At 37.7% G+C, this 144179-nt stretch overlaps 5 protein-coding genes across 10 annotated transcripts; 3 read left to right on the forward strand and 2 right to left on the reverse strand.

The window, feature by feature from the left end:
* Nucleotides 1–11636: 11636 nt before the first annotated feature.
* Nucleotides 11637–22170, forward strand: LOC125235198. Of its 5 annotated transcripts, XM_048141668.1 has the most exons (8): nt 11637–11794; nt 14337–14454; nt 14807–15037; nt 18205–18447; nt 19710–19874; nt 20456–20686; nt 20843–20924; nt 21819–22170. In XM_048141668.1, the coding sequence occupies exons 2-7, from the start codon at nt 14364–14366 to the stop codon at nt 20911–20913; spliced, it is 1032 nt and encodes a 343-aa protein (XP_047997625.1). In that variant the 5' UTR covers nt 11637–11794; nt 14337–14363; the 3' UTR covers nt 20914–20924; nt 21819–22170. The 5 variants fall into 5 exon arrangements, with proteins under 5 accessions (XP_047997625.1, XP_047997626.1, XP_047997627.1 ...); XM_048141669.1 differs by lacking the exon at nt 20843–20924; XM_048141670.1 differs by lacking the exon at nt 19710–19874.
* A 5445-nt stretch (nt 22171–27615) lies between these two features.
* LOC125235245 lies at nt 27616–30115 on the forward strand. Its single transcript, XM_048141741.1, has 3 exons — nt 27616–27825; nt 27920–28129; nt 29710–30115. The coding sequence occupies exons 1-3, from the start codon at nt 27725–27727 to the stop codon at nt 30038–30040; spliced, it is 642 nt and encodes a 213-aa protein (XP_047997698.1). The 5' UTR covers nt 27616–27724; the 3' UTR covers nt 30041–30115.
* Nucleotides 30116–30474: 359 nt separating this feature from the next.
* On the reverse strand, nt 30475–40451 carry LOC125235244 (serine/threonine-protein phosphatase PP1-beta catalytic subunit). 2 transcript variants are annotated; one of them, XM_048141739.1, is made up of 7 exons: nt 40301–40451; nt 38795–38926; nt 35270–35485; nt 33692–33883; nt 32250–32401; nt 32010–32144; nt 30475–31587 (listed from the first exon to the last, which is right to left on the reverse strand). In XM_048141739.1, the coding sequence occupies exons 1-7, from the start codon at nt 40347–40349 to the stop codon at nt 31489–31491; spliced, it is 975 nt and encodes a 324-aa protein (XP_047997696.1). In that variant the 5' UTR covers nt 40350–40451; the 3' UTR covers nt 30475–31488. The 2 variants fall into 2 exon arrangements, with proteins under 2 accessions (XP_047997696.1, XP_047997697.1); XM_048141740.1 differs by having other exon boundaries at nt 31502–31790.
* Nucleotides 40452–40751: 300 nt separating this feature from the next.
* Nucleotides 40752–66012, forward strand: LOC125235585 (nuclear factor related to kappa-B-binding protein). The gene is given in 26 exon segments (XM_048142181.1): nt 40752–41466; nt 41629–41922; nt 42283–42399; nt 42823–43196; nt 43446–43576; nt 43894–44124; nt 45911–46023; nt 46867–46982; nt 47860–47976; nt 48453–48626; nt 49272–49418; nt 49893–49980; nt 52018–52239; nt 52733–52915; nt 53880–53970; nt 55715–55782; nt 56113–56397; nt 57058–57193; nt 57507–57691; nt 57932–58003; nt 58665–58793; nt 58795–58857; nt 59407–59485; nt 59945–60000; nt 60681–60731; nt 65738–66012. Coding segments are annotated over 26 exon segments (4107 nt in total). The 5' UTR covers nt 40752–41022; the 3' UTR covers nt 65879–66012.
* A 9171-nt stretch (nt 66013–75183) lies between these two features.
* LOC125235490 (cell wall integrity and stress response component 4) lies at nt 75184–88970 on the reverse strand. Its single transcript, XM_048142061.1, has 3 exons — nt 87691–88970; nt 83733–83861; nt 75184–75627 (listed from the first exon to the last, which is right to left on the reverse strand). The coding sequence occupies exons 1-3, from the start codon at nt 88726–88728 to the stop codon at nt 75553–75555; spliced, it is 1242 nt and encodes a 413-aa protein (XP_047998018.1). The 5' UTR covers nt 88729–88970; the 3' UTR covers nt 75184–75552.
* Nucleotides 88971–144179: the final 55209 nt, after the last annotated feature.

A 144179-nucleotide genomic window follows, 5' to 3' on the forward strand; every position in this document is an offset into this window, starting at 1 on the left:
TGGTATTAAAGGACAAAACACGTGTTTCCGAGCTAGTGAGGGGAAAAAACATTATTGGATCTTTTAAATTTAGAAACTTATTTAAATAAAGAGGAACAATTGAAGGGATATTTACAAAAACAACATAACTGCTTAGAGCGGTTGACACTTTTAGAACAACATTTTTGATCGTGACAGGTGTCAACCAGTGTAGTCAGTTATGTTGTTTTTGTAAACATCCCTTCAATTAAGCATAGAACAAATTTGCGCAAAATACGCAGATGTTTTTCATCTGCCCGGCGACAAGCTAACTACAACTAACTTGCTACAGCACAAAATTAAGTTAAAAGATAATTCAAGTCCGGTATACGTAAAGCCATACAGAATACCACATGCCTTACGTAATGAACTTCAAACTCAGATTAAAAATATGTTAGATAACGATATAATAGAGGAAACCACTTCAGAGTGGTCCAGCCCAGTTTTGCTAGTTCCCAAAAAATGTGATAAGTTAGGAGAAAAGAAGTGGAGGTTAGTTGTTGATTATAGGCAGCTAAACAATAAGATACAGGATGATAAGTTCCCACTACCCAATATAACAGAAATTTTAGATTCCCTTGCAGGTAGTATATATTTTTCAAAACTTGATCTTTCTCAAGGTTATTACCAACTAGCTTTAGACAAAGAATCTAGAAAGTATACAGCGTTTACGACCGATAAGATGTATCAAATGAAGCGATGTCCCATGGGACTGCGAACAAGCCCTAGTGTTTTCTCTAGACTTATGACTATAGCCATGTCCGGATTAAATTACAAGCAATGTTTCATATATTTAGACGATTGCATTGTCATAGGAAATTCCATGACGTCACACAACCATAACCTTATTCCAGTGTTAGAACGATTGAGAAGCACAAATCTTAAGTTAAATCCAAGTGTGAATTTTTGCGAAAAGACATAATGTATTTAGGCCATAAAATTACTTCAAATGGAGTAGAACCCGATCCAGCAAAAGTAGAAGCATTAAATAAATATCCAAGACCAACGAATACAAATGAGGTAAAAAGATTCGTAGCATTTGCCAATTATTACAGACGGTTTATTCAAAATTTTGCGAATATCGCTTATCCATTAAATCAACTTTCTAAGAAAAATGCAGTTTTCAACTAGACCCCAGAGTGTGAAACAGCCTTTATAAAATTGAAAGAAATACTTACAGGTCCACAAGTTCTAGATTACCCTGATTTTTCTGAAAAGAATGTGTTTACCTTACATACAGATGCTTCAAAGATACGCTTAGGAGCAGTTTTGTCTAATTCCAATGGCAAAGTAGTCGCATATGCAAGCCGAAACCTTAAGCCAGCTGAAACGCGATACCCAATAATAGATTTGGAATTGCTAGCTATAGTTTGGGCGACAAGACATTTTAGGCCATATCTCTATGGGAAAAAGTTTAAAATTGTCACAGACCATAAACCTTTAATTTATCTTTTCGGAATGACTGATCCTTAGAGCAGATTAACCAAATATAGGTTATATTTAGAGGAATTTAATTTTGACATTGAATACATTCCGGGACGAAACAATGCAGCTGCAGACGCATTGAGTCGTTTACCGATGAATAGTGATGATTTAAAAAATATTAGGTCAAACGTTGTATCAGTCATAACGAGAGCTCAATCACGGAAGTTACGCGCGCAGCAAGAACAACAAACGTGTGATCAAGGTAGCTTAGTGACAGATGATCCCGCACACGATAGGCTTGATCAACCTAGAGTGGTGGAAATCATCAAAGCACCAAAAAATTATATTGAATTAATACTAAACTCTAACTATAAGACATGTCGAAATGGAATAATGAGTAGTAAAGGAAATTTTTGGTACGTACCAAGCAAATCGTGCATGTATCTAACATCCCGATCGTTATCTACCACAGGCGTGTTAGCGAGGGAATTAGAACAATTTTGCAAGGAGCAAAACATAAGTGAAGTTATAATTATAAAGAATAATCGAAATGCACATAAAGTAAATGAATTTTTAGCTAGCTATAAATGTGATATTCCTAGGATCTTAGTAACAAGAGGTGTTACAAAAGTATACGATAAAGACGAAATAAGAGTTATTTTAAACGATTTTCATCTATTACCCACCAGTGGACACGCGGGGGTTAATAGAATGCTTAATAATATAAAGCAACACTACTTCTGGCCAAGAATGAGCCACGATGTATACGAGTATGTTAAGAAATGTGCACATTGTCAATACAACAAGCACACTAATAAGTACATTAAGGAACCAATGGTGATCACTTCGACACCAAGCTCATCTTTTGAAAGAATTTCTTTAGATATACTTGGACCTTTAGAAATAGATAATTATAACTATAAGTACGTATTAACAATTCAGTGTGAACTGACTAAGTTCGTAGAAGCATACCCGTTAGAAAGAAAAGACACTGAATCTGTAAGTAAAGCTTTTGTAAATAATTTCGTTTTAAGATATGGCATTCCAAGCTACATTATAACGGATCAAGGAACCGAATTTATGTCTAGTGTATTTAGCGATATTTGTAAATTATTAGGTGTTAATAAGCTACACTCGACTGCTTATCACCACTAAACCATAGGAGCGCTTGAAAACACACACAAAAATCTAGGTGCGTATCTTAGGATTCAATGTAGTAACAACCGCACCGATTGGAGCACTTAATTGGTTAAGTTATTGGTGTTTCTCATATAACACCACCGTGCATACCGAGACACAATATACGCCATTCGAATTAGTTTTCGGCAAACACTGTCGTTTGCCCAATAATTTAATTTCTTCTGTCGACCCTCTCTATAATTACGATAGTTATCCTAAAGAATTTAAGTAGGTATAGGTTACAAAGAGCTCAATCAGAAGCTAGAAATAATTTAATGTCTAGTAAATTTAGTAGAAAATTAATGTATGATAAGAAAATGAATTCTGTTCAATATAAACCAGGAGACTTAGTACTTTTGAAAAATCAAGTAGGCAATAAATTAGATTCTATTTATAAAGGACCTTATGAGGTTATAGAAGATATGTCACCTAATGTTAAGATTTCAAAAAATGATCAGATATATATAACTCATAAGAATAACACTAAGATGTATTTGATATAAAAATAAGTTTATGTTATTTGAAAATAAATAAGTTAAAAAAAAAATGTAAATTCATACACGTATGTCACATTTTTTTTTTCTTCCTTTGTGGGGGTGAAGAGTAACTTTACGGGGAGATGTAGTATATCCCTAATTAACACTTTAACAGTAACTTAACGTTACTGTCTGCAACATACATATGTGACGCACGTATGTGAATAAAATAGCATGTAAGCAATAATTTACTATATAAAGTATGTTTAGTTTTACTTGCTCTCTCTTCTGTATTGATTATTGACAATACAACACACATCATGCATAATGACCAGTTTTACTTAACCTCCATTCAACCCTCCAACTTCATCATATCTCAGGCAATACAATAATTTGCCGCGGACATTATTGTATTAATAACAGGTGAATAATAATCGCAATGGACCGTTTCATCCCTGGTATAAGGCATTGCCAATAGCCGGGTCCACAAAAAGCAAGGCATGTCGCGAGGCAATGTGCTCACGCGGCAAACGACCAAATGTAGACGTGCCTCTGAGACAGGTTGTTCGGCCAAGTAAAACTGACGCACTGCCTCGGCTGAGGCACGTTTACATAGCACGTTTGCCGCACGAAGAAATTGCCTAGCGACGTGCCTCCCTCTGTGTGGATCCGGCTAATCACATTTTACCTTATTGAAGGCAATATGACGGTAATTAAAAATATTGGTTAGTAATATTTTAGTATACTATTTTATTGATTGTTTTGATGTTGTTCTACTGTTTCCCCAGCGCTTCTTACGAACCCCCGTCTTTGTCTACCCTCCATTTTTATTTGGTAGGATAAAAAAATCAGAAATCGACGATTCGATCGAATTAACGCCCATTGCCTACTGCTGTCAGGTTTTTCTACATATAACGTGACCTACGTCGGATTTCTGCAGGATTTTAAAAAATAATGAAGAAATTATATTATTATTAATAGCCTACATGGTGTTCCACTGCTGGGCAAAGGCCACCCCCATGGATCTCCATCCGTCACGGAATGAAGAAATTATTTATATAAATATAAAATTTCTATGTCATATCTGAATGAAGAGTCTGTCTATACAACTGTAACAGCAAGAAATATCTACAATAGAACTAGAAAAAAATTTCTATTTATAATAATAATGCAGATTCCATTTGTAAATTATCTTACCTTTTGCCACAATTTGAAATTCTTCACTAATTATGTGATTACGCTTCACAAAACATGATACTCTATTATTAATGGACGGATAAGATTTACAATGTGCTAAAGATGATTCCAATCCAAAAATATCTCACGTGTTTTGGCGAGCACATCCCCGCGTCATAGAAGGCATAATGTATGGCGTACAATTAAAGCGAATGGCAACAACATAACACAAAGTTTGTTCGCTAATTCTTAATGCATTTTGTCTTGAATCGAGCTCGACTACTGTAAAAAGAGACCTCAGAATCTCTTATAACTGTATATCAATAGAGATCTTACTTTTACTGTGTATTTTATAGATGGAGCTCATAACAAGCGTTTTGAACGACAGTCCTGGCTGAAGCCAATATGATGTCATAGTTTTCACTTCCAGTGTCTGGTCATGTTTACATTTAGATTCCGATTCGAGACGTCACAGGAAACACTAGAGAGCCTTTTTAGGAAGTTGTGGATGGACCTAATTCATCAGTAAGTATATATCTGATGATAGCGTTGATTAGTATTTGAGTCGAGAGTAAGTGCCAAAGAAAAGGCCCTATAATAAAATGTACGTCTTGTCTCACTTTTGTTGTCTGAATTGTTGTATTTTGTCAAAATTCATGAATTAATAATTCAGACTTACACGTACACACACTTACTTAATTACATGGTTGGTATAAAAAATCTGCTAAATTCTTCTCAATTTATATAGGTTAGTTAATGATGACCAAATAAAAGGTGACATAAAATTAGGATTCTTCGAAATCAGTGACCCAAATCTACTTAAGTGGAAAATAATTTCTTTGGCGTCAAAAACAAATTTATCAACCGTGTTTTTAAACAAATTTGAATTTGTTTAATGCGACAGAGGAAGTGACATTTGTTTCATGGGAATTCGCTAAATATCAAAGTCTGCTCTTGAGTTTTTCAAATACTATTTTTATGTATTTTGGTCCTGAGCCAAAATTCGATAAAACGTAGTTTTTCGGGATATTATTATCGTTTTAAATACTTTCCTACTGGCCAGCCGGCACATATACCTAAATACGACATACATGTGCTAGATAAACGTAACTATGTATGTGGGTTATGCGTGTTGCGTGCCTATGAAGCCAGGCAGCAAGAAACGATAAAACGTCAGGCCGTGCTTTTCGCACTATTTGTTACTTTGTAAGTGCGATAGGGACGCACCGATGCGATAAAGTTTGAAAATCTATGAACACGTTAACCAAAGTAATACAGACGATTATTCGTTATATAAAATATTGTTTACCGAATTTAAAATTCCGAAAGGAAATTTTTCTCAACTTAATTTTTAATCTAGTCCTCAGAATCCTATCCAAATCCAAAGTCCTATAATTAAGGTAATGTGGGCGAAGATTGAAGGTTTTTTCCTAAGGGGTAAGATAAAATATGTTCAGAATAGTGATGCACTACGGGCAGCTTTCTATCTTAACCCGTAAAAAAAACCTTCAATCTTACCCCACCTTATATATTTGAATCCACAAGAGACTAATTTATAATGATTCATAAAATATTATTATAACATAAAAAATTTCTAATAACAATAATTTTGATAGGGTTGTATGTATTTTTTACATTCTGGTATTAAATGGGTTATAAAACATGTTGACATTTAAGGTCGATTGATGATTCCGACCTTGTTGGCGCCTTTACAAAAATAAAACGTATCCGAAAAAATATTTATTCGCGTGTCATAAATTAAAATTAAAATAACATCCGGTGCTATATCAAAAACTTTATCGGTCTTAGTAATTTATTTTACATGATTTTAGACTTAAACTGTTCTTTAACAGTGCAGATATTATGTGAAACTTTAAAGAAGAAAAGATTTAAATAAAAAGTAACCACTTACACGTTGTGTACCTACCCGGTAAAATAGGACTATTCTTCGGCGAGTTGGAAGGTCGTCATAAAAAATAGCTACCTATTTACATTAAGTAGTATTTATACACAGCTGTAGTGTGAGTGAAACACCTCACTCACACTGCTTCACCTCAGCCTATATATAAGTAGCTGCTATGTAATACCTATTAGAGAATGAATAAACCTATATTCGATACAAGCGAGTTTTCCTTAGTCCCCACATCACATGGCGATCCTGCCAGGTTTATTCTGTCTCTAATATTACATAGCAGCTACTCATATAATTATAGGTTGAGGTGAAGCAATGTGAGTGAGTTGTTGCACTCACATTAGGGACCATCCACACTCATGAGACGCATGTCTTGCGGTGCGCAACGGACGCCACGCCGCCACGCCGCCTGGGGCGCGTCTTATGTCCTTCCACAGATGTCATATATACCATAGATCAAGCAAACGTATCTACTTAGCGTGTCAAATGAACTCAGTGAAATCCACTGAGTTGTCCGTCTTTACTCGCAGCTTGCCACTTTCGGGCGTCAATTTTTGTAAGTTGAAGTCAACCAAAACATAAAAAATGCCTCGTTACGTGATATTCAATTGCAACAACACAAAAATTATGAACAATCAAGAGCCTGAGACATATTTAAAATTACAGGCAAGAATCAACTTCAGTACAAAATTTGACACGCTCGGCCCCTATACAAATATATGAATTTGTTTCTTCTATCTAAATTAAGTTCTGTGTGTCCTTCCTATACAAAATGTACTGAGGAGACGTTTTTTGAATTGCATTCAGGCGGCGTGGCGGAGACGTCCGTTGCGCGCCGCGAGACACGCGACGCCTAAGTGGGGACGCTGCCTTACACAGCAAACTTTAACTCAAGGGTGAACAGGCAGCTTCTGGGCTCCATTGTAGGTCTGTGGCCAAGAGTAGGTCTACTCTTTACACATAGCAGTGACGGCTCACTTATCAGTGTAGCATCTTCTACAATATTTTTTTGCAAGCAGGTATAAAACCGGTTTGCCGTGTTAACACTTTCTTAGTGTCGTAATTGACCTCTTGTTATATTCCAGAATCCAGATGAAACCAAGACAGTCATGTCACGAACTCGGAATGTGTATGAGTCACGCGTGAACTTGGGTCCGTTTTGAGATGAAACATGGACTATTCTGGGCCGTCATCGCGAGTGGGCTGTGGTCGTAGCGGTTGCAGTTCAAAGTTGCGCGCACACCTCCCATTGCAATGTTATTTTGTCAATACAAACCAAACTACCACCACATTTTCCCAATGTAAAGAAAAAAGTAAGACCGATCAAAAAACGTTCATTGTAGGGAGGCTGGGGTCAATTGGAACGTTTTCGACAAAATCGAATATTCTACCTTAGTTTTTTACTGAATTAGTAACTTGAGTGGTCACAGTTATAGGCAAGTTATCTAGCTATATGATTAAATGTATTATTGGGCTTCATAAGCGACAAATAAATAGTAAGAACATATTTAGTAAACCTCGCAAAATGTTTCAAACGTCCCTATGCCTGGGTCAAATGAAACAAAGGTGGGGGGTAGTTGAAACATCAAGAACAATCAATGGATATATTATTATAATCTTTACTTTCAATTATTTTACATTAGAATCATATCACCCAAACACAGTCTTCGAATTTAGCATTATCCAATGGCAACCTATTCACTTCATCCTCCGAAGAAAGTGCCATTTCGGTCTGATTCGTTTTTTTACCTTTGTCCTTATTTGTTTTATTGATTTTTTTTATTTGTTTTCACCGTCGTTTGTTCATTTTTCTGTTCATTTTCCTTACTAATTTCTTCTTTTTTCGGCGTATCCGTTAGATGGTCAACTTTATTTTTTCCTACCCCTTTTTGGCTGTACCCTCGGTGGAGCAGGGAATGGCCTGGTCGCTTCGGGGGAAAAATATTTAAGCGGCTTGTGGATAGCTGATTTGGATCATAAAAAGTTCCAAAAGCTAGGTTTACAGGAATTGAAGGTGTGGTAGGCATTGGCACGCAATGGCATTGATATTGTCTCCTTCAGTTGACTCTGTATCCAAACCTGCAACTTGGATGTCTGTCACATTAGTTGGTGTCTCAATAGATGTCTGAGTTTTATCTGGAGTTATGTAACTTGGTTAGTGTTGTTAGTTGGTGCCTCAGTAGATGGTGAAACAAAAAATCACGTACTAAAACTCAAAATCACGTACTAGGGTCAATTGAAACATGTTTCTAATGCCACCAAGAATTTTGTTTCTATTGCCCCATTAAGCTATTTGTAATCTTTAAATTAGATACAAAAATAACGGAACACTGTAGGCATACACAAACCACGCTAATTTCAAGTAAAATACTTACAAATTATTGTAGTTTAGTACAATCAGCATATTGCCAGTGGTTATTGATCAAGAAACAAAACAAAAACATAAAAAATACTTACTTTTACTGCCAAAAAAGTAATACGGTCAATTAAAAATGTTCGACGGGCTCGCAGCCGCGGGATGCACTACTCGACAGTTTCGGACGGGTTTGACGGTCCTTTCCCCCCTTGGACCGCCTCCGCTGTGACTATCCCTCTCGGAGTTATTTGACTTGTTTCTAATGACCCACGTTCCTACTGACCCCAGGTTCCCCTATATACAATGAACTACAATTTATCCAAAAATTAGTAGAACTCAGTGGGTATGAGACTATGTCTTATAAAATATGATTAATTTTTCTCATGAAAACCAAAACTTAATATAATATGCGTTTAATAAATTATGCGTAATGTGCCTAAAAGTCTTAAGAATCAGTCGAGGCAATTTCATATTTGTAAACACATGAAATCTATACCGTTAGGTGGTTGTATGTACAATAGTTTGGGAATTATAATGCATATTATAATAAATTAAAAAAGTATTGATCTTTATAATTTACATTATAAATTATGTTGAATTATCCCTAGCATCTACTATATAAATCACCTAATTATGTCAATATTAATTCTGAAAGAACGAATGCTTTAAAATTAGCCAAGACCTTTAAAAAACATTGAAAAGTAAATATAAATATGACTTTCACTTAAAATAGCTCAAAGTCAACAACACTAATAAATCCCTACAATGACGCCATGTTTACACTTACATCGTGTCTCGTTTGTTATTAAATAAGGAGTGACGCTTAAAACGCGTGCAAAATAGACAGTTATTTTTTAGCATTACACAAATCCTTTTATCTGAAGAACATTATACTTTAACTGTATGAATATAGGTCTGATATAGGTAGGCTGGTGCCAGGGGCGGCTCACTCCGCGATCCTTTCGCCGCGCTACAAGTACATGCCGGCGGCCGCGAGTTCGCGGCCCATTCAGTGGCGACGACCTTCGCGCGGCGCAATAGAATTCAATGTCGTCTGCACGCGTGCGGTCCGTTTGTTAACGTAGGTAAGAATTTAGAATGGCGGCGTTTTGTGAACATCAAAGGAGTGAGCCTTCTGTACTTGTACTATTATATATTCTGTGCTGGTGCTCGAAACAGATATGTGATTTAGATGACGTGGGAAGTCTCGATATATCGCGTCCGGGAGCGCGTTGTGCGTGAGCGCTGAAGAACGTGACTTGACGTCACACTTTTACTTAATCACCGATTTTGTGCCTGGCGATGAAAATTGTTTTTGAATACGTGGTAGGTACATTTTTATTTTTATTTATTGAATTATTATATTTATTATACAGTCGACAAATATTACAATTTATCACAGGCCCTGCAAAACTGTTTAACAGTTTGACTGCAGGATAAGAGTATCTGATTAAAAATAATTTCAGGAAGTAATATTTAATTAAATTTAAAATTAGGACTTAACAAGTTAATATGGCAGGCTATTTAATAAATACATTTTTAATTTTCTCTTAAATTTATGCTTGTTTGGTTCGAGACGGAAGTCCACAGGTAGACTATTGAGAGTGTATGGTAAACGCTTTTTTAGAGTTCTGTCACCGTAATAGTTGTTAACTCTAGGCAATTCATATTTACATACCTACCTACTTTATCGTTTTGGTGCGAGAAGCGGTACTTCATGTGCCTATGTTGAAACTTTAAAGGCCAATATGTACTGAAAAACGTCGTGCAAATACACGTCATAGACGTGAGAAGAGGAAATTCGTAATCTGTGTCGATTTGAAACACTCCCTTCGGTCGTGTTTTAAACTTGAAAAGGAGACGCCTCTTTTCTAATTAATTCTTTAACGTTATATTCTACATTAATTTTTGAATCAAAATTTGGTTTCTTAAAACCCTTTGAACCCTTCCCTTCAAAACCTAAATCCATACTTAATATTATAAATGGGAAAGTGTGCGTGTCTGTTTGTTTGTCCGTCTTTCACGGCAAAACGGAGCGACGAATTGACGCGATTTTTTAGGTGGCAATAGTTGAAGGGATGGAGAGTGACATATGCTACTTTTTGTCTCTTTCTAACGCGACTGAAGCCGCGGGCAAATTTTAAAAATTATTTTGTGTTTTTGTCGGGAGTTTCAATAGTCTCTACTAAACTAACTTAGATAAATAACACAACGACGTTAATCGAATGAGTAAAAGTAGTGCACATCTGTTACATCTGTACACAAGAATAGGAGTCAAGGTTGACATCCGTCTGTCTAATTTTATTCCTATTTCTAGGACAAGCCTAGTTTCCGCAAGCCAACCGCAACGCAAGGCCAACGAAGGTCACGCTTTTTCTGTTTTTTTTTACTTCCACCATGAAACATTAACAAAAAAGCTTTAATGGGGGTTTATAAGATGTTCGAGTTTTCTATTAATGCGTAGATGCCAAATGCATAGTGGTCAGTTTAACTCTTGTTTTCAACGTAAGGCTGCGGCTTTGAATGCAGCGGGTCTTGTAAGCTGAAAATAAAATTAAAATTCAGTATAGGTACATTACAATCCCACAACTAACGAGCTCCGGTGACTCGTATGATAAATGCCAAAGGATCAATTTATTACTTTAGTTACTAAATTTAACAGATAGATAGTAAACGACCAAGTGTGTACTTGCTATACGTGTGGTTGGGATACTAATCTTAAACATAGTACCTGTTACAATCGAAATATTGTTTATGTTTGCTAATGTATTAAAAATACCAATCAGTTGCAAACTAGAAGTATACATATTATATCCGTAAAAAGCCTGACTAGAAATATAATTATGACTACGCGCCATGTTGCGGAATTTCATGAGAACTATTTTCTTCATACATCAAAATAACAGCGCCCTCCTGACGATAGTCATATATTGCTGGTCAGGCTTTACATGCCTGTGTTTCTGCACTTGTTAAACACCAGCTATAACTATATCCTCAATGCAGCGTTCTACGCACATAAAAGTTCGCGTATGAAATAATTCCGGAACTCGGAAGCAAAACAAGATGTTATCAAATGCGACGGTCAAGCCAATCGCTGACGGCGGGGCTCAGCCTTGGGCTTGGGCGGCGGCGTGGGGACGGGCGGGGCGCCCGCGGCCAGCGCGCCCGCCGGCCAGTGCGCGCCTGCCCCGGTCCGACACTCGACGTCGGCTCGTCCACGAATACACACTATTAACGACCAGTTATCTATCGGTAAGAGTGTTACCTAAGCTAAAGTGTCGCAAGTAAGTCTAGTTGTAAAGTGAATGTGGACGTGACCCCATTTAAGCGGCATTAGAATGTGCTACGGAACTGGATTGATCGAGCCAAACGTTTTGTTTTCGTCCGATTTTGTGTATGGAAAAACGCGGTTTAGTGTCATTTAACTTAAGTAACAAACGTTTGTTTATTGAGTAATCAATATAAAAAAACCTGTAAGATTTCATCTTCTTAAACAAATACAACTACGTCAAGAAAAATATACATTAAAAAAGCGCTCGTCTCAAACGGATGTACTACATTACCAACTCGCCACGGCGATTACTTTCAAGTTTTCAACTTAAGATTTTTTTTTATTTCATTCCAGTTTTAATATTCTTATTAAGACAGTGTAATTTTATTATAATTAAATTTAAATGAAACGTTTAAAACGCTCATAAAAGGCCCGATCTGACGTGTTTCAGTCACCTGGCTGGTGATTCCCGATTCGCAAGTGTCTGGTGCCGGTCGGCTGTCTCGATATCGATGCACCTGCGGCGCGAGAACACGATACGATCTATTTCGAGGCGCGGCGCGCGCGCACCAAATTTGCGATCCCGCCAAGTAGACGCGCTGTGTATTTTTGTAACCGTTTCACAATCGCACTTTAAAGTATGGTAAATTGAAGTTGAACGATTGGAACAAATGCCTACTCTAATCCGATACAAAGTACTGTAAGATTATTCTAATGTTTTATTGTTTATCTAAGAGAGAGAAGAAAAAATCATAATTTTCTGCAACCAAATGAAATTATTTACCTATCCATCACTTTTTTTAGAAATGTGTCGCTTTCTTTTTGATGCCAGATAATTGACATTGGCCTTCATACTTGACCGAAAATAAGATAAAATATCAGTTAGTGAGTCACTATACTCGTTTAAAAAAGGAAGTGATGATCGATGACTTAGCTTCGTGTGTCTACGACGTGTTTGTGTCAACAACTTTCGTTTGCAAAAAGTAAAGTTTATTTAAAAAAATATTTACTATCTTTTTCATTATCAAACAAATAATATATCAGTTAACATTAGTAACCGGGAAACATAAAAATGTTAGTTTTTTTTTAAACTTTAATGTTACTATTTTATCAATGATATTTACCTATATAAAGTATAATATAGTATTTAAAAATCAGAGACATTTCAAAATTACATAGTCACTATACATATCTGTAGAGCCTTCTCGCAACGCAGGACGCGTAGAACCAATAATTCGTAGAAGCGTAGCACTTCCGTAGTCTGCTACGACGAACTCTCTGTTTTTTTTTTGCTATCGGACGCTTATAAGATAATCCTATATAAATTGGATGTTCCAGAGACATTATCGAATAAATAATACTGTATTCTTAAAAAAAATGCAAATTTTTCAACCCACATTCACTTTCAATTGGTCTACATTACTAATTAAGTACATCAGACACAGACAGTAGGTATTGACATATCTTTGAATCTGTTTTGGAACTACATTCAAGTCATAATTATTAAATTGAATTTATTGTAATAATTTCCAGCCACACATATACCACTCTGCATACATTCCAAACCCGTTAGTATCTATTGAACAGTTCGACTCGAGACTGATGAATGGCACTCGCGTACTAAATTTAAACCAATGACGTCGGTTCCGCGTAATAATTCTGCGAAACCATGGTTATGGTTAGCATTACCGATGGGAATATTGGAATTACTGGCCATTTAGCCAAAGTTTACGGATATTTCCGTAAGTCTAAACACTTTTATGGCTCAATGAATTCGATCAGTGCATACGAACTTGACGGGAGGCATAAACAAATAAGAATTGATTATATTTATCAACGTAAAGTCTAATTGAACGTCAAGTGCTCGTTTACATTTTATACCTACGTTTTATTTAGCAAATTTTTCAATAATATCTCTCATAACAGTCATAACCGCGTTTATACCGGTTGCATTCTCAATTCTAGCTCTGAAACTCAAATATCTAAGACTAAAAAGTTAAGGCTAGTCCTCATGTTGAGAATGCGATGTGTTTTACTGACATTGCAAGTCAACGACAAGTATCTTAGCTTATGAATTAAACAGTTTGAATTATTCCAACTCGCTCATTCTTGAAACAAAATCTAAACGTTTAGCGAGCCCTATAAGTTTGTCATTGCGCTAAAACCGGAGTTTACGTAATCGAAATTGCGGCAGGCCGCTGACTTGCCGCGGAGAAACTCGCTGCAAGGTCGCCACGATCTCGAAAATAGCCAGGCGATGAGCAGACATTCGTAAAAACGAATTTTCAAGTTTCTCCTCGCCACGGCGAGTTGGCGCCGGCCCAAGTACACGGGCTCAGCGGCTATTTGCGGCCCCGCGACCACTCGTCATTGCTCTATTTACGAGAAACGAGCACGGTATTGTACTCAATTATGTCACCTGAACACAGACGCATACCTCACCACACAAGGTTAACGACTGAAAGTAACCCAATAAGAAACAAATCAAAACAAACTTTACATGAAATGCTTTTTTTGTTGCAGACCACGAGCACGACATAAACCATCAAAATGTTTAAAAGTCATTTAGAAATGATTGGCAGAAATGAGACGGCATCGAAGAAAGCCAGATTTTGGCAATCCTTCGTCCGATCTCTTAAAGGTATGTTATTGTATTCATAATTCATACTATCGTATCTAAAAATAACAAAGATGAAAGATAAAGAAGGAAGGAATTTACCTTCTTTTGATTTAGTACAGAAGTCATCTCTTAGAACTTAGTTCTTAACCCTTAATTCTTTATTTAACAATTCAAATTATGAAGAAACATCATCTTAGGGCCAGTTGCATCAGCCACAGTTAATAGATACATCAACGTCACGCAGCAGAAGTCTATGGACATTCCCACACAAAGCGAACGCTAAATTCGGTGAAGACAGTTTGGTGCAACCGACCCTTAAACGACTTATTAACTTGAGAGGACAATTTTTAATGCAATAAACTACTTATCTCAGGATCGGAAGACATCAGAGCCGAGGAGAGATACAGGCCCACGCGCCGCAGCGTGTTCCCCGAGCTGACCTACCCCTACACCAAGTCCATCTACGACGACCCCGTGGCGGCCGCCGAGCGCATCACCGTGCCCGGCTACCGCTACCTGCCGGTCCATCGCGACGTGTACGGGTACTCGCCGCGCCCCATCTATGCGCACAACTACCCTCGCTCGCTCGACCGGTACAGGCCAGGTTAGTAACATGCGATGCAGCAGGGCTATAATGGACAGCTGTCTATCATTTGTCAACATGCCTGTCACGTTCTAACAAGTAAAAGCCTGACCAGAAATATATGACTACGCGCCATGCTGCGGAATTTCATTAGAACTATTTTCTTCATACTAAACTGAACTGGCATCCTACATCAGAATAACAGCGCCCTCCTGACAATAATCATAATTATATTTCTGTCGGCGTATCATGCTTCCAATTTTATCACTTATCCACGTGGATAAGACATCTGTCACTCTCACACTGACATATTTGCCAAAGCGTGACGAACACTCTATCCACGTGGATAAGACGTCTGTCACGCTCTCACGCTTTAGCAAGTATGTCAGTGTGAGAGTGACAGATGTCTTATCCACGTGGATAAGTGATAAAATTGGAAGCATGGTAGGCCGGCAGCCGGCGTATCATGCTGCCAATTTTATCACTTATCCACGTGGATAAGACATCTGTCACTCTCACACTGACATACTTGCTAAAGCGTGACGGATGCTTTATCCACGTGGATAAGTGATAAAATTGGAATCATGATACGCCGGCTGGTCAGGCTTATTTAAGTGCAAAATTGACACATGATATGACAAGTGACAAAAACACGACCATGATACGGCCAACGACATCAGCTTTATTAGGCAGGGACTGGTTTCGGAAGTTAAGGTGCTTGTTGGTGTCCTACAAATGTACGCTGATATCAAAATATCTGTTATAAGAGTTTTGAATGATTCACTTATTTTCATTAGACTTATATTGACCGGGATATAACCATGATTAACCTTTTGATCACGGAAAACTGTTCGTCAGGATGTATGTTACTGCGTCGAAATATCGGGAGCTCGACAAAAATCAAAAAGGTAATCACGGTTTATAAACCGTATATATATATCCCGGGATATAAATCTATCTGATAGAGATGCCATTCAGTCAACGTGCGTCTCGCCCGCGCAAAAAAAAAACTGCCGGCGAAATGTTCGAATGACATCCTTTAAAAGATGTCCCACCGAAATTAATGTAAATTAAAATTTACCTGTCAGTTTATTTATCATGGAGCTTCTTCAGCCTTTTAGGCTGTATGTGTATAATATGCACTGATAAACTAACCAGTGTTATATTAAACGTCTACGAAATTATGATGTTTATTCAACCCTTGCACAGATGGGGCTATCAAAACCACTACAACTTTAACTTTTTTATGTCACGATAAGCTGGCCCGGTAAACGTTATAAGTGATGCCAACAGGAATCTTTTACTGAAATCAGTCTGTCTAAAATGTAGACAAACATGGTGATACATAACAAGAAGCTTGCCAATCATTTTTCGCGCTTTCATTGTATAGTGTTTACCTACGTTTCTAAGATGTTTACATAACTAATTATATTTTCCTAGTAACATATCCAGTCAAAAACAATTTAGAATAATACATTGTTTAACACTGCCTGAATGATGAGTCATTCAGACATAGACCCAAGAAAATTAATATAATTACCCATAGAATATCTTGTATGCCACCAATACTTAAATAAAACATTTGAAACAGGACCAACTAATTCATCATTATAGATCTTGTCAATGGTGCGTTACTATCGTTTCAAAACAAAAGGTCAGACTGTATGTAAACACGTCCAACACGAAAATAGAGCTGGTATTGAAGTGATGAAAGATAACCCATTTTCAATACAGGAAGCTGGTAATTGATTGGCAAGTGCATCTTAACCAATAATACACAATCGGTATTTGGCAATCGACACAGCTAGTCTCAACACTATTTGTCTTCGGAAAATTCCCGATCTCATTGATGGGAGGTTATTCTAATCGTAGATAAACAAACATTCTAACAAACAATTCTTAACTGTACAAAGCTTTGATTGTAAGCTTGCTTGAGCAACTGTATTAACAGGCCAGGTACACCACTATTAACCAAGTCTTTAGAATACATTGGCATTTAACTTTAATTGTTTCAGCATAAAACATCTACGGCCAGTAATATTGTAATTCGGAACATCATTTACGGTCGCCGCATCACTTTGTTGTCATTTCCGTGACTTCATCTTGAATTGGAATCAACTTGTTATTTGATATAATTAACATTCATTTAATACATCTCGTCAAATAGGCGGCTGATATGTTACAACGCAAGATCTTTATAATATTGAGGTAGTCCTCTTTAACATTGCGGGTTAATCTGCTGTTAATATTTTACTTTGTAATAATACTTTATAAATAAATTGTTGAAAATTATATATTGAAGCGAAACCTGCCGAAGGCTCGAAGAGACAATAATACAAAGGATCGATTAACACTACATGGAGACAACATAATCACAGACATATAAAACTAAATTCGTCTTATAAATATTGGATCAACTGCAATGTTTTATGAATCTACATACGTTCAATACGATATTTTTGTAAAGTTTGGTGAATGTCACATTATGGAACAAGTTGTCCTTTTTATTCGCTGATGCCATCGCTTCGCAGGTTCTACGTGATAATACATATATTATGTTGGCATTAGATGTTGGCTTGCCGTTGCAACTTACATATATTTATGCTATCATGGCTAATAATCGCATGTGTCATATATTAGAAATCACCTCTTATACATAACAAAACTTCACACATAATAATAGTCCATGTATGTTATATCGACCTCATTGTTTATATCTATCGAATCTTCTAGCATTTGTCAGGCGGCGCATTTTGTCTATCAATGAATCCCCCTATTTATGTAAATATATTATTAATGCCCCTCATCATTATTATTGTAACATGTATTTCCGTGGATGTTGAAGAGGTGAGTTCTACGTTGCTGTATATATTTACGTACAGAATTTCATTATCATTTTAATCTAACAACGCTTATGCCGTGAAAGCCTTACTAACTTTTTATATTTTATTTATGCACATCTCCATATAAAAATGGCACAAACAATCTTTGCGACTATTTTATGTTTCAAATCCTAGACGATCAAAAGTGACTTCTATTTTACCAACTTTCAGCACCAAAAAACTTCTAGCGTAACTTCAAAGTCCTACTTAAAGGACGCCCTACTAAGAGTGTGTTTTGATAGAACTTTCTTCTTTGTTTATGTTTTGTAAAACTTCCGTTCGACTAACACGTTAATTTGTGTCCAGTGTACCATGTGCCGAGGCGCATCCGACGAGGCGTCGACCCCTTCGACGCTCACAAGGCGTGGCAGGACCATCTTGACCGCCTGGCCGCGATCGACCGCCTGTACCCCTCCCGCTACGGTCTCTACCTCAAGGACCGGGCATACCCCATCACCGACCTGAGCGCCCCCGTCGTCGACCACCTGCAGCCCAAGAGTCTGAAAGGAATCGAATATGAACCCGACAACAAGCCCCACTGGGGATCAGGTAAATATTACTAAACAACTATACCTATGCACGACACGCCCTAGGATAAGGCCAAGCTGCACGCGTTAGCCTCGACAACGATCGGCATGGCACGGCCGCTGGACTCGACACTTCTTATTTGGACGAATATTAGACATTCCAGCTTATGTCGCGCGGCTGTCCTGCGGAGTTTTTGTGGGTAACGTGTAGAGCTGATATTAGAATAAGTCCCGCCGCAGTTTGACTGTTCGTTATTGACAAGATAAATCCATGCCAAGTCTTTCTTGGTGTCTCGGAAAGACTGATTACATTGTTAAATCACAAACAGGCTAATTGTGGTTAAGGTTCTGTTCCACATTATGAGCTGTGATACGATGACGGTTCTTTTATCTAATCAGACAATTTACTAAGAATGTACTTATTAAATTCAAAATTTACAACGTAAAGTTGCATCGCAGTGAATCATGTGGAAACAGCATATCGTTAATACTAAAATAGCGACTCGTTCACCTGTTCGATTCGATCATCATTGAATCTAAATTTGAGTTGAATGATAAAGTCCGCATTAATTTAAGAAAATTATATTTTCAACAATGTTATGATCGTATTTGAATATTTTTTATATTTAACCCATCCATGAAACATTTTGTAAACTAGAAAGTTCAAAATTATTTTTGTACTTATTGATCATTGTAAACTAGTTCATCATTCTGTCAGTATATTTTTAAACAATTTGAAAAAGCTATTTATTAGTCATTGTTAATGTACATATCTCAACACATCATATTACAATACATTTATTCTATAGTACAAAACTTTATTACGTTAACTAACCAGAAACGAATTTGTATTAAAACATAAAAGACCAACCCGTGTTTTGATTTTGTAGTTTAGTACCTTCCAAATTACATATAACAGTAGCATATCTACAGTCCGTGGAAAAATATATGTCTACCATGGAAAAGAGTCAAAAGATTTACCTGAACGTAATTAGGTAGTTGCCTACATGCCTACTGTTAATATCGAGCACATTGCATGGAAGCTGCATTGTAAAAAGCTGTGTGCATCAAAATTTTATTCCAAATTTATAAAGAACAACTACACTCAGAAATTATTGCATATTGACAGTTACAGACTTACATTAGAACTTGGCACAATTCCCAACTCCTCAAGATCCTTTGTAATGGGAAACATAAAATTCTAGATATTTTTGCCTACTCTCATACCTTGTCTCTGAGCCAGTAATATTCTGATCGGTACTGATTGTAAGACTTGCCATGAAGGAGCGAGCCCGGAGCGGATATCGGACGCGTTCAAAAAGGATCCCTTTTTCGCTGATGCCGAAAAATGGGGGGATTTTGATCGCTCGCTCCGAGGGATGTCGCCCACGCCCGTGAAGCCGAGGATCAGCCCCCCGCGGGACTGCGAGGTCGCGTACGACGCCGACGGTAAGGGCCGAGGGCACCCGATCACTCTGTACCTCGTCAGCTCCCCCGTCTGTCTGACTGAATACTCCTAGTTCTGAAACTTTACAAAACAACTGATGATTAAGCCCTATTGAATAGTTTATAGTTGATTTCGCAAACTTTACCCGTATATCTGCTTCCATTTCAGTAGTTAGATTTATAAATCCTTTCCTCGAGTAATCTTAGTGAATGAGACATCAAGACATCTTTATTCACGTTATTTATTCTTCTGTACCGTTGCATACGTAATTTTATCCTTCGAGTGTATGTGTTCTTTCAAAGAAAAATATCTTCGATCAGTATAACTTCAAGCATGATGCACGCATACTCATCATAGGTGTAAGATCATCATTAGCATGCGGGTCCGCAAACGGGACATCATTAAAAATATTTATAAATATTTTCTTCAATATCTCATAATCACATCAGCCATATTGATTTCAGCTTAACGATGGCATGTGTACGTCAATGTATATGTAAGGCTTATTGGCTTGTAACACTTGTGGGCGATGTCGAAGTACAGTGTGTCTGTGCCGTTACTGACGTGTTGTGACGGCGTGTAGGTGCGCCGCTGTACACCGCCGGTGGAATGCGCCGCCGGCCGTGGGCGGACATTTTCAACCCGAGCCCTTCCCTGCCGATCCAAGCGATCACGAGGGACCCCTTCTGGTACGACTGGCCGGAGCTGAAGCCGCTCGCGCGGTGGGACCGCAGCCCGTCTTACATCCGGGACTCGTATCTGTCGCCGGTGAAGCGCACCTTCCTCTGGGACAAGCACCCCATCAGGCCGCTAGGTTAGTGGCTGCTGTAATATATGCAAAATCACGCAGCTTGCCAACAAACTGTAAAAAGGCCGCTAATGCCGAATCGTTCATAATTAATCAATTATTATGCGTTACCGTGTTCTCCGAAGCTGGGTTAAAAAGTTAATACTTTTTATATGATGGCAGATTTAATGGTCGCTGACGCACTCACCGTGGGTGACCTCAGCAGCACTATGCCCTTCATGCATAGTCTATAAAGTACAATCAGGTATCTGGCGATGAGATTATGGACTCTTGCAAGTCTTTTTTAGAAGTAGTACCTTTTTTAAGTGTAATATCTATCTATACCTGTCATGTAGCTACAATTATTTTCTGTTCCTATTGCCCTGCACCTGAAAAACCTTAAAGGCCAATGGTTTCCTTTTTGAATGAGTACCTACTACTTATAGTATCATTGAGTAGTTAATTACAGTATCATTTATAAATATACATAAAACACATTAGTCGCCAGTACCTACCCATATATATTCCCAAGTTCTATTTTTAGAGACTAATGGAACCTGTATTTCAGTGATAATATTAGTATCATACCTACATATAATTAAAACCATGATTGATATTTACATCACCATTTTTCGTACATTATTCACATGTCCATTTACATAAAATAATTCATTACACTGTAAATATATCCTTACTGCATCGACAAAAACATATTTGGGATGATTTTATTTTAAACTAAGCAGTTAGTATGAAATAATCGGAAAAATACAGAATTTTAGGACGGTGTCCACCACCATTTCCATCTAAGGACTCAGTTCAGGGGTAAAGGTTAATCACTAAACTTTATATCCTTAGGTACTTAATTTAAAAAATACTTTCTTATTTTATTCAGCGGCGATATGCCTCTACACATACTTTAGCTACTCCAAATGTAGAGATCGGTACCTTCTTAGAATTAGGCAACAAAAGAAGAACAACAGAAGACTAACTCGCTCTCTCGAAAACGCTGCCTGAATCCACTAAGTAAATATTTTTACAGATGTTTATTTTTTAATTTGGACTCGTATTTTCAACTGTACTAGTAAAAATGGTGGCCCATGAGGGGTACAAGGACACACGAATCAAGGACGACTTGATGATTGTATGTTTTTATTTTCAGCTGCTGCGTACTAAGGAGCGAACCCTCGAACCTTCTACTTTAAGAATATACCTATGAGTACATTATACATTTTTATAATAACTATCTACATAATAATCAATGTTTCATGCGTTGACTATGCTAACGATATATGACAACATAATTAAGTAATATTCAAAGTCGCATTGCAATACTAAGCATTTAGTATTGATAACTAAATATTTACTTAATTAAAGATCTCAAAGACTGCAATAACATAGTCACTGCCGCGGAAAATAAATATTTGTTACTCAAATTTTGTTTTTATTATAAATTATATTTTTATGTATTTCAAAACAAAAAAAAAGCTAAATAAACACTAAAAAGCAATCAATTAGGTATTTATTTCCTCCCATGCTTTTTCCCCATAAAGTAACCAGAGTTTTAAATTAAAATTATTTTTCTACTCCCGTGTTGTTATTCGTCATTTACAGTGTCGTGCATAGATCGTTAAAATTAAACCCCTACATAAAAGATGCCCGTCCCCGCCCGGCGCCCCGCGCATCCACGCATACGATATAGCTCTTAAAGCATTGTTAGGAAGCCTTTAGTGGATATAGCGTGGGTTCCCGGGGCGCCGGGGGCTGGCGACGTCGCGGGGGAGTGCGAGCGACAGGGTGAGTGCAGGAACAGAGGGGAGGCCGACGCGTCAAAATACAGGAAATAATGCGAATTTCACCAAAGTTATTATAGAAAACTATTAAAAAGTAAGTGCATGGTCGTAGAAAAAGTATTGTATGCACTTAAACGCCAGTTGCATAGAATACAATTATACATAGTGTCGTTTAATTAGACCTTTGCTCACTTGGCAGCAGGTGATGAGCATATAGTATATTGAATAGTATGGTGATGAGAACATCGCCAATACATAAGTAAGTGCGAAACGCCACCGAAACGCCGCAGAAATGCAGTCTGGCTCTGTTGCGCTAATACGCAAGAGTGATAGAGATAGATAGCTACGAAAGAGATATTATCGTGAGTGTTTGTGCATTCGAAAAAAGTTTTTTATACTTTTTATACATAGCATGATGACAAATACGAACGTTTCGAGATGAGAGTTGTAAAGAGTGAGAGAAGTTAAATCATAAATCATAAATCATAAATCATATTTTATTTGTAAACATAGGTACATATAGATCTTACATGGAGTTGTGTCAGTGTCGCTATGCTTTGCCTGTAGGCATACAAATATTTTTTGTGGCGATTGAGCATGCAGCAAATATTAAACAAATAAGACCTGAGACTAAACCTAATCTTAATGATATTCTACAATTCAGAATCGGAGAGAAATTCTTTAATAGAATAGTAGGCTTTCCTTGCCAAAAATTTAAATAGACTTTTTTTAAAATCTACCATGTCACCTAATTCTAGTATGTTGTTTGGTAATTTATTGTAAATCTTAGGTGCCATACCGAAAATACTTTTCGCAAGAAGAGCCGTTTTTATTGAACGTGTGTAAACTTGATTACATCGCCGAGCGCTATTGGAAACAGAGAATTGGCTAATATTATTTTTGACATAGACGGCTGATTCAAAGATATACAGACAAGGCAATGTTAGAATATTATATTTAATGAAATGTGGTTTGCATGTATCATCTATTTGTAAATTACACATCGAACGTAAACATTTTTTCTGGGCTTTAAAAGCTCTTAGTCGATCTGTAGAGTTACCCCAAAATATGACGCCATATCTCAAAGCTGAGGTAACATAAGCTTGATAAGCTGTTAATACTGCCGATTCATTTACTTTTTTACTTAGATTATATAAAGCATAAGAATGTGAATTAAGTTTTTTACATACAATGTCAATCTGATCTTTCCATGTCAACTTATTATCTAAACTTAATCCTAAGAATTTTGTCAAATCTGTCTCGTCTATAAGGTGGTCTTTATATGAAACAGTGAGGTTCGGTATTTTGTCAATTCTTTGCTTAAATTTCATGTAATTAGTTTTAGTTAAGTTAATTCGTAAATTATTCATATTAAGCCAATCAATTACCGTCTCCAGGGCTTTGTTTATAGTTGCTTCTAGTGATTGTGGGTCATTTCCGGTAAATATAATAGTGCTGTCATCGGCAAAAAGAATCATGGGATGATCTATACATTGCGGCAAGTCGTTTATATAAATAAGAAAAAGCAATGGACCTAGCACACTGCCTTGAGGTACTCCATATTTAATATCTTTATAGTCTGATGACACGTACATTTCAGTCCTTGATTTGAAGCATAATTTGCTGATTTTAACTAGTTGCTTTCGACCAATTAGATAAGATTTTATAAGATTGTGAACATTACCGCGGATGCCATAGTTAAATAATTTTTCTAGCAAAATATTATGATCAACAAAGTCGAAGGCTTTGGACATGTCCATATACAAAGCAACAACAGGTCTCTTTTCATCAATTTCTTTCATTATTTTTTGCAAAAGCTCAAAAATGGCCATATTGATACATTTGTTTTTTCTGAAACCTTTCTGTTCGTTTGCAAATAAATTACGAGACTCGAAATATTGATACAATCGATTGTAAATAACCTTCTCAAATATTTTTGAAAATATTGAAAGAAGTGCTATTGGCCGGTAATTATTCATGTTATCTCTATCGCCTTTTTTAAAAAGGGGTTGTACTACAGCAAGTTTTAGCATTTCCGGAAATATACCTTGTTCAATACAGAGGTTCGCAATGTAGCTTAAAGGTGTTGATATTATGGTTGCTACTGTTTTTACAATTTTACATGATATGCCATCGTGACCGGTGCTGTTGGTGTTTTTCAATGAATTAATAATATTTAAAATGTCAAAAGGATTTGTTGGTGTCATAAAAATTGAATTTGGCGATTTAAATGTCATGGTAGAATTGATTTTAGAATTAGAAATAATGGAATTATCAGATAAAATATTCTTGTTAGTATTAGATGTTACGTGATCAGCAAAATATTCGTTAAATTTTTGTGCAATTTTTTCCATGTCATTTATTCGCCTACCTTCATGTGTTAAATGTGTAATCCTTTCTTTTAGGTGTGTACCTTTAAATTTCTTTATGACATTCCAAGTTGCCTTACATTTGTTTACTGAGTTCTTAATGTAATAATCATTTTGCGCTTTCTGAGTAAGAGTAATGATTCTTTTAAGTCGATTGGAGTAAGCTTTAAAATAGTTCTTGTCTCGCGTGTTCTTGGATAATCTACAGTTCCCAAGTAAGATCCTTTTTTTTCTACAGCATTTTCTAATACCATTCGTTATCCATTTTGGTTTAACAAAAGATGATATTTTGATTCTAACAAACGGGAAGCATAAATTATAGAATAATTGAAAATGATCTATGAAGCATTCGTAAGCTTCGTTGGGATCGTTAGACATGTACACGTTATTAAAATTTATACATTGCAAGCATTCGACAAATTTCTTTATATTGTCTTCACTATAGTCTCGCCTCTTTATATACCAGAATGGCAGGAGGCAAGTTTTCTTAACAGGACATTTTAAAATCTGAGCTGTGTGGTCAGAAATAGCGAGGTCAATAACTTCAGCTTTACTACCTCTTATATTATGCAAAATGTTGTCAATACAAGTATTACTTTGCAGACGGGTTGGCTGAGTGAGTATAACGTCTTTAAATTGTAAGCAATTAAAGTATCTATGTTATGGTTAGCGATTTCTTTCTATCAACCACTGTCATCTTGGATAGACCCCCAGAAATAGACGCCACAAATACTAGCACTATAAGCAAAAAAATTAGAAAAGGAAATGAAATGACATGAAAGGAAATGAGTTTAGACAGGTATCACATCACAAGCCCTGTGGAGAAGACAGGCTCAGCTGACCTAGTAAGCTAGTGACAATCTTTGACGCTACGTGGCGTTTGAAACGCAGTCTGGCTCTGTCGCTCCACTACAGAAGAGCGATAGGGAGAGATATAGCTACGAAACGCTTACGAAGCGTAATCGTAAGCGATTGTGACGATGGCCAGCAGGTACTGTATCTATACCCTCTAAGTAGAGCTACGAGTATGTACTACTAAGGGCCGGTTGCATCAAACCGTCTGTCACCGTTAAAGCGTTCGCTAAATTTTATCGTATGGGAAGTTCCATAGACGTCTGCTGCGTGACGATGATGTGTCTGTCAAATGTGGTTGATGCAACTGGTCCTTAGTAAGTATTTTTCACCACAAACACTGGCGAAGTCAAAACGCTCTTGATTCTTCAAACGGATGAGAAAGTCACATTTTATCCACAAGAGTAATTTCATACAATATCTAACTTACGTTCAAAGCTGACTGATCGAATGAACCTTTAAATCAAAAATGTGCATTGAAACCTTCGCAACCCCCAAGTTTCCGCTTTCTACGCTCGCAGTTCAATATTAGAATATCTCCCGCTTGCTCGGGTTGATCAAATATACTATCAATATTGGCACGTACGGTTAAACAACAACATTGCCCCCCTGTAAAACAAATGAGTCAAATGTCTATTTCTCTCGTTTAAAGCATGCAGCGTGGTTGAAGGTGACATTTTCTTCACGGAGAACAGAACATAGTTTTCTGACTGAAACTGTTATATGTAGGTACCTATAGGCAAATTTGGAGGGGAATATATCAGTTTCCAGCAAGAACGATTTAATAGGTACTGGACTGAAAAAGCCCATACAAAAAAGCGTACCCTGGCAATGTGTGGGCCTTTTAGATTTAAAACTAGATGGCGCTATTCACAGCCTGGAAGTCACCAAAATCGTATTTTCCCAACAAATGACATATTTCTTTATTTTAAAATCATGATATCACGTCAATACACATTAAAAAAAATTGTAGGCATCATCAGTGCATGTTATGATAGTATTTAATAGGTGGCACTAAGAAATCGAGGTACGATGAACTGTGTAAATCCATACTAATATTATAAATGGGAAAGTGTGTGTATCTGTTTGTTTGTCCGTCTTTCACGGCGAAACGGAGCGACGAATTGACGTGATTTTTAAGTGGAGATAGTTGAAGGGATGGAGAGTGACATAGGCTACTTTTTGTCTCTTTCTAACGCGAGCGAAGCCGCGGGAAAAAGCTAGTCCTATATAAATAATCCTCAAATTTGTTTCCAGTAGGTAAGTTAGGTAGGTATCCGGCTCGAAGGACCAAATTTGCTATTTAAAGGACTAATTAGCTGAATTTGATTTGAAACCATGAAACTAAATAAACAAACCTAGCACTAGGTAAGTATTGCATAAAACTTAGTAAATTTAGGCGACAAGGTTCCCAAATTTGATTAATTGAGGGTTAAACAAAGCCATGTTCTGCATTCGAGGAAAAATCCATGCGAACGAAATCGTGGGTAAACTTTTTCATCACACCAACTGGTAAAGGCTCTCTTGATAAGTACTTCAAAAACTGTTGACAAAGTTGCATTTTATCCACAACAGTGCAAAGTAATTTAATACAGTATCGAATTGGCACTTTTGGAAAACAGGTAAAGCAAAGCATGTTCAACTAGCGCCATCTTGTTTCAGTTTAAGAGGACTCAATATCGACATCTAGCGGATTCACTAGGGACTATTGAAATGTATGGGATACGACGTTCCTAAGACGCATCAGACTTTTTAGCATTATTAAGTTACTTTGATTTTGATCATAAAATTATCGAACGTAATTTTGTTACTACTTTAATTAATTAGGTATTATTTATATTTATTAATTAAAATAAAATTAAGACAAACCTTATTCTGAAGTTGCACGTTCGTGTATTATTTATAATAGAAGTACGGCAACATCGAAAATCTTATGTCAGGATGACGCGATCATTTGTCAAAATGTTCGTTGAATTGATGTTTTAAATCGAATCAAACAACCTAAATAACTCAATTAAAAACAAACTGATATTTGTGTGTGAAAATCTAAAAAAATGGAAGAGGAGCAAGTTAATGAATCAATGAACAGATCTGAAGTAAAGTTTGATAATCTTGTAATTCTAAAGGAATTCAGTAAAATTGTAAATCGTGTAAGGTATGTTGGACAAAGCCTTCTTTCATCTAATAAACTGAATTTGGTAAACAAGCCGTTGGTTAGGACTCGTTATAAACATGCTACATATTTTCAGCGATGAGGAGTTTCTTGAAACGGTGCCTAAAGCAAAAATGAAGAGAGTTAAATGGGTGCCAATGTTCAAATACTTGAAACAAGGAATTCAAGACGAAATGATACAGGAAATGAATGCAATGTGGGACTCAGAAAATTTACCAGAAAAGATGGAAATCTTACAGAAACAGCAAGCGAAATATGCTCACTTAGACTCAAACACAACATTATGGTAAGATTTGTTATCCTGTTCTTCACGTCTAAACATTATTATGTAGGCACTATTTGTTATGATTGTTTTTGTAATACATGTACTATGTATGGTTGTAACAATCTTGGTACAGTAAACGGCCATAAAGAATGCACATTGGTCTTTGGAAAGAGACAATTAACGTCACATAAGGAAGAAAGAGACAACACTCTAAGAAGACGAAAAACCGATGTGCATTCTTTGTGGCCATTTACTGTACACATGCTTTTCTGACATAATATGGCAAGACAACAAATAGCATGTTCTGACCTCTAGTTCTATTTCCATTACATGCTACTGCTATCTTTTTGAAATTCTGAAGTGATTTATCTTGCAAATATGTTATTTAAAGCTAGTGTCTTGTTCAATTAGTCACTAGCTCCTGTCCATTGTCAGGATTTGGGAACTAATACATGTTGAATTTCATCTAAACCAGTTCAGCAGTTTAAGCTTGAATAGGTCAAATTCAGATACCTTTACAATTGTATATTACAAAATTGGTTTATACTTTTACAACACTTACATGCTCAAAGATTTTATGAACTTATTTTGAGTAGTATGGCTATTACTAAGTACAGCGCCTGAACATGTTCACAATCAGTATAAATTATCCTTTCATCCCATATAGAAGTACCTATAGGGGCAAATAGGAATATGTCCATCATTGTGAGCGTCAGGACCCCTGGACCACTACAGATATTTGATGTTTAGTACATACTAAAATTTAGTACCTATTTGATACTATTTGGTACCTGAGTACATATATTTGGTACCTCCACTGATATCGAAAAATCGAGCGAATAAAGTGGCCAGACATTCTGACGTCAGGATGTCTGGACCATTTTTGGTTTAGATAGTTCTAGACAACACTACTAATTGATATCTTAGTCAATATTTACTACCTATTTGGTACCTGTCAATATATTTTATTCAAATTTTTTTGGCATACCAGAAAAAAGTTCTGATGGAATTTAAAGTTGTGAGCCCGGCCGTGCCGTTGAAGTATGTAGCGCCTGTTTTGTTACTTTTATATTTCGACTATATTAATGCCACTAGTCAGTAGAGATGATGTGCGAGTGCCTAAAAATAAATTCCTATTTAAGTTGACGCGCAGGAGGGCAGGCGGATTTGCCTCTATTCTTTGGACATTCTCTATGCGCTACATACTTCAACGCCACGGCTGGGCTCACAACTTTAAATTCCATCATAACTTTTTTCTGGTACGCCAAAAAAATTTGAAAAAAATATATTGACAGGTACCAAATAGGTAGTAAATATTGACTAAGATATCAATTAGTAGTGTTGTCTAGAACTATGTAAACCAAAAATGGTCCAGACATCCTGACGTCAGAATGTCTGGCCACTTTATTCGCTCGATTTTTCGACATCAGTGGAGGTACCAAATATATGTACTCAGGTACCAAATAGTATCTAATAGGTACTAAATTTTAGTATGTACTAAACATCAAATATATGTAGTGGTCCAGGGGTCCTGACGCTCACCCATCATTCATATCTTAGTTCCTTCAGTAATCTATATATATCTCACTTTATTACTACAGGAGGCCTCAGCTGGGTGATGTCAAAAGCCAATTGAAAGCTCATGATGTTGCAAACTTACAGAAACAAAAAGAAGTGCTGGAAGGCCTGGCAAAAGAGTATGAAGCCAGAGTCAGCAGGTTAAAAAAGGTTCTATCCGCCAAGCGAGGATATATCAAAGCATTGAAAATGGATGTTGCCAAATATCAGAAGAAAAATGAAAGCACTGTTTCTAAAATCACTGAAAGACTTGAAAACCATGAGCAGCGAATTAAGATAATTATACCCACTAAGCCAGATCTTGAGATAAACTGGGCAGATGTGGGACATGATGAGGAAATTGAAAATGCATGACAATTTTATTGGAATAAAATTTATATATTCAGAAAATTGTACACACCTGAGAAAAAGTACAGTGAATTTTAATAATAAGTGTATTTATTCAACTCAAATTACTTCAGAATCTATGTAATACTTTTTACTAAGATGTAGATGAAAATAGATAATAAAATTTTAAATTTATAATATCACACTGATTAGTTAACACAGGTGTAATCTTGGAGTGAATGTTTATCCGCTAACTACTTAGAGAATACACAAAATGAGGACTAAGCTAACTTGAATTTTATATAGTAATACTAAATTAATAAAGAAAAAATTGGGAAAAATGTATTTTGAATTGAAAGAAGAGTACATAAATAGTTCATACACCATTCAATAAACTACAGTGTTACAAAATGAAAAAGTTATCTTAAATGCAAACCTAACTGAAAATAAAACAAAATAAACTTATTATTTTTAATAGCAATATTTATTCATGAAAATTATTTGATATTGTTAACATAGCTAAAAAATATAATTGTACAATGCAAATTTTGCATATAATTTTATGTTATAATATAGCAATTGCACTAATGTTGCGAGGAGTACACTGCTTTATCACCTCAACTGATACTGGCTTGTCTAGACATACTGTAAGCTGTGCAGGGAAAAGCCTCAATTAGGAGATCAATGCCAATTTGTACAACAAAACAAATTTTCTACTTATTTTGTAAGAGTAATACTGAGTGCAAAATATCGTTAATTTCACTGGGACTACTCTCCCCGCCGTAGTGATAGCAATGCGCCAGCATTCCTTTCTCGACTGGTTTCTTCTAAACAATCAAATGTGTACTTCATGTCAAACCAGAAATATACTCTAAGGGACGACCTTTTTAAATATAAACAAATTTAAATAATATCTTTTCGAAACAACTATTATCGTCACTTATACGAGACCTATAACAATATACTTTACATTTATAGGCACATTAGTTACAAAATAAACAAAGCGAATGTGCTTTCGATCCACTACAACTCAATAAACATGTGAAAATGTAACTACGATTTTCTTGTCCAATGCCCGCATCTTTAGAATTACTTGCCACTTCAAACTTTTTAAAATTAACAAAACAATTTAACTAGGACACCAACATGTCAACAACACAATAAGGGACAATCCGATCTTAAAATCGTGTCAAACTTGGGATCGAAAAAGCAGAAGTCACGAGGCATCGCCGAATAGATCATGCTTGCTCAACCACGAAATCTCTGTAGAACTAAATTCATAAATTAATATCACTCACATTAATAATAAAAATTAAAAATAAGAAGGCACAAGCAAATTGATAAATAATTTTAACAATCCATGACATACTCGGCTCTGTCCAGTGACCGCACTAAACAATAATTATAATACATGATATAATCAATATTTTGTAGCATCCGTTTCACTGTGCAGCACACTGGATCCCAAACGTCAGTTATTTCTTTTTCGGAGGCGACCGCTGTGGCGTGGCGGGCCTGCCACTGTTGATACCATTGTATTGATATTTCGCCTTTTTCTCTGATGGTTTCAATATCTATGAAGGGATTTTCATCATTAATCGCTTGGTTGGAAAAAAAGTCAGCAATTGAATATAAGCAATCCACTTTAATCCGACTTCTCATACATTTTCGAATTTACGAAGAGATGTTCAATGTTAGTTTCTTGTTAGTAAAAAAAAACATCAATTGAAAGTTAGTGTTCCTTTTTTATAGTCTTCTTCTCAGACGGTTTCAATATCTATGAAGGGATTGTAGGGTTAGTTACTTAAAAAAGCAAAAATAAACAAATGCCAACATTAAGTCTGGCTGGAAGTGTCTCCTTGACAAGTGTATATGTACCTTTATAAATAAAGACCGATAAAGACAATAGATATCGGTAACATGCCTTCTCTACTAGTAATAGGGTAGATGCACCTGTCAGAGAGCACTTGCCGCACCAGACAACAAGAATACCAACCTGGAACGAGCACATGAGTGTCTCGTCAACGGACATCATGCCACCGGCATTGTCAAACTCTCCGCAGTAATTAGGGGCGGAAAATAGCGTGACAAGTTGCCTTTTTGCAAAGAATTCGTAGCCATCTTCTACTACCTGAAAATCGTGACTAAGTATTAGGATGTGTTTGAGTGTTGAACCATAAACACGTAACGTAGTTTGCTAACTGCTCATAAGTCCCACCCAGTGACCCCGCCTTACCTGGTGGGCTCGACAAATGAGATCCAAGTCATGTCTGTTGAGAAATTTGCTGACAACATCGGGGCCGAATGTGAATGACACACCGCGATCGTTTTCACCCCATCCTTGGACATCTTTGTCTGGGTCTGACCACAGCAAATCGCAAAGCAGACCTGAAAAAAAGTCGTTGATTTTCGTATTAATGGTAAAAACAGCAGAAAGATACTTCATTGTTTCAAAGTTGGTGGGCAGCACGGGAGACTCCCGTTTTAAGGGTAAAGTATATTTATTTAAATGGTAGGTATGAAATTGTCTTCGGTTACCGCGATAGTTACTCATGAAATAAAACTATGGAAACGGATTAAATCGCGTATAATGAATTTAAAATACATCCCGACGTTTCGAACTCTTTACAGCGTTCGTGGTCAACGGGTGACCCGTCATTATACGCGATTTAATCCGTTTCCATAGTTTTATTTCATGGTAGGTATGAGTTGTGTAACTTTGGGGTTACCCTCATCTGGCAGATTAATTTTGGTCAGAAACACACTTCGCATAACATGTTTCGCAGAAAAACATTCGGTCGAATGGTAATTTTGCAGAAAACTTAGTTGGCATTATTACTACCACGCATACGACACATTTGGCAGAATATTGTTTCACAGAACATTACTGCGGTCGACTTTGATTTAGCATAATTGTATGTACCATAATATTCGTATAGCATACTATTACAAGATTTACAAGAGCAGAATTATGGCACGCTATAGAAAAATAAATACTGTCTCAGATCCTCCGTTACTTCCGTTAGGTACGACGACGAGCGAAGCGAGGAGGAGTGTTAGGTAGCTTGCATCCCCAACACATCTGACTCTCTTTCAAAAAGCAAATTGCAACTTTATGCCGCCTAAATATTATGCACAAATATTATCTGCGAAAGTACTATTCGACTAGAAGACTATTATGCTCATCAACAATATGCCAACGTACGATTCGGTATTATAACAATCTGAGAAATTATTTATGCCAAAGCATATTCTGCGTAAGGTATGCCAAGAACTATTATGCAAATCAAATATATGCGAAAAAAGTTTCTGCAAGATATTAGTGAACTGTAACTTTGATTTAAACTACTAGACAGTAAACCCTGCGACACAGAAAGGTGCATGAACTACAGGTTAATCCCTTTGACCGCATACTGTTTGCCGCGCGTATCGTAAACCTTATCGAAATGCACAAAGGTCGATATTGAACTACAACTGTTTGCATCGGTGAACGTCTGCGGCGGGGTTAAAGAATATAATTTAGGCCATGAAGATTAGCAGACGTACTTATACAATGAGCCTGGTCTCTTAATAAAAGACTTCAAGAAAAAAAATTGTCATGTTGCGTCAGGAAATCAGGCTCCTTCAGTTCATTAAGAACTTTCAATAAAACCATACGACGACTAGTCAACTGCTTACCTGTATCAGGCACATCAGTAGGTCTCATTATCCTCCTAATCTGCTCCATGCCCTGCAGATCCGGCGAGAGCCCTCCGTGGCAACAGAATATCTTCTCGTCAATTATGGCGGCGATGGGCAGGCAGTTGAAACAGTCGGTGAACGTCTTCCATAGCTTTATGTTGTACCGGCGTTTGCATTCGTCATAGAAACCTGTGGGGAGGAATAAGTATAAAAACTGGGTGAATTCAAAGGTATATTAGTAGCCTAGTGAAAGTAGGCAATGACCGATCAAAACCGGATGTATATAATAAATGGATACAACTTTGCGTTATTATTATGAAATGTGATAATATGCCGAAACTGAAACTTTGTTCAAACATTCCCGTAGGTCAGGCCCAGGGCCGTAACTTCGACTCTTAAAAACATGTTGTTTGTGTCTAAAACTATACCTTAATTTGGTCGCACATAGTTACAGTCAACCAATTGGAACCCTAGGCCACTCTAGAACTATGTCACAGCGACGTTATAAATCAGATTGTAAGAAATCTCTTACTGCTTGTCATTTTGACATGGTTGTAGGTTGTAGAGCGGCCTAGGGTTAAAATTGGTTGACTGTACGTGTACCTATATGAGTCGATTCATCCACGCGCTCGACTCATAACAGCAGTAGCATACTGTACACGTACCTACACGGCAATAATATCGCACAAAAAGAAGCCTGCATAAACAATTTTCGTGGCCTTCTTTTGTGCGATATTATTGCCGGTGACTGCATTTGAATTCAGACGGACGGCGACGCACAGACTGCATAGCCGCTTCACTAGGTAAGAAATATGTAAAATCTTGTATAGGTAGGTAACGTGACTGGTGACAGACTGTATGTGAAAGTCTGATATTATTTAAATAAGATGAATTTTCGTAAGTAATCGAATATCCCCTATGCGTGATTAGCGCTGTCACATCAAAACTGCAAGTACTTGTATGCAATCAACGATACAACGCAAGTCATGTCAAGCATTCAGGCTAGCTTAGCGGTGACCTTGTGGCGTAAACCTCTGTTTGAAGATAAAATAAAATATATATAACTGCTTCGGTTGAAGCCATAAAAGGTAGTTTGAACTTCAATTGACATTGGCTGCTGAGGTAATATTTATCTTTTCTAATAAAATGTTTATAGTGTGTATACTCCGTAACACCGATAGGTATACCTAAACGAAGCCTACTGCGAATACCGGAAGCCTAAATATCGGTCTCTTCGCATCCGCGAAGTATTTTAAAGGAGAGATTTCGATGACGGGAGGTGTTCCCTCAGTGACATTTGTCTTGTACCTACTAGCGCACTCATGCCAGGAACAAGCTCTCTGGGTATTTGTTGTACGCATATATAGTTTCCAGTGACTGCTAGACTACCTTTCTTAATTGATACATGTCACACTTTGTAGATCATCTTTCTGACATGGCCAGTGTTCGGACTCTTGGCGTCTTCTCTAACAACATAAGGTTAATTATTCTGAAAACGTCGAACAAAATTGTCCAATAATTGGACATGACAATTGGATTTTCCCACGACACAGACATAAACAGAGTACCACTTACCGTAAATGCGGTTTATACTGGCGCACTCATGGTTGCCTCGCAGAAGGAAGAAGTTCTCTGGGTATTTGATCTTGTACGCGAGCAGGAGGCATATGGTTTCCAGCGACTGTTTGCCGCGGTCCACGTAGTCGCCAAGGAAGAGATAGTTGGCCTCGGGCGGGAACCCGCCGTATTCGAACAGACGTAGTAAATCTGTGTACTGGCCATGAATGTCACCTAAAACATTAAAACAGAAAGTATTGTTTTTTGTAAACATACACACAGACGCCGTAAGCCGTAAGGGCATGTATCACCCAAGGCAGAATTTTACCACTTTTAAAGGAGAATGGGCACTTTTGTATGGGGGTGTCCCAAGATTGTATACGGATTAAACATATCTTGTTTGAAAGGTCTTAACTGTAGTATTAATTCGTTGTATAGGATCAATCTCAGATAACTTGCAGGAACCAAGATATAAAAAAAAATAAAGTAGATCACTTCAGTAGATAATTATCCTAATACATGCGATATAACGAAGAGCACCATATTTTATTTAAAACATTAAGTAAATTGCTCTTTGTTTTTGCTATTAATGCTAAAGATGAATTAATGAGAGGAGTATAATTTACAGTTTATAAAAATCGCCATACTAAAAATTATCTGCTGTTCAGCGGCATCAGCGTGTACACTCATGCCATATGTATCACAAGAAAGGTATTTTTATAAGCTATTTTTTGAGTAATGTAGCTGAGGTCCAACGCTTGCAGGAATCGTAATAAAACCATTAAATGAGTTAATCAACGGTAACTAATTACTTCTTAATTCCCCTACTTATCGCTAGATGTCACTGGAAACTAGTTTTTAGATCCAGGTGAATTTAATAAGTACAATTTTTGCACTTAATACCGTTGATCGACTCTCAAAGGTTTTTTTTCCCGCTTCTATCACAGGCGGCTTTAGGTACGACGGTAGGACTTCGAATAGCATTATCGTATGCACAAATATCGAGTAGCATAAGTTGGTACTTTTATTCCGAAAAATCTATATTTTATGATCGTGATGCAGATTAGAGTAGATATTAGTAGCTGCCGTCTATTCTAGTCTCGTCTAGTTTATTAATAAGCCCTTTCAAACGAGCCATGTCCCATCAGTATACAGTCATGGGACAAAATGCCCATTCTCCTTTATTCTAAACCTAGTGCCGTAAACGTTTCTGCTAATCAAAGGCTATGAATTTGTATAAACTGTTTGTTATACCTACAGTAAGCATTTACGACACTAGTGGGCCAACCGCTGAAGGAATAGAATGTTTTGTACCCTTAAAAGTACATGTTTGTTGAATGCGGATTGAGGAGGCACTTTGAAATGTTAGGATAGAATGTCGCCACTGTGACCGCTGTAGGTACGGAGTATGTATATTAATTATATTGTTGCCAAGCCAGAAAAGACGTAACGGCAGTGGCACCACCCGGATTGGTAAAATTACAGTCATAAGTCATAATTAAATTAAGGAGATGAATTAATGGTGAAGCCAGATTTTATTTTTGAGGGTTATTTTCAAGATTAGCTGACTTAGTGGCCAGTATACTAACTACCATCAAAACATAATATCTAGCTTGCCTTCTTATGCCTCTAATATCTCCATTACCTTACCTACTAGGGTGGACCCTGCCTGTACTTAGAACTACTAGGTACAGTAGGTACACATTATTAGATTTATTAGTAGGTACAATCATAGAGTAGTATGAACAGGTAAGAGCGGGCGACTTTCAATCCGGAGGTCGCGGGTTCGATCCCCGACTCGTACCAATGAGTTTTTCGGAACTTATGTGCGAAATGTCATTTGATATTTGCCAATCACTTTTCGGTGAAGGAAAATATCGTGAGGAAACCGGACTAATCCCAATAAGGCCTCGTTACCCTTCGGGTTGAAAGGTCAGATGGCAGTCGCTTTCGTAAAACTAGTGCCTTCGCCAAATCTTGGGGTTAGTTGTCAAAGCGGACCCCAGGCTCCCATGAGCCGTAGCAAATGCCGGGATAACGCAAGGAGGATGATGACAAGGTACAATTACGTATTTGGCAATGTGACTGTAAGAGGGAAGTTGATGATGACAGCAGGCGTACTGACAAAAATTTAAAGTTTCGCAGGCATTCACATAACTTGGCTAATAGCCAATAGCCATCGTTCGAAAATGTGAACGTCCAAATAGACAATAAAGTACTAACAAAAACATGTATCGTCCATAAAATAATGCTCGCAAGTACTACCAGAACATGTAATAACTACCCTCGTAAGGGCCCATTTAGACGGTACGAGAACTCGCATACGAGTTTTATTACATTGCAGTATTTGATGGCTGTGCAAAATTGTATGTACCCTCAACAGCCCGCAATGTAACTAAAATCGCATGCGAGTTCGCACGCCGTCTAAATCAGGTCTTAGTTTAGAATGTTGTATAGGAACGAGTATTGTCGTTAAATTCCGCACTAAATAACTTTTTAAGTGCCACAGTCATCAGTTGAGTCATTAATGACTGAATCAGTGATAATGAAGTGTCAAGCTTACCACCTTTGTCATTTATAATATTACCTACTCAATCAAAGACCTTAAAAATGGACAGACAGTACCTACTTAAGAGATGACCCATGTGTCCTGCAGTATTTGAAATAGGACTGTATTTGAAAAATATTCGTGTTATCTTTTGACATACGAAATAATATTTGTTAAATATAGCCATGTGAAGTGCCAGCCAGCAGTGAGCACATGAAGCAACGTTTGCATAGCCTGTTATAGACATATGTATGTCTAGCGAAGTATTGTGTAAAATTATTGAACACTGTGCTAAAAATAACAAGTAATAATCTAGTCAAATAGCTTTGTTTACTCTTCCAGCCTTCAAGAGAGACTAGCAAGCATCTATTTATAATCAAAGTCTTAATTTATGTTCTCTAAAGTTGTTTTTAACAAAGGTGCAGGCCAGATGCAAACAGAACAGGTGTTAAATCTATTTTGGCCGGTTCCAATAGAATAAAATTAATAAGATGATTTAAGAGGTGTCAGTATTAGACTATTAGCTTGCACAGTTAGTTTTTACATCCTGCTTTAGGTATTTGTGCCAAATAATATCCATGACGTGCCCTAACATCATACCTACATTACCTACAGTCATGAAGCGTGCAAGTTGCGTGTATACTCAATACACGCAATTGATTCTACAATTTATGCAGGTACCAAGCAAGGAGCCGTAATGAACCCCTGCATCTCCTAATCCATGTACCTTATAAATCATATAATGGACACAGTAATGCGTTTTTGTTTAGTGTTTTTGGCTCAAAATAGATACAAAATCATTCACCTATATGTCTATTATTTTGGCCCAAAGTCAAATCTTTATACATACATAGTTAGCAATTTAAGATATAAGTATAACTTAAAACAATGTGTACAAATGTATAAGAATAATACACAATGAAAACTAAATGTAAAAAACTTTTAGTGAACTTTTATCAAACCTCAAAATTTTAGTTTTCATTGCTAATCCTTACCACAAATCTTTAATGGTGCCTCCAATTCCAGTAGTATTGGCTGTTGCAGAAATATTTCCCGAGACTTGGTGCACAGTCCACGCACCTCCGACTCGGACATCTGAACTGTCTTCCCAGGCCTGCATCCTCGAACTGTGCCAACATTACACAACAGGGGTTAACAGGATTACTAAGAAGCCTGCCTCAGAGGCTGGCATTTTATTGGCTACATACAACTTGTATTGTTTATAAGTCTGGCAATCAATGCTTCAATGCACTTGAAATGATTCATCCATGAAATTGAGAAATTAGATTATGATCGACCTATTTTGATACATGATTGACTAATGGTCAATAAGATGAAGCAATGAATGATATGAAAGATAAGAGTTTCAAGATATCAATGATAGACTCAACAATATTGAAGATTACTTTACAGTACAGGCAGAATTACCATATATACATATTATAGTGTAGCCAGAAGACAATTTTACAACAATAGGCATATACAGGCAAGACCTTCAACTATTCATACACAAATACTTAATATTCATAGTTACAAATGTTACAATGCATGCTATTATCAGCATTCTAGGTATAGAATGCTTAACATATTTGAAAGATACTTAACAGACATACACTCGGGTTTCATCAAAGCATTACACATTACCACTGTTGTAAAAAAAAAAAAAAGGAAAATTAAAAATTTGGTACACACACAGCACAGTAAACCAAATAAACCAAATGCGCCATGGACATAATTGGCATAACCCTTGTTGCCAAGAATAAGAAATTATTCAGTAGAGTTTGTGGCAGTATATAGTTACAACCCACGTGAAACCTACTGTTATTATTTGGTTCATAGAATGGGTTATTTTTAGCTTGATTGGAATCTAGATCAAATTGCAAAGGAAAAACTGAAACATAAAATGTCTTTGTATGGGAACAAGCCACTTATAAGGTCATACAAACGCAAGAATAAAATCAATCAAACGTATCTAGCGCAATACTGTGGCCAAGAACTATGCAGATAACCATACATTCTGATGAAAAGATGTCTTTGAATTTCCCTTTCCGCCTTGCTGTTTCCTGTTGCACTCTGAATACTGTTGTAACCCATCAAAAAGCAGCATAATAAAGTGAAATAAACATGTTTAAATCAAGTAAAGTAACATACAATGCGAACAAAGCATAACAATAAGCCCTAGGAAGTGTTCCATATTATTTGACATCAGCAGTAATCAACAGTACCAGTGATGCTGGGTTATGGAATTTTATTCTATAAGAACATCCCTTCGCGACAATGGGACAAGCCGACAGCATCTCTATCAAACAATCATCAAAAGTAGAATCAGATAAGAATTGAGGATAATCGATTTATTTATGAGTTTGACGTTTCTGTACCTACATACTTGTGATAATTACGCAACAAACAGCACGAGAACATTGATATGTTATTTTGAATTTTAATGTTTTAGTCTTATTACTAAAATGTACACTATAATAAACTATAAAACTAATCATTACCTTCTAAAAGCCTGTGAATTAGACTGTCAACATTGAGTTCGTCAGCCATATTTACTACACGAATAATTTACGTCAAAATCTTTCGACAACCACCGCCGCGAGCAAACTTGTGATTTTTACGCACATCCAATTAGAATGGACCAAGGAACAGCATGTTTAGCTTTGCTCAATTGATTGTACCAAATATTTATATTAAAAACCAATAAAGAAGCTTATGTTATTATTGCTTGGAAATAATTAATACGAAATATTTATATTTTTTTATTTTATTCTTACAAAACTATTCGAAATATACCTTAGTCTCGAAGATAAAATAAAACATACATTATTTGTCTATGATATATTGGTGTTGCCATGTAGAAAACCCATAAACAAATGTCCTATCTTTTAAAAATCTCTACGAACACGAGCAAAATGTCGCTGTACTTGGCTGTCAAGCTATTTTCTCATCGTAATGTGCCGTTCTGGCGCATAGTATGTATGAAACATTACGATTTGGCGTGTGCGTTCTATTTTATTTTAGATGAGATTTGACGACCGCTCAAAATATCTTCATGGCTTTTTATTCGACTTTTCTGTGTACCGTTGTTTTCGGTATTTCGTAAACATTGGCAAAACAACGCGATAATTCAATGAAGTGTGCGGAAAACAGTCGTTATCGCGAGTGAGAAAGGTATTTCGTGCACAACGGAAGCAGACGGTGGTCATTTAGTGAGTTTCCGATGGAGGAGAAGATGGAAAGTGACCAAAGTTATAGTGGGGAAAGTAGCAGCTCCTCGGAAAGTTGCAGCGGAAGCGGGAGCGGCAGCTCGGAGCCCGACGAGGAGCTCACGGAGCCCGTGCGTCTGCTAGGCCAAAGCCTCGAGCTGCCACAGGAGCTGTGTGAGAACTATGGCCTCTTCAAAGAGTTCTTCTCCTATAAGACTTGGGAGGCCTTAGAAGACACACATAAGGAACAACTCATGAAATACTTGCCTAAATTTGTGCATAACGAAGAAGAAGAAAGAGAGAAAACCTTGAAAATGTTGTTTGATTATGAACCATTTCATTTCACATCACCACTAGAAGTGTTTTACAGCAATTTGAAACAGGGAAACTACCGGCCAGATATTGCTAAGATGAGAAAATTCCTGAAAAAAGCTAGAGCTAAGCAACAGAAGCACAAGGTACCCATCATTGAAATAAAACTATTTTTATAACTAATTTTTGTAACAACTTGAGATTGGTAAAATGTTGAACTTTAATAGTGATTAATTTAATTGCTAACATTTTTCAATGTTTAAATATGCCTTCGTATTGTGGAGACTGACTACCACTTTATTTTTCAGATAAAATCCTACTATGCTAAATTAATGCCAGAAGTGTTAATATCTCGGGAACGGTTGCTCGCAGCAACAAAAGCTGCCCCTCCCGGTCCCACTCCTCGTCTCCCCCTTCTCCCACCAAAACATTCCTCTAAAAACAGCTACAAACCTCTGTACTTACGAGCTAGGCAAAGGTATTTTGAGGAATTGGCAGCTATCCGGAGCGAAGTTGGTGGTGATGAGTCTGAGGATGATAACTATCCTGAGGGACCTCCAGAGCCGGCAAATAAAAAACGAAAGCACATGCATGCGAGCCAGGTATAATATTTTACTTTAACATCATAATATCACATTCATAATATTATGATGGAGTCATCTGTGTTTGATCAATTTGTTTCCCTGAAGGATTATTTAAGTAAACAAAGTGACATAACAGTGTAGCTATGTAAATATGTATTTGCATGTTATAAAATGTGGCTTTCTGCTACAGAAGGGTTCCTATGCTTAAATTTTAATAAGGTCCTTTCCATCTGAAGTTCTAATGTAATGTGAAGCCCCAGACAGCCTTATGTACAATTTTTTGTACATAAGTAATAAATTAAAAAAGCACCAAGCACAGCTTGTTTAACCTAGTTCTTAACTAACATATTGTTTTTAATGTTTTTTATGAATGATCAGAATCAGGACAGCAATGTATCTGGGACTCTTGGAGGCATAGAATCTTCACATCCCACATCCCTGGATTGTCTAAAAAATGTTCTAGCTGCTCATAGAGCTCGAAGACAATATAGAGAGGTAACCGATTATTTTTGTTATAAGTTACTATTCTAATTTTATTATCTTTCTCTGTGTGGAAGACAATTGCTTTTTAACCCCCGACACAAAAACGATGGGGTGTTATAAGTTTGACATGTCTGTTTGTCTGTCTGTCTGTCTGTTTGTCTGCCTGTCTGTGTGTGTGTCTGTCTGTGGCATTGTAGCTCCCGAATGGATGAACCAATTTAGATTTAGTATTTTCTTGTCTGAAAGCTGAGTTAGTCGGGAGTGTTCTTAACCATATTTCATGAAAATCGGACTATGTCACGGTCGGGGGTCTTTTCAAAATTTTAAATTTATGCTTAGTTTATTAAATAAATAAGGGCACCTGTTTTACTCTACTCAATTTGATGTGTTCACTGTATTATTTGCTTACTCTATATATAAAATTCACTGTTTCAGAACCACCCAGAACTAAATACAACTGGCTTAAATTTAGAAGACATAAAGCAGAGAGTAGCACTTGTGAATGGTACAAAGAAACTTATGTTTGGTGGTCAAAAATCAGAAACACCCGGTCAGAAAGTTAAAAGGGGACCTAAGAAAGAACCAGGTCCAAGACAAGCTAAATCAGATGCCAAAGCTAGTAAGAGAAAGGATGAGGATCTCGAACAGAAACCTTTGTTACCAAATATTAAGATTAAATGTGAGCAGGAAGAGTCTGAGTCCGAGACCTCGTTTGCAGAGCCGAAGGCTGCCAAACATTCTAAAAAATTAATTGATACTGTTGAAATTAAGCAAGAAATTGTTGATCCTAAATATGCTGATACAACAAAGTAAGTTTTGCTTCTAAATAATATCATTTCTTTTAGATGTGTGATATCTTTATATGTCTAATAATGTGTGAACTTGTGGAGGTAAAAGATTACGGGTTCAACTTGATTGTCATGTAATATAATTTGAAAATCATTTACTAAAAATTTGGTCTAGATTCTTATAGCAGAAAAAACATAAATACTTACCATTTACAATAATAAGGAGACAATTTACAGTGTTTTAATATTTTATTCTTTGTTTGTTTTCAGTATAAATTACAATGACCCAAAACTGGAGAGTGTCATCAAGCAAGAGCCCTTAGATCCTACACTTGCGCTACAGAATGCTGGTAGGATAATTCAACCTGTTCCTATCAAATTGGAAGATCTTGATGGAATTGGTAAGTTCTCAGTTTTAGGCTGATTAGTATAGTTTTATCATGTAGATTGAAACTTAGCTTGTATATATCAACTATTCACTCTTTGCTTAACTATCTAGAACAAATAGTAAAAACAGCTCAAATATAATAATGCAAATAAGACATAATTAGCTAACATAATGCATGCAAATCATGAGTAAATAATTGCATCATCCATAGTTTCTACCTGCACTCGCTTTTCTAGTTCTTTGCATCGTCACTAACTTTCTCGTAGAAGTAGAACTAAAACCATGCATAATTTCTATCTGCCGCAGCACTAAACGATATATCTATAACAGACATGATGGCGCTGCCCGTCGAGTTAGCCGACGACGATCTCCCGTCGAATAGCGAAGAGGTTGTGGATACGGATTCAGCGTTGACGGAGACGACGCATGCAAACTTCCTGTCGTTAGTGCGAGCGCTGTTCCCAGCGCGAGCGGCGCACAGAGCCAGCAAGCAGCAACTGCATGCGCGCTGTGCGGCCGTCTGCAGCTCGCCTATAGCGCCGCTCAACACATGGTACAGCTGTAAGTTTATGCACAAATCATGAGCCTGAGCCCTACGGTATTAGTACTGTCGCGTGCTATTTCGCATCCTTAGTAAGTGCGAAAAGGATGCACCGACGTCGACGAGGTGTAGAGGTCCGCGCCGGATCCCAAAACACCGGCGGCGCGCCGGTATTTCTATCCGGCAAAATTCGAGTTAGAATCAACCTAACCTTAACTTCAGGACTCTCCCAAGACTTCGATACAGTAGACCACAGATGTCATATATACACAGAACACCCCACTAGAAGCCAAATGCAAGCGATATTGTTCGAGACGCAAATCACCAATCCTTGCGGGGTGAGGCGGGCGCGCACGGTGCTGCCATTGGTCGTTTCAAATAATGGCGCGCCTTTATGATTAGCAGTAGGGATGGGAATGGGACATGTCTATTATAGACAATGGTACCGGTACCAGTACTGTGGTGAATTTGTTTTGCAACAAATTATAATATTATAATTAAATTATAATAAGGCCTAGTTACCCTTCGGGTTGGAAGGTCAGATGGCAGTCGCTTTCATAAAACTAGTGCCTACGCCAAATCTTGGTAGTAGTTTCCAAAGCGGACCCCAGGCTCCCATGAGCCGTGGCGAATGCCGATGCCGGGATAACGCAAGGAGGATGATAATTGTGATAGCATCTCAATAAAAATCATTCTAGTAACTAATAACTAAACTGTGCATTTTTACTTACGTTTACTAAGTTAAATAACCAACTAAATATTCTAAACTAATCAATGAACTAAATACCACTACAGACTCTACAGATTCTAGATAATTATTCACTATTACAAATCTGCTTTCTTTTATATTTCATAAAATGGTAGCACATGGTACGAACGGCAGTACGAAGTTCCCGCAACAGACATAAACTAACATGGCCCCATGCCTAGTCGTTTACGTGAAAGGGATAGCATATCACATTGTTAACTCGGTAAAGAGGGATGGACGCGCCTCGGCGCCGCTCAGCACAACCATATTGACCAGTATAAATGAACTCCGCGGACAATAAACAATATTCAACAAAATAATTAATTTGACTTAACTGTGGAATGTTGTTCCATCTTTTTTACATGTAGAAGTGTTAGAAGACTTGCCACACCACTTTATGCTGTAAGAGACCATTGTTTGCAACCAAAATTGATTATTTAAGATTTTTTCCCGAGCGGACACGGACACTGTTAGCGGGTCGTATACTTGGGCGCTACTGATCGGTGTCGCACGCGTTCAAACTTTTATAAACCTGATTTGTCGTATGCTTGGTGACCGCGAGTCGCCCGGTAAGGGCCATCTTGTTGTATTGATCTGTGCATATATACCATAGATCAAGCAAACATATCTACTTAGCGTGTCAAATGAACTCGGTAAAATCCACTGAATTGTCCGTCTTTAATCGCAGCTTGGCGCTTTCGGGCGTCAATTTTTGTAAATTGAAGTCAACAAAAACATTAATAAAAATGCCTCGTTACGTGATATTTAATTACAACACAAAATTTATGAACACTCAAGGGCTTGAGACATATTTAAAATCACAGGCAAGTAACAACTTCAGTACAAAAAATCTGACACGCTCGGTCATCGTACAAACAGATGAACTTGTTTCTTCTATCTAAGTCTAACTCTGTGCACTAGACGCAAATTCTGATTTCATCTGATGACAGGTATAAGGTAAATTAGGAATCGTAGGAATGATGTTATAATTTCACGCATATTTGAAAGAGGACGAAGGGAAATAAGTAACCCTCTTAATGTTAGGTTTCGATCCGCAGTATCAGACGACTGGTGCGCTGAACTGGACTCCGCGCTTGACTTCCTGGCCGGCGAGAGAGGCCCGCACCCTGACGACTTCGTGCCGTACTTGCAGTATATACCGGAGACGCAGGTAAACTATAACGTAACAAAATGTAGATATTGCGTACTGCGATCTTAATGTTTTCCCTATCGCGTCACTTTCTCATTCTGACTTACAATTACATAATTTGTGGTTGTTATAACACAGATATGTCTGAGAGTTAAGAAGTAAACCCATTAACTAGTTAACTTCTACCATCATCAATCGTGTCCTCTACTTTACAATGTTGCGATTATTCCACATGATGCTCCATAGAAAATTTGTTATGAAAATTAAATAGGCCATGGCGCTACGCCTACGAAACCTGCGCTCAAAGCGTCCGGTCGACACCGACACATGACATGTGACAGTCGGCTTTCGATGTATGCCCTCGGGTAAAAGATTGTTCACCACACCAACTGGTTAAAGCTCTCTTGATTCTTGGAAAACGGATAGCAAAATTACGTTTTATCCACCATATAAAAGTGCAAAGTAATTTCATAAAAAAAATAACTTTATACCCAAAGCTGGCTGGTAGAATTGACGTTTAAATGATGATTTAAATCATAAAAGCTAAACAAATTGACGAATTTGATTTAGTTTGATGTTTTAGAGTTAATATTTTCCTTGGTGTGATGAAATTTTTTGTGTTTCACTCTGAGGCAAAATTTGTTTAACCTACGTGCCTTGAAACTCTCGCAAAGCTCAAGATTCCACATTCTGAACCACTCTTTACGCTCGCGGTTCAATATTGGAATCTTTCGCTTGCTCGGGTGTCAATATTGGCACATGCGGTTAAACAACAACATTGTCCACTTATATAACAAATAGGTAACTATAGGTAGTTCAATATGTTATGGTGAGTTTAAAACGGGAAATAATTTTCGTGTGTAGATGTACCAATGGATAGGCGCTGGCCGGGACTGCGACGCCATTTTGGGCCGGCTGTGTGAGCGCTGGTTCCGCGCCGCGTCGCCAGCGCCACCCGCCAACGAACCTCCACCACCTAGGTAAGTATTCGAAAGAGTTTGACAAGTTCGCCCGATTTTCACCTTCAACAAAGAGGATATAGTATATAGAGAGTTACAGTCTAACTAGAATGTGTAGTCACAGAGCATAGACTGCTATCTCTCGACACAGGCTTAAAACTTTTGAACCTATGTTTTGACAATTTGGCCCATATTCTTAACATGATATGTGTTAAAATGTCAAATGATAATATTAGCGCCATCTAGCCGAGAGTCAACCAAAGGTTTAACGTCATCTAATGCGTTGAATTGTAATTAAAATTTGTACATAGAGGTTCCATGGTTTGAGTAATGTCGGATTGAAATCAGTTTATATTGCTCGAGCTTATACGTAGGTAAACGAAATAGATCAAAGCTTGTTATGTATTATATTTTATATTGTATTAAAATCTTATATTTGCTGTATTAAAAAACCAAACAAAATCTAGTTGAATGTTGTGTTTAACTGGACTCTGTTTCTAACACAGACCAACCCCTATAGACATCCATTACAAGACGAAATGGTGTGGAAAGGTAACAAGAAGCTCAAATTTAAAAACAGACGGCATTACATTCCACAAATAAGTCATATTTATAATTTATTCAGAGCCGGCATAGGTCAACTTACATTGGCCACTTACGCGTCAGTAGAGGGACAGTCATACTTCTGTCCCTTTTCATCTGGCGCGACTGCCCGCCGTCCTTGAAACGGCCAATCACAGCGCGCTTAACACATTCCCCGCCCGCTCCTCGCACCCCAAACACTGGTGACTCGTATCGCGAACAAAATATACAAGATTTCTACTCTATAGGAGGTTCTCTGTGGTTTCTAAACATGCATAAAATATGACATGGATTCTAAATCATGATCTTACCACAGGTATCCTACGTCGTGGGTTGTACGTCCGCTTACTAGTGCGGAAGTAGCAGATTTCCGGGCCCAAGAGAGGAAGAGATACGCGGCATCGGCGAAACCTTTTACTTACGTTCAACACGGGTACGTTACGTGGTCATCATCATAAATTAAAGAGATAATCTCTTGTCGGTGGAGTATGTTCCAGATTTTTCTATCCTGTGCCAGTTCTTTGACTCTTTGATACGACACGGCCCCTACTTTTTCTTTTTTTGCTATATGGTTGGGATACTTGGGATGTATTCAACAAAAAATCATAAGAGTAATTAATACGATAGATGTTGAGATCGAAGCAATGTTAATCAAAGAATTTGTAATTTTAACCAAGATGTGTAGCTAAATCAGCACGGACCGGTTTGAAACTACGTGCATTTTATTTCACGTTGGATCCATATACCACTTTTTATGGAGTCTGTTTAAAAAAAATACCACATTGTAACTTAATCTATTTTTTCTCTAGGTATTTATAATGGGGATAAAAAAATGAAGTGTGACTGGGAATGTTTTTGAATGCTGACCAATCCCAGTTATAAGTAAGAAGTTTATATTGTTGAATGCAGGTACCGAGCAGTAGTAGGCCCTTGCGCGCGATGTGGCGCCGGCGGCGGTGCGGCCAGCGCATTGTTAGCCGCGTCTCGCCCGCGCCACGCTTCCTTCCTGGCTCTTGTACGCGACGCGGTAGCGCGGCTGCCCAACGGCGAGGGCACCCGACACGACGTGCTGACGCTGCTCAAGTGAGTGCCACTACCTACAGCTGTCTCATACATAGCACTCGAGTACACATCATGCTATCTCTGTCATTGCTGGCGGCCTGTCGACCGCGCCACGACATGCTGACTCTGCTCAAGTGAGTGCTGCTATGCATTTAGTAGTGTCATCTCTTTAAAAATAGCTATCGACATGCACCTATAGGTTTTGGTCAGTATACCGAGTTAATTTGATTCGTTACTAATTGAATCGCAGATTTAAAATTTCCATATATATTTTGATTTAAATCTACTCATATTGGTAATGTCCATAGTTATTATGGCTGGAACTCAATGAGTAATTGATTGATATCGTCACTACTTTGAAAAAAACTTGTCAAAGAAGAAAATAATGTAGTATCTAAGTATGTATGGAATGCATATAGAGTTACTGCGTTTTAACTTTGAAGACCAGTGTCAGATACGAGATTTTTTTCAAAGTAGTGACGATATTGCTAATTAAAAACAAAATACTCTAAACTACACAGTTAAAAATAAGTGGCTTCTAAAATCGCGAAGTTGAGTATAACCTCACCAGTCTTTTCAATTAAATGCTAGGAAAGGATTAAAAATTATCTCAGCCGACTTTCACATAGATAGTCTTCTTTTCAACTGTATTTACTTTAATTGCAGAATGTCTCAGTGGATCTCAGCGTGCAGTGACCAGGCGCTTCTGAGCGCGCTGTCGACTGCATTAGACAGGCTCCTCTCTGCGAAGCGGGACCCTGTTGTCAAATACGACCAAAGAACTGCTATCTGGACATATTTACATAGAAACAGGTAACATAGTGCCTCGTGTGAGTGGCTTTACACAGTTTCAATCTTTCAAAGTTTCTGTAGTCTGTTGTTTTTGATCAAGCCTCTGTAGGTTTTCATGTATTGGTAGAAGTTTAAAAACGATGGTTTATTTACCATGATGTGCAGATTTGTCAAATCTAACCTTTGATCGCATGACAATACGAGATAGCGAGGAGGCATACTCAAAGGTTATGGCAGATGGCGCCACCCTATTAGTCCATACGTGAGAGCGAGAAGAGGATATGTTTTCTCTCTCTCTCATATATGAATGACAGTGACATGCCTAGACACTTGCACAGGCGCCGCCTGGCGGGATAAAATGTCAGTGTGCCTCCTCATTGATAACGCACGCGTCTTCATGAATATATAACCATGAATGATAAGTACACATCGACAATGTTGTTGAGCTTGGACTGATTTCACTATTCTACATTATATTTTGTACTTTGTGTGTAGGACAGAGGAGGATTGGCTAAAGTCAACGGCGAGAGGGCGTCGCGCCGCGGAGAAGCGAGAGCCTGAGCCAGCAACGCCGCCACCTGCGGTAACTATACATGTTCATTATACTAGTTTAATAATGTATGCCCTAATGTTGTATATATCGTAATGTATAATGCCTTTCAATATCTTCAAAGTCTGATGCAATTAGTGCGCACGTGAGTAGTCATTGGTGAGCGAATTATCACTACCACTAAGCTTCAATGAAGGCCGCCCGATCCGAAATTTTCTGGCGAAGTGGCATAGTTATTTTTGGACCGATTATGTCTATATTATTGTCTCCTACGGTCGCGGTTATTGGGTGTACAAGACTTGTTTTCTACCAGTTATCTTTTTTGAATATCTATTTAAAAAAAATCTACATTGTAAATTTCTTATTATGTAATCGTATGGCCGCCCATTAGGCGTAAGCGGCGCGGGACTAAGCGAGTGGCACCATCAAACCCGTGGCATAAAGGTGTCACCGCATCTTTATGCCACGGGCTTGTCGTAGGCTTGTAGGCTTCCTGCCGAACGAATATTGCTCACATAGTTCTAATGCGACTTTTCCAACTGACGGATGGCAACACTGTCGTCAGTTGGAAGATAGAAAATATGCCAATTTTTGAAGTGAAACTCTTGATCTTGTCCGTATTTCATGTTTATGTTTGTTTTTTCAATAATTTGAGCAATCAGCAATGTAAAATATTTAAAACAGTAAAAAGATGGAAGAACATAGGCTAATTTTTATTTCGAAAAAAAGGGATGAAGGGGTTGAAAAACAGAGATAGGGATAGCGATAGGGATAGCGATAGCGATAGCGATAGCGGCACCTCTGGGTCGTCTTCCATCTGAAACTTATGACAGACTGTCTTAGAATAGTGTCTCTAGCACTTGAACAAGGGCATATCTCTCTACTCACGAGTAACTCCACAATCGCTATCGCTGTCGATGTCGCTATCGCTATCGCTATCGCTATCGCTATCCCTATCGCTATCCCTATCGCTCAGATCATGAGCGGATTGCGCGCGCATCGCGCGCTTCCCGCCAGCGTCCGGCGGGCGGCACGCCGGCCGCCTGCCGGCGTCACGCCGGCCGCCTGCCGGCGTCACGCCGGCCGCCTGCGGGCGTCACGCCGGGGTGTCGCTCCGCTGACGCGACGCCGACGCTTTCGAAACGCGCCCGTGTGGCGGAGGCTTAAGCGAAGCGAGCGGCACCATAAAATCCGTGGCTCGTAGGTATTCGGGCCAAACGAATATTGCTCACATAGAGTTTCCGTTCCAGGTGGAGTTAGAAGTGGGCACCTCTGCATCGGTATCGGACAGCGACGTGGACGTGGACGTGGAGGGCGGCGCGGGCCCGGGCTCGGCGCAGCTGCTGCTGGCGGCCGCCCCGCGCCCGCGCCCGCGCCGCGCGCCCGCGCCCGCGCCCGCGCCCGCGCCCGCGCCCGCGCGCGCTCCGCCTCGCTCCCGCGCGAGGGAGCGCCCCAAAGCGAAGCCGGCCAAAACCGAAACGCAGGTACTGTAGGACGCCATGGTGAATGATGAACACACATCGATCCCAGCGCGCCCTCACGAACGGCAGAGAGGGTGAAACGCCGGAGTGGGTTTAGTGGGTAGGGCCAGGTTTCCCCCCTCTCGCTAGGGGAGGGGAAAGAAACGGCGAGTCCCACACATCGTGCGTAACAGCATTCCGTTTAAAAAAGAGTACTGTAGCACGAGTCAAGTGAGCGACCGGGCTCGGCGCAGCTGTTATTAGCACCGCAACTTCCGTCGGACGCCCGAACGGAAACCCACAAAAACGGAAACGAATCTCACAAAAAAGTTTTTTTGGGATGTGACAACGGCGGTGGAAGGTAAGAGTCCAGGCTCGAGTCTGATGTTATTTGTTCCCGCGCTCGTGATCGGCCCGTGCAGCAGCCGACTAAAACCGTGGCAAAGTTTTTTGTGTAAATCCAGTACCTTTAATAGATATATTGAAAATAACTCCAGCGTTTCAAACACTACAGCGTTCGTGGTCAACGGGTCACCGCATGTATTGTAAATTCATTATACGCGATATAATCCGTTTCCATACTTTTATTTCATGATTATTTTTTTTACAGCCGCGAACGACTCCCGCCCAAGCGAAGCCCACCGTAGCGCCACCGAAGCCGTCCCCGCAACAAAAATCAACACCGAAGGCGGCTCTCATGGCCCAGTCGGCCAAACAGGCCAGCCTGGTCGCTCAGGCCGTGAAGAGCAACCTCATAACGCAAGCGGCCAAGCAGGCCAATCTCAGTCAACACGCGAAGCCCGCCCCGTCCAAGCCTGTCAACGTGGTTAAGGTAGGTAACGCCACTTGGTCAAAGTAGTCAGTTTTCTCTAGTTCCGCAGATTTTCCATAGCGACGTCACAGCTCGAGAAGCCAAAAATGTCAATCTATGTCACGGGGAGTCCGCTTCGGCCTATTCCATATTATTATGGTTATGATGTGCTTCATTTTTAGGTCACGGGTTAATAAATAATAGTTTTATATGAACATAATATTATACCCCTAAATTATGTTCGTAAACGAAAATTTAAATTATGAAAAAAAAAACCCCGACATCGTGGACCGATTTCGATCAAACGTGTCTAAGAACGATCCCGACTAATTCTGTTTTCAAACAAAAAAGAAATAAATCTAAATCGGTTCATCCGTCCGGGAGCTCCGATGCCACAGACGGACACACACATATACAGACAGACAGATAGACACGTGAAACCTATAACTCTCACCCACGGGTACATTCAGTCGTTTATGTTCATCACACATGTTAAGTGAGGTGTCGGCAACAGGTCCAGAAAGCACCGCAACCCGTGAGCCAGGCGGCCAAGCCGGCCGCGAAGCCGCCGCCGGCCCCCGCGCCTCCTCCCGCCAAGCCGCCCGCGCCCGCGCCACCGCCCCCGCACTCATCGCCCTCTGCGATTCAACAGCCGCTCAGACAGAGGACGCTCCTAGTTGAAGCTCCATCGCAAACTGTAAGTTTATTATTCCCGACCAGGGTTCAAAAGGATAATTATCAATGATAATTATCACGATAATCATCATGATAATAAAAGGGGGATGATTATCGATTAATAATTACGAAAGGAAGGGAGGATAACATTGGATTTTAGTAGAACAAATTGAACAAATGAGTTCCAAATCGGCTTCGATATCGATGCAGTGGATGCATCGACATCGAAGCTCGATTTAAATAGAAATACCTATAAAATGCGATAAAATATAATTTATGTTTTTTATACTTATTTTTTAGTTAGAATTTGTTATAAAACAATATAGCATGTGTTTTTCTTGTAAAAAATGTAACAAGTATTTTTTTATGTTACATGTGATAATTATCGGATAATTATCACGAAACGTACTTATCTTAATAATTTCGAACCCTGCTCCAGAGTCCCCTAAGTACACGGTTCAGGCGCTTTGCTAAATGATATCAATATCTTGTACGGCACTCGCGTTCGATTTCGCTTATGTAGCTTTTTCCAGCAGAACGAAACCTACCATTTTTCTTTTTAGTTTTTCTGTGCAACCTAAGATCTAATAGAATGCAAATGTAAGGAAGGAAGTCAATAAACAAACAGGCAGAGGAGTTAAAATGTACTTTTCCTTTCAGATTTCCGCCCCGGTAGTGTCGAGTCAACGACTGCGCCAGTTGTCTCCATTGTACAACCTGTATCTACCATAACGTTACATCCGGCTCCAAACAAGGTAACAACATTACTTTATGAAACACTTAAAAATAACTGAGAATTGTGTTAGAAAATGACTAAAGAATTATACTAAGGTACATTTTGTTAGTAAAAAATGTGACAAAATGTGTAGGCGTTAATCATAGAAAATTTTAATTTTATACCTTTTTCCCTAGTCCTATTATTGATAGTCCTATGAATTAAACGGATTAATATACACTTGTAATTCACATTTAATGAATATCAGCAGGTAACACAAGGCACAAGATCGCTGCTCATAAGGCCGCCGGCAGTTCAGACTACTGTCACTGCTGTTGTTTCTACGCCTATTTCACAGGTCAGTTATTTTTTAATGGAACATAATATAAAACTTGTAGATGTAGGTCTGAATTGTGTGTAAGAGATTTCATTAATAATTTTTATTGCGACTACCTCGACGGCCGGATTTAAATTTAATCATAATCACCATTTACGATAAAAATAAGATTTAAATAGGAGAGTCGCATATAAACTCTTCCCTGACTAACTGAATTTTCAGCATTTTCATTAACCTTAAGACGACTTGACACGCTTGGCAAAGAACCGCCAACGGTGAAGACGAAATAAGAAAACACGGAAGTGTTTGTCGGTGATAAGCATCCATGTAAATTATTTTTGCACAAATGAAAGGGATTTTGATTTATTTAATCGTATGTTATTCGTATGGCACAAAAATAGGCGAATAACATTTTGAGGTTCCAGTTTGAGACACTAAAACTAGTAAAAAAAAAATGTATGAAAATGTTGGCATAATTAATGGAAGATTTTTTTGGTTGGGATATGTACATTATAGGCCGAAGTTATTTTTTATTCATATTCATATTCATATTCATATTCATATTTATTGATATTGCATATTTATACATTACACGTCAGAACAACCCTCCCCATCTCTCCCCCCTCTGCGTCACCCCTCTCCCCCCCCCTTAAATAGCCGAAAATGTGGTTTTTCGTGATTTCTGACAAAACCGTTGAAGATACAGAAAAAGCGTGTAGGAACAAAGTAATCCTTAATAAATTTACTACAAATCATTCATTAACACTTTGGTTCTAGCACTTACAGTTTTCGCGTGATCCATCACGAAAGTTGGTCCTTTGCTGCAATTTTCTTTAGTGAATGTTAAGTTTTCTCCCAAATTGCTTACGAAATCTGTTTGATATTACTAAAATATTATAAACTGAAAATGAATTTCAGGGGGAAAAATCACTACCATGGGTGGAACTTGAACTCACGGCTTCTGGATTGAAACTCCAGGGCTCTACCAACAGCTACCAAAAGCTCATCCCCAGTCATCGATATACTATATGGATCAATGGTACTCCTAGCGACTACTACCGTGAAAATATTACGCCTTAAATAGTTACTGGAATTCCAAGACATATTGGAAATTCCACCCATGGTAGTGATTTTTCCCCCTTAATTTTATTTTAGTCATGGGTTACAATATTTTAGTCATATCAGACAAATTTCGACGATTTCGTAAGCATTTTGGGCGAAAACTTAACATTCATTAAAGAAAATTGCAGCAAAGGACCAACTTTCGTGACGGATCACGCGAAAACTATAAGTGCTAGAACCAAAGTGTTAATAAATGATTTGTAGTAAATTTATTAAGGATTACTTCGTTCCTACGCGCTTTTTCTGTATCTTCAACGGTTTTGTCAGAAATCGAGAAAACCGCATTTTCGGCACTTTAAGGGAGGGTAGAGAGGTGACGCAGAGGGGGGGGAGGGTTGATGAAAAATAACTTCAGTCTATAACGTACATATTTCAATTAAAAAAAACCTTCCATTAATTATGCCGTAATTTTAGCTAATTTCCCCCTACTAATAAATAAATATTATAGGACTTCTTACACAGATTAACTGAGTCCCACAGTAAGCTCAAGAACGCGTGTGTTGTGGGACTTGTGAGTACTCAGACAACGATATATAATATATACGATACGTTATGACTTGAATCATAATAATTTCCGTTGGTTTCGATGCTGGATTTCTGTAGTCGAACACTTAATTATCAAATATTTATTGTTATTGCCTACACAGCTACCCCGACGACGACAAAGAAACGGACTTCCGTGCCAACTACCAGTTCTATCACGACTATTGCGCAGGTAATGCTATGTACTAACAATTTTTTCACCAAACCAACTGGTAAAGCTCTTTGCTATTCGAAAACAGATAGCAAAATTTCATTTTATCCACAAGAGTGCAAAGTAATTTCATCCAATTTTAACTTGATGTCTTAAACTGGCTGGTAGATTTTACCTATAAATGATGATTTTGAATCATAAATATTGAATAAATTAAAGGATTCGATTTAGTTTGATGTTTTATAGGTAGCTTTCTCGCTACCTTTCGCTCGCTCGCGTGTCAATATCGGCACGTGCGGTTAAACAACAATTTTGGTCCTTTGTAAAACAAATAAGTATTTACCACCACAGAGCTCCCCAGTGACGACGGTAGCCTGTGGCGCGACCGCCGCGGCCGGCACGCGCACCGTGCAGCTGGCCGGCGGCCGCACGCTGCAGCTGGCCGCCCACCAGACCGTGCACCTGCCCGGCGGCCAGCCCGTGCAGCTCGCGGCGCGGGCGCTCCAGCTGACGAGTCTGTTGCCGGCGCGCGCGCCCAAGCCCGTGCCGGCTTCCACCGTGCAGCTCACGGGGCAGACGGTGCACCTGGCCGGCCAGAGCGTGCAGCTCGCGCAACACGCCGTCAAGAGCGTTCAAGTAAGTTGTTATTACCGTAAGGTATTAGGGAGCTGCTTCAGACCTGGAAGAGAATCGATACAGCTGGCAACGAGAGCGATCCGGCTGACGAGCCTGTTGCCGACTCGTGCGCCAAAACCCGTGCCGGCTTCTACAGTACAACTGACGGGGCAGACGGTGCACCTGGCCGGCCAGAGCGTGCAGGTAAGTTTCTCTTCTAAGATTACTTCTCGAAATAATTCTGAGCAGTCCGACTAACTAGTCTGTTGCCAGCTAAGATCCGTTGAATCGGAGCTCTGCCTTATGGGAATATAGTTGCGATACGGGTAGCACACAGCAGCGGCTGGTCCATACAAGCCGATTCCCACCGGCTTGCCTAAAATTGATTACTAGTAAAGTACAGTCAGCCACGAAAGTGGTTTACCACTTTTCGACTCTATTTCAGACACAGAAGGTCGAAAAGTGGTAAACCACTTTTTGGCTGACTGTACCTAATGTTAAGGTAGGTATTTTTTGCTCAGTGTTGCCTAGCAGAAATTTTCACCAGCCGCCACTGTAGCACAACACATTTTTTGTATGTTATTGAGCAACAAAGTTTTAGATCTTCAAAACTGCCGAGAGACAACGGCGCTTTCAAAATACCTTGAGGCAGATCACTAAATGTTGTAATTTTACTTGCAGGTAACCGGCCCAGGCGTACTTCCTACGCAAACGGTGCAATTACCGAGCGGTCAGACGGTCCAACTCGCAGGCAGAAACCTTCAAACTGTTCAACTAGCCGGTCAGAACGTTCTCACCAGCCAGGCCGTGCAACTGGGTAACTTATTGTTGTTTTAGACAGACATAAATAATAATATTACTTTCAATGTTTAGGTAAGATTTAACTGCTTAGTCTTTCGTTGACTAAGGCCTGATTTAGACGGCGTGCGAACTCGCATGCGCAGTTACATTTCGGGCTGTTGAGGTTACATACGATTTTGCATAGCCATCAAATACAGCAATATAATAAAACTTTGCGAGTTCTTTCTAGCCTACTATTGGTTATTTTTTCTAGATAATATTTTTTTGTTCTTCTAGGCGCGATTGAAATTTGAACTTCAACTCATCTTTTTAATTTACCATCTGCTTAGGTACTCAAACTGTGCAACTAGCTGGTCAGACGCTCCAACTACCGAGCGGTCAAACAGTTCAGCTCTCTGGTCAAACCCTACAACTGCCGAGTGGTCAGACAGTTCAACTGTCCGGTCAGACGTTGCAGCTGGCTAGCGGTCAGACCGTGCAGTTGGCAAGCCAGACGCCGAAGTCAATGGCTCAGGTAATTAAATGTGTTCCTATTGTTAAGTTGTGGTACAATGTATTTCTCTGGTAAAACTTGTCCGTTGTAGTCACACGCTCAAGTTATCAAACCCATAAAGTTCGTTTGTCCCTTTCCGACGTATTGGTGTGATAGATAGGGACAAACGAACTTTATCGGCTTGATAACTTTAGTGTACGTTTATGAATAAGGGGGTTAGTCTTGTTGTTTTGTTGAAATAATTTTCTGTTTTGATTTTAGGTGGTGCGCGGTCAGGCAGCTGGCGACAAGTCCACGCAGCCGATCAGAGCCAAACTGCTCACAAATGCTCAGGTAATTTTGGAAGAACAATAAACAATTTATTCATTCGTTTCGGCATTCGAGCGGATATTTAAAATGTTAGCTTATTAGCTCGTATGCATGTCGTAACGCGAATCCGCGTACGAGATAGAAAACCATATGAAAATGAGATACGCAAAATCGAGGGCACACTTGGCTGGAAACGGAGTCGAGGTTAAACTCCAGCCAAGTGTCCCCTTGATTTTACGTCGGTTTATTCATATTTAAATTTCTCGTTTGGAGATCAATGTAATCGGGAAACATAAGTATCAGTCGCACCGTGCGCGTCCCGGTGGTTTACTAGCGAACGATTTAGCGGTGACAATTAGTTCGGTGCGACCAATCCTGAAATTTATTTTTCACCACACCAACTGGTAAAGGTTCTCTTTGCTATTCGAAAAGAGATGGCAAAATTGCATACACAAGAGTGTAAAGTAATTTCATACAAATTTTTAACTTGATGTCTTAAGCTGGCTAGTAGATTTCATTTCTTTTTTTAGTTTATTTAGGAAACAATCAGCCATTTACAAATAAGTTTTACAAAAAGATATGTAATTCTAGGCCCAGAGTTTCCTACATTACTGACAAATTACTTATAAAAGATGATTTTTGAATCATAAATATTGAATAAATTGACGGTTTTGATTATTCGCAGGGGCAGATGATCTCCCTAGAGAGTATGGTGGGCGCGCGCATGATGGCGCCGCGCGCGCGCGCAGCCGTGCGCGTGCTGGCGCCCGCGCCCGCCGCCGCGCATGCGCACGCGCACGCGCACGCCGCACCCCGCGCGCCTGGCGCGCCCGCTGCTGCTCACCGCCACCAAGCCTCTGCACAACATCATACTGCAGGTACCCTACCTGCATACATCACCTACAGATGTTCGCCCTACAGACCAATGAGGCGCGCACATGATGGCTCCTCGTGTCTTTCGACGATTTATCTTATCTTAGGGTGAAATTAAAAGGAGCGTTCATACTTTAGATCACAATGAACAACTTTTATTATGGGACCAAAGCTGAAATCGAAAATTCTATAGCCATTTTCCCTATATTAAATATCCTTATGGACAATTATAGATTAATTTGTAACTGCCTGACTGGAATGACATCGATTGGCATAAGAAAATATTATAATAGCAAGTGAAAAAAAAACGCACAAATATTACGGACCAGTAAAATTTTTAGTCGCATATAAATGTGATCATTTGGCATCAAAAAGTTAGTCAAAAATCACCTTTTTTTCACCTGTGTATTTTTCTTAAAACGCCAATCTTCATGAATTTCAAACCAAGAGATCTTTCAATACAGTTTTCGAATAGCAGTACGGGCTTTCTCTGCCCTCGCTGACCCGAATATTAATTATTGTAATTTTTATTCGACGTATCTCATTGTCAACAGCAAAGCGACGGCAGCACTATTCGGGTAACGTCAAGCGGCACCGCGGGCTCCTCGCAAACTATAGTTTTAAGCAATATAGGTGAGTCCATAAACATGCAATTATATGTATTAAACTCAATACAAAAATACACTCCTATTTCAGAATAGTTCAGTTGTGTATTACTCTCGCAATAAATGTATCTTACTCTCTAAGAACAAATTAAATTATCTTCATAGAAAATATTTAAATTTCAATTTTTTAAGTAGTCACACTACTATTATACTTTAAACTTGAAATAACTGTCATATTCAAAGAAAGAGCGACCAAGGCTTCCAAGCCCGAGCTGGAATCGAACCAGCGTCCTCCGTTTACCGGACGTAATCCGATGGCCGAGTGGTTTAGGCATCCGTCCGGTAAATGGAGGACGCTGGTTCGATTCCAGCTCGGGACCCTTGAAGGCATTGTTCACTTTCTTTGTATATGACATTTATTTCATGTTTGTATCTTTCTCTTCTTATATCTTTTATTTTGTTTATTAATTGCGATATGTTATTTTAGGTTCTCAAACAGTTACCACGTCCTCTGCTTCGGCTCCGTTACTGAAATTACAACAGGTATGTAATATGTAGTTAAGATTTAATATTTTAGGTATTCAGAAAAAAAAATACAATATAACGGTGTAACATGAGGAAACTGAATAATTATAACCAAGCATTTCATTTTAACATTTTTTTTCCTAAAACCTATTTTTTGAAAGGATATATTTGTTACTTTTTGACATCTATCAATAAGAATATTCAGACGGTTCTCCATAATAGCATTAACGCCGTTAAAAAGGGCTTATGCATTGAGTAATATAAGAAAAAAAAAATAGTAATATCACACCTCGGACACTGGCGATCAAAGATATGAAAGGGCGCGTTCCTAGCACACAGTCTAAGCTCGTGTAGGTGAACGCGTACTATGCTTGTATGAGTAAAATATGACAGGTCGACTGTTCGCGTTTTTGACAGGCAGTAACTGTGAGGTAACCGAGAGGGGGTGGGCGGCGCTTTCAGCGGGTAGCGGGAGTGGCCATACTGTACGATAGACTCTTTATTATACTGTGGTAATATGTAACTCTGAAAGAAGGCGCAATCCAGAAAAGTTTATGTGACATTTTAGTTTTAAAATGTGATCACGAATACGCTGTTAAAAATATTCGGTTTCCGCATGTTACACCGTGTATTATAATCAAAATGTAACAACAGCTGTTCTACGTATGAATTATAATAGCTTTTAAATTATATTTTAGGTCAATCCGATACAACAGGTTAAACTTCCACAAGGAATTAAAATACAGCAGGTGAATTTTGAAACAGCATGTTTGAATGACTTCCTTCTGTATAGCATGCATAGAGTTTATGTTACTTTAATTTTAGTGGGAAACGGTTGTAACAAATAGTACCACCTACTTGCCATATAACGTCGGTGCCAAAAGAGTCCCATATGCATCCATACTAATATCAAAGAGGATAGAGTATTATAGAGAGTTACTGTCGAAGTAAAATGTGTAATCACAGTGCATATACTGCCATCTCTTGACACAGGCTTAAAACTTTTGAACCTCCGTTTTGACAATTTGGCCCATATTCTTAGCTTGATATGTGTTAAAATGTCAAATATTAATATTAGCGCCATCTAGCTGAGCGTACCCGAAAGGTGTAACGCCATCTTGGCCACCGTACCTTTTTTTGTATGGTACTGAGGTACGTTTTTAGGGTTCCGTAGCCAAAATGGCAAAAACGGAACCCTTATAGTTTCGTCATGTCCGTCTGTCCGTCTGTCCGTCTGTCACAGCCGATTTACTCGGAAACTATAAGTACTACAGTGATGAAATTTGATGGGAATATGTGTTGTATGAACCGCTACAAAATTATGACACTAAATAGTAAAAAAAGAATTGGGGGTGGGGCCCCCATACATGTAACTGAGGGATGAAAATTTTTTTTCGATGTACATACCCGTGTGGGGTATCAATGGAAAGGTCTTTTAAAATGATATAAAGTTTTCTAAAAAACATTTTTCTTAAAGTGAACGGTTTTTGAGATATCAGCTCTCAAAGTCGTAAAAAGTATGTCCCCCCCCCTCTATTTTTATAACTACGGGGTATAAAATTCTAAAAAAAATAGAGGTGATGCATGCTAATTAACTCTTTCAACGATTTTTGGTTTGATCAAAGTATCTCTTATAGTTTTTGAGATAGGTTGATTTAACTGTAATTTTGGTTAAGTTATTGGTTTATTATATTTGCTGCTACGGAACCCTTTGTGCGCGAGCCCGACTCGCACTTGGCCGGTTTTTTTCTTAGACTTTATCTGTCTATACGGAGTTATACGGTATGTAAACTAACGAAAACCATTTACTGTAACCCGTAAATGTCCAGGTGATACTGAGAAACTTTTACTATGGGACCAACACCCAAAACGCGAAATAAAAATTTACTCTCCCATAGGAAATACTTACTATAAAATAAAACTACCTATGAAACTGTCAGAAGATATTTTCGTGATTTCGGGGTTGATCCCATAGTAAAAGTTTCTCAGTATCACCTGGACATTTACGGGTTACAGTAAATGGTTTTCGTTAGTTTACATACTGTATATGTCTTTGCTAATATTATAAACGGGAAAGTGTGTGTGTCTGTTTGTTTGTCTATCTTTCACGGCAAAACAGAGCGACGAATTGACGTGATTTTTTAAGTGGAGAGAGTTGAAGAGATGGAGAGTGATTTCTAACCCCCCAAGTCTCTAAAATGGGGGGGGGGGGGTGGAACTTTGTATGGAGCGTTCCGCAACTTTCGAATTTAACGCGAGCGAAGCCGCGAGCAAAAGCTAGTATATAGAATATAATCATAATATGCGTATTGAGCGTATGACCTTTATGGGTTAGGAACAGCCATCTTAAAGGCCAGCAACGCACCAACCTTTCTGGTCTTTCGTTCGTTCATGGGCGGCAGTGATCGCTTACCAACAGGCGACCTGTCTGCTCGTTTGCCTCCAATCGTATAAAAAAAATAAAGCCTTTTATAACACCTACCTACTTTATAATAAGACTAGCGTTTGCCCGCGGCTTCGTTCGCCTTAAATTGGAAAATTGCGGAATGCTCGATACCAACTTCTACCCCTCATTTTAGGGAAGTGGATGGTTAGAAAGAGACAAAAATTCTCTTCACATATAAACGGAAATTGGGTATATACGAAATGCCGACACTATTTGGCACACGACTGACACTTTCAAAAGAGGTGAAATATCTAGGCATAATCCTCGACGACAAACTCAACTGGAGCAAACACCTAGAACAAAAACTGAACAAAGCAACAGTGGCTTTCTGGCAATGCCGAAGGATGGTGGGCAAGAAATGGGGCCTTGCCCCCCACATCATACTGTGGCTATACAAAATGGTAATAATGCCAATGATCAGCTATGGAGCTATTGTATGGTGGCCCCGCACCCAGCTGACTACAGCAATAGATAAGCTGAACAAAACACAACGACTAGCATGTGTAGCAACGACGGGTTGTATGAGGACTACTCCAACCGCAGCGTTAGAAATAATGCTAGGACTCCTACCACTACACATATATATACAAAAGGAAGCGGCAGCCACAGCCCTCCGACTGAAAGATCTAACCTTATGGACAAAACTAAACTCATCACACAAAAAAATCTATGGAGACATGATCTCAAAACTGCCGATGCTAGAAGCGCCAGTGGACAAACTACCTAAAACCACGGTCTTCTGCAAAAATTATACGATATCGCTAACAGAAGATCCAAAAGAAGGACTGCACCAAACAAACCTAAGAATATTCACAGACGGATCAAAAACAAAAGAGGGAACAGGGTGTGGAGTCTTTTCAGAAGACTTAAACATACACATATCCAAACCCCTAGGTGAACACAGCACGGTATTCCAAGCTGAATGTGTGGGTATAATAGAAGCTTGCAATGCCATAAAAAGACGACAGGTAAAACATGAAAACATACTAATATTATCAGACAGCAAATCAGTGCTTCAGGCACTAGACAGCGAAAAACTTACCTCGAAACTAATACTAGAATGTCATCAAAGCCTCACTGAAGTGTGCGAAGAAGACAACAAAGTAACAATACAATGGATAAAGGGGCACAGTGGATCAAGAGGGAATGATGCAGCGGATGAACTGGCCCGAGAAGGATCAGACACACCGGCATATGGACCCGAACCCATCATACCCCTACCAGTATCATATAGGAAAAACCAACTTATGCAACACCACAAAGAATTACACAACAAATACTGGGTTGAATTAGACACATGTAGACAAACCAAAGAAATTCTTGCTGTACCTAATACGAAGCTCACAAAAATCCTACTCTGAACACCCAGACACCAACTGCGCAAAATAGTAGGATTAATGACAGGACACAACACACTGAACAAACACCTCAATAACATAGGTATAACCGATAGCCCCATGTGCAGAGCGTGCATGGAAGCAGAAGAAACCACCAAACACTTTCTTCTAGAGTGTAAACAGGTAGAAGTATATAGGAACAAGTACCTAGGTACGCCGAACACACTAAAAGAGGTATTTAGCAACCTGAAAACACTGCTAGGATTTGTAGAGGAGCTGGGGTGGCTAGAGTAGTGCTACCTCGTCAAATTCACGCAAAATAGGCACAATAGTTGTCGACTTGCGGAAAATGCCCAACAAAACTAACTAACTAACTAAGAGACAAAAAGTGGCTATGGCTATGTCACTCTCCATCCCGTTAACTATCTCCACTTAAAAAAACACGTCAATTCATCGCTCCGTTTCGCCGTGAAAGACGGACAAACAAACAGACACACACACTTTTCCATTTATAATATTAAGTATGGATTTGGGTTTAAAAAAAGGTAACAAAGTAGAAAGCATTAGGTAAATCGGAATTTTTGATTTTTGAGGTTGAATACGATTAAACTGGTGATGGGTATCATATCTTATATAACATACGTTAAAAGTAGCCAGTCGATAAATGTAACAATCGATATTTTTAGACGCTATCGCTTACATTTTCTGGCTGCCTAGCCATCGTGCCAATCGTTTCCACTGTTGCGAAACGCCGTCACTGCTGCACTATATCCTGATAAGTATTAGAGACACAAATCGTTTCGTTGTTGCGCAAGCGATCGACACCTTATCTAAAATGACTTGGATATGGATACGCACCATGTTTTGTTCAAGATTCTACTTAAGAATCCAATCTGCAGTTTAATTTTCCTCCTGAAACATTATTAACAGATTGCATTTATTTTTTTATTTTTGCACGAAAGAAGTCTTTCTAGAAGGCTGTTTATTTTTGAGTAGTTTCTAGTTTTATTTTAACCTTATGTTTTATCGAGTATGCTAGTTTTCGTGTATGTTTCTATAGTTTTATAAGGTTTGTTGTGGTTCTAGTTTATAAAAAATACACAATTTCGATTGAATTATTTACGAAACTTTGATTTGCTATATACCTACACAGCAATACCACACCTCGGACACTGGCGATCAAATATATGAAAGAGGCGCGTTCCTAGCACACATTCTAAGCTCGTGTAGGTGAAAGCGTACCATGCTTGTATGAGTGAGATATGACAGGTCGACTGTTCGCGTTTTTGACAGGCGGTAACTGTGAGGTAACCGAGAGGGGTGGGCGGCACCTTCAGAGGGGAGCGGGAGTGGCCATACTGTACGATAGTACTCTTTATTATACTGTGGCAATACTAACCTCAATCTGTAGATAAAGTGATTCCTTGATTGAAATGTACTGTCAAAACACTTTAAATGTACTTTTCAGTACAGATGGCGTTTTTTTTACGCACTAGTGCGAGAAGTGGTTCATTATATGCCAGGTCGAAACTTCGGAGGGCATCTGTACTGAAAAACGTCGTACGATACACGTGCAAAAAGGAAATTCGTAACTTGTGTCGATTTAAAACACTCCCTTCGGTTGTGTTTTAATTTATCGCCACTCGTTTTGAACTTCCTTTTTTAGGCACTTGTATCGTAATGTACTATTTAACCCTAAAAGTTTAGGCCAAGTGGCAGTGTATTTAATAATGCATACATTTTATGGCTACAGATATTTTTTCTTTATCTGGGGGCCGATTTTTGAGTCTCACGGCGTTCGAATTCAGAAAATTGTCACTGAAAATAATAGGCAATTCACCGTTTTCAACCGGTATTTTAGTGACAGTGAGACTCAAAAATCGGCCCCCTGATTCTAGATCACAGTATTTTTTTTATGAGTCTTAAATTTTAGGGTTAAAACGGAGAAACTAAAGTGATTTAATTTCCATAGGCGGGCGCGAACGCGACGGTGGCGACATCTGGCGCCGTGAACGCGGTGCGGAGCGTGCTCATGGACGGGCAGCAGCTCAAGCTCGTGGGCGGGAGACATGTGCTCGCGCGCCTGCTGCGCCCGGCGCACCCGCCGCAGTGAACACCTCTAACTTTCAAGCTATAGGTTTAAAGTTTAACACATTCGTGGACACGTATGCTATAGCACGCGTAGTCATTTGTTTACTTTGGTCTATGACAGATGACGTCACTAGCCGTGTAATAGCTGGCAGGAGTTCGATGCCACAACTAAAGCGGCAGGCAGACGCTCGCTCGCTTTTATAGCCAGCGCACCCGCGCGCGAATTTTATCGGTTTAAAATCGAAAATAAGTAGACTCGGTGCTGAGCATTCTTATGGCAGCAGCCAGGTGGCATGAGTTTACTGGCGCGCCTATAGTGGCCAGCACAGTAATAGAAAGAGCAGCAAGTGAGCTAACTATGTCGGATTAAAGTTCAAATCTAGAATGAGCTAGACAGCATGACTCACTCGTTGGCGGCATGCATCTTACCTCTTTGAATGAGGAGGCACACTCAAAGGTTATGACAGATAATTATAATAATAATATAGCTCTTTATTTCCAAACTTTTACCAAATTTAACTTAATGTATGTATATGTATTTTTAGTAGGTTTTGGTTAGTGTAGCGTTTATTTTGTTTGTTAGTTAGTTAGTAAACAGTATCTGTTTGTTTGGACGCCCAGTTTTGGGCAAAGGCCTCCTCCATGTCACGCCATTTGTGTCGGTCTCTAGCCGTTCTCTGCCATGTTGTGCTTGCCAGTTTTTGTATGTCGTCTTTCCAACGCGTCTTCTGGTGACCACTGTTTCTTGTACTTTTCTTCGTAGCGTCTCTAGGGTACCATTGTATGATGCGCTCGCTCAACGCTCGTCGTTTGCTCTAGCGATGTGTCCTGCCCATCTCCATTTCAGTTGGCATACTGTTTGTACTATATCCTTTATTTTCGTAATACTTCTTATTCTCGAGCTTCTGATGTGATCTATTAGTTTTATGCCCATCATTGACCTTTCAGCTGCTCTCTGGAATGTTCTCAGTTTGTGTACAATTTTTGATGTGAGAGGCCAGCATTGACATCCATATGTTACTGTCGGCAGAATAGTGTTGTCCATAATTTTTTTCTTTAGATGTATGGGTAATTTACTTTTAAATACGTCTTTCTTTGACCAATATCTTTTCCATCCCATAGATATTCTTCTTTCAATTTCTTTTTCTATAGAGTCTTGAAACGTAATTAAGCGCCCTAGATAAATATACTCATTCACATATGCAATCTGACTGTCCTGTATCTTTATCGGTTTTTTCTCTCCATTAGTCATTATTTTTGTTTTTTCTATATTCATCTGTAGCCCAGCTCTACGGCTCTCCTGGTCCAATGTTTGTAGCATAGTTTTTAGGCCTTCGTGGCTTTCTGACATAAGGACTATGTCATCTGCGAATCTCAGATGTGTAAGTGTTTCTCCATTTATATTTATACCTTGCTCTGTCCATTCTAATCGCCTAAATATCGATTCTAGTAGAGCGGTAAATAGTTTTGGTGATAGAGGATCTCCTTGTTTCACTCCTTGGCTTATTGGAAAGGTTTCTCCCACTCTTTCTAATTTGATTTTTGCTGATCCTTTTTGATACATACATACATACATACATACATACAATCACACCAATCCTTTTTGATATATTTTAATAATTATGTTTATACACGGTGTTTCCGGTATCACTCAAAACCTCAGACACCCCAACTGATTTTTATTTTTTTAAACTCATCTAGAGTATTCATCTTTTAATCTGATCGTTACTTTTTTTTTAATTGAATTTTTAATTTTCTGTACAGCTCTACTTGACTTTTAGCTCTACACTCAATAAAATAATTGCTAACTACCATCATAAACCATAAGACTATTTATTTGTGTACGTTACTGCAACGACATAAGGTTTACCAATAGACAGCTAAGATGTCACTGTAAAACACTTTAAAGCTTTGTCACAGTAAACTTCAAATTGGACAGGTAATCGCAGTAAGCAAATAAACTCAATATTCAAAATGACAAGGTTGTAATTAGGTACGAGTTCAATTTGTTATGACTTATGATAAACATTAAGATTAAACTGACAAACAACGTCAAACTAGTAGCGGAAAAAATAATCGTCCAAGTAACCGGCCAGTATTAATACCCCTAAATACTGAAAAAAGGTAAACAACCTCTAGCAATGCGATATACACAATGTTGTATTACGAGTACAATAGAATGGGCACGTAAAAAATAACTAATAATACTAATTTAAATAAAAATATTACCCCCATCAAGATATAGCTCAATCGATTCTACTCTCGATTCTGAACAAACTGTTGTCAGGTTTTTAGTGTTAAGTGAAATACGGTGTATACTTTGAGTGGACTCCTTGCTCTTTAAAACTAGACCATAGATAGGAATGTGAGATAGAGTCGAATGCCTTCATGTAATCCACAAACCCTATGTATACAACTTTATTGTATTCATTAAATATTTCTATTATCTGCGTAATTGTAAATATGTGGTCCGCGGTAGAGTAGCCTTTTCTGAATCCTGCGCATTTCCAATCGCTCCTTATTTCTTGCCAGATAAATAATTTGGTGGTGAGAATGACAAGATGATACCTTTTTCTCATTGCACAGATAAAGAATTTCAAAGTGACTTGCGAGAGATGATATTTTTTCTCCTCATTGCACTGCTCTAATGCAAGTGGTGTCAAGTATAAAACAGCTAGAATGAGCCATTCGTGGTAAGAACGCTGGTGCGTTCTTATAGATAGACCGTATCTCAAAATACTACGTGAGCTCTAATGCTAGCGCAGTCCAAATAACTTGCGTGAGCTAGTTTTGAAACACTGGTCGACTTACGATGTTTATTTTAATACCAGACGTTATATTAGGCTGAGGACACGACTGGTGATACCACAACATGCAGCCGCCACAGCGAAATAATCTCTTGAAAGAATGAGGAGCCACTCTCAAAGCTTATGACAGATGGCGCCACCCTATTAGTCCATTACACAGATAAAGAATTTCATACGTGAGAGCGAGAAGATGGTATTTGTTTTCTCACTCACACATATGAATGACAGTGACATGCCTAGACACCTGCACAGGCGCCGCCTGGCGGGATAAAACGTCAGTGTGCCTCCTCATTATAAAATCTCAAATAGACCGACATACAATCCATTTTCTAAGTTCCTTATTCATTTTGAAGAAATGTTTTAGCCGTGGCCATTTAAAGAGTCTTACCCAGTTACGCAACTTACTGCTTCATACTCGTAATTCTACATTTTTGAACCCAGTGACTTACCAACTTAATACCAACATGTTGTGCCAAGCAAGTGTTATTCTTGGTAACAGAGAAGGAAATCAAAGATGAACTGTAAGGTACTGTCATAGATTTTACCTCAGAGCATATAATACTAGAGAGCGGACACGCCACCGGCGGACGTGTCGCAGTTGTAAAGCTCATTGTATACCGTTGTCGTTGTGTGCGTGCGTGATACAACGACTCGCTGGGCGTTCGCATGTACACAGACAACGCCCTGCGATGCGCGTGTATTGTGCAATAGGAGCGTCCATCTACAAGTGTGTGTGCTTTGTGTGCGTTCTACAATTTGCGACAGGTGTGTTCAATACAAATCTATCTCTATGATTACTATAACTTTACGATTGTATGTAAGAGGTGTCTAAACTTATTGTTAAATTACTTTTTCCCCTCACTAGCTCGGAAACACGTGTTTTGTCATTTAATACCAGCGGGTAAAAACGCATTTTATCCACTAGTGGGTAAAGTAATTTGACCTTGAATAAAGTCAAATTAACTGCTTTAAAATTGATAAAAGTAGGTGAATCCAGTAATTAAGATGATTTACCACCTGTGGAACTACTGGAAGCAGTGATAAACGCATTTTTTTCCGTAGTAGTTTCCTTGCTATAGTGAGGGGAAAAGTTTTGTGTTACACTCGGGTGCAAATGTATTTTACTTCTCGTGTGTTAAAAAACTCGCAAGTTCAGGATTCTATTCTTGAACCACTATAGAATCCTTTCACTTGCTCGTTTTTCAATTCCACACTCGGCGTTAAAATACAACTTTGCCCCCTTGTATAACAAATAACTATTATTTAAGGAAGCGTAGCATTATTGATGGATTTCTGCCAGTTAATTGACTTGCTTAGTCATTAATGTCATTATATAATTCTTGAATGTTTGTAAATATGTACATAATTTTGACTACTTATTTTCAAAAGAGCTTACTTAGGTTTTCAAAAACAGGAGGATGAGGTATGAACATTTCGTTTGGTGTGATACGTTTAGTTAATGCTGTGTAAGTGTGTATGTTTTAGTTTGACTTTTTATTATCTGCGAAAAAATACACATGTATTTTGATTATCTTTACAGATAATTAGATGAGATGTTTAAAATTATTTATCAAATTATTTGCTGAAATATGGACTCATAATTATAAAAGTATTTTATCGTAGTTCATAACTTATACATATATTTGATGCTAATTGTAAATCCTTATGTCACCTGAGTTGCTATCGAGTAGAACTAAAAAGTTGTCTTTAATTCAGATTATTTTCACGTGTAAATAGTTTGCATAGCGGTTTGTCTAGAAGGAAAATATTATGTTTCCATAAAATTAATTGTAGTAAATTGACTCGAATCGAGGTTTTGAATGAGTTACGTGTGTGAGTGTTATAGGGGATAGTTGTTCCTCAAAGAAATTTATTATCTTATTCATATCATAGACGAATAGCTATGCTATGTATGTTATATATAATACAATATTGAATGTACAAAGTCAGTATTTTGCATTGTAAGTTGCTCGTAAGGTTGCAAGTTTTTTGTATAAACGCTTATGAGAAGTGTTAATTAGTTGTATATTTTTTTAAAAGTTAAACCGATATTAACAACTCTCTTTTTGTATATAGGTACTAGTGTCAGTTTTGGGTGAGATATTCTGAAATATTTATGTTGTTATTTATTTTGAAGTGCCAAATCAGTCGATCTATCCACTCCATTGATATAAATGGTTGAGGTCAAAAAACAGCCATTGTTGTTTAGAGCTCTTTTTCCAGTGTATTATGAAGTATTATTTATTATTTTACCTTTAATGCACACAATAAAATAGTACTCAACAGTATAGCGAAGAACTGCACCATGTTTATGGGTGCCCATACAAATGGTGCAAAACAATAGTATATTCTGTATTAAGGGCGAAAAGTGAAAGATTACGAACGAGAGGCTGTTTGAAGCCATCTTGTAATTTTTGGCAGGTCGTGGAAGGTCCCACCCAGGTATTCACTTTACCGCCCTAGGGCGGTAAAATAGCTCATTACGTATCAGTATGCAGGCATGTAATGACATCATTTACGAGGCAGTATGATGAAAAACAAATTAGTAAAATTTGTGTTAAAATTAGTAAAATATCTTTACTGTTCATTTCAAATTCGACCTATAGTGGCCCTTGGGAGCTTTCGACCACAGGCGATTGATCGATTGCTTTGGCAACGTCTTATCTCGGGCAGAGAGCCACGTAGAGATCTGTCCGCGAAATGCAATACTACGTCACAACAGAATCTTTATTTATTTTGTTGTTTTCATATTATATCTGTGTCGACATTAAATTCAATTACGAATGCAATATATTAAGTCAATTTAATATTCGTTTTATTTCTCCAAGCCTTGGTAAAGCTATTATTTTAATGAGGAGGCACACTGAAAGGTTATGACAGATGGCGCCACCTTAAGACCACTTGCACAGATAATAATAAGACTGCTTTTCACTTGTATCTGTAGGTTTTTCTTTAATAGCCGTAATACATTTCTGGACCATGCCAATGCCATTTCATACGTGAGAGCGAGATATTTTTTTCTCCCTCTCACATATACGTTTACCGGTGGGGCGATTACACCTAGTGACAGGTTGTGAATGACAGTGACATAACTACGCACTTGCAAAGGCGCCGCCTGGCGGGATAAAATGTCAGTGTGCCTCCTCATTAATGTCACACCTCGGACACTGGCAATTAAATATATGAAAGAGGCGCGTTCCTAGCACACAGTCTAAGCTCGTGTAGGTGAACGCGTACTATGCTTGTATGAGTGACATATGACAGGTCGACTGTTCGCGTTTTTGACAGACGGTAACTGTGAGGTAACCGAGAGGGGGTGGGCGGCACCTTCAGCGGGAAGCAGGAGTGGCCATACTGTATGATGATACTCTTTATTATACTGTGTTAATGTCTTGTCTCTTAGCATATTGTAGTAGTTCGGGTACCTACCGTGTGTGAATCGCCTTAATCACCATACTGTCCTGCTCGGAATTTTAGATACGGGTAACGGGGTGGCTTTAAGAAGTTTGGGGTCACTTTGATGGAGTTTGAACGGCCTTAAGATAACCATTATTCATTATGTACCTACTGAAACTGTTTATGTAGATCACTATAATATGCTTCTCATGTTCTACTATAGAAAATCACGAATTAACAGTTATTTGTTTTACAAGGGGGCAAAGTTGTTGTTTAACCGCACGTGCCAATATTGATATCCGAGCAAGCGAAAGATTCCTTCAATAAGTGGAATCTTGAGCGTTGCGAGGGTTTCAGGGCACGAAGGGTAAACAAAATTTGCCACCGAGTAAACACAAAATTTTTCACCACACCAAAACGAACAAAATACTGACTGTATAACATCAAGCTAAATCAAATCCAGCAATCTATTCAATATTTATGATTCAAAAATCATCATTTATAAGTAAATTCTACCAGCCAGCTTAAGACATAAAGTTAAAATTTGTATGAAGATACTTTGCACTCTTGTGGATAAAATGCAATTTTGCTATCTGTTTTCGAATAGCAAAGTAAGTCTTTACCAGTTGGTGTGGTGAAAATTACTTTATCACCATGTAAAGAAAAGCCACCCCGTTTTGCGTATAGATTGTGTCATTCACAATGCCTCGTATTTTCAAATCTAACCTTTAATTCAATAACAATACGAACCAATGCAAGAGACCTCGCGAATCGCGATCTGTAGTGCAGATTGCACGAATATTTAAAATAGTTTTGAGGTGGGAAAACACAGTTTATTTCATTACTTATGTACATGGTGGGTGTAAACGGCGTATATAAAATTTACGCGCATGGCATCACAGAACACAATGTAGTCACAAAAGCTAATCCAACTTAACAACTATTGATACATTTGTGTGCGATCATTTGCAAGATATAATGTTTACTAGCACGGTTGATATACTGAGCCATGCCATTACATTGAATTTAACATTCAAACAACTTAAGGCTACTTTAGGATAAAACGGTGGTTCTATTCAAGACTTATTGTTAACTGGTGATATTGCGAAGTTTTGATATAAATAATGAAAAATATTAATGAAATCATGTTGTCGCAATATAACGAGTTACATTCAAAGTTATGAAAGGATTTGTCTTGGTCTATGCACTGTTCCTTCTACAAGGGAATCACATTGTCTCCGATACTACACAGGTATCACATTTGAATATCTAACTATTTAGTCCTACACAATCCAACTCGTCTCCCCTTGATCTTACAATCGTATTCTAACACTGAAGTACATACATGTAAATAGATTTTACATTATAGCACACGATAAACGTATTGCTAAAAACCGAAGGAAACAAATAGTGCCGTTATAAAAAATATTCTTCAATGAATCGCTACTATCTAATAACAATAAAATAATAAACGCAATCCTATATCAGTCTTATGTCTATATTAAAAATAAATTTTATTGAAGAACAATAAAGCTAGAAGAATTAAGAAATATAATAAATATGACATTTAAACGGTACAATATTATTAGGTACACCAAGATTGATATTTTCGCCTTATACTAGCATCCAACTACAATTAAAATTAATAAGGGAACACCCAAAAAATCCGAAAAGTATGCTTCTTTGGTTTCAAAGTACTTTACTGAAAGGAAATCTTGTCATAGCATAGGTAAATGATTTAGCGGAAAATTTAAAATTAAACATAATTTTACAAATTGATCTTTCATCAGCATACTACATCTATAGGTAATTAGGTATACTTTTCGGAATTTTACATAGTGTACCCAATAAATAAGTATTGCATGTTCAGTGTCAAGTTAATACCACAGGGTTCCTTTAATACTGACGAGTCCATACAATCGAACCTTCAGAGATATGATATACATAGTGCCATGCTATGTGTATGTAATTTCCATGTTTGTTGAATACCGAATAAGGACCTACTGTTGAAATAGGTGCTGGTGATAAGGTACCTACATATAGTTTTCCTAAACATAATTATACTAGGCTCAAGAGTGGAAATATAATAAACTGGGCAATATATCATCTGGTAATGTACTTGTTAGTAGGCATCATACATTGTAATTAGTCTCAATCAATGACGATTACCTAATATAAAATATAGCAAACATCCTAGCCATTTAATAAGTATCGAGATTTATCTAACTTCTAAGATAGATCCTATTGAACATTATCATAGGGGTACGAAAGAAGCTACTTTTAAAATGAATCAAACAAATTGTGATAAGCTCCGTACAATAAGTTACTAGCAAGCTCATCAGTAATCTAATATATCTAGGAATAATACTTCTTAATAGGATGGCAAATGACGTTCAATAAATATTTATAGATTATATTTTGTAACAAAAATAAGTTAGTGACTTTGGCATTTGACTCATACCTAATTTACAGTCCAAGATCTGTGAATACAAAATATACTTACATATTATATCGTATCTCTGAATATGACGTCCTCGGCTGGCTCTGAGACCTAAACGTGGGTAGGTACATTTTATATACAAACAATAGGCACTGAAAGTTTAAATATGACCGTATGTACGTATACTCCTCTGAAAAATCTATGGCAGCTAAATCATTACAAGGTGCGTGAATGCCTCGTGCACAATCGAGGACAGCTTGCGTTCCTATTTCATTAACTATGTATTGTGTTGTGTTAACATAGAAGAGGCGGGTGTTTAAATAATGTTTCAGCCTTTCTGCGTCCGATTACCAACCGCGATTATAGGACTTCTTAACTATATCTCTATATCATTCATTAGATATATTGAACTGGCTTTGGTGCTCAACAATACCAGAACATGCATGCTTTAAATTTGGACACTCCGATGTACCTATCTGATAGTGGATTTCCTTCAAGTTCCAACACCGAAACATTGCTTTCAAGCTGGGCTAATAATATCACCGCAATAATTTAAGTTCGTCAGTTGCGGGGGTTTTTCTTTTTCACTCCAATAAGGTGACATTAGTGTCAGAGGCAGGGGCTTCGAATTTCCCAGTTATGGCCCTGCTCCGTGACACGGATGATGTACATGTATGAGTGTCGTATTCGTGCTGTTCTACCTATGGATAACATCATAGATACTTGCACTCAGCAAGAGTGTTTCTTACAATTTGACTATACACGAAAAAGTCTGAAAAATTTTGCTCTTGCTATGCAGTGCAGATATTCTGGGCTATCAACCTATAGGTAACCGCAACCCACTTCTTTCGTTCGAATAAGTACGCCTTAACACGTTCACTGTCCCGTTAACTTTATGTTTTGTCTTGATAAGGCCTGTGCGTGATCAATAATGTAGTATAGGGGCTGGACAGTGAACCTGTTAATTATTTGCGGTGACCCGCCCATGCCCACGATATGTACAGAAGCATTCTAGGATGGATCGAAGAAGCTTGAAGCGTGGTGACTTGGAGCTCACTCCTCGGCGTCCTCCGGGTTTTCAGCAGTGAGCAGGTTTGTATTGTCGTCTGCCTGCAGGTCTGAGGTCAGCTGTGAACAAATTAAATATATTTCTAAAGGCGCTTTTACACTGGACCTATCATTAAAGGCCTAAGTCCATAATTAAAGGCACTTTGTATGTAGCTTAAGAATTAGGAGGCCTCTTCACCATCTGAAAACGATTGCTAGGGTTACTTGTGCTTGCCTTGCCTGCCCGTTATGGCTGAACCTGCCTACGTAGAGCTCTGAGATAAGTTCGTAGGTAGGTACTTATCTATCTGACCTACAGCTATATACTTAACTCCCATCTGCAAAATCCTGTTTATTCAAAGAATCGTAAGTATATAAGGTACAGCGGGGCAAATCCCTTTAACAATGCAAACATTATAAAACAGGAAAAATGGATCAGTTACATTTGCCCCCAGTCTGTATTTACCCCGCTGTACCTTAGATACTTAGTGAATAGTACTCACAGCTCAGCAGTTCTCGAAAAGTTTGTACAAAAATTAAGGGAAAAGTTAAATTTGTTTTTATTAATTCCTATTTTGTTACCAAGATTTTGTTGATGAATTGAGATTTTATTAAGTTTTATTTCGTCATTAAGGTTCTCTAGTATCTATATTTTCTTAATTATAACAATTATCCTGTATATATCTTACGAAAGTCGAATTATATTACTAAATGTTGGTAACAAAATAGGATCAATTAAAATTTGCTGACGTGTCATTGTACAAAGTTGACGGGAATTGCTGATCTACTGTTTGTTATTCTAGTTGAACAAGTCAAATCAAGTTGAATCAACATAAATAAGCAAATTTGTGATAATTGTGATCCGTTGTCAGGTTCTTATCCCAGAGGATGTAAAAAGGATTTTCCCATCAGTTTGTGCCGCCGGGCTTTTATATTTAGGAAAATACATCGCTCCTTGAAAAACATAGTGTCATTAAATGAAAAACGTCTTTTTTGGGTACAATGGTTTAAAGTTTTGAAATTTTTGAATTGTCAAAAATTGCCATTTTTACAACAAACTTGTAATTTTTTGGCAGATCTTGTTAGTTTTGTGACTAAACCTGATAGATATAATAGTAAATTGTATTTTTTTTATTTTGTTTCTAAGATAAAATTAAGCTTAAACAAAATGGTAGTGACACTTTTCCATTTATTTTTGTTTAGGGACACATGACAACTTTATATCTTCGTTTTACTTTGTGGAAAAATGACACTATAGCCATTTTTTTATGAAATTTACCTTTTATTTCATAGAATAATTAGCAATCAAACCACCTTTTATGTATATACATTAAAATTTATTGAATTAAATGACATTCGGTCTCAAACCCTGTATCTATTTAGCATTACTGCCCTTAAAAACTAGTGTAAACACTCCTGGCTTGCCCTCTTAAACAATAAAATATAACTAAAAAAATATTAGAAACAAAAATCACTTTCAGTCTTGACATTTGCGTTAGTAATACAACATTTATTATTTTAATATCCATAAAATTTATGACATTTTATACAAAAAATTAAAATTGTCAGGAAAAAGTAACCAAAGTGCATTCAGGTTAAAATTAAAAAAAAATCAAACGCAACAAAATCAACAAATATCGAAAAAAATGACTTAAAATTAACCTTAAAACCCAGTGTTCCTCCCTCTGGCCCTTCCTGTAGCTTCCATGCGATCAGTTATGGACCTGATCAGTGTTACGATCAGTTTTTGAGGAATATTTTCCCATTCCTCAATAACTACTGCTTCCAGCTTGTTGACGGTGGCTGGAGCAGGATCCCGTGACCAAACAAGCCGTTTTAACTCATCCCAGAGATGTTCGATGGGGTTCAGGTCGGGGCTCGTTGCTGCCACTCCATTACGGTGCATTCCGACCTCATGCATCAGGGAGTCCCGCACTATCAAGGCAGTATGGCAACGGGCGTAGACGTGCATGAATTGGAAATCAGGTCCAAAAAACTCAGCGTACGAGACCATACGTTCTTCTAAGATCTCCATAATGTAACTGCCTGCAGTTAAGGATCCGTTTTGCCGTCGATAGAAATGCCGCCCCAGAACATGCACGAGCCGCTCCCGTAACTGACTGTTTCTTCGGTGAAGACTGGTGTAACCTGCTCTCCTTGACTCCTGTACACCCTTTTGCGTCTACAGTTGGCGTAAATGATCTCCTTCGTCTCATTGGGGAACAAAACTTTCCTCTATTGCTGCAACGTCCAATCCTTAAGCCTTATAGCAATTCGATTGGGGTATTGGCTCTGGCTTCAATTGGTATTGGTAGCCTCTGTCAGCTCTTCGGGGTAACATTTTCTTCTCCCTCAATCTTCTTCTGATCATGGAGAGAGATCAAAGAGGCCGATACAATGTACCGGTCGTCTCTAGCGGTGATGCAGCGTCTTCTCTCAGATCCTGGCCTCCTGATGTAGCTACTGGTCTCCAGAAACCGCAACAAGACTCGTCGCACCCGGAAACGGATTATGCGTAGGCGTTCAGCAACTTGCTATTGCCGTAGTCCGTTTAGGAGCAGTACCACCACTTGAGCTGCTTTTTCTGGTGTTTTACCCCTATTGCCTTCAAGGCTTTTTTTTCTGCAGGCATTCGTCCTCGGTGACTTTTGGAGTGCAAAAGATCCACATGACACCTTTACAGCTCCTTCTAAAACCGTCTGGGGTAGCACACCTAGAGTCCCATTAAAATCGCATCAATACCTTTTTTTTTTTTTTTTTTAAACCACGGCAGATTGGCGATTATTGTTTTTAAGAAAGTTGTACACCTTTTCTCTTAAAGGGCTTTAATTGTACTTTGAAATGATACAAATATTGATAGATTACAGTCAATAAGATTAGAGATATTTTTGCTTAAAACGATTTTGCGCGAGGTGCGATTTTTTTTGACGACGTGGTATATATACCCTAACTTATGCGAAGTTTAGTCGGCCGCTTGAAATGTGCATGCTCGTGGCGATGTAGCAAATAGGTGATCTGTAGATGCTGGTGTGTTTATACTATTGATGATTGCTTTGAATTTTTGAGCCTTGAATATCGTTGACCCATTTTTTACTGTAACAAACAAATATACTTATTTATGGCTAATAATTTAGTTATATTAATGCACAAGAAATTTATCCACTAGCAATCATAGTTTTTAAATTGTATCTTAAATTAGTAATTGTGTCTTGTAGATCACAAAAATAGCAATTACTTCATAAAAAATAATTATACAAAAAATAACCTTAATTTTTATTAGCGCTGTTTATAGGTATTTTACAAAAAAATAGAGTAAAATGTCTTTTTCATAGAATTTCATCAGAATTGTGTAGGTTTTTGTGCTAAACTTAAATGGAACAATGGTATTAAACGTAATAATTATGTCTAGAAGGTAATTAATCATTAACTGTTTTGTAATTTTAATTACCGCAAAGCATGACATAAAACTTAAAGTGACAATAATCAGTCAACGCGCTTAAAGCTACCATTACCAGTTAAAGTGGCTTTAAACCCATAACAGCGGTATTCCATTTCTTTGCAAGCGTAATTATGGTATTTCATACAATCGAAAATGACACTAAACAGATAATGACGATTCATTCATGCAAATTCTTTTTAGCGAGTTAAGACCATAACGTCATTTTAAGTAAAAGTACAGTACAACTTTATTTTTAACCTGCATTAAGCCTAATAGTTTAAAGCCAAACCGTCATTAAGTGCACAGTGTCACTATACCTATCTCAAAACGTTTAGAATTGTTAAAGTACTAGTGTCATTATAGCAAAAATGACACTGTTACTTTAAAATGAAACTCAATATTGAATAGTTAATACAAGTTCAAAGTGACACTTTAAGGATTGATACAATGTTCCATAAGAAAATTGTCATACTTACCATTCAATCTCGCGGAACACCGTCACTAAACACAAAATGACAACTTTCGTCTTAGAGTTCACTACATTTTGATCGGCGTCCAGGTCATTAATGCAAACATGACATTGTTCCCGTCCCCTACTCGTCTATTCCCACTATTCGCCATAATGACATTAGCGCCCCCTGTCGCTTCTAAGCGAGCTAAATCGATAGGTGTCTTTGCATTGCGTTCGTTATGAACGCGCGACCTAGATACATTTAGTTGTCTAGAATAGGTATATTTCAAGAAGCTAAGGATAATACATGTAAGTATGTACTCGAGATTGTGGTTAGTTAAATTGTTCTCGTCTTTAAATCTCTGGAGTTTTGGAATTCTAGGCTCAGGATATTTGTCATTTTGACAGGGTGGTTTTCTTTTGTGATATGACAATAATACAATATGTACATATTTCACAAATATACCTATACATTATATCATCTTTTTACGCTAATCTAAGAGGATATAATTATAGGGTTCTGGAAGGGACAACACTGACACCTTCCCAACAGGCGGTTCGTTTGCCTAATATTATGATTTTAAGAAACGCTGTACTTAGGTACCCTATGTATACATTCACACATGTATTCCCAAAAAGGGGTAGGCAGAGCACATGCAACTGGTCAAGTTTCGGTTCCCTTTTAGCAATTAAGGGGTTGAATTTTTGTTTGTGGTATAGATGCGCTTGCAACTTGTCGCTCATAGGTATGTGACGTTAAGTATCTGGGTAAAGGGGCCTTATTGTCGATGGCGCTTACGGCGTTATGAGCGATGTTCGTATACAAATACGACGCCGCGAGACGTAAGCGCCACCGGCAATAAAGTCCCTTTACCCAGATAACAGCACATATGACATAATATACGAGTAGGTATTAGGTACCTATTAAACACATCACAATTGATGCAGACTGCCCGCTGTCAACTTCTATGAAACCCACGGGAGAAAAGGGGGTGGTAAAATTCTTAACCCGCCACCACACGGTAATAAAGTAATAAAATGTACCTAAATAATAGTTTATTTTTATATTTAAGTATCAGAACATTTCTCACGTTATCCCTTATCTTACTTATTACGTACCTACCTACACATTATGTAAGTATGTTTCAATAAAACCTAACGTTCACGTTTGACTGAGGCATGTGGGTGGGTGGCTGATGAACAATGAAGGCCAAAGAGCTTGACCTATGCCAACATTTCGTACGCTTAAGATGACAACACTGTTTGTAAAGTTCGAGTAGAATAGTGCAACAAATGGCCGCTTCATAATAGTACATTGTGCAACAAGGGGAGGAAGTTGAATATTACTAACGAGAGTAAGTTAAATCGCGACGGCTTGCCGGAGCGATTTAAAGGCTCGAGTTAGTAATATTCATACTCCCCGAGTTACACACAATGTTTTTCATCACACTCGCAATGTAAAAAATATGTAAATAGATGTAAAAAAGTTAAGTACGGTACAAGAAATTTCATTATTCCCTTGGGAGAGCGATTTTTCTATAACTCACAGTCTGCCTGCGTGTAATAGCACATTTAAAGTGCGGGTGTGATGAAAATAAATATAAATATTGGGGAACATCTTACAGACACCTACCGTAGTACATTTATATAGGTACACTATTATTTTTGGACTTCTGTGGTTTATTTAGTTGTACCACTTGTACCTGTGATTAACTCTGTAAGGTACAGCGGGACAATTTCGACTGGGGGGCAAATGCAACTGATCCATTTTTTACCATGTCTTACGATATTTGCATTGCATTGTTAATTAAAGTGTCCACTGGTTATGTATGGCACGTTTGATACTGAACTTAATAGTGTAATAGGGCATTTTCAGAATTTGGGACCCCCCAATTAGCGTAAGTTGTTAACAAAAATTAATTCAATGTCAGTTTTCTGACGATAATTAAGCATGAAACGTCAATATAAATATTGTTTTGCGATACCTAATGTGACGATAATGAAGCATAAAATCTATATAAAAATTTAGGTACTTTTTTCACATTCTGAATGTAGGTACATTAATTCAGAATGTGAAAAAAGTACCTAAATTTTTATATAGATTTTATGCTTAATTATCGTCACAAAACTGACAGCGAGTTAATTTTTGTTAACAACTTACGCTAATTGGGGGGACCCAAATTTTGAAAATGCTTATCAATGGAAAAATGGATCAGTTACAATTGCCCCTCAGTCGAGATTTGCCCCGCTGTACCTTATTTAACTTACGTTAACGTTTTCACAGAAGTAGTATTGTTACGGAGACGTATGAACGTGTCATTCTATTTCAGTCAGTCTCAAGATGTACCTACCTACCAGTGGCGGGGCGTGAAAATTTTCGTTGGTAAAGCCGGAGGGGTTTTTGGAAGTTGTTTTGTATGGACTTCTACAGATACTAGAGAATTTTAGGGAACCCGTTGGGAATCAAAGTTGTATCGACGCTCCGCCACTGCTACCTACTGACATTGACTGAACCAGCATGACAAATACGAACCCTTTTCGCACTACATAATACGTGTTGTTTATCTGTTTCTGCTATTTCGTTCAACGCGTGACGAAACACAAACTACAGTTTGCAGTAGGCATATTTTAAGTTAAAGGTGGTTCCACACTGGGCTGTTATAAATGTTATACACTATGTAACATAATTGCCGAAGATAAATCCTACGGCTTATACATTACCTTCTATAGTACCTTTAATTTTCATGGTGTTTATTTAAAAAAAAGGAAGTGGTATTCGTAACCGCTATTCGATACCGGTTATGCTCTTAAATGGATCACCAGCATTAATGTTACACCCTGTATAAGATTTATAACGACCCAGTGTGGCAGCACCATAACGAGTAAAATTAAAAAGCTTGCACACGTAAAGGTGCATCCGGGAAATTGCTAAATTTAACGTCGTCGAAGGTTGCTGAAAGACGGCAGTGCATCCCATATTAGATTGCCTTTCCACTGAGGCGGATATTGGACTAAATTATATAAAGTCACCGGCAATAACATCGTACGAAATGAAGGCTGCATAAATAATTTAATTTTCTCCCTATGTTTCAGTTGGAACTTCAAACTTAGTAAATTTGTTCAGCGCCGTGCCGGGCCTTAGTGCGTTTTCACATTGTCCGATCCGATATCGGATGTCGGACCGATATCCCATATATTTACGCCGCCATCTTTTATTTTTTCATTTGAAATCCTTCCTACATCCGATATCGGATCGGATAATGTGAAAACGCACTAAAGGTTCCAATTCCCAAACTAGCAGCGTTATGTCGGAATGTTAATTGTAGCAAGAACGATTTAATACGGGACTGACAAAGCCTATACAAAAAAGCGTACCTATCCTTGAACTGTATGGCGCTGAAAACTAGATGGCGCTGTTTAGCAGCCTGGAAGTGGCCAAAATCATATTTTCCCCAAATATTTTGGCGTGCTTTTATTTTTTATAAGAACAAATGATGTATGTCATATTTCATATTTCTTTATTTTAATGTCATGATATCACGTTAATAGGTATACATTTAAAAAAAATTGTAGGCATATATCATCAGTGTAGTTATGATAGTATTTAATAGGTGGTGCTGAAAAAGGGAGGTACGATTCTTAGTATTAATAATTATTGTTAATACATACATACATACAATCACGCCTGTATCCCATAAAGGGGTAGGCAGAGCACATGAAACTACTAAAGCTTCAGATTGTTAATCCGTACTAATATTATAAATGGGAAAGTGTGTGTGTCTGTTTGTTTGTCCGTCTTTCACGGCAAAATGGAGTGACGAATTGACGTGATTTTTTAAGTTGAGATAGTTGAAGGGACGGAGAGTCACATGGGCTACTTTATGTCACTTTCCGCGCCGCGGGTAAAAGCTAGTCCTTTATAAATTATTCTTGATTGCAGTAATGAACAGTACCTGTAAGTTTTTATTTGCCAAATAAATGCTATCTGTCATCTCCGCCTCACAGGAAAGGTACATGTCATGTCACCATTATTTGTAGCGTTCTGAAAAATAACAACTCTGTGTACTAGTACATATACGAGTACATATAAAGACTTATATATACTTACCATATATACAAATTCGGTTGTTTTTTTTTTACCTACTTTTGTTTTGACTTATTTTTTATAATGAGTTTGTATATTTATTGTTGATAATATGAAGTGGCCTAACGGAGCCGACATAGTCCCATGGACCAAGGCTCCTAAATATATTAAAAAAAAAACAGATTAAAAAAAAAATATATATAAAGACTTACCCCAATCGCCGCGGCGTTGTGGCTCCGCTTCCGTTTACGCACGGCCAGCGCCAGCAACAAGACTAGCGCGATCGACGAGAGCGCCGCGACCAACAGCGGCAGCAGCAGGTTGTCGCCGGGGGAGTAGCCCTGCAACAAACAGTCCTTGCTTATTGGGGCACCGATGCCTAATGTAGGAGTGAGTGAGTTGTCGTTCGACACCCCTGCTGGGGTGTGAGTGGCCCCTTCCGCGCTGGGCGCTGTGGGGGCTGTGTCGGGGCGCGCCCCATCCATGTGGGGCGGTCTGACGCCGTCTTTTTGTGGACGGCTTGGCGATCCGGTGATTGCTAGCCCTACCGCTACCGGCCGTTATCCAACCCCGCGACCCCTAGCCTGGTGATACCGTTTGAGCGGGGCCAGGTTCGGGGCCCTAATGTAGGTCAAACAAGCGGCAGTGGCTAAGTAGGTATAGTACGAATCATCTGAGATGGTTTTTTGGCTGTTGCCGTAATCTGTCAAACAGCCTTTGTTTCTATTATTCACGGCGGCTAACTCCCGTCTCCACGGCACGCGCTAAAGTCTCAATGTAGTTAAAAAGCAACAAATCATTTTAGTAATAAGTCTCTCTCCAGATACTAGCTAAACTACGTAAACAAAAATAGAAACCGAGAAAATCGTGTAGGTACCTAAGAAAAGAAAACTCGTAAAACAAAGTTTTGGGTCAGTCTTTTATACCTTTGCGCGGACACATCAACACACTAAACCTTCAAAACTACGAAGTTAAAGGTAAATAAATTTGTCCGATTCAGAGAAAAGGAATCCAATTCATATCTAACAAGTTTTGATATTTTGGTTATGACGGTTTTGATACGACTTGCACTACCATCTTCGTGATTGGCGCGCATCTGACGAACCACTTTCAATTCATTTGGGTCTTAAGGTCTTATCAAAATGCAGATGAAAATCATAAAAAAATTGCGAAATCTGGATCTCATTCCGGCTAAAATCTATATCCACAAATCTGACTAGCCTGAATAGCGATAGCGACATTCCAATATTGGCTATGGGCGCGTATAAAATCCGGAGTCGGAGTTGAATTTATGTTTTATGTAAGTTGCCCGATGAGTGTTCGAGATAGGAGCTGTTCGGGTAGTAGATTTGATTTGAGATTATTTTAATTGGGTCATGTTTACGATATAGTCACGATGTCACGCTCCGCGTTGTACAGTCTTTTGTTTTGTCATCCCTCCCTCATTCAAATTTCAAGACTCTTTACTTGAGATGAAACTTAAGATAAGAGTTCAGTAAAAGAATATCACACACCCCAACACAGACAGGTTATAAATCATACCGATATCAATCTTAATTACCAGTAGCATGAACACGGAATACGAAATTTAATTTCGGTTTTAAATTTTATCAAATTGTTTGAATACAGTAGGCTGACAAAATAGTCAATAAACAAGGTATTTTGCTACGCTATATTACGTAGTAAGTAAGATCGAAGTTGGTCAAGCCTGTAAACATTGCTACTCAATATTCTCAATAAAACACTGGTTTTGTAAATCAAAAGCCAGGTATTTTTAGTATGAAGAGATGATTTATTCACCGTCCCTGCAATCAATGAAAGTAGGTATTTTATTTGTTTAATCCGGGGCCGATGACATTTGACAGTCTATGGAAAACGACAAAATGTTTTGAAGAACGAGCGCTAGGAATTTTGAATCTAAGTAGTGGTATAATTGACCACTCGTTTTCAACTCTATTAATTACTAAAATAGGCTTGTCTCGTTCACGAACTATGAACTGTTAGGAATAAAATCCCATCAATGACCGAAATGAACTGAATCTTTCCGTGCTCTGTGAATCGGTCTTTGCTCATTTAGTTCAGTATAGGATCGGCGAGCGCGAGCGGTTTGGATCGAGAATGAGTGTGTGACTGCGCCAACCGAGAGCGAGAGCTACTTAGCAGAGCAACACAAAAACGTCAAGTTTTCATATTGAACTTCGGTTACTTACAACCTTTCGGTCCGGAATGTTACTATCTGTGGACTATTCGTATAATTTCGACACTATTTTGTCTCATTCGTTCTGATCTTTCCGACCGCAGTGGTCGCTGGTCTGGCTGAACTAAATGAGCAAAAGACCTAAAAGAGCGAACTAGTTCGTGGGAGCGATTGAACGAGATCGAAGCGCTCCGGTCAACGAACGAAACGGCACAAGCCTATACTAAAATTTATTTAGGTAGGTGCAGACATTATGAAACGAAATTTACGAAATCAAGCGGGAGAAGTTGTGAAATGGGCAGTCCCAGGTAGGTACCTACATTTTAAATATAAAACAAAACACAGAGAAGTAGGCAGGGTAGATATACTTATTTGTTGCGGTTGAGCTTACTTTAGGCTCGTTGTAAACTGCAAGAACAATACCCAGACTGAAGAGTCATCTGGGGAAACCAGGCGTTTGCAAAACTACGTAGTACTCAAAAGGGGCTATTGTGAGCTCCATGACATCTCTGCTTTCCACACAACATGCGTAATAATACACGAACAGGAGCTTTATTCGAATTACCTAAACTGACGTTTCGTGTTGATTCTCCGTTAATGTGAATAAAATCGCAAGTGGTCGAATGAAAGGAACACTCACTTGTCAAAATTAGATAGGTATTGGCAATCCACAGTTAGGTGACAACCGTATTGTTTTCGGTGTAGGTATACAGTTAATGGAATCAAGACTTTATAGAATCGACATGCGATAATATCCACTGTTGATTTTAAAATGAAGCGACTATGACAGTTAAATTAACATATAGGTACACAAATTCACGCTTGTATGCCCATACGGGGTAGGCAGAGCACATGCAACTGAACCAGTTTCAGTGCCACTCTTGGCAATTATGTGGGTGAAACTTGAAAGTAAACAAAATTGTGACGTCGCAGTAATTGATCGCCAGTCCTGCCCAGCATGACATCATGCATCCCAGTATCATTATCATGTCATGCATCAGCATGACAGTTAATATTGAGTCGAATAAGGCCCCAGATATTACGTGTCAGACATTTCACACTCGCGTTGCGTTGTAATGACACGACTAAATATGTTCTGAGGTTTTAAACTCTCAAATTAACTTGGAGCTGAGAGCAATATGCCGGTTCGTCGACGAGGCGCCTAATTTATGTTATGAGCTGCTTGGGAGAAATGAGCGGAGCCTCATTTCAGACGCTATACCTAGATGCTTTTGTTGGGAGGGTAACTTAAAGCGAAATTAACCCGGCAGGTACTAAGTATCTTTGTCAGTATTCTCAGAAGGTTTCATCGGGTCTGTATGTACTCCAAGAATATAATTTTTTTTTACATATTAAAAGCTTAATTTTGGTATTTCATTTCTGCAAATAGGAAGATAATAGGTAGGTACATAATTGAACATTATTACAAGATACAATATTCATTTCAATTTTCTAGGAAAAATACTACTAGTGACGCGAGCAGATTCAATTACGCCTGATGAAAGGGGCTAGACGGAATTTATCCTTCCTTGGATTAGATTACATTACGGATCATAATAAAATTTTCTCTCAGGACTATCTAGTTATATTAAAACTTTCTCTCGTATCCGCAAAGTAATTGTGTTATGTAATTCGTGTCCTCGCCAGGGACTGCTGTCCTCAATTACCTTGCAACGTTGTTGATACAACATTTTATTTATGGTATCATATTTGTCTCCCAATATGAAGTTAAAATAAATATTACCTTAATGTGGTCATTTGAAATGTTATATTATGTCACCTCAAAATCGTGAGTTTGGTACCAGAACTCTATTAGCTTGCAGCAATAATTTCATTGCCCACTTTCGCAATATTTTACGTCTAACTACTCTTTAATATACCCAATTATAGATAGGGATACATGCTCCGTGCACGCTTCGATCAGACATGAGACATGTCTTACGTAAGAAAGGAAATATTGCAATCGTACTTACCGTCCATTGAAAGTATGATGACGTATCCACGAAAGGCCACCGGGCCCCGTACCACGTTCCGTCGCCCGCCTTGGACACCGTCACCTCGTCGCCGTCGGACGCAGGGTCCGGCTTCAGCGGCGGGAGGGAGAACACCTCATCCACTTCCAGCGACTTAAAAGTCTCGTCATCATCGACAGACAGCAGAGTATCCTTCCATTCACTCATTCTAGAGCTGTCACTGGTGGTCGTGATCTCAGTTGTCATAGGAGGACGCGTCGTAGTTCTTTTCGTAGTAATTAGCACATCCTCAAACACTTTTGGAGGATCAGTTGCTGTTTTAACTGACGGAACGAATGACCGAGAGTAGTATCTATACACATTCCGCACTGTTGGTTCAGGTGTTACAGTAGGTTTTAGTGGTATAACATTATTACTATTTGTGCCCCACGGTTTGTTCGACATGTACTGATCTAGACGTCGAATGCTACCAGAGGGGGTGCCTATGAGGGGAATTTCCTCGTTATCTTCAGTCGGAATTGGAGGAATTGTTGTAGTAGATGTCGAGCTTTTCCACGACCTTATAGCGGGCATAGTCCAGGGAGGCGTCGTAGCACTTTCACTGACAATAGTTGTCGCAACCGTTGTGGGTGCAGTAGTAGGAGACGCAGTAGTCGATGTCGTTTCAAGTTTTGATATTAGAGTTGAAAGCAGTTCTGGTGATATATCTTTTAGGTCCTTTTTGCGCGACTTCACAATTTCCCTTCCGCCCGGCGTATGAGGAGAAGACGTAATCACGTCCTGGTGGCTCCTGCGAGCGTAAAGCGCTCCATTCATAACATAAAGTGGAATTGATGCCAACGCCAACGCTACTATTATACCAAATATCACAAGCAGAATGTATTTCACTGACGATCTTTTCCGAGAGTGTCGAACGTGGATCGAGGGGCTGTAATCACGGCCTTTGCCTTTAATACCGCTGTTGTTGAGCACCTCCTCAGTTTGCGGCAGGATGGTGTACTGCAGGCTGTTCTCGCCATGGCGCACCGTCTTGTACATGTTAGCGGAAGTTAAGTATTGTGAAAAGAAACACTACAGTTAGGTTGTCACATGCACTGCTATCACATATTTTGTGTGGGCTGAGGTGGCAGCAGTCGCGGTCGCTAGCGTGGCGAGCGCTCGACGCCTGGCATCGCGGTGCCGTGGCTTTGTGCGCCGTGGGGGCTGGTGCGGGGCCGACGCATGCGCGACAACATTGAGCGGCGCGCGCCCTCCGCCACACCGACACCCCCAGCTTTGAGGTTATGACTGAAGCCGGTTGCTACATCACACGGCACGACCATAACAATAACAATACCGTACTCATTAATTGTGCAGTCTCTGCACCGACAAGACTGCACTAAAGGGTAACCTCACTACTTAATCCTGAAAATGAGTACGACATTGATAGGCCTGTTAGTACCTAATTGGACTTGACCGCAATTTTGCAAAACTTTTTACCCGGGTGTCAAATGAAATGGAAAATTTAGTTTGGGTTCACATAACGACATTATTGGAGCAGGCGAAATGGGTAAAATAATCTTGGACGTATTTTGCAGCCGTCTTTATGATTGTGGAATTTTGTAAAGCTTGTTTACGGTAGCATATTTTTCTTTCCTTCGCTCATACGGCTCATGCCAAACTGGTTTTCAAAATATTTACATATCTATACATGCGTCTTTCAAACTTTAGGTCAAATGTTAACGTTTTAAAACCGACTAACTGATTTGTTGTTTTCTTTAATAATGCGTAGGTACTTGCTTATTTATACACATTTTGTAGTTTAGACTGGAGGATAATAACCCTTCAATGATTCATTCAACCCGCGTGGTAAAGTACGGCTTCAGCCGGCGTATCACGCTTCCAATTTTATCACTTATCTACGTGGATAAAGCATCCGTCACGCTTTGGCAAGTATGTCAGTGTGAGAGTGACAGATGTCTTATCCACGTGGATAAGTGATAAAAATAGAAGCATAATACGCCGGCTGGAGTCTGCACTCACAACCTAAAAGGTAAGTACTAGGTAGGTACCTAATAGTAAAATAAAATTGATCGGGCTGTAAAGTTCGTGTAGGTAAGGTACCTACTTGCATTTATCAGATAAACTTTTTTTAATAAAGGCGACGCAGGCTATTAGTCCAGAACTTGAGTCGGGTATGTCAATACAGTAGGTGGGTAAGTACCTCAGGCAGGCAATTATGGTCGCGCGATAAATGATAAAACATCTGGCCGTCCCTATCGCACTTACTAATAGTGCGATAGGGACGGCCTGACATTTTATCGTCTATCGCGCGACCATGCTACCCGTGCTGGATTAAGGCTATAAAATAGTAGTAGTATTAGTAAACTCTTTATTGTACAATTAATAACAAAAAACACAGTAATTACAGTAAAGAACAGTACAAAGGCGAACTTATCCCTTTGAGGAATGTCTTCCAGTTAACCTTCGAGTGAAGGCTATAAAATATTAGGTGCTTACTGTTCATTTTAATTTCCAATTTCCCTCGAACAGGTTATGTTCAAAATAAATTAGGTATAAGTGATAAAGGTAGGTGGTAGTTAAATTATCTCTAAATTTCAGTAAGGTTAGGTAAGAAAACCAAAGATCAGGAATAAAAACTCTAACTCAGACTCCACCCTAATTTCTTGCCGAAAACTGCTCATACCTACCGCTAAATGTATGTACCTAAATAATACTACACCTGCTACCTACCTAGAAACATGTATGTCTGTTACCTACTTATTACATAAAGTTTTATTAATTTTGCAAAAGCAAAGTAGAAATGAAATTTTAACAATGAAAGTGAATTGAACCCAGGAAAATGAATTGGTACCTACAGGATGTAGAGAAATAATTCTGAGTATTCATTACCGTAAAGGTAAACCACAAAGCAAATCAATTTTCGAATTCATCACTCAAAATAATTGCTCAATTTCCGATGACGATGACGGACGTGAATGAATTATGCATCCTCTATACATACGTGAATGCAACATATGTAGACGTAGTTACTATGTACATATAGGTATATGTCGTGGCTGAAAAGAGTCAAGCTGTTTGCAGTGATTTTGATAGGGTCTCTGCAAGTGATCTTCATTATTTTTATCGAAGTTTGACGTTTAAAACAATATTTCCAATGGGAGGCTGTCAAAATCGTTACAAACGTAATATTATCTGCCTCTATATTCTTTTTTTATACCTAATATATTCGAGCGGTAATGAAGTTTCTTGAAAAACTATCGATGTGTACTCGTAACGGGCCGTATGCTTGTTTGCCACCGACGTAATATATAAAAAAAAAACTCATATTTAAACTCATTCAAGTTTTTGCTAACCAAAGGTACCTACAGATTCAATTCGTTACAGTCACGTGAGGTAACTGGGGAGAGACAGGGGTAGCCCTTGGCCAAGAAGTAGATTTCTGAACTAGCTTATTGAAATTTTTACCTTATACCTGTTTAAATTTTAATTCAATTATCATTCTTTAAAAAGTTTAGATTGCTGTCAACGATGTTTAAATTATATATTGGTGACTATGTCACAATGTTACCTAACCCACCCCTCGATCTCGATACTCCGTTTGACGGTAGGTCAGCAATTCCCGTCAACTTTGTACAATGCCACGTCAGCAAATTTTAATTGATCCTATTTTGTTACCAACATTTAGTAATATAATTCGACTTTCGTAAGATATATACAGGATAATTGTTATAATTAAGAAAATATAGATACTAGAGAACCTTAATGACGAAATAAAACTTAATAAAATCTCAATTCATCAACAAAATCTTGGTAACAAAATAGGAATTAATAAAAACAAATTTAACTTTTCCCTTAATTTTTGTACAAAGTTGACGGGAATTGCTGAGGTACTCATTTAACAATCATGTTTCTATCTCAATTTAATTGTTTTGATTCCTTTGTTATTATTACAATTAACGCGGGTTATCCCCTCTTTTTATCGCAAAATTAACAATCTTCACATAATTGCAGAGGTGTGCCTATTAAATTACGTTAGTTGTGTAATAGCGAGGTGTTAACCAGGCTGCGCAGGCGCCGACCATACTAATCAAGATTAGAAAAAGTCACAGGCCCGAGAGTCGGCAACGAGTTTTTGCGTCCGGTCAAACAGCGAACACACCACACGAATACTAATTCGCTTGACCTTGGACGGGATCACGTTTCCTTTCGAAATTCATTCGTGAATGCGATATTTTTAGAATAAAAGTAAAAAGTGCTCGGCCAAGCAAAATGAAGGGGTTGGGCGAGCGAATCGTCTTTAGTTTTTTGTTGATCAACTTCTACAGTCTAATTTAGAGGGTCCGGAATAGGTTCACCTTGTTTTTTTTTTCTTTTATCGCCTCATAGCAAACTCAAAGCCTGTGTTTACCTATATGAATCTTCAACAGATATGTATATGTAGATAGCTTAAACCTATACTTTAGTAATATTTAAGAGGTACATGGTAAAAATATTATGTAACGTGTCTGTAGGTTATTTATCTCTATCCACTTTGCCAATAGCATTGTCTTTTAATGCTCATAGAATTCATGCTGGCGAGATATAGATTTCCATTAAGCCGACAGGTTTTTAAATTAATCCAATTTTGCTGAGTACCTAGTTTGTTTACCACTTTGTCTAAACACCTACACAACCTAGGTACAGTCAGCCAAGAAAGTGGCTTACCAATTTTGGACTCTATTTCAAACACATGTCGAAAACTGGTAAACCACTTTTTTGGCTGACTGTACTTCGTGATTTTGATTTTGGACGGAATATCTTGGAGTCGATGGTACGGAAACTCATTGTTGAAATGCTTATACCTACGAAGCTTACAATTTTAAGCTTGACATGTACCTAGGTAAGTAAAGGATATGTAAACTCCTACTGGTATTAAAAGCATGAATTCTCGGCATTCACAAATTAGCTTATCGATGACAGTAAACGTGAGGTCACATTTAATAAAAGCTTAGTTTTTAAAGGGTGAGCAGTGTATCTCTTTAGGGCTGCTCTAGTACAATGACATCGACAAAGCTGCTATTTCCGTGGGTTTTTGGAGAAGCGCCAACGCCGCGGGCATCGCGTAAATAAACGCACACGACAAACGCACGCTCAGCGCACTTTGGATCGAATTCGACAAATTTAGTACTGCCCTGCGGTGCCCGACCGAGGGCCGCAGAAATAGCAAGACAATTGCCTAAAGCGATATGGTTAACGATGATTTCAATGTAATTTACTGCTCTTTGGGTCACAGTGTTTGTATACCTATAATCTGTGGCAACAAGCAGGATGTAAAAAAGATAAGAAGTTGTACGCTACGTTTCACGCGTGTAAAGCTACTGAACGACGATTTGCGACATGGTTGCGCTAAGATAAGAGTCCCGCTAGGTCTGTTACTTGTAACCTAATAGTCACTCACAGATAGACAGGCACATTAACCCCTGGAACGCCGTTGTCATAAATTTGGTACGGAATTAATAACTTCCAATCTGTTAATTAATTACAGTTTGAATTGCCTGGGACAGATCTGGAACAAGGCGCTTGGGGGATAAGAAAACATTTTTTCCCCTCTCTAGCTCGGAAACACGTGTTTTGTCCTTTAATACTAGCGGGTAAAAACGCATTTTATCCACTAGTGGGTAAAGTAATTTGACCTTGAATAAAGTCAAATTAACTGCTTTAAAATTGATAAAAGTAGGTGAATCTAGTAATAATGATGATTTACCACCTGTGGCACTACTGGAAGCAGTGATAAACGCATTTTTTGCGTTGTAGTTTCCTCGCTATAGTGAGGGGAAAAGTTTTGTGTTACACTCGGGTGCAAATGTATTTAACTTCTCGTGTTTTAAAAAACTCGCAAGTTCAGGATTCTATTCTCGAACCACTCGCTTCGCTCGTGGTTCAACTATAGAATCCTTTCACTTGCTCGTTTGTCAATTCCACACTCGGCGTTAAAATACAACTTTGCCCCCTTGTATAACAAATAACTATTAAATAGTGTGGTCTTTTCGATGGTCATTTTCGTCCTATAGCTTTCGCGTTGTGGTATTTTTGAGAATCATCAGCGACGTAATATAATACTTAATTAGTTCTTAAAATAACGTCATATTTTTTGAACTTAATTTCTATAATGATAAGGTTTAATGTGTTAACTAAGTTCGAGTTTGGCTCTAAATTTGGAATTCATTCTGGCAGAATTCTCGCGAAGATTACTCCCAACCGTGCTATCGCGCTTAATGTATTCAAGTGCTAAAAAAACTTAGTGCCCACTTAAATTTAAGAGGAAACCAGTTTCGTGATTAGATATCGACAGTTCGAGGGTAAGACTGCGTTATTAACACTAATACTCGAGATTACAAATCCTTTACAACCTTGAGTCCTCAAAGCACATCCGGCCTGAGCGTTTAACGAGTTCGCCTAAATAAATATTATGTTAAACACATGGCCGGTTTCGAACGTGGCTAAAATCGACAACACCGACCTTTGACGAGGCAGTGTAAAACTAAAATTACTATTTATTGCTCAGCGAATACTGTTCTGGTATCTAAACAAAGAAAAGGTCCGAGTCCCGCTGGGCACAAGACGGGTCTGTTTTTTTGGCCATTAAGTCAGCGCTTTCTAAATATAATGTATTATCGTTTCCCCGAACCCTAGAGGCCTAAGATAAGCCCCTTTGCTTATCTTATCTATAAAAGAGATAGCTCGGTAAGTCTGAGATTTGGTCGTCTGGTAATTTGAATAAACACACCCTTGTTGGAATTGCAGCTTCAGTTTTGGTTAAGCAAACTGCGCGCCCAGAACATGCATACGTTTAGTTTCGTTGTTATGATCTAATCATGGCTCTTTTTAACCCCCGACGCAAAAACGACGGGTGTTATAAGTTTGACGTGTCTGTCTGTCTGTTTGTCTGTCTGTCTGTTTGTCTGTTTGTCTGTCTGTCTGTGTGTGTGTCTGTGTGTGGCATCGTAGCTCCCGAACGGATGAACCGATTTCGATTTTTTTTTGTTTAACACGTTCGCTGCGGCAAGCCAAAACCTTAACCCAAAATGTAGTGCGTTACGAGGTCCAATCCGCCCCGTAATAGTTTACATCGTAGTGCGTTACGGGTATAAAAGTGCCCCGTACACCTAAGTCCGTTAAAAGTGCTGTAAGTTCCTGAAATATTGGATTTTCCAATATTTTTTTCGACTAACTGTAAGAGTATGAAATTTCCTACGTCTTATTATCCCCGCACGTGGATACGATAAAAACTCACAAAATTATATAAAAAAGAAAATACGGGGTTATTTTATCCCCGTATCGCACTAAAATTGAAAAAATACGGGGCTCAGTACATCCCGTAACGCATGTAATGTATTAAGGTCGATAAATTAGTAGTGATGGGAAATAAAAAAATCGATGTATGTGCTGTATTAATAAAAACATTACACATCAAAAATATGATAAGTATCATATCGAAGTACTTCGCACTCTTGTATTTTTGTGAAAGTAGTTAATATAATTAAGTAACAAAGATAAATAAAATAAGATAAACCACCACCGTTTTTTACGTATTAAAAACATATATTTAATTACCTGCCCGCAAGTAGATGTCAATTTGTGATGATTTTGACGTTTACTGTGTGGGATAACCTTTGTTTTTGGAATATAGTAGTTCTAACGTGAGGTTCAAGCGCTTCATTTTTAATTTGCCGATAACAAGTATTTCAGTAAGCACTGCACTAGCGATACTGTGCCCGCAACCTCGTACGGGCCAGCAAATTCTTTTACGGGTTTCACGGAGACCCGTATCGCACTAGAAGGTAATTTTTGTCCCCTGGTCGGTACGGGGTTCCTGAGACCCCGTATATAATTAATATATCAATAAATAATACTTTTGAACAGAAATCCAAATGTACATTTGTCATTTTTGTAGTTGTAAAAATGACCAAAATACAGCTTCCGCACCAGCGGAGTGAACACGATTTTTCTCACCCGCACTGAGTGATGACAGCGTACGGGGTTCAAAAACCCCCGTAACGCAGTAAACGTGTTAAAAGCTGAGTTAGTCGGGAGTGTTCCATGAAAGGACCACTATGTCGCGGTCGGGGGTTTTTCAAAATTTTAATTTTTTAGTCATTCCGATGCAAAACATATGTAAGAAGGTTTTTCAACTCGCCTTTGAGATTGATATTCATGAAGCTCGCGGCCCAATGTAATTTTTATACTGGCTGAGCTTGTCATAACGACGTCGTTTACATGTCCTGAATAGAGAGCCGGGCTGCTCACATAAATGCTTCTTAACTAATAATGTAGGAACTATTTACATTCCGAGAGAATATGAAGCAGCAATGGACAGGAATAACATATCATTAACAAATACATATTTCTTTAAAGGAAAATAATTAATAGCCAAACCATTTCACAAAATCGGCTACTCGATGAGATAGAGAATTTAATTACATATACCTATATCAAATATAAAAATTTCATTTAGTTGTGTTAATTTGACAGTCTTGACCTGGACAAGAAATGTGTTTACCTAACTCCAGTGATGAGTTGAGATTTTTTTTAATCTCGCGTCAGCATGGGTGCATCGGCCGCAGTCCGTGATTGGCAACAACACTACAGTCACGTGAGCACAACTTATCTAGTGATGATGAAAAATTTATTTTAAATCTCATGTCATCTACTGTACCTAAGATGCTTTTTCTACGGTCTTGTTTCATGCAGCATTCTCCGATCTTTTTCTTGCGAGTTTTTTAGTTGCGCCTACGGCTACGCTGAAAACATAGCTGGGCATTAACTCGTTAATCCGTTAATCGTTAATTAACGAAGTTAATATTTCGGTTAACGGATTAACTTTTAAGTTAACTTTAAAAAATGTTAACGGATTCGTTAACTTCCGTTAAATTTCATCGAGTCCGTTAATCGTTAATCCAGCACCCCAAGCGGCTCGCTGCGTCGCGAATACCACGTCCTGACTGCTACTGTAAAAGCCCGTAGTACTCGTACGGCAAAACCTAGTATTTATCGGTAAAAGCAGATCCGTCGGTTATAAACAGTCTAAAGACCAATTGGCGACTTTGGATCACTTATTCGAGATCTTCTAAATCTTATTAGACGTGCTAGATCGATCACTAACCTGGGAATAGAGTGCAATCATCAGGCATGACAGACAAATCGCGCAACCGACGCATCGAGTCCGGCGGGCCTTAGATTACTCTACCAAGTTATCGTGGCCCACAGCATCGAATTGTTGTCTCAAATCTCAATCTGAAGAACCGACGCACCACGATCGCGACCGCATGAATGACCCAATAATTACCAATCCGAAGTAAAACCTAGGATTTAGCCAACCAATGGCGGTAAAAGCCCGAAGAGACCGTAATTATTACATTTCGGTTTTTTACCGATTGGCGTCACAGGTTTTAATGGTTTTTGGTGGATACTAAGTAAATACAAATACATAATACCTACAGTGAAGTCCTATTTTTATGACGTGTTAACGAATTATCGATTAACTTTAACTTCCGTTAAATCTACCGACATGTATCGCTTTAACGATTAACGAAGTTAACTTTTTAAGTAACGGATTAACGATTAACGAAGTTAACTATTTGATTAACGGTGCCCAGCTATGGCTGAAAATAAGGAATAGTGGACCTCAGACGTCTCAGATCAGGGCTAGAGTTTGTGACTGTGTACCTATTCTCGGAAATTAAGTATTCGTGGCAGTTACAAGGTACAACTTTTGGGTGCGTGTCGTATAGCCAAGATAAGTAAATAAATAATGTACCCCTTACATTGCATTAAAGTGTCAAAAGGGCCTCTACGCGTTGTCATCGGCTTCGCGCACGCCTCCCAAAGATCCGGAATACTAAATGGTTTCCGTGATCATCAGTTTATCACACAAATAAAGATACCAATCATTGGCTGCATGGCCATACAATATTTTTTTTTACCCTGTGATTTTGTTAGAAGAGGGAGTGAAGTCGAATCAAAGATTATTTTAAACACTTTGCTGGACTAGTTACTTCTGCATCTAGCATGTTTCAAAGTGTAAAAAAATGGACGTGAATCGTTGAGTGCATCGGCCGCTCCTGACCGTGGCTGGCCCAATGCCACCATCTGCAGCGGGCGCCGCGCCAACACTCACACCCTTCCGCGTCGCGGGCGCACCGACTCCTATTCTGTACAAGATGTGGCTGCAATATTGCTAAACGTTTTTACTTTTTAGTCATCTTAGTCTTACAGTAAATACTTTTCTCTACTTGAGATTTATAACATACACATAGTAACAGAGATATTAGGCGTCATCCATATATTACGTCACAGTGTAAGGGGGAGGGGGGGGTCATACTAAATGTGACAATCCCTGTTAAAGGGATACAAAAAAGCGTGACATAGGAGGGGGGAGGGGTCCAAAAACCTGAAATTTGGTGTGACGTAATATGTGGATGATCCCTTAGCTGCTGCGCCATTGTTAGGTACTTTTCGTTACACCACAGAATACATATTAGTACAAGTACAAGTAGTTACACCTGAAGCCATTTGCGCACTTATTCTGTCACATTTGAGTTCCTTTTGCACTATGTTCTTTTGGTGTGGGCGTTTCAAAATATGAAATATTAGAGCCATGTGTATTTAGAATTTAGACGGACTTTATATGTTGAAATATAACTAGAAATAAGTAAAGTAATTGCCCATAAAAGGTGCGTGCTTTTAATGCAGGTAAATATTGACAGCAAGATGTGTAGGTATGAAATAAGTACCTAGATCCGAAAAGCCTGAATGAATTATCTACCTATTATGTTTAACACGACAGTTAACTAAAAAAAAAACAAAAAAAAATTATCTACCTAAATACAGTGCGTAAACGTAATAAGGGCGATAAATGAAACCAGGCGTATAATTCAATATTGTTATCATTAATTAAGAGGTGTTTTTGATTTACTCTTAATTTTCACCCCATAATGAATTTTTGAAAAAAATCTCAGCAGCAATGTACTGTAAACGTGGTTGCGATGATAATCAATGACAACTGTCAACGAGCGTTTAACGGGAGTGTGTTTGCATTACGTTGCGGGCCGAATTAATTTGTATGGATATAAAAAATATTTCAATTTTAAGTAAAAGTTATCTAATTACATTTTATACGTCCTATACTCACCACCTTTAAGAGGTTCGCCCGTATTAGGTTTACACCCTGTATATGTGTGATTTATAATGACTTTTCAATAAAAAAAATATCTTATAAGCAAAGCACTTAACGTTACTGTAGGCGGTATAGTTTTGTACAGAATAAGGATCCAGTTTTAACAGTTGAGGAAATAAACACGGTTTATTGCTTTCATACGCTGACCTGAGCAGAGGTGAACTGCGAGGCTGAAGCTGCTGGTATAGGCTACTTAACCCTTTTTTAAAGTCTATTTTATGTTATTTATTACTGTCCAATTAACCGAAAACCACAAAAAACATTTATAAAGTGTACTTTAACTTAATTAGGCAAAAACATCATTAGCCATTTTAATCTATAATAGATTGTCTGCGCATGACGTAAATCGAATTGAGCACAAAATTTTCTGACATTTAAGTTATGAGGCATAAAGTTCATCCTGTCAGTGATTGACTCTGCATGAAGTTAGGTTCTATGACGTCACTACACGTCTGACAGCGTTTTCGGTGGCCAAAGTTAAAGTAAATATTTCACACATTTTTAATCGAAAATAACGTAGCCACCATACACTTTTAATACCCAAAATCTATAAAAATTGGTTTCTTATGTCGAATACTACAGGAAACAATCATTTCTTGTGCCAAATTCGATAAGAGTCTAGTAGCCTATTATCGGTACAGACGGTGGTACCCAAATAGACCGCTGTAAATAAGCCCATATACAATAATCAACGTATCCTGGGTGCGTAACCGAATGCCACAAACGCTCACTAAACGAAACGCTCGTAGATATCTATCTCTATCGCTCTTGCGTATTGGCGCGACAGAGCCAGACTACCTTTCACGGCGTTTCGTTTTCGTTTGGCGTCGTAGAAATGCCATTCGGCTACGGGGCCTGGCAGGTAGTTACTTACGGGGGTCTCACATGAACTTATCCATAAATACGTATATTTATATTGAAACGGAAGATAACTAAATAATACCCAGACTGGCAAGCACGGTCGCGTGATACGATATAACGTCAGGTGCCGTAGCCGAATGGCATTTCTGCGACGCGAAACGGAAACGAAACGTCGCGAAAGGTAGTGGCTCTGTCGCGCCAATACGCAAGAGCGATAGAGATAGATATCTGTACGAGCGTTTCGTTTCGTGAGCGTTTGTGCCATTCGGCTACGTACCCAGGTCAGGCTGTCCTTTTCGCACTATTTGTAAGTGCGATAGGGACGCACCGATGCGAGAAGTTTATCCAACTAGTGTGCTACGCCCGCTGATCAGCCACCTCTGCAAAACTATAAGTAGGTACCTACCTAGGTACTTACTTACATTTAATCGTCATTGATACGATTAACTATTTATGAGTAAAGAGGATCGAGTGTTATAGAGAGTTACTGTCGAAGTAAAATGTGTAATCACAGTGCATAGACTGACATCTCTTGACACAGGCTTAAAACTTTTGAACCTTAGTTTTGACAATTTGGCCCATATTACGTGGGCATTTCTCAGGAGGCGCGTTTTTACGTGTCCGAGGCAAAAAACGTCAGAACGGACTGTTCTAAAAATCTGAATTAAATCAGGCATAATCTTTAACCTCTGTTCTATTTGGTACACCTTAACATTATTTATTTATTATTTGTATGATATGAGTAATAAAATATTAAATGCGAAAAATGACCGTCGGTGGGCGTGTCCCGCACTCAGAATTTGCAAAACAAAAAATCATAACTCAAAATGGAGTTGTTGATCGCAGTTGTTATAGATATTCACGTATAAGGTATTAGTTAACCTATCATATTTTCTGTATAAAAATAATATGTTAGCTAAACTCACCGAGTAAAGACAAATTTACCATGTGTCCCGGGCTAGTGACTGATTTCGGTGTAATTTTATAAACATGACATTACTCTTACAAATTAGTAGATCAGGGACGTAGTAGCACAAATATAGTTAGTTTTAGCTATGTTTTAACCATTCAGTGTAGAGGAGATGCAGTACCGTTTTATAAAGGGGACTTTTTGAAGGTTTCTCAGTCGTTCGCAGGGTTTGGTCCCATGTTTTTTAAGATTCGGTGGATCAATTTACTCCCACAGTTTAGGTCCATTTGTCGTTATGTAAGGTACTAACAAATCCTTGAAAGTATGTTATTACGTCATTATAACATCTCCTCTGTATCATGCATGCTATTGCAGTTATCTCCAAAAAAGCTATAAAATTTGATATCAGTGGAGTTGATTTCCGTGGTTTCGGTGGATTTTTTGACCACCGATATCAAAAAAAGTGACCACCGACTTCGATTGCCACGTTGTAAACTGATTAAATGTCCATTATTTTCTAATATTTCATACTTAAATAGTAGGATATACCTTGTAAAAACATAGAACTATGTTTCTAAGCAAATTGAGCCACTCTATGGGTACAAAATTCTCTACTCGAGAATTACTAGCATATTACCATGTTAAATTTAGTAAAATTGCGCGATTATGAGCCTTTTTAGGGTTCCGTAGCCAAAATGGCAAAAACGGAACCCTTATAGTTTCGTCATGTCCGTCTGTCCGTCTGTCCGTCTGTCCGTCTGTCCGTCTGTCACAGCCGATTTACTCGGAAACTATAAGTACTACAGTGATGAAATTTGATGGGAATATGTGTTGTATGAACCGCTACAAAATTATGACACTAAATAGTAAAAAAAAAAAGAATTGGGGGTGGGGCCCCCATACATGTAACTGAGGGATGAAAATTTTTTTTTCGATGTACATACCCGTGTGGGGTATCAATGGAAAGGTCTTTTAAAATGATATAAAGTTTTCTAAAAAACATTTTTCTTAAAGTGAACGGTTTTTGAGATATCAGCTCTCAAAGTCGTAAAAAGTATGTCCCCCCTCTATGTTTATAACTACGGGGTATAAAATTCTAAAAAAAATAGAGGTGATGCATGCTAATTAACTCTTTCAACGATTTTTGGTTTGATCAAAGTATCTCTTATAGTTTTTGAGATAGGTTGATTTAACTGTAATTTTGGCAGGTGTATAAATTGACATAATAAGTTTATTATATTTGCTGCTACGGAACCCTTTGTGCGCGAGCCCGACTCGCACTTGGCCGGTTTTTTTACATTACCTGTCATCAAATTAAAATGAAAAATATCATTAAATTGAATAATAAGTTATATATTAAGTTGAAATGTGGAATAATGTATAAAAAGTTGAATTCGGTGGGGCAAATTGATTACAGTGCCCATACATAATTTCGGTGATTTTAAAATGTCAGATTTCTTACAAACAATAAGGTTCTAATGGAGGCCTCCACCACCAATATTTTTTATATTTAGGCTAGATTTTAGTAAATTGACTGACATATCAATAAAGTAGTAAATAAAAATCAGCACCGAAATCAGGCACCGAACGTCATCCCTGAGAACCGCCCACGTATTAGCTTGATATGCGTTAAAATGTCAAATATTAATATTAGCGCCATCTAGCTGAGCGTCCCCCAAAGGTGTAACGCCATCCAGGCCACCGTACCTTTTTCTGTATGGTAGTGAGGTACGTTTTTTTCTTAGACTTTATCTGTCTAGATGGAGTTATATTAACAAAGACATATTGTTATTAGTAAAATATACATTCTATAACTTTTTAAATATTTTCATAGTCGAATTTTGTAAATACATATTTCACAAAAACGACGACGTAAAGACATATTATTTGGTAAAGACGAACAGCAAGATAGAGCTTCTCTGTAAATAGGTTTAGCTGAAATTGAAAACCTTTTTATAACTAGTTTTGGGTACCTGAGCACATAAAGCCAAACCTATGTAAACAACATTTTGAAAATTTATTCGTCAGCATCAAATGGTACCTTTATTTTTCATTTCAAATTGACAATCAAATTTATTCATCAAGTTAATAATTTTATTAAAAAAAACTAGCTATTGCCCACGGCTTTGCTCGACGTTAGAAAGACACAAAAAGTAGCCTGATGTCACTTTCCATCCCTTCAACTATCTCCACTTAAAAAATCACGTCAATTCGTCGCTACGTTTTGCCGTGAAAGACGGACAAACAAACAGACACACACACTTTCCCATTTATAATATTAGTATGGATTTTATATATCTACTCACTCGTTATGGTTAATTTGCTCGACTAAGTAAATAAACTAAATATAAATTTTATTCAATGGATTTAATAACAGAACACGAATAGTCTAAACTGTGTTGTAACGACATGTGTTATCTTTAATGACTACATATATGGAGCACGGCAGTGCTGAAACGACGTGCCTCCACAATTTACATAAACGCCTAATGGCGTGACGATGGTGTCGTACCAGGCGGTCAACATGGATACATTTATTTGAATATAAATTTATTTGTCTGTGTCTCCTATACAAAAATTTGTGAATATTAAGAACGATTGTGCGTTGATAGTAATTGTACAGGCAGTGTCTAAATAGGTACTAAGGCACGGACAACGTTAGTAGAAAATGTTACCATTAATAAGAAAGTTATAGAAAATCAAAAATTAATTAAGATAATCTGTATGTTAATTACTTTTCTGCTGACAGACTAACAATTATATATGATTACACATTCAAAGTCGTGCAGGTATTATACGTTTATTCCATTAGCAACCAACTTTTTACTAACTCTATTTTACTTCAAGGTTAATTGTATCAGTATATAAAAACAACCGAACTTAATACATATACCCACGTTTCATAGTGACTTCAGTTGTTTCCAAATCAATTGGCACAATTCAAGTGCCTGAAGGGCCGTTCTAACTATTTCGGTGTGATACTCTGAGAGCCAATATTTTTACAATTTTGACAGGAGTTGCGTAGATGGCCGAACGTGAGGCTAGAATGGCCACATGTTTATTAATATTTCGAGGAAACACCAATATTATAGTTTATTTTAGGTTACGGTCGCTATTCTTACACCCTTGTTCCCAATATGTTTGATATCTGAATCCGCATGAGCTGTCGTCAACCGGAGGTCACCTTTTAATGGTTAGTGTTGCCGAGTTGCCGGTGAGAAAAGGGAATAAAGCCCTGGTTTAATGGACTCGTAAAAAGACCTTTCAAGGTTATTAAATTAGGAACAGTGCAATTCGCGACCACGTGTCAATGCTCTGGTTATTATATCTTTAGACAAGTCTGCGATGCTAGAACGATAATAATAAACGATATTTATAAAAAGACTAATAAAAATCATCTATTAGTCATAGCCTTCTGGGTCCTAGTGCCCTCAAGAATAAAAGAAAGTTTTAAATTCAAAAGCACAAAAATATGCCAGGGATCCAGGAGGATAGGTAAATATACCGTAAATATTATGATACATACAAGCTAGACTAACGTATGCGGAATGAAATCTGGACAAAGTTTTGATATCGTACAGAGTAAGTAAATAAATAAACTAAAATAATGTATAAATGCCAGATTAAAGTTTATATATCTGTCATTTAAACTGGTAAGTTTCATGAGTATTGGATTCCTTTTCTCGAAATGATGGTCAATCGAGAAGGACGACCTAGCGAAACTGTTTGTAATTTCTACATACCAATTTTCTGTGACCGAATGCAAAGCCCGAGGAAAGTTTTGTAGGAAGGGTTAGAAGCTAACAGTCAATTTATAATATTTTTGCGTCCTTTTTCTTTACAAAAACTACCGCAACAAAGCGTGGTCCAAGAAAACATTACAGCATTGGCAAGTTTTCTGGGAGAGATTTGATTAAAAGAAATGTCGGCCCCCCAAGGCACAAAATCTCACAGAGAGCTCGAGACAGCATTCGAATGGGGCAGCGAAAGTGATAAAAATTATCTTGAAGACATGAGTATCGATACACATTCAAAAAAAGTTAGGCCTATAGTCTTCAAAAATAAAATAAACAACTTTGAAAATGCTGCTACGCCGTTAAGTCAAAAAATTTAAAAAACAGCTGTTTTTGCATTTCTGGGATATGTCGAGTAAATGGAATTTCACGACAAGAAAACTATTATTTTGAGAACACTAATGATCCTACGGACAAGAATGTGAAAAATGTCGAGCATACGAAGCTTCTTTAAAAAGTTATCACATGGAAGATAAATTTGGACCTTAAAAAATGCTAACATTGGTTTTGTCGACACCGATGGACATAAAGTATCACAAGTTCTGTTAGAAGCCTCACATTGGCGAAAACTAACTCTTTTATTTATCGATATTCAATACATAATTAAAATCACGAAAGATATCAAAAATAAACTATGTTACTTATATTAATTTTATAAGACATTGAATTTTGTCCAGATTTCATTCCGCATATAAAATACATCGTTTAGTTGGTTTTAATTTGCAGAATTGAAATGCCAATCTAAGTGCACCTTTGGACACATTGCATTGCAGCGTGCATGATAACATAATTAAAAGATAGAAGAAGAAATTAATGACATAATTTTCATTTATTGAAAGAGCCACTTTCCTTATTTTTTCTAACATCTAACGGCCTAGCCACGACAATGGTCTAAGGCGGCGAGCGGGGCGGCTGGGCTGCGCGGGAAACGCGCGCGGGCGCTAGCCATGCCACGTACTTTTAGAAGCGGCGGCAGGGCCTAGGAGCGGCCAGAACGTTTTCATATTTAAAAACATGTTTTTTACTGTCGAATGTGACTCTAAAGTGCATAGAATGCTTTAATTAGTCAATTACGTCTTGTACAAGAGAATATGTGTGATGACTAAGTACATGGAATTTATTTTATGGCTAGTTAAATGATACTTAATATAAATAAACACTTAGAAAAAAATTAACAGTAAATACGAATAAATACTATACAAAAATATGTTTGAAAACATTATTACATACTACATACGCGAAAGTACAATTCAATTTTCATTAAATAAAGGTTTCGGGTTCAAGACGCTCATAATAAAAACAAAATATTTTGTTTCGCGCGGAATCGCTAGCCCCATCTAGCCGCCTAGGCCGGTCGCGCCGCTGTAATGTCGTGGCGGTGCCCGCGCGGCGCGCTACAGTTGTTTGAGTCGCGCGCCGCCCCGCGCGCCGCTCCCGCGGGTAGGCCCGTAAAAACCCGCGCGCGATTTCGAACAGCGGCAAGGTCGTGGCATGCCTCGCGCGCGCTGCGTTTTTGTTTTTGTGACTTACCGCTTGCCGCTGCCGCAAGACGCCTTAGACCATTGTCGTGGCTAGGCCGTAAGTAGCTACATTTGTAATAAGTACCTACCTGCTTGTCTCAAGTTCGCAAAACTTTTAACAAGATCTTATTCCACCGTGATGTTTACGCGTAACTTACAAATATGTAGGTAATTATTGTATTGTATTGTATTCTTACCGTCTATTAGGACGTATATTTAGGACGTCATCTCTCACACAATTTCACCTAGGGAATCAGCCCAAGTTTTCGCCTTTTGCTGGTGTTGTAAAAAAGATCTCCAGTAGTGACATTAAAATAATCGATTTGGCAATGGTCTGCAAGATTTGTTGAAATGGGCATAGGTCCGGACTTTTCGTCTTTAGGAGTGTGGAATTGAAAAACGAGCAAGTGAAGGATTCTATAGTTGAACCACGAGCGAAGCGAGTGGTTCGAAATAGAATCCTGAACTTGCGAGTTTTTTAACATACGAGAAGTAATAGTTATTTGTACAAGGGGGCAAAGTTGTATTTTAACGCCGAGTGTTGTCGAGTTTTTTAACACACGAGAAGTAAAATACATTTGCACCCGAGTGTACGCAAAACTTTTCCCCTCATTATAGCGAGGAAACTACAACGCAAAAAATGCGTTTATCACTGCTTCCAGTAGTTCCACAGGTGGTAAATCATTTTTATTACTAGATTCACCTACTTTTATCAATATTAAAGCAGATAATTTGAGTTTATTCGAGGTCAAATTACTTTACCCACTAGTGGATAAAATGCGTTTTTACCCGCTGGTATTAAAGGACAAAACACGTGTTTCCGAGCTAGTGAGGGGAAAAAATGTTTTCCTTATATGGAAATTTATTTTCATTATTAGTATTTACTTAGACAAGCATTTATCTATCTTTATCGACATTTCCCTGTCGATTTGGCAATCGTGCAAGATTTGTTGGCATTGGCATAGGTCCGTGCCGTTGACGAGCGACGAAAGTGCAAGTGCATATGTGTATGCTAATTTAGATTTACTGTCGTCTTAAAGCTCGCGTTATCTTTGTATTGTTTATATGGAGATATGGAATCGTGTTGGTAGTCTGTTTTAACCGGTTTCTATTTACAATTTCAGTATGGATTGAATTAGTGTGACGTTTGTTTACTTGGACCGGTTTAATTGATTTGAATAATTAATTGGGTTTTCTGTAGATAAATTATACTTACCTATACGTATCCGATATCTTATGATGTTATGTAGGTTTATAAAGTGACGTTACCATTTAAAGTATTTTTTCTACTCCCGAACTGTTATTCGTCATTTACAGGGTCGTTCATAGATCTTTAAAACCCTACATAAAGGTCTTTTCCCCAAAGCCAGCGTCCGCCGGCTTTCCGCGCATGCGCGCAGTATCGAAAAAACTGAAAACGCATTGTTTGGCTCTGTAACCATGGCAACGCCTTATAACGACACTGCGCGAGTGCGCGGAAAGGCTTTGGGCAGCCGAGCTGACAGTGCAAACCTTTGCGTCAAAATACAGGAAGCAGTGTGAATTTCACGAAAGTTATTCAAGAAAACTATTAAAAACTAAGTGCATGGTCGTAGAAAAAGTATTGTATGCAACGGTGTTTAACTGAGTCAAAAAATACTCGTGGCGTCTTAATAACAATTTTCGGCTTCGCCTCAAATTGTTACCCACGCCACTCGTCTTTTTTGACCTCCTTTAAACGCCTGTTGCATAAAATACTATAAACGAAGGAATATCTTTATTAGTACCTACATATTACAACTTATGTACCTATTTACATATCTTAGGAACCTCTATTTATAGTCTGGCAAACAAGTTTGTCAGTAGAAAAAGGCGCGACAACTCTTCCTGCTTACATTAAAAAAAAAAATCGTCATTTTTCTACTGTGAAAATAGCTTGACATCTCATCATCATCTCATCTAAGATATCTATCTGAAATAAACAATGTCATGAATGTGATGTAATTAGTTCGAAAAAGTATATCGAACGTCAACGTTAATGTTGAACGTTATTGTTGGCAGGTGTGTTCTGTTTGTTTGATGAACTCTTTTCAGAATCTATGTCAGTTTGTCATTCAAACACCTGCTTTTGAAATCAGCCCGAGATCCCGGCTCCTTTGTATCGCCTGTCGCCGGGCTCAATAAGGAAACATCAAAAACATCCAGAGTCAAAGCTTTGCTTACCTCTGTCGTTCCACGCGGCCTCGTTAATTTCACAAAGCTTTTTCCCAAAAGAAAATTTATTTCAACCCCCGTATTAATATAAATTAGAGGGAAGGTAAAATGTTGTATCTTTATAAATGGGCCCTTTGGGAACGAGTCCGGCAAAAACGTGACTTATACTCACTTAAAGCGAGATTTTCTTGGAAATACTTTGAGAGAAAGAATTAGTTTAAGGTCCAATGGGTATTGGTTATCGTAAGCCGAGTGAATGAGTGTCGTAAATATAAGTAATATAGAGCGGTATACCTATCTCGTTCAGGACAGAGTCCGTCTTGAGTGAGGGTAGAACAAGTATAGTACCTACCTTTTGTGTTTTAGTTTTATTTTCCGTATATCTATTTATTTATAACAACAAAAGACTTACCTACCAAAATTATTTTTAGTCCCATCGAAAAGGCTCATTTATTTCTTCGCTTCTTCACTTTAGTTTGGCCAGTTTCAGTGGGTACGAATTATTGCAAATTATATATTAATATAGAAATTGATAGCTGTAGGTCCTTCTACTACTTCTACAAATCAGTTTTTATAAATGCTTGAAGCAACAACGGGCTACGCCAGTTGCACAAAATGACAGAAGTTTAGTGTTTTGTGTAGACGGCACGGCTAGCACATGATTAGCGCGACAATATCTCACCGCGACATAGAGCATATGCCTTTTTTTATTTGTATTAATGACATAGGTAAGGACCGGTGGCATATGTCGGGGCGGGATAATCTCGTGCCAATCATTTGTGCCCTGTAGCAGTCAAACCGCGAAAGTCAGCTCGTATAACGTGCCTAGTAAAATTCCGAATAGTTTTGGACTCAGTCCAGTGCCATCATTCAAAATACTCTGCCTTGAACTTGTCCGGCGGTCAGGTGTCGTGCCAATTTCTGTCACCTTTTCAACGTTTCACGGCGTTTTCTTGGAAATGTTGCGAGATATTTTAATTGGCTCAGTTGTAATGTATATTGCGCAATTGCTACACGTGAGCTAGAAAAGTTTTGAGGTACAATATACTCTTCATTATGAATTGAAATTTGTAGATAGATTGTACGTTTTTGAATTTTATCTTATTATATTAAATGATACCTCTAAGTAATGCTCTTATGATTGCGAGTAATAAACCTCGATTATTATGCTCTAAATGAACATCGTTGCAACTAGGGATGTCACGAATGTCGCATGTGTCACATTCGCGAATGCGAATGCGAATATTCAGAATGCGAATGTGCGAATGCGAATGCGAATATCGCTGAATTTCATAAAAACCAAAATAAAAACCAAGCAATCACCAACAACCCGCTAGGTAAAAAATTTAAAATGCTTACTATTGGTCAAAATGCCGAGTACGAACTTCACGCCGTACGAATTTGACCTATCTGCGCATGCGCGAGTCGACAGTCGACAAGTAGCAATTGGAGCGGCCGGCGCGATCGAGGAACAAGCTGCCACTTGCACACATTCGCATTCGCAAAACATTCGCATCGTTTGAAGCGAATGCGAATGTCAATGCAAATGTTTAAAAGAATGCGAATCATTCGCATATGCGAATGCGAATGCAAATATTCGTAACATCCCTAGTTGCAACGAAGGGCAGGTATATTTCATAAGCTGCTAAGGCTAGCGTTCTCGCTTAAAGTGCTCGCTCCAAACTTACTATTTAGCATAGAAATGTAATAATGTTGGCAACCGCTATTAAGTATCATTATTAATTACACCTCAAATATTTCTATGTTGGTAAAAGAAGACCTTCATCTGGAGTATGCACTTCAAAGTCAAGTGAAGCTTAATTTATCTGGAGAGGTCCTCTCATTCAAAATTCAAGACTATGCTATGCTAGTTGCAATCCAGGCGTACTTACTGGTTAGTAGGCCCATGTTCCATAAATCAATTAATCAATTTATTTAAGTAACCACGTATTTGCGGCGTTTGCAGTGGAAACTTTAGGGCCTTGACGGATGCGCAAACTTCAAGAATTAAAGAAAAGGCTCCTCACCACCAGGGATCCTAGGGCGCCATTCCGCAATTGATCCAGCGATAGGGCATAGGGATATCTACTAGCGTTTCGTTTCGTAGTTTAGTTTATAAGGGAAATTTTAGATATTAGGACTGATTTGTGTGTGTTTGTGTTTAATTTAAGGTGTATTTGTTTTTAATCTGGTTTTAGTAAATGCCCATGTTGTGGATAACAATCAATCAAAATTTATTTATTATTTCAGGCAACAAATGGCCACTATTTGGTTAGTACTTATTAGTTTAGGGCTCAGGACACTATTCCAAGGCTATTTTACATTGACTCCATTATTCATATGTACTTATTTAAGCAATAACATACATACAAGAGCGGCGTTACCCAACACGGGCATTTGTTGCTTACAGGGTAGCACCATCCTCTGTATCATATTAAAAGTGTATTTTTTGAAATAACTATATTTTTTTTAATCTCATGTAAATGTAATAAGCTGACACTTTGATACCCAAATAAAGCATTTTTCATTTTCATTTTTTCATTTTCATTATTGAAGATTTTTAAGCGAATTGTTAGGATAACATAAAACAGAAAGTAAACGACACAACAATACAGCAATACGTACACATTACAGCAATAATATAAAGTAAGCACTGATGAGATCTAAACTCTTTTACATTATGAGGTGTCGCCTACAGTGTAGAGATACGTATACTTACCTTCATTCATAATATCTCCTCATTACTGATTTTCACTTGTTTGTAGATATTTTATTTTTGACATGTTGCTTCCCACTCGTTCATAACAATTTACCTTTTAATTTCATAAGTTTTCCAAATTCCGATGAGCCAAAATCATGCTACAACTTTAGGTTGTTATAACTTTGGTTACTTGCTGAAATAACTTTTTTTAAATATTTACGGGAATAGCTATTACACAAAAACATTGCTGAAATATCTGCCTGTAACGTATTGAACAGTTTCAAAATAAGGATACTACAATGACCACAACAAAGTCGCGTCTCGCACATGTGACCTAATAAAACAAATATTATCTTAATTCGCCTCTTCTGCTCTTGAAATGATCGTTGGTGTTTTTAACAATGTGTAGGACACATTGTTTTTTAAGTAGCGACCGCCCAACTTCAGAACCTAAAACATATGTATGCAGAACTGGTTAGCTACGATGTTTTAAAGATACTCTTACTTTGACTCTTACAAAGTGTATTCACCGTACTGTCAAATGTAACCAACTTATAAATCCTTTTGAGGGCAAAACCGTTGAAACCTTTCAAGAGGTAGGCCAGAAAATTTATACATGTATAGACTTCGAACCAAGACACACGCCAGCAAGGAATGGCAATGGCACGGATAAAAGGAGTTTTGGTTCTCAAACGTACTTACTGCAAGTGCACGTATGGTGACTGTTGTCACGACCAAACATGATAACCGACGCCTATAAGTGTCGCTGATGGCCCTTAGCCTCGCGACTAATTTCCCTATAACGCTCTCTCGTTATTATTATTAGAGCGAGATAAAGCTGCCGTGCATATGTGCGTGGTTCCCACGCCGCGCCATGTGGCGACCAGTCTCGACGAGCTTTGTGACAGAGTGTGCTAATTTTTAACACGCAGTGTAGCTGAAGTTGGCACTTCCGAGTGACTAACGGTGAGGTGGATTCGTAGATCAAAAGATACCTCGTGTGGAATTCTATAAAAATTGGCTTTTAGTGAACTGTGGTCTTTTCATTTCAATCCCATAATTTTAAATAAACGACCGATTAATAACTTTAATAAGGTAAGTACTATACATAAAAATATCTATTAGAGATTTATGCTCTGAGCAAGTAAATTAGGTGGTTCTACCAATTATATTACATATTCTGTGGTTCTTTCTACAACTGACAATGAGCAGTTTCTAAGACTGTCCAATGTAATTGAGTTTTTCCTGTTAGGCATTGAGCTATTGAGTTGACGTTGAATATTTAGAATTCATACCCACCCACCTACATTTACTACTGCAACATTGGATATTTTAAGTACCTAAGTATGGACGGAGCAAACGAGCTGAAAATTGCCACAATTTATTTTCATTGGCTATGCTTTTTCCTACTAAATTGCGACTCCTTACAAGTTATGACTAAGAAAATGCATTGAACCACCATAAATCCCCACTGTACATATCTCGCTGCCTCTAATAACCTACATAATCGATGAGCAGAGACCAAGCGACGCTGGCGGGTCACCCGCGTCTCGGTGACGCTGATCGATGCATTCACTAATTAGGCGTTAACTGAAAAATCCCTACAGCGTAAATAGGTACTAATGGAACGCTGTTATAGATTAACAGTTGATGTGATTAAGAATATGTACCAAAAATGGATGAGAAACTATGAGACACATACTTAAATTAGAGTGGAAATATATGAAAACTAGGTACCTACTCTAGGTAGCTCCTTATTAATGTGCCTTGTTTCCAATGTTGTCATAATCTAAAAGTGCGTGTAAGTTAGCTTTACACCAATTTGAATACCTATGTAACAAAGTGAGGAATAGTGAGGATATGTTATGAAAAATGAAATTATGACTGCTAATGAAATTAATTATGATGTAAATTGCATCGGAAAAACCAGAACTAGGACTTTACATAGGAATAATAATAGTACATTGTGCAACAAGGGGAGGAAGTTGAATATTACTAACGAGAGTAAGTTAAATCGCGACGGCTTGCCGGAGCGATTTAAAGACTCGAGTTTGTAATATTCATACTCCCCGAGTTACACACAATGTTTTTCATCACACTTGCATTATAAAAAATATGCAAAAAGGTAAAAAAGAGTTCAATACAGTACTAAAAATTTCTGAACTCCCTAGGGAGAACGATTTTTCTATAACTCACGCTCCACCTGCGTGCGATAGCACATTTTGTGTGCGAGTGTGATGAAAACCAACATACTTATTGCATTGTAACTATTGTAAGACTCTGATTTTACGAAACATGAAGCCAAATGAATGTAAAAGCAAGAATAATCCGCGATTCCATTTTTATATTATGTTTCCTAGAATGATGCATTATTCTGTTGGCTCCGCTGGATAATAAATGATTGATGAGTAATATGCTTCTTCTCGGAACACGGAAAATGTAATACAAATAAGACTTTTCAGAAAGCTGTTCTTCAACAACAATAACTTGTTCTGATAATTAGATTAAGATTATAATATATGTATATATAAGAGCTTGTAATTAGGCCTAGGTACATGAATAGAGTATATAATACATCTTTTTAGTTTGAGTTAAATATAACACCTCTCGCTCGTTTTTGCCCAGAACATGCAAGTTGTGGAATGAGCTACCTTCTGAGTTCCCCTTGCGCTATGACATAGGGTTCTTGAAGAAGCAGGTATTTGGGGTTCACAAAGGTCGGCAACGCATAAATGACTCCCCTGGTGTTGCTTATGTCCATGGGCGGCGATAACTGCTTCCCATCAGGCGGCTCAGGCAAGCAAAGACAAAAAAACTCAGACAGGCAAACTAAATTATATAAACTTGAGATTATAAGAACTAAATAGGTATACCTACTACCTACCGTAAAACCCTACTCCTATATTACAGTAAAGCATCTTATTTAATAGTTTAAATACTACCGAAAGTAAATAATGAAGAGATATCCATACTAATATTATAAATGGGAAAGTGTGTGTGTCTGTTTAATGCGAGCGAAGCCGCGGGCAAAAGCTAGTTGCTTATAAATGTACGGCTATGGTCGTAAACATGGCCGTGTCCTAATATATTTTCTTTGCATATTTTATTAGAATAAAATGCAAAAACCGTTGTATATAATATATGCTTTTATCATCATTCGCCTACCCTTATCCCATTCATTTGGGGTCGGCGCAGCATGTCTTCCGCTTCCATACCTCCCTATCATCCGTCATCTCATCATTCACTTGCTTTCGCTTCATATCATCTCTCACACAATCCATCCACCTTTTCCTCGGTTTTCCACTCCCGTTACTTCCTTCCACACTCATTCGCCTGCCTTTCTCGTCAAATGACTTTCATCCCTTCGCATCACATGCCCATACCATGCCAGACGATTCGCTCTTATTTTTTCTACTATCGGTGCAACTTTCAGGCTTCCTCTTATATACTCATTCTTTATCTTATCCATTCTTGTCACGCCACACATTCATCTTAACATTTTCATCTCTGTTACATGCAATCTCTTTTCATCCATCACCTTTAGGGCCCAGCACTCTGATCCATACATGACGACAGGTCTGATGATGGATTTATAAATTTTACCCTTCAATCGAAGAGGCATCCGGGAGTCGCAAATAGTCCCCGTAAACTGTCGCCATTTCATCCACCCTGTGCTAATCCGGTTTTTCACGTCCCGGTCGATATCGCCATCGCACTGTACTGTATGCATTTTGATTACTTATACTCTCGATGGCGTTGGGTTTTAGAGAGAGATTGATTGAAGGTTTCACTTCAAGCTGCCTTTTTTCAAGCCACCATCAATGTTATGTGTAAACCTAGCCCGAAAAAGTTTTCCCAACTAATTATCCCTACCGACTAAATGGCGCTTCATATCAATCATTACCCAATAGGTTCCGCCTCATCTATCACAGCGGTCATATGGAGCAGGGTCATATGGGAATATGCAGTTACATTTTGTTCTATTCAACTCTGTGAAAGTTAGTTCTATTACAGATGTAATGCGAAATGAATTTCCTTAGTATTTTTAGTTTTTACGGAAACCTACGAACGTGTCATGTTATTTCAGACATTCAGAGTCAGTCTTAGTACAAGATGTACTGATACTGTTAGAACTAGCATGACAAATTCAAAAGTTTCCGGAAAAAATACGAAGGAAAGCTTCTCCATCTGTTTACTTTCAATTCCAGGGGGGTTACCATGACGTGCTAAAGCCGTTCAGTTTAGGTTGAGAGAGAGGGACGGAGCTATGTAACTGCTATAGCTGTGTCCCTTTCTCTCAACCTAAACTGAACGTCTAAATTCAAACGATAATAGTTGCCTAGCGAGTTCTCTGTAGCGAAACACTTCAACAATAGCACACAAAGGATGTAAACAGCGCCGAAAATGCCTGCATCTAACTATTTCCTAGACACAGAATAGTTTCGCTCCTCGCGGTATTTACAGAGTTCAGCCATCTTTATTATTCAGGAAATGACATGCAACGTTGTCGCCTACATACTGCAGCTTGGCACAAGGGGACAATGTGTCGTGAGTCAGATGTCCTGAAATTATTCGCCCTCTGGCTAGCTGATGATTCATTGTTCGGCTAGACTGGCTTAGAGGGATCATTTGAGAACTTTATAGCTCCCATGTGAATTTAAACCTTAGACGAGCTATAATATAGCGTAAACGTCATCGGAAAATTTGTTGAAAATTGTCTCTTATTTAATGGAAATAAAGCAAAACATTGCATTCATACTTAAAAAGTTGTTAAGCGTGGAGAGTAGAGTTGTACGGAATACGACCTAAGAAGGTTAGGTATATAATTGGCATATGATTTAATATGACATTTGGATTCATATGTTCTGTGGATATGAATCACTTGCAATTGAACTTTGTATCTATTGAGTATGATCGAACTTGATAATCCTTATTACAAGTACATAAAGTCTACCGATGGTTAGTTAAGGGTGTTGTTGTTAGTACATTGAAGAATGAGTCATTTGTGATTCAAGGTTTGGGGGGAAAACAAATTACACAAACGTGAAAAAAAAATCGAAGAGTTTAATTTAGTAACAATTTAAATAGGAACATTAAACTCTCAAGAATGTTTTTAATAACTAAGTACCTACTTTTTTTTTATTTACCTATATTCTTCGCATTTATTTCCTACATTCATAAGTAACCGCTAAAGTAAGTAAGTAAGTAGTCGCTATTGGCCGCATTGTTTTTGATCTATGTACATTCGTAGCTGTGTTGTTATAGTATTTATATATGTACGGTATATTTAGGTTTATTTTAATTCCTATTTATGTATGTTTATTAGTATTAAGATTATTTGACGTTTTCTATCACTCACTGCATCACCTACTCAAATCAGTTGTTTTTTGTGTCTTGTCTCCACTACCCAAAGGTTGTCTGGAAGAGATCGCTCTTTAGCGATAAGACCGCCTGTTGTCTACCATAGTTAATTAAAGTTATGTGATGTAATCTTGTTATATTGGTGAACAATAAAGAATATTTGTATTGTATTGTATTGTAACCAATAGGCTCAATATTATTCGGTTCTGTAAAAAAGTTATTAATCTTCGTTTTATCGATGTTTCCATGCGCATGTAGTTATTTCTTCCCTGGCAATGATTGGGCCAGCTGACCAGATGCTGTAGGTGCCTAGTGCAGCATCACTAATGGGAGTAATGGGTAACTTGTAAGGTTTCGCAGATTCGCGGATGCGTGTTTTTGTTCCCATGCAATTTAATACGGAAAGGGTGGGGGCGTTTTTCGACATCCTTCTGCGATTACGCACGGAATTCGACAATGGTCAGTGTCAGCAAGTTTTCATTAAATTTTAATTGAGCATATTTAATTTTATACTGAACATTAAAAACTTTACAATAATTTTGATGGGACAAAATAAAAATTCAAAACCTCTAAATATTTTTATTCTCCTTTTAATTAAAACGTTGATTAATAGACTTATTAATTCAAACATTGATAATTATATGTACTTATGTACGTCAAAAATAGCTCTTAGAATCCGATCCATATCGTATAGAGAACAATTTTTACTTACATAATATTAAAGTTGGAATCAATATGTCTTACAGTAAGCACAAATATTTATTCTTAAATATAAGTTATAATACTTATCGAGAAAACCAGTTAACCGATATATACCATATCGGATTTAGAATAATAATTGTTCCCAATTATATTTTGAATTGTATTATTTATCGTGCAACTCAGTAGCAACATACTAATACTTACATTACAAACAGAGGTTACTTAGTCATTAATAAAGTGGTCCATGGTTACGTCCATGATGCAGAGTAGATGATATGCAGTCAATATACATACTAATTTAATGTTGCTATTCAAACGAATGTTGTAAGCCTAATTTAGTTAATTTGATATCTAATGGCCCGCGCAAATGGAAAAGATTGACCACATCGCCAAGATTGAGTAAAATGCGTAACAGTACGAAATCAGAGACCTTGATACTGCAACAATTGTATGGCTTTTTACGTTCTGGTAAAAAGTATTTGTAACATTTGGGAGACGCAAAAAATTGCCAACATTTTAGGCGAATTTAAAGTTGCAACGTAATTGGTCTAAATGAGTTTGAATTAGTCTCTTGTGATATATCTATGTAAATACCTATAGGTACGTCGGGTCCAAAATTATGTTTCAAACAAAAATATTACATATGTATTTAAGTAAGTAGGTACATTGTAAACAGCCTAACATCTAATTTTAAGGTATGTAAAGGAATAAATGGATCTATCATCTATCTCAGTTAACATTTTAAAACTTGAGAGCGTTCATGAATTTAAAAAAGCTTTGTATAACTTTTTAGCTTCTAAGGCCTACTACAGTATTCAGGAATATCTGAATGACACATAATATATTAATAGTAATGATAATGATAGTTATAAGATTGTCTAATTAATAATTAAGTAGACATTAAATTAATGCATGCGACACACATTACACTACAAAATATTTGCATGTATCTATGACCAAACATGTAGAGCTGTTATACCTAGTATTAAGACCTTATTGTAAATACCATGTTTCAGCAAATAAATTTCTGAATCTGAATCTGAATCATCCTTTTGCGACACTTTTTCTCTTCAAATATTCTCCAGAAATCATTTCATTTGAAATATTCCGCATTAAAAGTTTCTAAATAAGAGCCACTGTGATTTTGTAGATTAGAATCTTTGGGGAAATACGAGTATGAGGGTAGCTACTATTAATTATGTTGGCTTAAAGTCACGTTTTTATGTTTATTGATAGGTATATGTCATTTAATTACTCGCACCTCAGATAAATAGTCGAGGAAAATATAGTTTCATACTCATACGTGATAAGTTATTGAATAACCAACCTAATAGTTTAATCATAATACAACTCCATGCATAATTCAAAGGCTATTAAAGTTATATAGACGTGAACTACCTTATGAATTAACTATCATGGGTATTCCACTAGTTTCCTTAGAAAATTCTCGCACGTATGTATAGACAATAAAAATATTCATTTGGGTACCTACAGTTTTGTAGTTAATCAGTAGATATTGGGTTCTTTTCTCATTTCATATATAGTCCCAACAGCATATGTTTTATTATTGAATTTTGAACTTTCAATAAATGTATAACAATTTGTAAATAGATTTTGGAATATGTACACGGGGACTTAGGAAAATATACAATAAGTATATCTATGAAAAATAAAATCGTCATTCGTCTGAGCCAAAAATTTTTGCGCTGCCCAGTCACTGTCACAAACTGTTCAGAATGCCGCTCCAGGGGGCCTATTGGTCTAGACAGAATGACAGCTCGTTACTCGGTACGCAGTAGGTATTATGTTTATCTACTTCTGTAGATTACGTAGCAAAACACCAAGCCTTGAATTGGTAGGCAAAGGACCAGGGCAAAGGATTTTACCTAATTTACAAAACCATTTAAATCCAAAGCTGTTTCACACTTTATTGAATAAGAAACGAAGATAATTATAATTTGAATTCCTTTTACGTCCACAACAACAGACATTGAAAATAAAAGACAACACATATGTAGAAAACTGTATAACCAAAACAGTCTTACAGGTGTGAAGACCTATTGTTAAAACTTCAGATGGAATTTAATATACTCCATGTTGTTTCAAAAGTCGCATTGACCACAAAGTTAAACAGACGGCGTGTTTTGTTCGACAAAGCCGTATGTAATTGTATGCATGTGTTGTGTTGTGTTGTGCACCTGACCTAACGCAACCCCGCACTTGTGAGATGACTCCCGCTGGGATTGGTTGCGGCTGCGTCACATGTGGTTTATCGATATCGATAGACATATGTAAGGCCATTGAGTGTTGAGTCGGTTTATCTGCGGGTCTGAAATAAGATGTCACTTGTGAACATAAATTTTATTAAGATTATTTGTCAGCGATACTGTTGTAACAGCGGTTCAAATTTTACCTTAACACCTGTAAACAACTTGCAACTCCAGTTTTACGATTCAGGTTTCCCCTTCCACCAGGCGACCCGTGCCGTAGGGACGGCAACGATGTTTCATCATTGGCGTTCTGTTTGTCGGAACGTTCGGTTCACTACAAAAAATTCTTAGAATTCTTTAATTCTTGGAATTTTTTGTAAGTTTAATCAAAAATATCGTTTTAGAAAACGGTTTTACCGTTCGTTTACTATTATAAATTAAATGTTTTAGAAGCTGAGCACCTGATCGATTCACTTTGAGCGCAGCGTGTCGCGTAAGTAAGCGATTTTTTATTTCTTTTTCAGTTATTTTTTTCAGTGAATCGATTCGTCTTAAGCACGGAACAGGTCAAGAAAGTAAAAATTGAAAAATGATCTCCTTGTCCTCTTTGAGACTAAAACAGTCCTAATTAAAGTCGTAATTGACGCGATTAGTGTTTGTTTTGCCTTGCGACCGAAGATGAGCCTGTGCTGTGACCTGATAATTTCCGTGCGTGCCCATTGTGGTAGGTACTGTGCTGCGGGATAAAATTCCTTTACAATCTCTTTAAATAGATCGATATTCTGTAACGGAATTCAGAAATAGATCAAAAGTCAAGTTAAAGCCTATAGCTGCCGGACTTGGCAAGGGCGTCAATAAATATTTATTGATTCTAAGTATCATGTTGGCTTTTATATCCGATCCCTGTGTGCCTTAAAATAGACTTTCTGCTCTAAAGAAAGGTAACTAACAAACCTATATCATTAGCGTCTTTGGGGAACATGTTTGTGTAATCCGAAAAATGTTCCGTAAATAAATATGGGCAATTTTAAATGCACAGTACGGTATCGTCAGGGATACTTCTGAAAAATGTAGTTTGGTAATGTTCTTATGCCTTAATCAAATCTAAGCCGCTTGCCAGTGGAAGTAAAGGATTACAAAGTGAAACTCGGGTATGTGGAGAGTTGTATTAATTACCAAATATAAGTTCCGGTTAAAGATAATTGAGAAAATCCGCATACGAGAGAGTCACTCTTTAATCCTTAACTATAATAATAGCGTTTAATAACGCAAGGCGAGCGTATTTGATTAATTTGATTACTTGGCTGCTGCGTAAGCAGAGTAAAAGGGTGCATCATAGCACTAGCTTACTAAAAACTTCTTACCTGCGCAAGGTGTGAAGAAATTTACAACCAGTATGTTTTTATTTTGTGTATAGTCCGCTTAAGGATATTAAAGGCTAGTATAATAATTATTATTCTGTGGAACGCAGACATTAGTGGAAAAAATATCAAGTGATAAGACGGTGTAAAAGCACTAGTCTAACACAGTAGGCAGTGACCCTGTCTGCAGAGCCTATGGTTCTGGGTTCGAATCCCAGTATGCGAAAATGTTTGTGTGATGCACACAAATAGCGGGACGTAGTTGAACGAAAGAGAGCCATCCTCTGAAAATAGCCTTTTATTTGAATGGCTTTTCCCTTTTTACGTTGAGATTATATTCAAATAATTATGTTTATATGAATTGGATCTTTTTCCTTTTACTACGTCCATTTTTTCCCGAGTTACGGTTGTGTTATTATGTATTTAAGTATACATATGTCTATAATAAGAGTAATATGTCGCCTTGCTACCATAGTACAAGCCTTCCTCAGTTTTTGGAAAAATAGATTCCCCAATGTCTATTTATTTTGGTACCGATACTAAATTTCCCGCTTATTAAGGCTTATGAGTATTACTATTTATCTAGATAAAAACCAGCCGTCTGCGCAAGACGTGCATCTTCCCATTTTCATATTTCCCACCTGCGCAAGGTGTGTGAATAATATGATTGTTAAGACAGCTGAAAATTTTGCAGTCTGCGCAAGGCTTGCAATTTTCGTGACTCAATTTTCTGCCTGCGCAAGGCGATTAAATATTTTATTTAGCCTGCTGAAAACCTACCGCCTTCGCAAGGCGCGTGTTTACATATCCTGCGTCACAAGCAGATCAAGCAGATGTGGTATAATAGGTATAATACAATTAGCATGGTTCTAAAGCGGTTTTTGTCGGCCTACGCAAGGCGTTTTGAAACTTACGTGTGATGGAGGAAACAACAGTTATATATTTCTACTGCGGAATCACTTCCCAGTAATCATTAAATAGTCTCGAGAAGACTTGTCAAAGCGGACCCCAGGCCTTCACAGGCCGGGGCCAATGCCGGGATAACGCAAGGAGGATGATGATGAGTCTGGTGAAGACTAAAAAGATTATCACAGTTATTGCTAGCGACTTGATAAACGTGGTTTCTTTTTTTGTGGAAACTTTTTCCACTATATAGTTATCTACTACATATTTTATCTTTGTCGTTAACGACGTTTGAAACACCTAGCTCACGCTGACGCGGAGTGAGTTGACACGATAATATTCAAAATTAACCACGGTTTTATCAGCCTACTTATTTAAGTTTTAAAGTGGGATTTGAGGTCGTTTAATCATTTAAGTAAACCTGTTGATAGTGTTGATGCATATCAAGGCCGCAGTATTCTTTGGTTCAGGATATTAACCGTTTCCCAAACATCTTAAATGGGTTATTTATTCTATTATTTTAATCAAATAGTTATCTAGCCCGCTGGCCGCTCCGGCGCCACATGAGGCCAATAATCTAAAGATCAGATTGCTTTGGACTGTTTTAGGTCATTAATTTGTTCAGTTAAGCCCACGTGGGCTGAACACATTTTAAGGAATTGGCTATGTGGATGAAATAGCAAACATTTTTGCATAGTTTTTCGCTATGTAAGAATGCAGTTGTGATATGTTATTACATATTTTGAGGCTCCAGGAACGACCTGAACCAATGTTACAAAGACACATTACATTAAAATGTGTTCACATCCTCATAAAGTAGCACGGGGTGACTCGTCTACTCATTATTTAGTCCGAATGAAACAATACGTATTTAAATTATGAGTTTTAGGTTAAGATTACCGCCATAACACGTTTTTAAAAATAAAACAGGGGAAAAGAACACCTACGTAAGAAGTGATGAAATGTACGGGTTAATAAACCCAACTACAAACTTAAAACGCTGTCATATTACAGCTTTTAATCTGTTTTTTTAAATAAAGTAACCTCTATGGTTAATAAATATATCACATTCATGGGGTATTCGGAAAACTATTTTTCATACCTAATCATTGTTTTTGGTAACAATATTTTGCAAGATAAATACTTGATGTGGTTTCAAAATGATTTTAATACTCATATAAAGATAGACCGTCAAAACAATTTTAAAGCTATGCCGAATAAGCCCATGACCCATGGGGTTTGATGAGTGTCTCAAAATTTTGTTTGGACCTCAGATCTCGGAACTACAGATCTAGGTACCTTAACCTCAATATCATATTCTTCATTACAAAACCAGAAGGCTACGTCATGCCATATAATGGAATGGTTATATATCTTTATGCTTCCAACGAAAATCACGGGTCTTACCCGCATACATACGTATCCTTAAGGAGAAAAATATTTGATTGTAACATCTTGCGCTTTCATAAGCTGGTTACCCAAAACAAAAAGGCATTTATATACGAAGAAAATTCTATCATCAGCATTGGCTTAACATGTGTACAAATTACAAATAAAACGCTTCGCACATGTGCGTCTAGCCGCCTAGGCGTTGTTAGCCTATGCCAATCCTTGGCTTAACAGAAATTACATACATATTGGGTAAATAACTAACAAAAAATATTAGGGAACTGGGAGAGAACTCTCCAGACAAAAAGTCTAAGGTTAAGTTGTAGCCTGTTAACCAAGGCAATTAAAAGTTGAACTGTTGTAGTACCACTACACTACTACCAATTGCACAGGAGGTACTTTGTTTAGGACTGTATTCATACATGGATTCAATGACCTTAATACGTATACTCATAATGTATAACGAATGACTAAGTTATACTTATACAAAACCTCAATAGTCTTGTTACTTGATATACTTACACTTCCTTCCTGGATGATAGATTCGTTTACCAAAAGAGTATCTTATGCTTAGGAGTTTTCAATGATGAAAAATTCACAAGTGTGCTTATCCTCAATATATGATAATAAGACTTTTTAGAATGATTAGATTATTTTTTTTAGCACTTACCAAACGTGCCCAGATTATTATTTCCGTTAATAAAATTGGAACCACGTTACACATGGGTTCAGTATGGGTTATACCCAAGAGGCCAAGAATATTTCCGGCATACTAGAATGCTCGGGAAAACTACTAAAATTAGATTTCATAAAACGAATTAAGTACATCACGAAAGAACCATGATTGTCGGAACATTAGTCATACCATGGGTATTAAGGTTTTCAATAGCTGCGCACATTAGTGTTATACACTTTTAAAGTTGTAGCCGATTGAGCGAAATTTTTCTTCGCTACCAAATTTTGCCATGTCATAGCCATAAGGCAGTAATTATAATATTCACTGTCTATTATGTAATGCTGTAATTGCCGGAAATAAATAGTGACTATTTGGATAAGGCATTAATGAATGGATCAGTTCCTTAACTGTTTTCTATAATATCATATGTAATAATATCATGTCATGCAAATCAATATATCAATATAATGTACCTATGTCATGTCGATTATTCTATGATACTGAAAAGAGATAAACGAGTTGCGAGGAATTTGACACACAATCCAAAACTTAAGTTTTTCGCTTATACCCTAAAAGTAATGATACTGCAATAACCCTACTTACTGGCAATTGCAGATTCGGGGTCAAAACATTAAAAACATACTAAGTGTATTAAATTGAATATTATAATGAAATAAACGTAAACATAAGTCATGACCTGACCTTGTTAGGGGGATGAAATAAAAAAGTAACAGGTTTTTCATAATTTATTTTAATATCATTATGGGTATATACATAATAGGTATATACATAAAATTTAAAAATGTTTCAAACTTTCCTTACCGACGAATAATAAGTTACAATAGAAAAATAGGTCACTGTGCACTTATCAATTCAGTCACTGCAGCTGCTGTCAGCTGCAATTCACATTCCTCCATATAGGTACACAAGGTATCTGATGTGTGAAGTGCACTTGAAGTTGTTATTTCCATTGGCGATTCAATTAATCACATTGGCGTTTCTTGACCACCAGGCGAATACAGACACGTCTCAATATATTAAATAGGCTTCAAATAACGGTACAGAAGCTTAATAGCAGCGTTTTACCTTACAATAAAACGCATATTAAGCGAAATACCTTATTTGAAGCCTATATTTTTAACTACGCCTGTGGCAACAACACTCAGTTGCAATAAACCAAGGCACATTTATTTTTCCATTTGAGGGTATTTGTTGTTCGCTGCTAGTAAACAACATTTTTAGACTATTCAGTTTCGAAGATACGTCTTTATTTCATTTCACATTTGAATTCATAAATGATGCAACCGTTTGGTAAGTGGTATATTGCAACTTCGGTTAAATTAATATTTTGAGAACCAATGATGAAACATCGTTGCCGTCCCTACGGCACGGGTCGCCTGGTGGAAGGGGAAACCTGAATCGTAAAACTGGAGTTGCAAGTTGTTTACAGGTGTTCAGCTGTAGGTACCTGCTGTGAACCGCTACGCATCTACAAGCAGTATCGCTGTCTCTCAATATATTAAATAGGCTTCAAATAAGGTATTTCGCTTAATATGCGTTTTATTGTAAGGTAAAACGCTGCTATTATGATAGTGAACATCAGCGTGATGTGCGTGAAATGTGAAACAATTTTACAGTGGGGCCTACAAAAGTATTTCACTAGTTCTTACAATAACCAAAAACACAAAATAATTGTATTAGACTATTTTGAAAACACAGACTAATAGAAGTGTAGTCTTAAAAGAAAAAAAAATAGATTATGACATTTAAAAACTGCACTAAATTTCTACTTAATGCGACATCAAATATACTTCATACTTTTAGAGTTAGCTTGCATGGACTCTAATTAATTTCAAAATATTTGACCTTGTCAGTAATAAAGAACAGAAATTTCAGCTTACAGTAACCCTACTCGACTAAGGTCCCTACACTTTAGTCCGGGAGCGGACAGTCAGTTTAATTACTACGGCGTCTGGCTTGAACAAACGATGTGCCACATAAATAATGGCAGTCCGACGTCGGCACTCCGGGCTCCTGTGCCGTTAATTAGAACGCCGCCTTGCAAAAACTTGAGGTACGGACAAAATTTATTTCTAAGGTTCACTAATTTTAAGTTTTAGTTAATTATGTTATCAACTACGGGCTAAAAAAACGTGCTTTTAAACAGTCGGCAACGTGCTTGTAGTTGAAGGAATCCATAGGCTACGGTGACCGCTTACCATCAGACGGGCCATATGCCTTTATGACACTGACGTAGTTTGTATACTGTTTACAAAAACCAAGAAAGATTTCTCAATTTTAGGCACAAATTTCAGCACGGACTTGTATGAAGTAACCAACTAAAATAAATCCTACATCCGTATACTTCAATCTTAAACATACATATGTATAACATTGACGTATTACTTTATAAAGTACCTACAGTATATGTACTTCTTATACATGACAAACACTATAACGACAAAATTGCATAAGATTGAAATGAGGTAACAATAACATCGACAAAGCTGTCATTTTTAACAAGTCCCATCACTCGATGCTTACTTTTTACGTGAGTGGGGTTGACGGGCCCGACTAAAATATGTCTCTTACGGCGACAACGATTTTTTTCAACACTCCCCTTAAGAGCGACTTGTCAAATCGTTATTCAATTCCTGCCCTTGAATTCTTTCGTTTCGTTTCCTAATAAGCTATAAACAATACCACGGTTAGCCATAAATAATCTCTTGACAACTGAAATCACTTTTAGCTTTACGATTTGCGTTAATAAGAGGTACGGTAAGTTATGATGGAGCAAGGCTATGGTATATTCGAGATGTTTTTTACAAACTGACAAAAACGATCTATGTATTATAGAGGCTTAGAAATAGCAATAGCGTTAGAGATGTAGATATAGCTCTCCAGTTCTACAAATGTTTAATTTAAGTACCTACTTGTGCAATATTTGTTTATTAAATCATACTTAGGTTTATTTTATGACATCGATTTTTCACCTCTACACAAAAATGCTGATATATTTCTATCTTACTAATCTTACTATATAATTTCAATTGAAAGAGAAAGTTCAAGATCGTATTTACAAGTGTATTTCTTGTGAGAACTGGTCGCGTCTTTCTTTTTATGTATCTAACAGTAAAAAAAAATGTTTTCATATGAATACCTACAACAAAAAAGTAGGGACAAACCACTCGGAATTTCAAGAGAGAAGTTTGTAAAGCTTGCCCGAGCCATTTGCTTCAAATCTGAAGTGAAAATAGGTTAGTGTTTTTTAATCCCCTTAGTCTTGCGAGTCGCGAGTTAAAGTAGAAAACGTGGTAACATCACACTGAGCTAAGTAATAAGTTTTTCCGTTCCATTTAAAGTTAAGTTTCCAACAGAGGAACATCTATTTGATTTTATCTAGAAGTAATACAGGCCAACGAAGTCCGGCTTATAGGTAATATACTCCCGTGTGTACGCCAAAAACCTGCCTAACATTCAGCCTTTGTTAGGATTCGGAGAAACGATGGAGGCCTAGTCCCGAATGCAAAGTGCCTTCAAAACGATGTTGACATTGGCAGGCTGGCAGCCGAGCCGTTGGACATTTTCAAAATAAATTTATTCTCGACAGGTTGCGTTATGTTAGTTATTTATTTTTATCGATGTTTAAACTATTTTTCCTAGAATGTTAGTGAAACTGTCGATAAAACTACCTAAGCACCTATATCTTAATCTTAGTCAGATATTTTTGACGTTGTCCATATTTTTGTAGTCATTCATTTATTCGTTGCATAACCATGGTACCTACTACATATGTACTCGTACCTAAAAATCACAGAATAAAGATTACAGAAAAAAGAACGGAATGAATGATTAATATTGATTATGTACATCATTATTCAGAAATAATTCATTTCTGAATGATTATGTACAAAAAAAAGATTACTTAGGAATTTATTATGGAACTTACACTGTAGGACGACAGATGTTTAGAAATTAGAGTTCAGATTAAATTACATTTGTTTGTTGCTCAGAAATATGTATGATTATGCCTAGGTACTTAAAAAGAAAAAGGGCAAAAGTATGTCAAATATAAATAAAGACACTATTGGAGTAGCTTGCATCCTAATAACCGACCTATTCGCTTCCTCATTATGTGAAGGAAATTCACCTTCCTCATAACCTACAACGACGTTGAAATAAACTTGCCTGAACATCCTAATATCAGTGATGTTCCCATACAGTATGTAAATGTGCGTAATTATACATATGAAAATGTTATTTTGAGATGACGTTGCATGATTTCGAGCCGAGTACACACGTCGGTACAATGCACTTTTATAGTATGCTAACCGCGTCAGGTTGACTTACCTCTATAGGGATGTAAGCAGCTTCTATCGATACTTTATTTTAACGCTGTAAATTTAAATAGTATCCACCCTATTTTCATGCCTTAAAATACTTACTTACTTACAAGTATATGGAACTATAGCCAGTACATATTAATATTCGCGGTAACAACACGTCGAAAGTATCTCTTTTTTTTATATACTTCGTCGGTGGCAAACAATCATACGGTCCGCCTGATGGAAAGCGGTCACCGTAACCTATCAACGCCTGCAACTCAAGGAGTGTCACATGCGCGTTGCCAACCCATTAGAAGCTTATACACTCTGTGTTAAGTACACAGCAAAAAAGAGTGTACAAGTTCCAAGGAGGGTTCGGGTTGCCGACGACTCAAAGGACAATAGACGGAACATATTAGTTCCGTAGATCCTTCCATCACCAGCACACCGCACCCTCGTTGAGCTCTGGCAGCCTTACTCACCGGCAGGAACACAACTCTATCTCTGCTCGAATATTTTTAGATATAAAATATTTGGACAGTTCAAAAGCGTCTGGATACAAATATTGCTGTCTGCACATACCTATGTGCTCGTGTGTGTGGTAGGTAATAAGTTTTCTTTGAATTGCAATTCCTACTAATAGCTATTGCAATTTGTGAACTCTTTAGTAAGTAAAGTAGTAGAGTACACTAAAAACTACTTCAGTCCACGTAGCCAACGTGAAAACTTACGCTTCGTAGTGAAAATAACGCAAATGTCACGTCGTTCTACACATGTACTACCTACATGGACGGATGAGTGGCAAAGCCTTTGGTGCCTGAGCCTGAAGCCTGAGCGCAAGCGATTATCACGTTAGGCTTGGCACTCTGCCGGCCTAGCGAAAGTAAAAATCGTTCCGTTTCGATGGAAACTCAACTGTTAAGTTATATACAGCGATAACTATTAACTAGCTAGGGAATGATTATGCAACTTGTCAAGGCACCCTTTTGTGTTTATGCAAGAAAGTACGAGTATATGACGCCTGCATGGCGTCCACTAAGACGGAATCGAGCCGCGTCGAATCAAGTTCTCATACATTTGAATGCGATTCGACGCGTCGCTAATAAGAAATGCAGAAAGCGAATTAACGAGGCTCGACTCGACGAACCTAGTGGACTTTGGAGTGGCTGTAATCAATTGAATCATCGACAAGCGGGCGTCGGGCATTGGCGCATCCCTGCCGTCTGCGACCGCAGGTTGTGAGGCGCGGCACGCACTTCCCCAAACGTCCCGTTCATTGTCTCGTCTCGCCCCAGACGGCCCAGACTATACGAGTATGTTTATATTTACTTAGTAAAAACACCTTTCATTTCAGTTTTCAATAAAAGCGCGATATTATAATGTTAACATCGTTGTTATAAGTGTTATAACTACGAGTAACATAGCCTAGCATCGTGTTAAATACACAAATTGTGCAAACGTCATCTTTTTATAGAAGAAGTTATTTATGTTTATGATGAAGAAGTCGGAATACTTCAGTTAAGTAATGGTACCTTTTTATATACTCATACAGTCAGCTTAAAAAGTGATTTACCACTTTTCGACCTTATGTGTTTAACATTGAGTCGAAACCAATGCGTCTTTCGTTTAAAATGTCATTTGACTCGCTTTTCTGAAGCATGAAACCGACTAATTCCATATGGTCAGTTTAAATACGTGACGATTTTTGCCATTTCATTCCTATGAAATGGCAAAAATAAAAGTAAAAATATATAATATTGTTGCCCAAGCATGCAAATACGATTATTAAACAGCATATGCTGCTGTAAATCGGTGACATCAGTATTTGCATATAAATACCTACGTAAAATATTTAATTTGTCACCCAACTTACATTGTACCCAGATAGGATAGTAGTTGTAACGGTATAGATAGTCAATGTTACTTAGTACTTTAGTAAAGGAAGCTCCTAGCCAGCTGATGAGAAATTTACGCAAACAACCGTACCTTTCCTGTGCAGCCCGCATGGATTCACCACAGAGCTGTATTCAGTTATTCTGCACTGTTATTATCTATCTACACATATAAAACGAGTAATTTGTAGTAATTTATTATTTATTTATTTATAAGTAAAAACATGTTTACATCACATTACAGTAAAACCAATGCGTCACGAAACTTAGATTTTAACAAAAAAGAGAGAAAATAAATAGAACAAAATTAAAAATAAAATTAAACAATTGATTTGGGCGATGACGTCACAGCGTGGCTCCGTTGCGTCGTTTGCCCCGGTGTGGGATTTGGCAGGTTGCCCCGGAACCGCCGAAAAACCACACATAATACAGTAATATATTTACTTTAGGTACTCTTGTTTATACATATTTGCAATTCAAATACTTTAGTCAGTTGCCAAAGAGTCAACATCTCCATCATCTCCTGAGGATGCCTCGTAGAGAGGCGAAAGTCGTGTTGGGTTTTATATTTTTGGTGATGGTTTGATATACCTAATAATTTTCGTATACATATTTGGTTTTTTTCAGTGAAATGGCGGGAGTGGGAACGTTAATTGCATGCAAAAATCTTTATTCTTTATTGTATTGCAGTCATGTTCATAATACATTAGGTGTTACACATTAAAGAGGTAGGTACATGACACCCTGTAAGGGTATTCAATATTTCTTAGGTCTAGGTGCATGCATTTTTACTTAATAACTATAGCTAATTATAGCAAAAAGTATATAAAATTAATTGGAAACATTACAACAATTTTGAATAAATATTATGGTTATGTCAAGGTTAATTCCAAGATCAGATATTTTAGGAAGAGTATGTTCGCACAAATTATTACAGGAGCGATAACAATATAGGTAGGTTCTAAAAGGAGCGATCTTCAAGTAAGTATGCCAAATAAAAGACTGCAACTTTGGACCTACTCGTGTAGTCGTTTTGTGTCACTACCTCAAGCTGTCGGGACTCTTGGCGTATAGAGAAACTGTCCTGTTGTCATGTAAATTGTAAATTAAGGTTGATTCACATATTGTCTAACCAAACCAACTGAATTAGTTTGGCACATTGTGTGTAATTATGTATTGTGATTTGTGAACGTGATATGTAACAATACTGAACTTACGTTACGTATTTTGTATTTGTTACATCTAATACTCTGTTTAAAACAATAAACTTTTAAATAATATAACCTAACGCATTTCTTGCCCTTTGAGTACCTATAAAAAAGCTATCTAAATTCCCATTCCCAAGTACTCAATTACCAGTTTTATAAGCTGTCGCACGACAGCTACTATAAGCCGTCAATATCTCAAAGGAATGAGGATTTGTACTATTTTAGTAAAGTGACTATTACATCCCTGTAGAGCTTGGACACCTGGGGACCGGTCGCACTCGTTCTGAGTGTTCCAACCCACGCAATGCCTTCACTACGTCCAAATTGCAATACAAAAACTCCAAGAAAACAACTGACTACATCGCTGTACTTCTGATCCATTGACGCGTGAACTAGAACCACGCGCTAAATAAAAGAAAGAGATAAAGCAATGTAAAACAAACTTGTGGGTACAGACTGAATAGATAATTTCATTGCCTATCGTAAAAGCGCAGTGCTCGAGTGGCCGGCTAATGGCTGCAAGTCACCAAACTATTTGCATTTTAAGGCAGTATTTTTCCAACCAAAGAGCTTCTAACTACATATTGTATGTAATAGAGGCTTTTATTACTGCTCCTTTGATTGGTTTGTGTCTTATAATGTTTCTAAAGCTTATAATAGCATATAGTAATAGAATCATGAAATCCACATAGTCACTGTAGTACAATAATTGCTGTGCATATAATATAATATAGTTCTAGATATATTTAGTAGCTAATACTCTGAAGGGTTTTCCCTTTCGAAAGGTATAACATTTCTATTTTGTAGTGATTTAGGAGCTATTCACGGATATCTCAAGACGATCTATGGCAGCCACACCCACTTCAGATAAATAACACAGGCGATACAGCCACAAACTAATAAATAATACTAAAGTGCTATTACGAACTGCAAAAGATTAATATTTATTGCATTTTTAGAATAGTTATGAATAAAAATTATGATGTAACGATGTTACATACTTTTTCGTTATTATATGTCATATTTGGATGTGAACTTTGGTTTTTGCACATGTTTTATAATTAAAAATTGTCTCAATACTTACCAAGTACTTACGTACCTACTTGTTAGGACTTATTTTTTTTTACTGTTCATACAGAAAGCAAAAACGCAAAAAAATTGGATTTAATACGATACGACATTTAATTTTTTTAATTAAAAATTGCCTTACTCTTGGCCACAGACTAGCCAAAGGCAAAGACGAGGCCTAAGAATAGATGGAGTGAGCTCGTCCAGAAGATGCCTGTTCACCCTAAGACTGGATTTTTTAATTTCCCGATGTTATTTTGCGAAAATCCATGTTATGTTTTTAAAAATATTGCTTTGCTATTTCGCAAATAGAATATATGCCAGTAACTAAATTTTATAATGGAACGAACCCATGGAGGCTGTGTCAAAATTGAGTCAAAACGTCGTCGGTAGGCCAGGAAGTGCCTACTTCCGCGCCCGATCTTCCGCTCGGAAGTGCCGCCTTCCTGGCGCTCGGAGGCCGAGCAATTAACTTATGTCGCATGCATCATTTATCTTGCGATGTTGACTTTGGCCATATTTAGGGCGGTAATTAATAACAAGCTTAATTTTGTTTCTAAATATAATTTGTTGCACTTACCTAGGACGATATATACCTACCGGGACTGACAAGGCCCATACAAAAAAGTTTACCCCTGAAATGTACGGACCTTTTAGGGATAAAACTAGATGGCGCTGTTTCGCAGCCTGGAAGTGGCAAAAATCATATTTTAACTAAATATATTTGCTTGTTTTATTTTTTATATGAATAAATGACACATTTCTTTATTTTAATATCATGATATCACGTCAATATTACACATTGAAAAAAAATGTAGGCATCATCAGTGTAATTATGGTAGTAGGTATTTAATAGGTGGCGCTAAAAATTATGGTATGATTCTTAGTAAGTATATATGCATATTGTTAAAAAAAAATACTTTCTACATTTACATTAAATTTTACATGTGCATCTTACACGGCAAAATGGCTCGACAAATTGACGTGATGTTTTTAATTCTAGATAGTTGACGGGATGGAGAGTGACATAGGCTACTTTCTCTTTCTAACCCCACACTTCCCTAAAATGGGGGGGTGAAACTTTGTATGGAACATTCTGCAATTATGTACATCCTTTTAATAGTACATCATTAGTAATAATTATGTACATCCTTTGTTTTGTTCGCTAAACTAGAGCTTTTTTTTACTTTACTGCGAAATGGTAGTGAGAATTTCCGGGTAACGGTACTTAATGAAGCGATATGCGCTTCCTGTTAAACTGTCTCATTCTGTCTGTCTCTTCAGTCTCCATCAGATACAGCAGAACGAGCAAGGTGCTCATAAATATCTGAACACGCCTCTGTTAAGCTAAGTACACCTATTACCGAGGGGGTTAAGCATTTGTTTTAGAAAATCGCTAAATAGAATACGAGTTTTCTTACTTGAAGTGTTGCGTGTTAGTATGAAGCCGTGGTATGAAGCTACTAAAACTTGCGCTCCCGATGCGTTATTTTACGATTTTTAATTAGTTTGCTTGATATTTGTGATTTAATATCGACGGTGGAAAGGAAGAACCCCTTAAGCGACATTTAGTGAATTGTACAGGAGAGTGTTTCAAAGTTTTCTTTTTGAGAAAAAAAATCATAACTTTTTTCCTATTTGAAATAGGTAAATGAGTTCTTAAGACGATAATCTTATTTAATTTTTCTCTATTTTATGAAATAAACATTTACCCCAAAATCTTACAGGATCCTGAAAATGTTGTCGCTTAATTGAAAAGGTCCTCAAAATATTCCCGGAAGAACCATTTAAGCGACATCATCATAGTACTATAAAACTCACTGAAGCCACTTACCTTCCTTAACTTGTCTCTAAGATATTCAATTAAGCAACAGTCGTATGGGCAGTTATTACGTGCCAATTTGAAGTGGTATACCAGAAATTTGAAACTAAATCGACACTTTTTTGTGAATTATAACGCTAGCTTTAATATTTTTTTAAACTATTTCATATTATTGAAAAATTTAGAATATATTTGCGGTTAAAAAACGCTATATTGTGCGTTTTTTAAGGAGAAAAATAAAATACTTATACGAAATTAACGTGTATTTTTATTTTAATAAAATAAATCTACTTCTAACAAATAACTCTTAATTAAGTATGCACTTTTTTGAGATCACAATCATTTTGAGTTTATAAATTATTAAGAATAAGTAGCTAGCTTACTTATTTATTTTTTGGTAAGTGTATAAATATACAAATTACAATTATCACAATATTTTAATAGTAACACTTAGCTTGTTAAATAATAAGTACTCAGGCACTTTTTTGAGATCACAATAGTTTTGTGTTTATAAATTGTTAAGAATACTTAAGTAGCTAGCTAACTTATTTACTTTTTGGTAAGTGTATAAATATACAAATTACAATGATCACAATGTTTTAATGGTAACACTTAACTAGTTAATAATTAAGCACTTAGGCAGTTTTTGATATCACAATCATGTTGGGTTTATATTTTTTTAAGTATAATGTAAAGTATTATTAGAATAAAGTACAACATCACAATGTTTATTACGTACGCTCTTCGTCATATTCCTCATCGTGACACGAAACTCCGGTGTTCGACGACACAACCGCCGCACTCCGGTGTTCGTCGCTGACTGAAGCGACCCACTGCATTCCATTGTATAAGTAAAGCACCATTCGCGTGAAATTCGCGCCAAAAATTGTTCACTGTACCGACATCAAATAGATTAGAGCAACACTTTAACCGTTATCATACCATTTTCAATCTCCACTTAACCGACGTATCGCATTTATAAAGTATACTTTAAGCGACAGGTTCGGCCGCGGTAAGGAGTGTCGCTTAAAGCAATTAAATAACAACGTAATTTTTCGTAACATTCATTTAACCGACAATCGTTTTATTAAGCAGTTTTGAAGAACCACTTAAGTACAGAATTCAAGATATATGTGTCCGGAATAATCAATTAAGGGACATTACATCGGAAACGAACTCTTTTTAAAAATAGTTTATACGACTGTGGTAATATTGGAGTAGGTTTTAAGTGACACAGATAATATTTTATTCAAATTGTGTGTCGCATAAGGGGTGGTTTTTCAAATTCAGACCTCATTCGTGAATTACTTTAAGCGACATTTAAGTCATCGGATCGCCGTGAAACCCAATTCAAACGACGCAGAAAAAAACGCTGATTCCAATGATATGTATAACTCATTTTCGACCAAAATGTCGCTTAAGTGGTTCTTCCTTTCCACCGTCGATATCATACTTTTTAGACAATCTAATAATTTGACTATATTTGTGTGTACGTAGACTGAAAGAAAAATAAGAAAATCAATCGGTTGTTTTATTAAACGTATTTTATTAAATACCGCGGTAATGGAAGGCGATTTCTATGGGGTCGTTAATAGGTGCAGTTACCTTACCAAAGCGCGTTTCGATATTTATGAACACATTGACCATCCCGATATATCACATGGCGACTGTAACTACCTATAACATAATTACTTTTAAAATCGGGACTTAATCGCGTATCGCGTTTCAGGGACGGCATTGTCACAATGACATCAACACCTTCTGACAGCCGCGCAAGTTTTTATAACTACCCGCACTTGGTCATGTTACTCTGTCGACACTAACGATATCTGATTTATCGATTATCGATATTAGTTTAAACCAGTGTAACTACCTGCTTGAAAATGAATGGAAATATTAGCGTTAAAATATAACCACTATTTTAACATATTGAGCGCTTTTTTAACCCCCGACGCAAAAACGAAGGGGTGTTATAAGTTTGACGTGTCTGTCTGTCTGTCTGTCCGTCCGTCTGTCTGTATGTCTGTCTGTCTGTTTGTCTGTCTGTGTGTGTGTCTGTCTGTGGCATTGTAGCTCCCGAATGGATGAACCGATTTAGATTTAGTTTTTTTGTCTGAAAGCTGAGTTAGTCGGGAGTGTTCTTAGCCATGTTTCATGAAAATCGGTCTACTATGTCGCAGTCGGGGGTTTTTTCAAAATGTTAATTTTGTGGTTAGGTTATTTAAGTAGGTAATTAATACACCTAGCGATTGAACTAGTTTGGTAATTATACGAGTAGGTATTAATATGTATAAAAACACTGGAATATTTGCGTCAGCTGCTCTTTGTAGGTACTACAAATTAAGAAAGGTTTCTAAGTGTTCGATTTTTTAACCCCCGACGCAAAAACGACGGGGTTTTATAAGTTTGACGTGTCTGTCTGTCTGTCTGCATGTGTGTGTGTCTGTCTGTGGCATCGTAGCTCCCGAACGGATGAACCGATTTAGATTTAGTTTTTTTTGTTTGAAAGCTGAGTTAGTCGGGAGTGTTCTTAGCCATGGTTCATGAAAATCGGTCCACTATGTCGCGGTCGGGGTTTTTTTCAAAATTTTAATTTTGTGGTTAGGTTATACAAGCTTTTATTCAACTTGCCTTGTTACTAGTAGTATAAGTATGTTGGTTTGGATCAAAACGTAGAAGCTAAATTTGACCCACTTCCCGGTTTCCGATTGAGCTGAAATTTTGCACACATATGTAAATCACGTGACAATGCTACATTATGGTATCATGGAGCTGATATGAGCATTTCTTTTTTTTTCGCCACTTTTATGAAATGTGATATTTTTAAAATTATGCTTTTTCTACTCAGAATCACTAGCTTTTTCAAACCTAGTAGTTGAAAAAATTGTCCCATACGATTTTTTCTTATTTTTTTACCATTTTCCGTACATGTTGTTCCGTACAAAAGAACCGTAGGAAAGTAACAAAAATGTATGGAAATTCTGGGACACTTTTTGTCTCCCAGTGAGATTGAAAGTACTCGTGATTCTGAGTACAATTGACCTAAAATTCCCTAAAAAAATCAAAATTAAAAAAAAAAGGCAAAAAAAAGAAATGCTCATCTATTCTGATGATGGAGCAGAAAGGTGGTCATAGAAACTCTGTTGTGAAATGTCGTATCCCCATCGAGTGAGGGGTATTTACGTCTCGGAGAGAAGTAGATGACTGTTGAAAGAAAGGTACAGTCGGCGATAAAAGCTTGCGCCAAAAATGTTTTTTTTTTTTGCAAAAATCCTTATTATAACTGTTATTATACGCCGTGAATACACGAGTTACGAATTTCCTCTTCGCACGTGTGTCGTACGACGTTTTTCAGTACATACATACTTATGTCCCCATGATGTTTGAACCCGGGTACGTAACGTAGCCGAATGGCACAAACGCTCACGAAACGCTCACGAAACGAAACGCTTGTAGATATCTATCTCTAATATCTCTATCGCTCTTGTGTATTGGCGCGACAGAGCCAGACTACATTTCGCGGCGTTTCGTTTTTCGTTTCGCGTCGCAGAAATGCCATTCGGCTACGGCACCTCACAATATATATATTAATCACTTTGCCCAATGTGACTAGGCATTATTCATAATGCCCGGGCATTATACATAATGCCCTTATTAATCACTTGGTCCATAACATATACCTGAATGTCCATCTTTGGGAAAATAACACCATGTCCTGAAAACACAGTTAAGATTGAAATGTAATTGGGTACAGTCAGCAACCAAGCTTTGAATTTGAAGCTATACGGATCGGGTATTAGGGGAATCGCTTATGACTGGTTCAAGTCATACCTAGACCACCGATCGCAGCTTGTACAGATTGAGTATCTCGACCCTTCGTCTGCCTGTTTGCAGACTGTCCGCAGTGATGTTAAGGAAGTAAGCGGATCTATCCCCCAAGGAAGCGTGCTTGGCTGCCTGCTTTTCTTAATATACATAAACGACCTTCCAAAAGAAATCGACGTTAAATGTACCCTATTTGCAGACGATGTTTCCCTCCTCTTTGAATTCAATAGCAATGACGATTTTAACGCGACATTAGCACAAACCTTAAATAAAATAAACCATTGGATGAATGACCACAATCTTAGCATAAATTCTGATAAAACAAAATTAATTCAGTTTTATCCTTACCAAAGAACCCCTTTACAACTAAATCTAACGCTAAACAACAAACAAATTGAAGAAGTAAATAATTTTAAACTTTTAGGTGTGACAATCGACAGCAATTTGAATTGGAAAGCCCATATTTTAGATATTAAATCCAAATTATCCCGATTCCAGTACGCATTATTCACACTTCGTAAATACTCGAATTTTGCTGCAGCACTTTCTGCGTACTATGCTTATGCACATTCTTGGCTGCGATACGGTATCGCAATGTGGGGTAATAGTACTGACGCACACGACTTGTTCGTAATGCAGAAAAGGTGTATACGCATATTAGTTAATAAATATAATAATGAAAGTTGCGAGCCTTACTTTTCAAATCATGGTATACTTACGTTACCTGCCTTTACATTTTTGAACTGGCTATGTTTGTAAAGAAAAATATGCATCTATTTCAAAAGCAGCAAAATGAACGTTTAAGAAATAAACTGCAACTGCAACTACCTGCACCGAAATTGGAACTATTCCGAAATAGCCCTCAATATGCTGCTGTAAAAATCTATAATCAACTTCCAAATTACATTAGGTCAGAGGAGAACGACAAAAGCTACGCAAATAAGTTGAAGACATTTCTTATCAATAAAAACTATTATACTGTTAAGGATTTTATGAATGATAATGACATGACATGAGCACTGATTAATTATACCTATTACTATTTTAATACTATGAAATTGATTATCACATTCGGTACTATTTGTAATAATTAAAGTATGTTGCTAATAATAATGATGTTAGTATTTTAATAATTATGTTCATATTTAAAATTTTATTCATTGTAATTCTTAATTAATTTTAATGATATACATGCACATATGTATTAGCACATAAGTTAATTTTAAGATTTAAATTGCCATACCCATCTTGGGTCCATGAGGTACTGACTATTTCGCATGTAAAAAACATATTGTAATTACCATGGTGCAATAAAGAAAGAATAAAGAATAAAGAATAAAGAATACAGTCAAAATTCCAAAAATATGTATACACACCTTAATTTACAGGCAATGAAGTTTTTTGTACATATTGCGGGCCTTACGTGATGAAGTAGGCCCGTTCAGTGGAGCGAAAATGGCACTTGTGCCCATCAGTGGGAATTTTCGCCAAGCATTACAATACATGATAAGTCAATCTTACTTTACTTTTGAAATCTTTGGTTTAGAGATTTCACGGCCATTATTATTTGATGTGAGGTGCGAAGAAATAACTATAGTATAGATCGTGATTAGCTCACGATCGCAAGCGCATATGACGCACACAAATATTTATCAAACCATTCTGGTTAATCGCCATGGTCACCTTAATGCGAACGTTGAACCCTGAGACGTAGTACAATGTGTTTTTAAAACTACGTTGTACCTAAAAATAGGGGATTTCTGCAACGTGTTCATCAAAATATTGCGATGTGGGAGAATACGCGGGCAGTTTGCTTAAGAGAATCGTGTTTGTTATATTTATACAACTAATATACCTAACTCTTTTATTACTCATTATAAATCGGGAAAATCCTACGGTGAGCGTTTATGAGGAATGTTATGAACTAAAGAAAGCGAAAAAGACATGTCAGGATCAAAGAAAGAGGGGAAAATCCGTTGTTTCTGCCTTTGGGAAACACTGGAAACAGGCGTTACTACATTTTTTTTTTCTTTATTGAAAGAGCTTTCTCACTGAGTGACGATGTCGCTCTGTATGTACTACATTAAATAAGTATCATCGTCTACTTAAGCCTACATTTACAAGCTTATAAATTAACCTAGCAGCCTCCGACAGCGGCTGAGATAAGATATAATTACAACCACCAATCTTAAAAAAGTTTTCCTCATGAATCTCTCACCGCACTGATTTGTTGCTGACACATTCCATCAAAATGTGATAAACGTCTTCTTCTACATCGCACTCAGAACAATTCGGTGATGGGACCTTACGCATCAAGTGAGCAGTTTAATGGAATGTGTCCACTTCGAAGTCTCATAGCAAGTGTTGTTTCCAGGCGATATAAATTACAATTATCAAACCAAATTGACCGCGGAAGTTGTGGCTGAACCGTTCTGTACCAAATCCCCTTTTCCCGTGATCTTTGGTCAACTCGCTCTACATTTCATGATATCGAACTTTTGCCAGTCTAAGGCGATCAGAAAAAGTAGGAACATACTTAATGAAAATCTACCCCGTCTACAATTTCGTTTTCTGTAATGCCAATATGGGATACATTTAGTATATCGCCTGTGACTACTATGCGTTGGTAGGTATACGTTGGCGAGATTATAACATTCATAATTTATTCTCTGCAAATACCAACAGTGCTTCCCTACCCGAATAACGTTCTCAAGTTGTAATCCATAAGCAAAGGCGCCGGTAGAACTCAAGATCCCGCTGTCAATCCTCCACTTTTACGGACGCTTGCCTTCGTATTCAGTTTCCAATCTTTCATAACGTATCGGTTACATGCCCCATTCAAACTGCTCCAACGCATTTTCTATGTGTGTACGTATATTTGTGCTTGCTACATCCTTATTCCAAGGACAACTTGGCAGTGAATCGCCGACGAAATGCTAATTTGTCTGCTATGGTGAATACCTTATGCGGTGTTAAAAAACACCGTGCCTTTTTGCCGGAGGAAAATGCCTAAGATACGCTATGTAAGGCGGTGATGTCAAAATGTAATTAAATCGAGTTTTAATGTTGCTTGGGTCGATGAGAATCAAATTGGAAATTTATTGGACGCCTGTTTTGAACTGCGTGTACTAAAGCAAAAAGCAATGCGCGTAGTGACGAATTGACATCAATGTGAAATAAAATTAAATTTGAAGAAAATTGGTTGTCGCTGAAATGCAGCGCAATTTTATGTGGACTCGTCAATTCATTTCTTTCTTGTGGAAAAACATACCCACAAAAAGGTACCTATTTATATGTTGTTTATTACGATTCTTGCGAGCATGTCTGCGGTGCGACACGACAGACTCATTGTTGTAAAATTATTGATGACAGTCGTGTAGTGCCGAGCAAAACATTGTAATTCTTAAGAAAATAAGAACATCAACTTCGAGACAAAACTTAAAAATAACAAGATTTGACTAATAACAAGATTGTAATTGTTTGTGGTAACAACCTTAGAGGATGTTTTCCCAACAATATGATGCCATATGCAATGTCAAAATGTCAATAATAAAGTGCTAAGTATAACTATTGATTATAATGTTGTAAATACATTTAAAAGCTTACAGACGTTAGAGCGAATGTTTCTTGAATCAGAAGCGGCTGCCAACGGGCACACCGCCGCATCCGCCAAAAATAAAGTCCTTGACCTTCTTGTCGAGTTTATCTCACTTAAAAATAAAAGTAGCCATGAACTTCTCGAACGACCGGGTACATTGCTCGTGTATGTAGGAACTCGTCGGTGGCGGGCCGGGCGGCCTTCGTTGGTTCACGAACAAGGCTCCTTTGTGCGATGTGCATGTGTGACGTATAAGGCTGTGGATTGAGGAAGTCGGTGAATAACTAGTCTAGGTTGGATTAAAGGCAAGGTTTATGGTGGATTGATTAGGGCCCGCGAGCCTAATGAATAATGACGACTACACGTGCATTAGAAGCGCTGATTTAGGTACTTAACTGGAAAATTATAGCGTTTTCAAATTGTCCCACCCGACATCGGATGTAGGATCAATTCGCTTTAGGAATATCACAGTATTGGATCCGCGTATGACAAATCCTACATCTAAATACCCGACAACCGATAATGTGGGTCCGATAACCGATGGGTAATAGCTACGAAATCCTTATGTTGGCAACTTGGCACCTAATAGTTGAAATTATCGGGAGTGCTTCTCATATTTCGGATGTTAGACTGTTTTACGGTACCTGTGACCGAAACTGCTGCTAAAAAGTGCCCTTTGACATCATAACTACGATCCAACTTTTTGCAATATTTTTGGAAATTTGAATAAATACTTTGGTATTGTACAATGTACATCCATCCATCGTGAAAAGGCCATATTTTTGTCTCTAGATTTTTCCGGCAACGGAAACGGGACGGGATTTTTGTGACCGCAATGTCACAATTTGGATTTCTTTCAACCCCTTTTTGCCAAGAGTGGCACTGAAACTTAGTAGTTCATGTGCTCTGCCTACCCCTTTATAGGATACAGGCATGATTGTATGTATGTGTGTAGATTTTTGCGGTTTGATCCCTAATATTCCGTATTCAACATTATTACCTTGTACTAAGTACTGTGCACACTGTTAGGTTTGCTGTAAAATTAAGGTTCAAATAGATATAAAGCTGCTTGGATCCTTGGACGTTGGACGAATTGTTCCTCGACCTCGATCAAAGCAGTATCGCTGTCTCTGTACGACAGGCAGTATTATGTTGCCATATGTTCGTCCAATTTACTTTTCTTATTATCGAGTACGTTTAAGACTTCTTTCTTTATTCTTGTTGCGTTCTTTTTGTATGGGGGTTGAATGTATTTTTGCTGATTATTTTTCTGTGTATTATCTGATAACGGCAAAACTAGTAGAATATACCTACTTGATATACATATTTCTCAAACTTAAGTTAACAGAGAAGTTAAATTTAACCGTGTTAACTCTCATGCCAAAACAAAATAAAATCATTAAATACAGCCGATGGGTACAAAACATTAAAAAACACATTTGGTGTTTCTTGCGATGTGAATCCGTGGCAGCAATTAACTTTTTAAGAGTCTCGAAACACAGAGTCTTTGTTTCCACCGAAAATTTGGCACGACCGAGCTATTTTGGTCCATTTGATAATACTGGCCTCGGAAACGCGCCACCCGTGAGGCACGTTTATGAATATTCATACTGAAATCCTTTTTAGATATAGACTAAATAATTTGAAATTATGATTAGCCTGATCAACTGGTTTAGGGTTCATTAAAGGTAATGAGATAACGTGTTTGAAGATGACTTATTAACGTATGCAAAATAACAGGGCCAATCTTTCTTTAAACTTCGAGAAAATTCATATATGTATGGAAAACTTTGATGTCACCTAATTATTCAAAGCGGATGTTCAATGCGGATGTTATCAATATATTTCGGTACTATGCGCGAATTAATACATTTAAATTTAAAGGGTATAATGGTTCCTAGCATCGTTAACTTATTTTATGTTATAAATAAGTACCAAAAATATTAAATTTCTCGATGAAAACTTAATTTTTAACTAATGTGAAAATTTCTGAAAAAATTCTCCATAACATTTATTAAGTTAATTTTGGAACTTACAGCGTCTGAGGTAGGTAATCAGGAAGATAGTACAAAGTATAAAATAAACTGATTAACCCAACAGCCCTGAGCATTCTGGGCGTTCGCGGAGTGCCTCAAAGAGCGCCGCAGACCAGTTTTTGCCCTCCAATTTAAATAATGCCGCCTAATGACAGCCTGCGCAAAAAATATCGCACTATAACTAGCCACGATTATTCTATCATGTTCAGATATCTGGCAATAATGCAGATTGTGTGCTGATATCGTTAATTTAAATTGACTTCGAGTAATTTAAGTATTAACAAGATAAATGTTGCTGTTCAAATGAGTACCTATGTACCTATTTAAGTTTTGTTCGATTTGTCCACTCGTTTAATTTCTGTTAATATATCAATAATATCATAAAAGGAATTAAAACCAGAAGCTATGAATAATAGGTACCTATAAGGACTACAAACACAGTGCTTCAGACACTACAAAAAATTAGACACTGTCGTTATAGCCAAATGTTATTTAATAAGCGTTGTCCTACTATGTATTTAACAATTCAAAAATATAGGTCACATAACTCAGTTGGATTATACCAGCCATATGCGACATTGTCATAAAACAACAGTCAAAGATTAACGATCAACAGTTATAAATACAACGACATCCGCCAAGTAACCTTTACGTCGTCTGGTATTATACTAATATTAATATGGTGTATACTTAGACACGACAAAGAAACGTGTATCAAAATGTAGGAAACGGTCCAAATAAACGTTTCTGTCGCTTCCTAGTGACACGCGGACATACGACAAGGCCGTAGATTCATAACTTACTGAATGCAGGAGAATCGAACATTTTAGGGGACTAGCACAAAAAGACTCTTCGATTACGTATATTCTTACCTATTAGGTCAGTAACGTCAGTACTCTCAATTGTTCTAAGAGTC

The sequence above is a fragment of the Leguminivora glycinivorella genome, chromosome 17 (genome assembly GCF_023078275.1).
Source record: "Leguminivora glycinivorella isolate SPB_JAAS2020 chromosome 17, LegGlyc_1.1, whole genome shotgun sequence".
In the NCBI taxonomy this organism is placed as follows: Eukaryota; Metazoa; Arthropoda; class Insecta; order Lepidoptera; family Tortricidae; genus Leguminivora; species Leguminivora glycinivorella.

Excerpts from the sequence above, each read along its gene's own strand:
- LOC125235198 (XM_048141668.1), top strand. The coding sequence starts at position 14,364 with ATGTTTAAAAGTCATTTAGAAATGATTGGCAGAAATGAGACGGCATCG. Across the intron at positions 14,455-14,806 it reads CTTCGTCCGATCTCTTAAAG|GATCGGAAGACATCAGAGCC; the intron begins GTATGTTATTGT and ends TACTTATCTCAG. Across the intron at positions 19,875-20,455 it reads GGTCGCGTACGACGCCGACG|GTGCGCCGCTGTACACCGCC; the intron begins GTAAGGGCCGAG and ends GACGGCGTGTAG.
- LOC125235490 (XM_048142061.1), bottom strand. The coding sequence starts at position 88,728 with ATGTACAAGACGGTGCGCCATGGCGAGAACAGCCTGCAGTACACCATC. Across the intron at positions 83,862-87,690 it reads CATCATACTTTCAATGGACG|GGCTACTCCCCCGGCGACAA; the intron begins GTAAGTACGATT and ends TGTTTGTTGCAG. Across the intron at positions 75,628-83,732 it reads ACAACGCCGCGGCGATTGGG|CTGACCTCAGACCTGCAGGC; the intron begins GTAAGTCTTTAT and ends ATTTGTTCACAG.
- LOC125235244 (XM_048141739.1), bottom strand. The coding sequence starts at position 40,349 with ATGGCTGACGAACTCAATGTTGACAGTCTAATTCACAGGCTTTTAGAA. Across the intron at positions 38,927-40,300 it reads AATTCACAGGCTTTTAGAAG|TTCGAGGATGCAGGCCTGGG; the intron begins GTAATGATTAGT and ends ATGTTGGCACAG. Across the intron at positions 35,486-38,794 it reads GGCACCATTAAAGATTTGTG|GTGACATTCATGGCCAGTAC; the intron begins GTAAGGATTAGC and ends TTAATGTTTTAG.
- LOC125235245 (XM_048141741.1), top strand. The coding sequence starts at position 27,725 with ATGGAAGAGGAGCAAGTTAATGAATCAATGAACAGATCTGAAGTAAAG. Across the intron at positions 27,826-27,919 it reads AAAATTGTAAATCGTGTAAG|CGATGAGGAGTTTCTTGAAA; the intron begins GTATGTTGGACA and ends ACATATTTTCAG. Across the intron at positions 28,130-29,709 it reads GACTCAAACACAACATTATG|GAGGCCTCAGCTGGGTGATG; the intron begins GTAAGATTTGTT and ends TTATTACTACAG.